The 144,179-nt window shown below is 38.1% G+C and overlaps 4 protein-coding genes, 1 non-coding gene and 2 pseudogenes across 5 annotated transcripts; all 7 read left to right on the top strand.

The window, feature by feature from the left end:
• The first annotated feature begins 7,461 nt into the window (after positions 1-7,461).
• LOC113079080 (semaphorin-3aa-like) lies at positions 7,462-25,500 on the top strand. The gene is made up of 16 exons (XM_026251274.1): positions 7,462-7,620; positions 8,712-8,774; positions 12,686-12,805; positions 13,436-13,529; positions 13,632-13,751; positions 15,275-15,417; positions 15,539-15,653; positions 15,965-16,034; positions 17,818-17,962; positions 18,270-18,489; positions 19,267-19,358; positions 19,559-19,600; positions 19,687-19,844; positions 21,415-21,482; positions 21,873-22,018; positions 23,050-25,500. Exons 1-16 carry the CDS (start codon positions 7,462-7,464, stop codon positions 23,779-23,781), a joined length of 2,487 nt encoding a protein of 828 aa, XP_026107059.1. The 3' UTR covers positions 23,782-25,500.
• A 13,377-nt stretch (positions 25,501-38,877) lies between these two features.
• LOC113079079 (protein piccolo-like) lies at positions 38,878-83,826 on the top strand. The gene is made up of 27 exons (XM_026251273.1): positions 38,878-39,264; positions 41,043-41,880; positions 42,714-43,787; positions 53,539-53,868; positions 56,258-60,488; positions 60,770-62,319; positions 63,348-65,403; positions 67,305-67,373; positions 68,360-68,445; positions 68,683-68,758; positions 70,395-70,520; positions 72,716-72,824; positions 73,304-73,365; positions 73,470-73,663; positions 73,767-73,817; positions 74,153-74,283; positions 75,531-75,557; positions 75,835-75,928; positions 77,084-77,155; positions 77,463-77,712; positions 78,218-78,406; positions 79,519-79,680; positions 81,725-81,866; positions 82,052-82,107; positions 82,976-83,110; positions 83,297-83,442; positions 83,525-83,826. The coding sequence occupies exons 1-27, from the start codon at positions 39,083-39,085 to the stop codon at positions 83,666-83,668; spliced, it is 12,582 nt and encodes a 4,193-aa protein (XP_026107058.1). The 5' UTR covers positions 38,878-39,082; the 3' UTR covers positions 83,669-83,826.
• A 3,253-nt stretch (positions 83,827-87,079) lies between these two features.
• LOC113079097 (ankyrin repeat domain-containing protein 16-like) lies at positions 87,080-89,198 on the top strand (annotated as a pseudogene).
• On the top strand, positions 87,179-87,266 carry trnay-gua (transfer RNA tyrosine (anticodon GUA)). The gene is given in 2 exon segments: positions 87,179-87,215; positions 87,231-87,266. It is a non-coding gene; the product is annotated as a tRNA-Tyr (tRNA).
• A 473-nt stretch (positions 89,199-89,671) lies between the features above and the next one.
• On the top strand, positions 89,672-98,767 carry LOC113079076 (rab GDP dissociation inhibitor beta-like). Its single transcript, XM_026251268.1, has 11 exons — positions 89,672-89,802; positions 95,083-95,190; positions 95,267-95,366; positions 95,585-95,719; positions 96,652-96,850; positions 96,960-97,091; positions 97,186-97,285; positions 97,371-97,542; positions 97,894-98,038; positions 98,141-98,195; positions 98,272-98,767. Exons 1-11 carry the CDS (start codon positions 89,758-89,760, stop codon positions 98,425-98,427), a joined length of 1,347 nt encoding a protein of 448 aa, XP_026107053.1. The 5' UTR covers positions 89,672-89,757; the 3' UTR covers positions 98,428-98,767.
• Positions 98,768-99,950: 1,183 nt separating this feature from the next.
• Positions 99,951-103,531, top strand: LOC113079090 (ankyrin repeat and SOCS box protein 13-like). Its single transcript, XM_026251289.1, has 6 exons — positions 99,951-100,054; positions 100,132-100,319; positions 102,685-102,841; positions 102,911-103,045; positions 103,133-103,324; positions 103,400-103,531. The coding sequence occupies exons 1-6, from the start codon at positions 100,012-100,014 to the stop codon at positions 103,528-103,530; spliced, it is 846 nt and encodes a 281-aa protein (XP_026107074.1). The 5' UTR covers positions 99,951-100,011; the 3' UTR covers position 103,531.
• Positions 103,532-104,056: 525 nt separating this feature from the next.
• On the top strand, positions 104,057-107,129 carry LOC113079096 (ankyrin repeat and SOCS box protein 13-like; annotated as a pseudogene).
• Positions 107,130-144,179: the final 37,050 nt, after the last annotated feature.

The raw sequence follows: 144,179 nt of genomic DNA, 5'->3' as shown, positions 1-144,179 counted from the left end.
ATTTATTTGTTTATTTTTAATGTAGTTAAATTAGTCACCACAATATAAGTATATTAAAACAAGGGAATTTATTAGTAGTCATGTGACCCAGGGTACAAATGCAGAAAAAAAAAGTATTTCTTAATTTTTTGCCACAATATTTTCTTATTCTTCTGCGTGTCATGAATAAACATAATAAACAGATGAATTTTACTTTTTATTATTTTGATAAATAGCGCTATAGAGTTTTTGTTGTCCACTGCTTCTTGGAAAAGTAACTTGTTACTAGCAAAGCTCCTGTGTTTATTTATGATTCTGTGTTTTTATTTTATATTTCCTGTCTCTCATTCACTCTCTCACTCTATTTAGCTCTTTTCTTCATTCTGGAGTGCTGTAAAGAACTTGAAGGTCACCTGTAGAATTTTTCAAATTTTTTTTTTTTTGTAGCATGAATTTTTTACTCTGTAGCCGTGGAAGTAGTTTGTCCTTAATGAACTTTTACGTATCACATCCTGTTGTGCCCAGTCTTATGTTGGCCCTGTTAGACGTTAGACTTCTTCAATGACCCTCAGAAACCACTTTGCTCAGGGATTTGCACATTTAGCTTCCTCTTCATAACACATAGGCCTAGTTATTAATAAGCAGAGTGTTCTGTTATTTAGATTTAGTGTGTGTTTACACCTGGGTGTCATGTGCTGTGCATTAGATTACTGGCTAGATACTGAGTGCAGTGTGTTGGGAAGTGGTGCACCTGTTATTAAATTTCAATGGTGTCCTTAGACAAGCATTTCCAGATGAGTCAGATTTCATTACTAGTTATGTATTAGTTTGCATGTGTGTGCTTGTTTGCTTGTCAGATCTCCAGGCAAAAAAATAAAATAAAAAAATGAGGTTGCCTTGTAAAATTAACTTATATATTTTTTTTAGTTGACAAATTTCAGAATCAATCAGTATTTACTTATAAGCTTTTAAAGAGATATTTCACCCAAAAATGAAATTTACCTTCTTTCAGACGACATTTTTAAATATTACTCCCATTCTATTTGTCTGAAATAAGAAAACCATATACACCAAAGATTGCTTAAGGGTGAGTAAATCATGGGGTAATTCTCATCTCTTTAACCTTAGCTTTTAGTGTAGTTTTTATTTTATTCGGGTTTATTTTATTTTATTATTATTACTTTAATTTAATTTGTGCAAGTTTGACGCTGTCAGATTCATTTGTGACACATTTTTTACATCACAGAAACATTTTCTGGTCCCTTGCGAATTGTACATTACCAAAAAATGACTTGCAGTTACGTAAAGGAGTCAGTATAACTCAGTAATGTCTCTGAACGATTGATTCACTGACCGAGAGTCTGATTGAAACAAACTGAAGTCCGAAGCTGTATTGTGAAACTTTAATAAAAAAAGTAATAATCTTGAGTTTCACCAATGGCAACTACATGGCAACTAAGTATTTTTTGTTGAATTTGGGACTATTTTATTTAGCCTGGAGCCAAGCTGAAGGCCATATTTCTGTCAGTTCGAGGAATAGAACTGAATTAAATTTCTGTACTAATGTATCTTTCAGCACTTTGTCTCTTGTAAACCTCCTCTCTTGGCTATTTGTTTTAATGTCACATTATCTCTGGCTGTCACTCTCCCTCTCTGTACATGTGCTGTGTTTTTTGTGTCATCTGGAGCTGTGGAGAGTGGACTGTGCTTTCTCTGCATGGTCTGTGGCTGGGAGCCAAATTTAAACAGACACTGCGGTTCACCCATCATGTCACGAGTAGATTCAGGGGTAATTAAACGGTTCCACATACTCTCCCCTCTCTCTGTGCATCAGGGCAACACAGGAATCTCATGCGGTCGGGCATAAATATTGTGTTGCATTCTGCAACAAAGGAGATCAGCGAGAACGCTGGTTTTTAGTGGCGTGCACAGACAGACTTTCAGACTTGAGTGCAACAGAAGAAAGTGTATAAATATAACACCACTGACAACATGACATTTGCATTTTTGACACAGATGCTTGTGTTTAATTGGAAAATGCATTCAGTTTAATTAGACCTTTTACTTTTGCAAGAGATTGTTTATGAATTAAAACTACAGTTAAAAAAATCTACAAAGGGATCATTTTAAAGGGATAGCTCACTGAAAAATGTCAATTCTGTCAAAAGCAGATATTTTGAATAGTTTAATGGTTACTTTTTTACATGCAATAAAAATGTATCTAAATTAAATCTTTTAAGCTAAACTTGGTTATAAAGTCATCCATGTGACATTTACACTTTATTCCAAGTCTATATGAGCTATATAAAGTCATGCAGTCAACTTTGTGACAAACAAACAAAATGTTATTCATCATTCATCACTGATAATCTTGTCCTCTAGTGAACTGTTAAATGCTGTGACTGAATCATTGAGTCAGTTAATGAATGATTCATTCAGATTATCTGTTTTTGTGAATCAGATAAATGAATCTTAAATGAGTGAACTGGAAAGAATTGGACTCGGAAGAAGAGTTAAACCACTACTTTCTCATGAACTTTCATGAACATGTCAATATTTATTTGTGAATAAAGACTTTTGGGCTGTGACTCATACAAAACCTTATTTTGTACTTATTCATGTACTTCTAAGATATTTTTATGGTGCTTTTTTGTCATTGTCGAGATTGACAGTCCCAGACTTCATTTACACAGAAAAGAGAAATTAAAAAAATGACATACAGGTTTGGAAGAACATGAGGTTGAGTAAAAATTGACACAATGTTCATTTTTGGTGAACTTTTCCTTTGAGCTAAACAAATTCATCTTCAGAACTGCCACATGCATCTTGCCAAAAAAAAAAAAAAAAACGTTCCTCACCGTTTGGCTTTGTGAATGGAAATTTGAGCCAGTTGGCCATGAAATAAATGAGTTCATACAAAGGCGTCTATTATTAAAACAATTGTGTATAAAGAGATTTGACACAGTGATTATGTTTCCTGTTGGTGTCAGTGGAATCAAATGTTGGCCCACAGGTCCGCTCTCAGCAGCCCTTCTCTAGCTGTCAATCCAACAGATTGAGCACTCGAAGACCAGGGAAACTTACTAAAACCTGCGGCCGGTTGCATGCGAGAGCAAGTTAAAATAAAGGGAAACTACAGGCTTATTCTTATCCCATAGCTTCAAGCACAATGCGAAACAGCATGTTAAGCAAATCTCTAAAATTTAGGATCTCTCAAGCACAAAACCGACAAGACTGAACCACACACTTAGCCCATTGAGAGAACATAGAGAAGAACTTTTGCCAAAACCGTGTCATGATCAACGACGTGTGTTTTGAAGCGCGTCATTGTTCTGGCTTAAATAAACAGGTAGCGCCCAAAACCATCTGCAGCACTTTTTCACTTTTTATTCCTTCTTTCATCACATCCCTTGCTCTCCCGGGGCGACTGGTAGCCCGAGGCAGAGCTAAAGCACAGTGGCAACAGCATGCACACACATTTTCCCTTCTCTCAAACACATACACAGATGCAGAGAGACATAACTGAAGTCCAAAACTGTTTTTGATCCTTAGACGTGCTGCATGATTCATTTTCTACTTCTTTTGACCTCATAAAACAGAACAGGTTGATTTTTCTTGTCATGTGGGTTATATTAGATATACTGCTATTTTACATTTTTGGCCTTTAAGTGGCTTTTATTGTTTTGATATGTCACCTAATTGGTCAACTATGACAAGCAGCATATGTACACACACACACACACTCACATATTCATGGTCATGCAAATAAAGGCATTAATATGTGCTTTATAAGTACTAATATACAGCCAATATTCTAGTTATATGCATGATAAATAGCAACTAGTTAATAGTGAAAAAAAAAGTTTTTTATTTATTTAAACTTGCATTGCAACTCGGCGTCTTTTCAGCAAGTTTTTCAATTTAGAATTTCAGTTTAGAGTTTTCAATTGTAAAATTTTAGGCTTGCTTTGTATTGTTATTTAGTTTTCATGTACCATCTTGAAATTATTGGAAACAAAGGTGTGTGAATGAAAGTGTTGCAGTGTATAAATCAAGTGTATGATGATGATATATGAAGAGTTGACAGCACACTTCTTAGTCTACGGGACAGAGAGAAACTGAGAAAGAGCAAGAGACATTTGTTAAGCTTCCTTTTTTAAATCTCACACTTCATTTACTCTAAGCTCCTATCGAGGTTGATATATCCCCCAGATAAAGTGTGTGCGTATGTGTGATCAAGGACCATATGACGGATACCTTTTGTGATGGTCTTGCCAAGGCACCATTTTAAAAAAAATAAAAAATGAAAAAAAAAAAGAGTTCAAGTACCAGTCATTCACTTTGAGCAGGGGAAAAGTGAAACTGCGAGACACGGCCGTCAGATCTTGAGCCAGAATGGCAGAAGAGTGAAGCTTTGGAGAAGTTCACATAACGGCAGTATTACAGACACTGACCGAGAAAAAGGAGGCTAAGAATGAGAGTATTAGGACATGGAGCGATGCAAAGACTACGAGTGAGGATTATGTGTCGGGGAATAGAAAAAAAAGGGAAAAAAAGAAAAATGAGATGAGATGAAGAGACTTTTCTAGGATGTCCTCTTATGTTCTCTCAGACCTCCCTTGGAGTCTGGCAAGAGGGAATCAGTGTGGCTTTCTTTTATTTCCTGAATATAAGCTACTTTTGACTATTAATATTTCTTATTAAAAGTGTTAGACACATAGCAGCATGGGGAAGAATTGCAAAATGAATTACTTATATTTTCAAACTACTTTTCTTTACATTTTTTAATGGTGGTTCTTCTTTTAAGGAACCATGATTACTTTATGGTTTCTTGAGTCGATTATATGGTTCTTCATGTTACATTATTAGTTCTTCCTATTAGTTGAATGGGTTCTGGGTTCTTTAAAAAAACAGTACATATGTAGGTAGGTTTCTGAATATGCTTTGTATCTTACAAAAGTTTGCTTGTCATTAATTAAACAGTTCTCTGGGATACTTGATTCTGATTTGTCAGTTGTGACATTCTGCTGTCAAATATAATGTTTAGCGAACTTTATTATAGACTGTTGACCCTGAGAATCATTTCTTAGTTCCATATCTCCCATGTCACTCTGCATCCTCTGTTTTCAACTATATTTGTTTATTTGTTTGCCAAGTATACTACTTTTCAGACGTTTGAATTTGGTAAAATATTAATTTTTTTTCAAAAGACGTGTCTGATGCTCTCCAAGACTGAATTGATTTGATCAAAATACTGTAAAAAGAGTAATATTGTGAAATATTCGTACAATTTAAAATAGCCTTTTTTTTCTATTTTAATACGTTTTAAAATTTTATTTATAACTTGTGATGGAAAAAGCTGAATGTTCTGAATATGCTGATTTTTTTGTTTTTAAAGTTTCTTTGAATAGAAATCGCCAAAGAAGAACAGTTAATAGACATTTTTTTGAAAATATGACAAGTCTTTACTGTCACTTTTAATCACTTTAAGTATTAATTTATATATATAAAAAAAAACAGCTTTCAAACAGTAGTGTAAGTTAACCAATATAATTTTTTGGACTGAGAACTGCTGATCCAGATCTTTTCCCCATGTGATATTGTTTAAATAAACCTATTCAGGGTGACAGAAGACCCCTCTGTACGTTTTCCCTTATATAAAAGAGAACTTACTCAATATTCTGACTCAGCCGGAGTCTGTCAGAAAGGCCTGGCATCCGTTTCTATATCTGAATATCGCATGTGATTGCTTAATGAAACTCTTGTGTTGGAAGCAAAGAGCGAAATCAGCAGGAATGGACAGACTTGAGTCGTGCCCGTTCTGCATTCGGTCCTGTGGGAATGCTGTTCTACATTTGATATGCAGCGTTATTGACACAGGCAAAGGAAGGATGGTCTGTTTCTCCTTAACGCTTTCCCTTGCTCGCTCTCTCCCTCTCCCAGCACCACACAGATGTCCAGAATCTTAGCGGGGCGAAACGCAGATGGCTACTATAGGAGCGGATTGATCTGGGCTCTGGAGAGGAGCTGCAGTCTTTGCGTGTCACTGTTGATTATGATTCGTGTGCGTGTTGCAGAAACGTTGCAGAGATGTTGACCTCACCCTCTCCCATGAGCAGATGTTCTGGCCGGTGGCTCCTGCGAGCTCTTTTCCAAAGTCGTTTCTCTCTCTCACTTCTTCCTTATCATTCTCACTTCATCTCCTCTTTACTTGTTGTATTTTTTCTTTCCCTTCAGCCTTCTCTTACTTTCATCCAACCTTGTTTCCTCGCTCACAGGGAGAGTGATGAATTTGGCAGGTTTTGTGTCTCAGGTCATTATATTTTCACAATGTCTGGTCTAGTGCTGTTGCGCAGATAGTTTCTTTGGCTGTGTCTGCCATAACAACAGCAGTTTTTACTTGATTAGTTATTCTTCTGACCTGAGTTACTAAAAAGATTCCAAATAAAGCGGTACTAATTTGCTTGTGCAATCTAACAAACTGCGTGTGGTCACTTCATAGGTGCACTGTGAATGATTTACTAAGAATATTTGTGAAAGTAAGATTGATGCACCCTAATTTAAAGGAGGCTTTAAGTGCTGGTGTTGAAAGATGTATTCAGCAAGCTACATTAGTAGATCAGATTCTTGTATGATGATGTTGCACCATTTTTATACACACAAATGCTAAATCTAAAGCTAAAATGAGATGTAGATGTAAGTGCCAGAGTGCTATAAGAACTTATTAAATAAGCTGTATATACCAACATGTTTAAGAGCTGTTCTGATACTACCTTAAACCCAGCGTGTGCGGGCACACAAATCATTTTGAGTATTAAGCTCATATAAATGATTACATGGATCAGCTGGTCATACACTTGATTTGGTCCTTGTGATTCAATCATGCAGTGTTGTCCTCAGCACTTTTCATGCTATGGTTGAAAAGATACAGTTGTGGTCCACTAACCTTCAAGGTGGTTTTAAAGAAATTGTAACTAAACACATGATTAGTGTTGTTTCTCAGAGATGCAGAAAGTGCCGCAAATGACTTCAAATAGCCTTAGGTGTCTGAAAATAAAAGATATAATAAAAGAAAGATATTTTTATATTTATTTGTATATATATATAAAATAAATATCTTTTATTAGTTAAACAATTAAAAAGTATTATAAATATTAGTACAAATTAAGTAGTTTTTTTTTTTAAATATAGAATTTTATAATAAAAAATAATCAGCAGTAGATAATGGGACCTTCTTGTTAAGCTTTCTGCTAACCTCAAACAAAAATATTTTTATTATTATTTCAACTGTTACTTAAGAATATCTAATTTAAATAAATAGATAATTTAAACATCTAATTTTAAATAAATAAATAACGTTATTTATTTAATATATAATGACAATATATTGTGGGACCTTCTTTTTAAACTTTGAATGGATGCAAATGGATTTCACATTCTAGACTTATGTTTGCCTTCTTTCTCTTGTTCTGTCTTTCAGAAATGCTGGAATCCAGTAATCTAGTGACTTTCACTGGATTGGCAAACAGTTCAGGTTACGACACGTTCCTGATGGATGAAGAGAGAGGGAGATTGCTGGTCGGTGCGGAGGATCACGTCTTCTCTTTTGACCTGGTCAACATCAACAGAGACGTCAAACAGGTGACACACCACACCAGCTTGCCTTAACATCACTATAAATGAATGTATATTCATGGTCTTATTGTGAGCCATTCATTGTTGCATGTTATTTGATTCAATTCTTCATATTCAAATGAATTAATCAAAATCTTCGAACAGCTATCTTTTACCGCTGATGACACTTAGGATGCAAAGGTTGTTCATCATGAGCTAAATTGGGACATTTTTTAAGCAAACTTGTTCTCAGCTTGATATGGTAACTCATGATCAAATCAAACTGCGTCTTACATTTTTCAAATTGAATATTCTGCTTAACTTGGAAATATGTCACATTTTAGCAGTAAAATATGTTGTGAATTGTAGTTCATGCTGTTTCTCTCTGTCTGCATTTAGCAAGAAAGATCGGTGAGGGATTTTATGAAGTGTGTCAGAGAAACCCAGCGTCATCAGAGACGTCCATCTCGCTCTTATTAGCTGCACAACCAGATCTGCGTCCACTTTCTCCTTCTTTCCATCTGCCCATTTGATCTCAGCCTGCCTCGCTCTGTTTTTCATTCCCTGATCATATCTGCAGTGTAATGCTTCTCTTTCTCTCTCTCTCAATCGCTCTTTCTTCCTCTCTCTGGATTCCATTACTTTGGTTTCCTCTTTCTTTCTCCTGCTTTTATGCTTTCTTTGTCCTGGAAGCTGCAGACCGTTCTCTTCATATTTGATCCTCGTAAGGGTTAATACTGGCTTTCATTGAAAACTCACACAAATATGCATACTTCAGCAATACCATTGTTTAAAGATAATTATCATCGCAACTAACCAAATTATTTTTGCAGACAGAATAACTTAAGAATAAGATCTTAAATGAAGATAACAGAATAAAAACAGTTCTGTAGGCCTACGTGTGTGTGATTGTTTCTCGTGCTCGTGGGATAAGACGAATGGTAGTTTTTATCCTCTGTCTTCATCGTCGTCACAGATGGAGGTGGCAGAAGGACGGCAGGCAGCACTCGTTGATTTTTTTACAGCCAGGTTTCATGCCGAGCGCAGTCAGTCATTTCCAGTTCATTGTGTTCGCTCTGCGCACATTCTCACACCTTCTCTCTTTCCGTGTTTTATAGATCGCCTGGCCCGCCACACCTTCCAAACGCGATGAATGCAAGTGGGCTGGAAAAGACCTTGGGGTAAGTGTGGGGCGACACGTAAACTTAAAAAAAAATCTATACTTCATCAAACTACAGTGATCTTTTGGGTATATTTAGGGTATGAGACTCACTTCAGAAATATTCAAATCTACACTGCCATTCAAAGGTTTGGGGTCTTTCTTTTGAAAGAAATTAATACTTTTATTCAGCAAGGACCAAGCAAGGATATTTTTGATCAGAAGTGACAGTAAAGACTTTCACTGTTTGAAAAAAAAAAAAGTCAATCTTCAATTCTAAATCTTCTATTTTAGCTTCTTTAGAACTTTCTGTTCAGAAAAGGATCTGGAAAATTATGGTTTCCACACAATTATTAACTAACACAACTGTTTTTAGCGTTGATGATATTAATAATAATAGTAATAAAAATGTATGAATGATACATATATGCATATTAGAATGATTTCTCTAGGTTCATGTGAAAATTTAGCTTTACCATGTCAGAAATAAATGACATTTTAAAAATGTATTAAAATAGAGAACAGTTTTATTTAATTGTGTTAATATTTTATAATGTTACTGGTTTTAATGTATTTTTATTGAATTATATGTAGCCTTGGTGAGAAACTTAAAAATATATATAAAAACTTGCTGACTACAAACAGTTGAATGATTTTGTATAAATAAATATACAAATCTGTAAATACGTATTCATTCATTTTTATTGATGGAAAAAAAGCATTCCCCTGAATTTACCAAAAGCAGCAGACAAAATGGCTCAAAAGTTTTCATAGGTCCACTGTAAAAAAATATTAAAATGTAAAAATTATTAAAGAATGTTTTCATACTATATTTTTTTACTTCAAAATGTCATGTTTAATTAAATTAGTTACTTACCATTTAACTAACTTTTTCTAAGTAAAAATGTTTCTACACTAGTTTTTTTTTTTCTAGAATCAATGAACTAATAATCTGAATAACTTCAATCAAGAATTTTTTTATTTCTAAAGCACCATCAACATGGTTCTTGATGGTTTTCTAAAGCAACATGAGCATGATAAATGATTCATGATAAGAAAAGTGTTGATTAAAGAACCTATAGTATATGTGTATGTATGACCTGCATTACTCAGGCTGGGTGTTGCATGTGCACTTTGGCTTGATTGCCGTTAGCGATGGAGTTTTGCTGGTGCACACGCTCTTCTGTTCCTCTCGAGAGTTTATATTCTGTGTTTAGATCGAGCAGCAACCCATGGCCCTTCTGTAAAACCGAAATGGTTTATTTATCAACCCGGCTCTTGCTCGCTCTGTACATGTGTGTGTGTGTGTGTGTGTGTGTGTGTGTGTGTGTTGTATCTGATGGTAATTTCACGGCTGGGTTCCCAGATGGGGGGCAGAAGGGGAGCAGGGTTATTAGAGATAACTCACCAGACCTACTTCTGAGACGTACACCCTTAAATAAAGTCACCTGATACTGCAATGAGGTTCTGGAATCACCACATGCATCCTGAAAGAACCGTAATTTTGGCGCTGGCTGTGAAGGGTTTATTTGGCGTTACATGCACACAAATTCACCAGTTCAGAATAATGGTGTTTGCGTGCCGTGAAAATGTTTGTTCAGTTGTTGAAAGCTGCTAGTGAGTGTGCTTGAATGTGTGATTAGGGTATTACCAGCGCATCTCCATAAATCTCTTCATTCTCACATTTGCCTTGGCCAGCCGAGACAGAAACAAGCCCAAAACGACAGCTGGTACAACTGCCTCGCTGTTCATTCGAAACTCTTGGTGATTCATGAGATGAGGGATATAAAATCTCAGCAGCACACTTCATGTCTGTGTTCATTCAAGTTCAAGTCTCAATACTGTATGCTTAAATACATAATTTACAAGGAATTATTGAGGATGTGTTGTTTGATGTGACCATCTACTTAATATATATATTTATATTATAGTCACTGAAGTGATCTTTTTTTTCATGCGACACATTTCAGCAAATGAAGATTAATTAAAAGGCAAAAAGGACCCAGTCAACGGGAACACGAATCACTATAACGAAGCTTTTTCTTCATCTAATAACACAAAACAGCATGGATCTTTTAAATAATCTGTTCTGTTGTAAAGAAAAGTAAAAAGCTTGCATTGATGTTACAATAAAGTTCTGAATATTTTCATCGAATTTATGTTTAGTAATCGTGTAAAGTCCTGGTAATATTTTAAAGTGGCAGATTGCAATTCCACAGTGGCTGCACTTTAAAAGAAACTGTGCATTAGTTTTGACATTGTCAAGCTCTATGCTGTTATTATCTTTTCATGACTTCACTCGTGTGTGAATGAAATTAGTCACTACTGTGTTGTTAGTATTGTACATAATTACAGATGTGTCTAAATCGTAATCCCCAACACTCTTTGCTTATCTTATCTGAAAGGGAATCATATATCTCTCACGCTTATGAAGGTGCACTCACTTTTCTGCTTCGCAGCTTTGGCCGCTTCTTTATGGACCTTGAAGATAAAACAGAAGGGTTATATGTGTCTAATTACACAGTAGTTACACTGTAATTACAGCACACCACCCAGTTATTACAACTTGAGGTTTGTATACATAGTAAACTCCAAAGAGTGCCAGTTCATCCACCTCTCTCTCACGTGAACCCCACATTGGAGCAGGCAAGGACCTTAAAAACAATAACGACCATGGGAAATTTAAAACATTTTTCCTGGTGCAGGAAGTGTTGAATTTATAGAGCACGTGGAATGATTATGCTAGGAATACACACATTTCCTTTACCTTGGAAAAGCCATTACATCGGCACACTAAAGTGCTTTTGTGTAGGTTGACCAAGATGGGTCACACATATGTGTGAGGAAGTGATCTGATTGGCTGTTGCAGGTGATTGAGGTCACTGGATTTATAAGAAAACCAAACATGTCGCCAGAAAATCTCAGCCCTATGCAAGCATTTATTATCTGCTTTGAATAGCTTGTACAAACTAAACTGAACTGGATGTAATCAAGGGAAACGGGCCTGCATTTATCTGTTCTTCTGTTTAGCTTTCTTCACATGTGTGTGCTGAATAAGAGTGTGTATGTGTCTTTTTTGTGGTGAAAACACACACGGAGATGGCAACACCCTTTCCTGTGCTCTTAACTGACAACTCTCATTCAGACGGCACACACCGCGCGCCAAGACCATCAGTGTTTAGACAGATGGACCTGCTTTATTTTCTGAATAGCTGTGGAAAGGTGTGTGCGTGCGCACGCATAGGTGTGTGTTTCTTCATGCAGTGTGTTTTTAATGTGTCGGTTTATTATTAGTGAACCCAGTCTGCGCATATTTTACAAAAGAAAGGGAGTTAAAGAGAATTCATTCACATGAAACAATTCACTCATCGGCTCTCACCAACTCATTCAGATGGCCTTAAGACATGTGCTGTACATTTACCTTTCATCAAAACCACACACACACACACACACACTTTCAGCACTAATGAGAGTTGGCTGACAGGATATTAAGATGGATAAAACAGCTGGGATCATCATCACTCAGCCGCCAGGCATTTTAATGATACTAAAAGCTTAAATATTTGGCTTACATAGAATTTAAATGTCTCATTTACTTATTTATTGCAGATCTTGTGTCAATTTAGATGGGTTTTCAAAATGTATGTGCAGCACAAGAGAGTCTAAAAGTGAGAAATTATGATAGTTACAAACTACATTTTTACAATAAAATTTGTGTGGTTCTTGCTTGTGCAAAAGTAGGTTGCTTAATGTTCGATATCCAAGTTCTGGTCACTAAATATAGTTTTTTTTTAAATGTTGTTATTATTATTAATTAATTTTATTATGAAAAAATAATCATATTTTTTTTCATTGATTTTTATATAATGTTGTATATTATACAGTATCTTTTTTGGTTAACAGATTTTTTTTTTGATGTTATGTCTTTTTCAGAAAGAATGCTCAAACTTTGTGCGTGTGCTGCAGCCGTATAACCAGACACATATTTACATATGTGGCACCGGAGCTTTCCATCCTATCTGTTCTTACCTGGAGATAGGCAAGCGAGCAGAGGTACACAACACACACACACACACACACACAGACACACACAATCTTGATACTGTATCAATAATTGATTCAATTAATTCTCTTAGTCCAGTTCTTTCCCATCTCAGGAGAGCAATGGCACTAAAACATACTCAGGCGCTCATGTGCATACATATCTTGAAGGCTCATTCACCAAAGCATTTAAAGGAATGAAAAGGAAATTAATGGTGGCTGTCTGCTGCTAACATCTACCCTTATAACAATTTCGGCCTAGTGAAGTAGAAAATGAGGGCATCACAAAGCAGCGAGTGTGTTATTTAGAAGTACCTCAACTGTGGGAAATGAGATGGCCTTTACATGGTAGAAAAATGTCAGTGAATTTCATGATTTGATCCGGGGAAATTAATCATGGCTTGAGCGCACTGAACATAATAGAAGATAACTTGAGTGCAGTTGTTTTGCTGTGAGTTTAGAGATCCAAATCTAAAGTAGTTTTTTATGAATGTTTTTCATTCTTTTTGGCTACTTGTTGAATATTTAGAGACTCTTGAACAAGATCCTAATGGCACTTTTTGACATTCACCTCTCCATTACCTCATCCGTTTACTATTCATGACTTGCTGTGGTTGGTTAATTCATTATCCCTTTCCTCAGGACAATATCTTCAGACTGGATGCCAGCTACTTTGAGAATGGACGTGGGAAAAGTCCCTATGATCCAAAGATGCAGTCCTCATCCCTCCTGATTGGTGAGTTAGTCAGAGATGGTGTTGTTTGGGTTTTAAAGATTTAGAATCAGTATTAACAGTGGTCTGATTGGAGATTTCATACTCTTTTTTTTTATTTCTCAGATGGAGAACTGTATTCTGGGACATCAGCAGACTTCATGGGACGAGACTTTGCCATTTTCCGAACACTCGGGTCACAACATCCAATCAGAACTGAGCAGCATGATTCTAGATGGCTGAATGGTAAAAATGCTGTATTCTGAATAACTAGGGGCTGGTTTTTGAATATGTAAACTATATTTTCTGTTATCCCACCATGATATGAATGTAGTGACTCTCTGAGTGAGTTACTGAATCATTCATTCACTTGATTTGCTCAGTGAGTGAGTCACTGAATCATTCATTTATCTAATTTTTTAAAAACTCTGATTTATTTAGGAACGAACCAAGTGACTCTCTTTGTGAGCAAGTGATTAAATCATTCAATCAAACGGATCAGTTCAGAAATTAATCAAGTGACGGTCTTTATGAGTCACTGAGTCATTTCTTCAACAAATTTGTTCAGAAACACTGATTTATTCAGGAACAAATTAAGTTTCTATCCTTAGCTGCCTGCTGAAATCATCACACAATATATGTGACTTTGCTAGGCATGTGTCTGCCAAGAGCAAATATGTGAAATACATGTAGATTTATGGGTCTTCTTTTGTGTACAGAACTTTACGTCCCTTTACGTGAGTGTGTACGTGCCCGTATCTGTGAGAGAAAGAAAGAGCCTCTTTGTGAATCTCTGCAGGAGAGATTAGCTTGGCCAGGGTGTTGAGTGTTTCCCCTAACATCCCGCCTGCATTTTTGCAGACTTATGGAACACAAAAGGTCAATATCAAGATAGGAGAATCGGTCAGTATTTTCCCATGAAGTTAATCCTGTCTCAACTGTCCCTGCGAGTGGCTCTCGTTTCAGTCCTCACACAGGGTCAGCGGCCACGCCATCAATACCCTCCTATATTCGCGAGGAAAGGTGCTTTTGAAAACGCTCATCTCACCTTAATCCTCGCTGTCTGTTACCACGGATACATCGGACGTTAGTTCCATTTCACCCTCTCTGAAAGCTGTCTCTCTCGCACAAAAGACCCAGTTTTGTTTGGAGGATTAGTCACATGGATATTCTATCAAACCTTATCAATAGAAACACAGGCCTCTCGCTATCATCAGACTGTTGATGGTTATTCTTCCTACACTTCAAAGAGGATCAGCCTTTATAGAGCAAACATTCGAAAGTTTGGGAGGCTGGAACAAATTTTATGTCATTGAGAAACAGTCAGTGTATTGAATGACAAGGGCGGCACTGTTTCATTGGCGTCTCTACGGCCACATACACACTCACAGTGCATGAACAGAGTTGGTCTTTGGTAAATGTTCGTTCCGCTATTTAAGCTTCACATCCTGTTGGGTCTGTTGCGCTGTAATGCAGCTCTGCATGTTGCTTTATGCGTGTGCCGCCCACGTGGGTGGGGGACATATTACATTTCATTTCTGAGAGAGAAAGAGAGAGAGCGGTCACGGCTGGGTAAGAGTGATCCCCCCGTAACTGGTGATATTGAGGCCGTGGCTCATTTTGGAATAGCTAAAAGGGATTCAATGAAGTGTGCAATCATTTCTGTGGGTTTGAACTTCCCAGAATGCTCTTTTAAACAACTCAGTTTCTTCTGTATCTTCTTACAGTCAAGGGAAAACTGAAGTTCTGATGCATTGTGTGTATTCCAGACCCCAGGTTTCTGGGAATACACCTGATCCCGGAGAGCGATAATCCTGAAGATGACAAGATATTCCTGTTTTTCAAAGAAAACGCCATGGATGGTGAACATACAGGCAAAGCTACCATCTCCAGGATAGGACAACTGTGTAAGGTATCATCACATACAGAAACAAAAGTCATGCACTTTGTGCATTTGGACACACATTATAAATCTGTATTTAGCTTTATGTGATTTTTAATGAACGTGGTCAATCTGTTTGATTTTTTTCCAGAATGACATGGGTGGACATAGGAGTCTCATAAACAAATGGACAACTTTCTTGAAAGCCAAGCTGACATGCTCAGTTCCGGGCCTCAGTGGCATAGACACACATTTTGATGAACTGCGTAAGTAATTTGTATGAACATTTAGTCTGAACATAATTATTTTTAATATAAAGTCAGAAATGCATACAAAGGAATCTGCATGAAAATGCATGAATTAGTTCAGTTGACAGCATCCATGGTATGCTGTCAGTCATCGCTGGAAATAATTTCTACTCATCGCTCAAGCTGTAAAAAACATGGAAATTTGTGGGGCACACTAGCAACAACTGGTCCATAAACTTCCATTGAAACATTCCAGATGCTGTCAATAGAGTTTAAGTTGTGTTTATCCACTTTTAATAACTCCAAATGTTTCTTTATTTAACTTCCAGAGGATGTGTTTCTGATGAGTGCTAAAGACCCAAAGAACCCAGTGATATACGCTGTGTTTACTACATCCAGGTAATGCACATATACTTAAAATACATACAATTAACCATATTAAATGTGTTATAATATGAGACAGCTGTGGCCTAATGGTTAGAGACTTGAACAAGTTACCCGAAGGTCGCTGGTTAGAATCTCAGTGCTGGCAGGAGTTGTAGGTGGGAGGGAGTGAATGAACAGCGCTCTCTTCCACCCTCAATACCCATGGCTGAAGTGCCCTTGAGCAAGGCACTGAACCCCCGGGCGCTGGATCTTTAGCTGCCCACTGCTCCGGGTGTGTTTTCACAGTGTGTGTGTTCCCTACTCATTGCTGTGTGTGTGCACTTGGATGGGTTAAATGCAGAGCACCAATTCGAGTATGGGTTACCATACAAATGTCATGACTTTCATAAGTTAGGACTTTTTTCCTTTCCTCGTTTTTTTCTACCTTTTCCCTTCCTTTCTTCCTTCTTTCTCTTCTCTTTTATGCAACGTCAGTGATTTTGTGATGTGTAATATGTTTGGCCCTTTAGAAGCTTTGCAGTGCATTAATCTGGTTAGACTCAGATGCTTCACATCGCTTTTCCTCCTTATTCTGGTCTATGTCCTCTCTCACCTGTTTCCCCGTTCAGCTTCAGCTCACCACAGCTCAGAGGAAATATGATTAAGGTGGTAACCTGAATCTCATTTCCCAGCCAGACACTCTCTTCTCTGGCCCTGCTTGCGAGAAGCAGAGGGTTGGGGAGGGGTGAAGGCAGTAACAAAAGCAGATAAACCATGTTCAAAAGAAGAAAAGACTTTTAAGATGATGGATGAGCACACTGTGTGCGTGTATGGAGGCGTGTGTGCATGTAAACATGAGATGAGGAAGAGGACAAACATATCACGATTAATCACTGTCAAAAAGCGAGAGAGGCCAAGGCGGTGGTCGTCCAAAGCGTGCAGATCCTGTTCATGTGTTCCCACCTCACTGATTACCTAATGTATGCAGAGAACACAACACTCGAAAATTCAATTACGGATTTTAAAGAATTAGACTGCTTTAATTGGTTTTCTAAGTGCTCTGTTTCTGAAATGAATAGAAGTGCATTCTAGGGACCTGCTTTTAATATTGCCACTCAATGAGGCCTGAAAACTGGGGTGATGGATCAGTATTTTATCTCTTGCTTTATCTATGTGTGTGTGTGTGTGTGTGTTAGAGTGTGCAAGCACATGTATGCGTGTGTGTGCATTTTTATGTGTGGGACCCTGACTGATTGATGGGGAATTAGTTTATTCATGTGCCCTGTGGTTAATTGATTTCCTCGCTAATTAACATTTTACAAATGCCTAGGGGTGTTCACCACAGTCGGTTTGGTCTCATGGCTGTTTAGGGGAATAAGTGCTTGTATACACACATGTACGCTGCAATACAAATGCTAATTTAATACATCATCTAACACAATAAAGTAAACAAATAATCAAAATGAACTTTCTTAACACACATTTCTGGTCTTATTGTGTGTGATACATTTGCGCATATTTAAAATGTGTCTTTATGATCTTTCATCAAAATGTAAAAACTCAGATGACGTTGCCAAGCCCTCTTGTTTTTCATTTCACTTCAAAACCGCTTGTCATATAAAGACTTTTCAATCCATTTTGTCAGCTCCTGGTCCAAAAAATCCTGTCCAGATTTTTTTTGTTATATTAAAATATTTTAAACCGCATTGAAATGGATAATTTTCTTCTGATATATACACTTCTGGAAATGTACACATAATGTATTTTGTGTTCTACCAGTGATCGTGTTCTCCATTCTCCCCTTTTCTTTCCTCAGTAATATTTTCCGCGGATCGGCTATATGCATCTACAGTATGGCAGACATCCGAAGGGTATTTCTAGGTCCATATGCCCACAGGGACGGGCCAAACTACCAGTGGGTTCCCTTCCAGGGCAGAGTGCCATACCCCCGTCCTGGCACAGTGAGTGCTGGCCAATATATTTGGCATTAACACAAAACTGAGAAACTACAGCTTCATATCTATGCATTTTTATTCAAATAAATCATTGCATTAATTGCCTTATTCTTCCAAAGAGTAATACACTGTTATTTATTGGCCTAACTGTTTGCCTTGACATTTAACAGAATTTGCAAAAATCCCATCCTTGCAAAAATACATTACTACAGTACTTTGAATGCATACTAAAATAACTAAAACCACACTATATTATTCAGAATGCAACACTGAAACTGTGCATCAATAATCTCCCCTCCTTTACCCACCTTAGTGTCCCAGCAAAACGTTCGGAGGCTTTGATTCCACCAAAGACCTTCCTGATGATGTAATCACATTTGCACGCCTGCACCCAGCCATGCATAACCCCGTGCAACCGATGGGTGGGAAGCCCATCATAGTGCGGACGAACGTGGAGTACCAGTTCAGTCAGCTGGTGGTGGATCGTGTGGAAGCTGAGGACGGCCAGTACGATGTCATGTTCATCGGCACAGGTTAGTAAAAGAAATATAACTGCTGTATAAACAAAACAAAGCCTTTCGCTAAGAAATCACTCCACTTTTATAGTTCTTAAAGCCACTGTCCACAGTCTTTTTGACATATCCTCTACAAAAATATTCAAAGGCCCTATGACTTTTCCAGTTGCTTGTGATTTACTGGATAATGATATGGATTTTTTTACTTGAGTTTTCCAGTTCTTTTAAAATGTCCAGGTTTTCCTAAGACTGTGGAAATTCTGGTTCTTTAATAAAAAAAAGAGTTGTTGGTGGGTCAATAAAATAAGGAGTATCTTGATTTTCTTTGATTATCTTGAATATCTTATTCAATGGTTGTTTTGTCTTATTTTAAGTCATCTTGAGGGCCCCTTGGAAGTTTCCCCACACTCTTTTTTTATTGTAATCTGTGGTTCCATGAAGAACCTTTACCATCCGTGTAATCTTTCCATTAAACATTGTTAAAAATTGTTCATTAAAATGTCCTTCACACAAAGAAAAAAAAAGAACTGTTCATAGAAAGATTATTTTGGGAAACCAACAGTGATTCAAAAACCTCATTTTAGGACTTTTATTTTGAAGAGTTTCACACAAAATATTTTTATTTAATTTTTTTATTCACTTTCATGTCATTTCAACTCATATGATATTTTATTTTTATTTTATTTATTTATTTTTGGATCACAAGAGAAAAAATTATTGTTCCTTTTAAAGTTACAATTAATAAGAAATAATGTACAAATAACGAATATTAAAAAAATTCTAATCCTAAATCAGATTTAGGAACTGTGCTGAAGGTGGTGACCATTCCCAGGGAAAGCTGGCATGATCTGGAGGAAGTGGTGCTGGAAGAGATGACTGTGTTCAGGGTATGAGCGCCAACTGTTCATTACCCAGAGAGCTGTGCGTTTCTGCTTGCTATTGGAATCGAAATCCTCCAACTATTATTTTCACCTTAGTACATTTAATTGCTCCCCCATAAATCTGTCTGCACAGCCACAGCATGTCATCAGAAAAAATATCCTCAGATCTTAAAATGAGATTAAACTTGTTCTGTTTTCCCTTCTAGGAGCCAACACCTATTACTGCCATGGAGCTCTCCACTAAACAAGTACGACTGCTTGATATTACGCTTCACCAGCCATTAGCAGAGAGCAAACCGTGTCCTAATAGACTTATATGTTCATCTGTCAACAGCAACAGCTGTATCTCGGGTCAGATTTAGGGATTTCCCAGATGCCCCTGCACCGCTGTGAGGTCTACGGGAAGGCCTGTGCCGAGTGCTGCCTGGCAAGGGATCCATATTGTGCCTGGGACGGGACAGAGTGCTCTCGATATTTTCCGACTGCTAAGAGGTAAGCACAATGAGGACATCTGTATTCTTCAACATTTTGGTTACATTTAAGTTCGGAATCTGGATTAAATTACATATTCTAAAATGGACAGTTCACCCAAAAAAAAAAAAAACATCCTGGCATTTTTCATTCACCTTCATGTTATTCCAAACCTGTAGGGTTTTCTTTTTTCTGTAGAACACAAAATAAAATATTTTGAATAATTGTTTGTCCGGTGGGGTTGTTTTGGACCCCATTGACTTTCATAGTGTGGACAAAAACACAGAGACTTGTCTCAAAATGTTTAGGTGAGTAAATTACAGTCAATGACATTTTAACACAAAATAATGGCACCATATTCACTGTTTAAGTGTTTAGTGCACGACAATTTCTGCATTTTAACGCACATGCATTGACAAGCACAAACACCTGGATCCAAGTATACAGGCTGCTTTTAAACACACTATTAACACATGCTCACAATAAGCCATGTACCCACTGTAAATATATTTAATATATATTTTTCTTGACACACCCTTATGGTCCACAGCACTAGGAGGGTCCACGCCACTCCAAATATTTTCAGTGTGCCTGAAATGCGAAACAGACGTCCTTACTGCACCTCCCGCACGTGCCAAGACAGCCAGAGTCAAGGAATGTGTGTGTGTGTGTGTGTGTGCACGCCTTAGCAAAACATGTTACAGAAATGAGAAGACACAGAGAGCCATGCACTGAAATACAAGAACAGAACAGGAAAATAAATGACAGATCTTTAAAAATGACAAGGAGGCTGTTTCAAACGCGAGAATCTGAGAAAGCTTTCAGATTTCACTTATCGTTCCCCAAGATATACTCCACACAACCATTCTTCACACCAGATCCTGAATGTTTTCAGTCAGGAACAGGAAATCTTCTCAGTCTTTCAATACAGTTGTGAATGGATAAGAGTGCTGGCTTTGGCTCAGTCCTTGGCCCATGTTAGCATTTAAGAGGTGAAGTTGTTCTCTTAAAGTGGCACAGAACTGTTGTAAACACTCTGATGAAGACTGAATGGCTCTCTTAGCTGAGAATGACATGCAGAGCTGTTTTAACAAATATGAAGGTTCTGAGCTTTGGAACTCAATAATGATAATCATGAAAGATCTCTCCATGAATAATTTTTCTGAATTATAACTGGGGCAACAACACATTAAACACATTCCTTCCTCCGTGCATCTAAAAGTGTGATGTACGGTTTAGCAGAACCACAAGAAATTGTTTCCCTTTCTGCCTTTATGGGGAAAAACAGATAGTGCCTCCCCACTGAATGAGTCAGTGTTGCTGTATTGGGCAATGTTTAAAGTACCACAGAGGCGCATTGTTTACCCAAATGGTTTAATTATTGTTTTATAGAGCTAAAGTATTTTACCATATAAATCTCACATCATCCTTAAGTCTGTATGACAATACGGTATTTGTTTGATTGAAACAACAGTGCCATCTAGTGGCCTGAGGATAGTAGTGTTGAGAATACTAAACTCGAGGATCAATTTCAGTGTTCAGAAGGCTACATCACATCACACTTCTAATCCAATCTTTTATCATTTAACAGGAGAACAAGACGTCAGGACATCAGAAATGGTGATCCTCTTTCTCAGTGCTCTGATCTGCAACACAATGGTAAGGATATTCACATACCTTGATTTCTGATTAGACATAATTAATTAGTTGCCTAAAACAATATGAGGATATGTACAATTGTACAGGTCAAATACATGAAAAATGGCCTAAAATCTTAGATCTTCTATAATACAGAAAATACCTTTATTACATGTCTTCTGTTCTATAATGTATTGAATGTTGTGCAGTTGTGTTCTACTAAAATTGCACCTCCTGTAACTAAATTACAATACATACAATCAGCAAAACCCTTAGAAGGAAATCAGCATGCCTGAACATTTGAGAAGGATTGAAGCATTATAATGTTTCATCTGTGTAGGCGCCACTGATACACGTTCTGTTTCAGTACGCTGGAAATGAGTGAACATTACCTCCTTGTGTGTGTGTTAGATGATCTGGAAGGATACGGCAGTGTGGAGGAAAGAAGTGTGTATGGTGTAGAGAACAGCAGCATGTTTCTGGAATGCAGCCCAAAGTCTCAGAGAGCGCTAATCTACTGGCAGCTCCAGAGACCCAATGATGAGCGTAAACATGAGGTACACACACAGCAAAACATGCCTTTAATGCCTTTATGATTATGGTGATCAAAATGCAATGCAAAGAATAGAAATGACTAAATATATTTGAACCGTTTTTCCCAGTTCTCTTACTGTGGTCAGTTTCCAGATTCTTCACGCATTAGATCAGTTGGCTGTCTTAACGGTTTTAACAGTCTAACACTGTGTTGAAATAATTTAAAGCTTACTGCTATTCTGTCTAATCTATCCAATGTAGCAGTTTTTTTTTCTGAATGCATAAAGAACATTGTTAATCTTAATTTTACAGATGTCATTTCTGTGTCAAAAGTTGGGGGGCAGTCCTTTTCTTCTTTTTTAAAGCAAAAAAAAACAACTTTTATTCAACAAGGATGCATTAAATTAATCAAAAGTTAAATATTTTTAAATTGAAAAAATCTTTTTCAAATAAATACTATCGGTAAAATCTTAAAGAAAATGTATCAAGGTTTATAAATTAAAATAAAATAAAAATTATGTATATACAGAAGGGATTTTCATATCATAAAAATGTTTTTATTTTTATAGATACCCTCAGATATTATAATGGTTACTGTTAAATAGTTATATATTTTAATAGTAATAAAAAAATAACAGACTGCATCATTATTGTATGTAAATCACACCCTGAGTAAAATGTTACTGTTTTACGAAGGAGAAAGTTATGTTATTATTACTAGTAAATTAAGGTATGTTATTGAACAGGATATGACATCATGACCCCCACACCAGCAACCATCACACATACACCAGCTGTGTTTTTTCTTTCAGATTTTATCAGGCAAAAAATAGTGCTAAAGTAACACCTCACCCCAGACGCTCATTTTGTAAATGTAATAATGATCAGATTTCAGCCTTCCTGCTGTGTAAGAAAATCCCCAACTGTGTTTTAGTTTTCTTCGCACCCCAGATGTAACCTCAGATTTTAAAGTTCTGGTCTGGGACCATTTTTGAGGTCAAAACCTATGAAAAAGTGTTAATAAACTCAATCTGTTTTTTTTTTCCGATGTCAGATTGTGATTGATGAAAGGCTGAGTCTAACTGGCCAGGGTTTGCTGATCAGAAGTCTTACCCAGGCCGATTCAGGAGTGTACCACTGCCATGCCGTCGAGCATGGCTTTATTCAACCACTGCGGCGTATTAATCTCCAGGTCATCCCAGCTCAGCGTGTGGGCGAGCTGCTTCTCCGGGCGAGCGCCAACGATAAGGATCCATCCCCCAAACACAAACTCTGGTATCGGGATTTCATGAGCCTGCTGGAGCACCCAGATCTCAACACCGTGGACGAGTTCTGCGAGCGTGTTTGGAAGCGCGAGAAGAAGCCTAAGGGAAAGAAAACCCCCAAAGTCAACCCTGTAGCTGGCGTAGGTACAAAAGCAGATAAGACCCCTCAAACGACGGCTCAGACTTTGCAGAACCCGACGCAAAGAGCGCAAAACACACCCAAAGTGCCGAACAGCCCAACTGTTCAGATTCTCCCGAAGTCCTCAGGTTTGCAGAGAAGTCAAATCCCGGGAAGTACCGTGAACACAGAGAGCCAAAGCATCAAACCGGACACTCAGAGCACGCAAAAGGTCCAAAGTGCTCCCGAGAGCCAAAGAGCACAGCCGAACCAGGGAAAAAGAGGCACCCAGACCCCACAAAGAGGACCTCCTAACACAGCCAAGTGGAAACAGCTTCAGGAGAACAAGAGGGGGCGCAACCGCAGGACCCACGAACAGCAGAGACCTCCACGCAGCGTGTGAGATATACTCACGAACACTCAATAGACACTTGTAAACATCTGCATCAGTCACTCATACAACAGACACACGTGCAGTGCGGCCATAATCAATAGCACAAAACTCAAAAACGGTGAACTCAGCTAGAAATCCTACTCGCGTTACTTGTTCACTAGGGAAAGCTCATTGACTTTGTTGTTGTGATGTGACAGCAAAGACCTTTTACACTACTAGTGTTGCAGATCCGACATCATACACGTGATGTTTTCATTAAAGGACGCAAAACAGTCGTTTGCCTAAAAAAACGTTGCAATACGATGGGATAGTGCCAATGGAAAAAGAAGATGATTTCAAAGGAAACTCTTTTGTCGATATGACAAAATATGAAAAAAGACATAATGGGGTGAAGTAGGCACCTGGAAAACTGGAAGCCAGTTGCTTAGATTTGTAAAGACTGTAATATATGAGCAAGCATTGTACTGTACATAGAACAACACTAAGTAATTACGGACACAATTGGTCAAAGGTGAAAATAAGGCATGCCAAGGTAACAGCTTGTCTAACCTCTGATCCTCCGAAGCGTTTGGATGTTTGTGTTAATTATGTTTCAGATAATCAAGTGGGCCTGACTGACTAAAAAATGTCAACAACTGTGGTGACCATTTCTGCCAAAATTTCGTTTTCAAGTACAACGTGCATGAGTTGAATGAACAAGCTCTTCCAAGCCAGTTGCATAGTCGAACTGTCTGCGGATTACAGCCGTCTAGATGATCGTTCTAAATGTCGGCTGCGTAAAATGAAAGAACATCTTTTGAAAGATGTTTATAGATGTTTCCATTATGTCTGTAGTGTATTTCTAAATTATTATTACTCATTCTTCATACGTTTTTGTCATTAATTTGCTAAATCAGTCTATGTTAGGCTGAAAGCTGAGTGACCCTAGTATATGTACATAATATATATATACAGCGGAACACCACTTAATTATTTATTGCTGGTTATTGTTCAAAGGGTTGCATTTATTTTTGATATTATTTTTTTTCTATTCACTTGTAAATGTGGACAATGGGCCACAGTTCACATATATGGACCAATTATTTGTTTCTAGGCCCAGATTCTTGTCGAGGGTTTGAAGATGAGGCTGTTTGCAGATCTGTATCATTTTATTTGAGTTTCACATGCTTTCTTAATTTTATTTGTTCTTTCTTTTTCAGTCTCTTAAGCTTATCTTCTTTTAGGTCTTGTTATAACTTCATTGTACAAAACTAACAAAAAATATTAAATCATCTCCAATGATTAGCTGTGAATGTCCCTAAAAAAGGAAAAAAAAGTGTGGGTTAGGTCAGATTAGATGCTGTGGGGAACACACTGCATGTGAAGTCTGCCTTTGCACATCTTTATTTTTTATTGTCAGTGTGTCATACGAAACGTCATTTCTGTGCCATGCAAGATGTATGAGATGTGAATATTTTTGCCATTTGCATCTAGACACACCCTGTCCCTTTTGTGTATTATAGGTCTATAGTCTTTTCACACATACAAGTGTCCCCCCACAAATGTCATTTCAATGCAATACAGAGGTATATCCACCAGTTAGCTCTCCAGTTCACTGCCTGTCCCAGATGGAGCTGATTTGGAGCTGGCTGGTGCTACAAAGCAGGAGAGGGGAGCTGTCAGTTATGTAAAATTGGTGTTTCTGGCATGCATTTGGTTGTCTAAATAAATATTTCGTCTAGAATTTCAGGGTGGTCGTGGGTGGATTATTTGTATATTTCTTTGATTTGTTTTTAGCAGCATTTGGAGGACACATGTAGTCTATCTGTGAATGTTGTGAATGACTCATTGTGTTCGCTGAAAGGTGAAAATATCACATCTTGTAGTTTTTCGGTCTCATTTATTAAATAATCGCAGTAATTATTCAAGTAGACAATTATGGGACATTGGCAAGTTCTCAAAAGGTACCTGAGCTTGAAAGCTTGCGTCTGGTGAACAAAATCTGATATTGTAGGAGCAATGATAAGTGCTTATAATTTCATCTACACATTTGTTAGTTATTTAGTCAGACTATCTGTTGCCTGATGGAAGTTTGATTAATCGAAGTTGGACTTCACCTTTGTGTAGTGTCTCAGATATGCCCATGGGAAAGTGATTGGAAATTCAATAAATATAACCAATGCATGCCAACATGACTGACTTATTTACTAAGTGAGTATCTATGTATTATCTCCATATCTCAAGAAATATCTAGGTAAAGGGTTTTATTTAATTATTTATTTATTTTTGTTGCTCTCAAGTCCAAGGATAGTTATTCTAAAAATCCGTTTTTATAAATCTTACATAAAAACTGAGCAATATTTTTATATTTTCCAAAAGTATTGTGTAGTGAAGTAGCATGGGTTTCGAGTCTCTTTAATTAACAATTTATGAAGAAACTGACTGAACTGATTAGAGGATTCAGAGAGCTTAATCATCCAAGTCGAACGTTTTGTGACCGAAATAAACTATGTTAAAATATGCTAGATTTTGTAGTAATGGCTTTTATTTGCATGCAATCGGAAGTTCAGCCTTCCCGATGCCACATTAGGAGAAGTAGGCGGAGCAGAAGAAACTGCACACAACTATTTTGTTACGCGCCAGTTTTAAATATTGGGTAGCTGGACGAATGAAGCCGATGTTTTCTGCGGCCTGTTCCTATCATAACACTATTATATTACTTTATAAGACTTTAAACACAGGGGACTACTTTTATGACCCTTTTGTGGAGCTTGACAACCTCGTTAACCAAGAAGAGCAGCCCAATTATTTAAAGCAGATAGTAATCAGCCGCAAAACGGTATTTTGTTGCATATGTGAATGTTTCATTACAAAATGTATCGTTTCTTATTATTATTTGACCTTTGTTCTCATCCGTATAATAAAACTATTTAAAGTTTCAGTGAGAGCTTATTACCACTAGATGGCGCGATAAAAACTCATTTTTCCACTGTCACTGCCAGCTGGATTTGATTAAAATGTGCATTGTATGATACAGTAACAAATAGCTCTATATTATCTTTACTATGTACATTAAAATCTATATGATGAAGAGAGAAGTATTTCTATAATGGTCCAAACTCAATCAAAACTCTAAGCACTGATCATTTATTCTGTGCCCAGGGTTTGACCTGAAATGAGTGTGTGGATGTTAGTGTTTGTGACTCACAGGAGAGCAACAGAAAGGAAGCTGCCCTCGACTCGAGACATCCGTCATCTCTCCCCCGCATCAAAAGTGTCCTCAGAAAGCAAGGGTGTCATTCTGTATCCTGGAGATCATTGTTTGTGTGTCATAACTAAGCACACATTATGGGGGAACAAAAGGCATGTGTGTGTAAGTACTTACTCCTGAATCAGAGGTCTCTTCACGTTGTCTTTTGGTCACACACATGCACACGGCCCTGAGGATTCTGGGTAGAAAGAGATTCAGGTCAAGACTCTTGCTTTCTGTAAATGGAATTACTATTGCACAGTTGTAATGGATTTATTGCTGGAAATGTAATTTTGATGATTAATGGAAATAAAATATAAATATCAGATGAAAAACTAATATGGAAATTAGAAATGTTGCCTTGGAAACTAAGTTTAAGTACAACATTTTTCTTTTTTAACTAAAACTGAAGTGAAAATAAATCAGTAACATGCTCCTTAAAGCCTTTATGTATAATGTATTATACTAAAATTATCCATTAATTTTACAGACATTTCTGTTAACCGTTAAACACGATGCAATGAAGTGCAAAATTCTACATGTAAAACACCTGTAAAAAAAGAAGAAGAAAAATTATATATATATACACACACACACACATTATGCATTTTGTATGATTTCATGAATAATTGTAACCACAGTTATACATTATAATATTTATCTATTCTTTATTACACCTTTAAAAAGTGTAAACGCAGCAACCAATTTCAGATGTAAAAAGGAATCTGCCAATAGTATAATGCATTTCAATTGCATTAAAATTACTGTTGGATTTATGCGTTTTGTTGTAATTGTTCATGAAAAGATATAATTCCTATAATTATGAATGCCTATGTAATGCATTATAATGCATGCAGTAAAGTATTACCAATAAATTAAAGCTAAATAAAAAAAGAAACATTCATAAAATATCAAAAGCACATAACAAAATTACTAAAACGTAAACTGAAGTTAAAATGAAAACTGAAACTATATAAACAATAATAGTATATAAAAAAAAAAAAAACAATGGTCAGAATTGCTCCTTGATTAGAATCCATCAGGTGAACAGGAGTGCAAGGTAACTATGGAAACAACGTACTCTAGTGGCCAAATAGTTGTCAGAATGACAGCCATAAAGAGTTTCTGATAAGATGGCAAAGACTCCCAGCTGCCTTGGTTCAAAACAGTGCGTTTATATTTAGCATCACGGCACAGGTGATGAAGTCAGCAGTCAGTCACCCGGCACAGCCCCCCTTAGCCCCTAATCTCAGGCTCTTTATGGAGTTAAAATGATCTCTGCCTTTGATGAAAATGGTACACTTCACCACACTTAATGAATTTCCCTTATTCCCTCCCCCTCCTTCCTTCCTTCACTCGCTCTTTCCATCCTTTACTTCTTCTTTAAATCCCTCTCTATCACTCTCGTTTAGAGTTTGAAGGCGTAACCCTCGGAGCATGATAGAGGCAATCTCACCTGCTATTTCCATTTATTAGAAAATGATGCCTTTCTACATTTTCTAAAATGCTTGAATGATTTTCACTACATAATATTCTTAATCGCATTTGTTACAATCCTTTGGTCACAGTCGGGTTTTCATTTTTTAGTAATCCAAGTCTTAAAGAAAACTAAGCTTCATTTAATCAGCCTCATGTTGGAGAACCTGTATTTCTTTCCTTATTCTGTGTTAATAAAAAATAAAAATTTTAAGAAATATTAATGCTGTTCCATTAAAAGAGAAAGCGACAGTGTGTCCTTCACAAACAATTGACTTTAACCGTAATCTGAATCTGGACTGAACAAAATGCCCACCACACCAGTGTCCATCCCCACTAACACACAAGAAGCAAAAGATGCTCTGAACCTTATTATATACTGGTTTGGCAAAGCTGTGTTGTTAAGCCTAGAGAGGTTAAACTGTCATTGATAATGTCTTGTACCAATGTCAGCTGAATGTTAAGTAACATATAAATAAATACAAAAAGTGACATTCTTGTAGACAGATGTTAAATACTATTGCATTTACAGGTCTTCAGATGTTTCTTTACAGCAAAACTACAGCGACTGTTGACTGTCTCTTTGTTGAAAGGTAAGAATTTAAAGTAATAGTCATTGTATAAATGATAGGTTGTGGAAATTGCAGTAATTTGCAAGAGACAACTTCACACTTTGAGCACACGAATGCGTGTCTCGTTTATTTCTCAGCAAAAACAGAATAAACAATCATGGCGCTGACCGGCGTGGTACGTCATCACGCATTCCGATCATTTAAAGGGACCACGATCCCTGAACAGATATGCAGAACACAGTGTACAGAACTACACTTAACAATGGTGAATTATGTCTGTAACATTCACTACACACGTCCCCCCAGAATTCACCATATCAGAAAAACCCAACTGTCAACGGGGGGGTGGGCGTATCAACCGGCCACAGCGACTGCGCTGTACCGGAGTTCGAGGAGACCCCACTGCAGCAGGTGTACCGTCATTACCCGGGAGAGGGGCATGTGGTGTGGGAGGTTTGGGTGAGGTGGGGGCTCTGGGTGGGTGCAGAGCAGGAGGCCGTCCGCGTCTTGGGGGCTGGGCCAGGTCAATGGGCCTGGCCACGTCCAAATGAGCCGGTTTAAGGCGGTCAATAGAGAGTCGCTCCGGTTTACCACCCCTGTCCACCACAAAGTGTTTGTCCCCTGTCTCCAGAACCCGGAACGGGCCCTCGTAGGGCGGGTGTAGCGGTCCTCTGTGGGCATCGTGGCGAATGAAAACATAGTCGGCTGTTTGAAGTCCAGCGGGGATGTGCGACTGAGGGAGGCCGTGACAGGAAGTAGGGACAGGTGCAAAAAACCTCGCATTATCCAGTAGAGTAGACCGCTGGAGAGTGGCAGACCAGGGAACCGTGGTGCTAGGGACAAAATCCCCTGGTACTCGCAGCGGCTGTCCGTAAACAAGCTCCGCGGATGAGGACTGAAGGTCCTCCTTTGGTGCAGTCCTGATACCCAGCATCACCCACGGGAGCTTGTCGACCCAGTTGCTGTCTTTGAGGCTGGCACGCAGGGCAGCCTTCATCGATCTATGAAACCGCTCACAGAGCCCGTTAGCCTGCGGGTGATATGCAGTCGTGCGGTGGAGTCTCACTCCGAGGCTCTGTGCGACAGCGTCCCAAAGCTCGGACGTGAACTGAGCACCTCGGTCAGAGGAAATGTCCGAAGGGGTGCCGAAACGGGCAATCCAGGTGCCAATAAACGCCCGTGTCATCTCGACAGATGCCCCCGATGTCAGTGGCACAGCCTCAGGCCAGCGGGTGGTCCTGTCAACCATGGTCAACAAATATGTGAAACCTTGAGAGGAGGGCAGAGGACCAACCAGGTCCACGTTTACATGGTCAAAACGCCTCTCAGGAACCGGGAATGTTTCTAACGGGGCTTTAGTGTGGCGGTGTACTTTGGCCCGTTGGCACTCAACACAGGTGTTAGCCCAGTCCCTAACGTCCTTCTTAAGGCCGTGCCACACAAACTTTGCTGAAACAAGCCTCTGTGAAGCTTTCGCACCTGGGTGGGAGAGACCATGGATGGAATCAAAAACTTGACGCCTCCACCCAGAGGGAACGATAGGCCGAGGACTGCCTGTGGAGATGTCACACAAGAGCGTTGTGCCGGCATTGCCAAAAACCACGTCCTTGATCTGCAGCCCTGTATTCGAGGTTTTCAGATGTTGCACGTCTGGGTCTGTGGTCTGAATCGCGGCCATGCGGTTGTAATCCAAACCAAGATGGACTGCCCCTGCCAGAGCCCGTGATAGGCAATCCGCCACGTGGTTGCTCTTACCGGCAATGTGCTGCAAGTCCGTGGTGAACTCTGAAATATAAGACAGATGCCGTTGCTGGCGGGCGGACCACGGCTCAGCCACCTTGGCCATGGCAAAAATCAGTGGCTTGTGGTCCACAAAAACAGTGAAATGTCGGCCTTCCAGCAGGGAACGAAAGTGTCTAATGGCGAGGTAGATACCCAGCAGCTCCCGATCGAAAGTGCTGTACTTCCGCTCACAAAGGCGCAGCTGACGGCTAAAGAAAGCCAGCGGCTGCCAGGCCTCACCCACCCACTGCTCGTAAACTGCACCGACAGCATAATCAGAGGCATCCGAGGTGATGGCAATGGGGGCTGTAGGAGAAGGATGCGCCAGCATGGTGGCGTTCGCTAATGCTGCTTTAGTGGCATCAAAAGCCTTGACTCTGCTCTCAGTCCAGTCCACAGCGTGTTTGGGTTTACCCCTTAAGGCCTCGTGCAAGGGCCCCATGAGCTGAGCGGCTCGAGGGATGAAGCGGTGATAAAAATTCACCATGCCGAGGAACTCCTGCAGGGATTTTACAGTGAGTGGGCGTGGGAACTGCATGACTGCCTCCACCTTTGATGGGAGAGGAACTGCCCCGTCCTTAGTGACTCTGTGTCCTAGGAAGTCGATGGTGGAGAGACCGAACTGGCACTTGGCAGGGTTGACAATTAGCCCGTGGTGGCTAAGCCGCTCAAAAAGGGTTCGGAGGTGTGCCAGGTGCTGAGACTTGGACGTGCTCGCCACCAGGATGTCATCCAAGTACACGAAAAGGAAAGGCAGGTCCCGCAAAACAGAGTCCATAAGGCGCTGGAAAGATTGGGCGGCGTTTTTAAGGCCGAAAGGCATGCGCAGGAACTCAAACAGACCAAACGGCGTGATCACTGCCGTTTTGGGAATGTCCAGTGGGTGTACCGGCACCTGATGGTATCCCCGGACGAGGTCCACCTTGGAAAAAACCACCTTGCCAGCCAGGTGTGCTGAAAAGTCCTGTATGTTCGGGACTGGGTATCGGTCAGGTGCCGTTGCCTCATTAAGCCGCCGGTAGTCGCCGCACGGGCGCCAGCCGCCGCCAGGTTTGGGGACGATGTGAAGGGGTGATGCCCACGGGCTGTCGGATCGGCGTACTATGCCCAGGCGTTCCATGTTTGCAAACTCAGCCTTTGCAATGGCAAGCTTGGTCGGGTCGAGGCGCCGAGCGCGGGCGTAGACGGGTGGACCAGTAGTGGCTAGATGGTGCTCCACACCGTGCTTCACAGCAGATGAAGAGAAAGTGGGCTGAGTGAGGGCTGGGAAACCGGCCAATAGACGTCGAAAATCATCGGAAGCTGAGAGCATGCTAGACAGTCGTATGGAGTCCGCTTGGCTGAGCGTGCATGTATAAGAACAAAACGTGACAGCGTCAATCAGACGGCGGTTCTTTACATCCACCAACAGTCCATGTGCACACAAAAAATCAGCGCCGAGGAGGGGAAAAGCAACCTTTGCAGTAACAAAATCCCAACCGAAACGCTGTCCTCCGAAACACAATTCGACACGCCTCGTTCCATATGTGCGGATGGGGCTACCGTTAGCAGCTTCCATAGGGGGGCCGTGGCTGTCGGTTACCATGTCCAAACGGGATGCAGGCAGGACGCTCCTTTGTGCTCCCGTGTCGCACAGAAAACGGCGTCCGGAGATGCTATCGCGGATGAAAAGCAGCCTGCCTACGCGGCCGACACTCATGGCTACTACTGAGCGCCGGCCCTGGCATTTCCCGAAACACTGAAACTGCACGGCGGACGGCATTTGTTAGCCTTGGTTCCAAACTTTGCATGGTAGAAACACAATCCTGAGGGCTGTTGGGTGCCAGACTGTTGCCGACGAGAAGTGGTCGCAGCAATGAGTGTGGCGTCGTCCCGCATCACTGAAGAGATGTGCGCGGGAAAAAGCGCGGCCGCAAAATGTCCCTGACTTGCCAGGAAAAATTTATCAGCCTCTTCAGCTAGTCTACGACAGTCAGTGATTGTGGTGTTGGCTAATGCAGCTCTCACTTGGGAAGGCAGCTGACGCAAGAAAAGCTGGATAAAAAGAAAATCAGGTCTGTGTTCGCCCAAAAGATCCAGCATACGGTCCATGAGCTCGGACGGTTTGCTGTCACCCAGTCCTTGAAGTGAGAAAAGCCTGCTGGCTCTCTCAGCGTCTGACAGTTCAAACGTTTTCAACAGGTGGGCTTTAAGTGCCGTATACTTTCCATTTTCGGGAGGATTTGTAAGAAGGCTCACCACTCTGGATGCTGTTGAATTTCCGAGAGCAGACACAACATAGTAATATTTTGTCGTATCCACGGTGATCTCACGCAATGCGAACTGCGCTTCAGTCTGGGCGAACCATGCCGATGCTGACGATTCCCAGAATTCGGGGAGTTTGAGGGTGACAGCGTTCGCGGTCATGATCGCGTCGTTTCTCTGGATACGTCCAGCAGACTAATGTCGGGGTCACCAGTGTGGAAATTGCAGTAATTTGCAAGAGACAACTTCACACTTTGAGCACACGAATGCGTGTCTCGTTTATTTCTCAGCAAAAACAGAATAAACAATCATGGCGCTGACCGGCGTGGTACGTCATCACGCATTCCGATCATTTAAAGGGACCACGATCCCTGAACAGATATGCAGAACACAGTGTACAGAACTACACTTAACAATGGTGAATTATGTCTGTAACATTCACTACAAGGTAAAAATTGATAGCCTGAATGCACTGTAAGTCGCTTTGGATAAAAGCGTCTGCTAAATGCATAAATTTGAATAAATAATAAGTTGAAGTTGGATAAATATCATTAAGTCAAAGTTACCCTGGAAATATACATATTTTACAATTTGCATAAATTGAAAGAAATTGATGAGTAATGAGGCGAATGTTAATGAGCTTGATGGCTCTACAATATGTCTAAGAAATTATGTGAAAAAAAAAATTCATACTGTATGTTTTAATATAAATGTAAAGTAATTACAAATGATATTATCATCATACCAACTTGAGTCTAATGTCATATTGTACATATATACAATACTTTGTATATATACACAATATATGTACAGTAAATATATTGCTGCATAACATTTTTTCTTAAGTCCTTTTATTTAACATTTCTTCACTCTAATAAACTTATTTTACATCTTTAAATTATATTTAGATTTTCAGTGTCTTTAGTACATACATGTGCTTGTAAGGGCATGTCTTATTCTGTGAGTGTGCCTTATCCCAGACCCTGTGATTGGCTGATGGTTCATAAGAAAGGTGATTAGAGGTGTGTGTGTGTGTGTGTATGTGTGTGAATTAAAGGGGGTGTGCTTTCTGCCAAGCAGATGCAGGGGCAGCCAGAGAGGTGAGAGACACCTTCCCTTTAAGAGTGTATTTTTAGCCATGCAGTTATTAGTGTTCATCGGAAGGGAAAATGGGGTTTTAAGGGAGAAATTGGGCACATGCATACTGTCTAAGAAGGATGAGGAGATCTGGATGACTAAAATACCACAAATGAAACATCGTCCCCAGGGAGCAAAGTGCAGAAGGAGCTGTCCACTCAGGAGTACTACAGCCAACAACAGACCGTCAGCTTCTAGTGCAGGTATGTGACCCTTTGCTATTTTCTGGATCCAATTTTGGATCCAATATCTTTGTCACTCTTTTCTCACATCCTCTTGCAACTCAGCAGCACTTATTATAACTCTTGCCACATGTGTGATAGTTGTTTTTGTTTGTGTTAGTTACTATATACCCTTGCACAGTCACTTCTGAAAGTGTCAGAGGTATATTGTCTGGACAGAAATTGCATTATGAAAATATTCTGTATCAAAACTACCAAACTGTCTTGTTTTGTAGACTTGTCATGGTTCATATGAAGCTCTGAACATGTGTGTAACTTTTTTTTTATATCCCTTACATTCTTCTGAAGGGTCATTCCAGCCATATTTTCTGTATTCAAGTCCATATTCAACTTTAATGAGCAACGCACTGTCTGTGTGATTAGGTTTCAGGCTTCAGTTACACTTCTCTGCTTCTCCATGCGCTGTAAGTCTCCCATACACACCGGCATACATACAATACATGTCTACAAGCAACACACACACTCACTTACTCGCTGACATATTGCATAGCATTATTAATGTCTACAATGTGTGTAAATGATTGTGTACTGTATGTGCATTCATTAGAGAGACAGGCTGCTACAGGAAGTCAGGTGAGCATATGTGGCTATAGAATACAGTATATCAGGATAAACATTACGCTCAAAAGTTTGGGACTTCTTTTAAGGAAATTAATATATTTATTCAGCAAGGAAGCATTATATTGATAAAAAGAGACAGTAAAGACATTTATAATGTTTCTCTGAACTTTATCTTTATTAAATAATCCTGGAAAACAATTCCACAAAAACAACAAATCAGTTTTCAACAATGATAATAATCAGAACTGTTTCTTGATTACCAAATAAGCATATACAGTAAGAATGGTTTATGAAGGATCATGTGGCACTGATGGTGAAATAACTGCTGAAAAATTAAGCTTTGCATCACAGGAATAAATTAAATTCTTATACAGTGTGTATACACACACACACACATATATATATATATATATTATATTATATTATATTATATTATATTATATTATATTATATTATATTATATTATATTTTTTCCCAATATATTATTTCCACAGTATAGTTTTTACTAAACATTTTGGTAAAATAAATAGTAGCATTGATAAGCATAAGAGACTTCAAAAAAATCTTAATGACCCCTAAACTTTTGAATCTCACTGTATTCAAACAGCTTGACCTGTTATACAGCTTAGCTATATTTATAGTGGTGCATGTGTGTGACATAGTATATGTGTGTGTACTTCTGCTTCAGAGCATTAAGGTCATTAGTGTTCGCTCCACTGGTCGGCCCTGTGTGGGAAAGGCTATCTGTTCTGGGCCGCAGTTCATCATTGCTGATGAGAGGGAGAGAAAAAGAGGGAATGAGGGCAGAACACCCACTAACAACAATAATAGTAGTCTTTGACTGTCCCGTCATTGTATTTATCCTGATTGTGGTGCCAACAGCAGATAGTCATGATAGAGAGCTTAACTGACTACCAATGCCCTTTGATCTTGTTAATTGATGTGTTGAGATTGTTAAAGTATCTGTGGATCTTGATAAGAGTCCATCTTCTCAATATAGCCCTGGGACAACAGCTGGTTGCACAGAGGATGAAATCCCCCAGGAGCTGTGGACTGGACTGAATAAGCCCCCATGTCCCATCACACAGCAGTCACTATGATGCTGAACAGGCTGGAGAGGATAATACGTATCAGTTAATAAAAAGCCGGAAACACCATTAGATGAATCTGATATTCATATAGGAATTAAATGCATGTAGTAGCGTGACTGGTCTCTGAGCATTAAATGAAAAGGCCAGATCTTCACTGAAAATTTTTTTTTATTTATCCAATTAAAAAAAAAAAATAGGGTAATGATTCACATCTATTTTTTTTTTTTTTACTTGAGTCAATGAAACATAAATAGTTTGTCCTAAGGGTGAAAAATAAATAGCTTGTCCTAAGTGTAAGTTATTTAATTTTCATTGGCTCAAGATAAAATAAAAAAAAAATAGATTTGAATCATTACCCTAATTTTTTTTTAATTGGATGAATGAAAAACTAAATTCAGTGTTTGAGTGTGTGCAAAATGGTTGCTCTATTAACATTATTAGTGATGGACTGTCAGTGTTGTTTTCGGTAACTAAACTAAACTCAAACAATTTTAATGAACTTTTTTCTTTTTTAATTAAACTGAAATACAGTAAAATATGTGTCATGGCAACTAATTAAGATGAATTACTAAAACTGAAATAAAAATAATGAAGAAACTAAATATAAAAAATGTAATAACTTGTCAAGCAGTGTTTTCCAAAGCAGCTCATGACATCACCTACACAGCCCATAGAAGGAAGATGGAGTGTGCATGGAGAACACAACGGATATCTGGATACAAAGAGGACAGATATTTGTTAAATCAAAATAATAATAAAACAAAAAAAGAGAAATGCACAACAAAATAGGCTGAAATACAAATTGATTAAGCAAGGTGCTTGGTGTAATCCTGTGAATGCACAAATTATAAATAAGATTTTTACAGTAAGTGCTTATTTCCTTTGCCTAATCGGTTTCTGGCATGGAGCTGTTGTATTGTTAAGACCATATAGCTGAAGATAAATCGGATGCTCAGTCGTGCTCCTGGAGATCTTCCTTTTTCCCATGTTTGGTCCATCCCTGCTGTTCCACACCTGTCTGTGATTTTCAAGTGATCCGGAAGACTTTAATTAGCTTGTTCAGGTTTTTTCCTGTGGTATTGTTTTTTTTTTTTTGCCATTTTTTAATGGTGAAACCCTCTAGAAAGCACTCAAAATGATTGGGAGAAGAGGGGGCAGCAGGATCAATTTGTCAGATGCATTTTGTCTTTACATAGTTTTTTTTTTTTTTTAATAATGCCCCTCTGGTTTTAGTTTTAGAATATATACAAGCATTATCACATCTTCATATTAGATTAAGCATTGAAAATGGATAGATAAGAATGACTCAGTAAAGGTGCTTCTGCATTTAATTTGGCAGCTGTGAGTTTAATTACAGTTTTTGATATCAACTGTTTAAGAACTTAAGGAAATGTATGCATCCCTAGATAAAACCCTAACATTTTATCATACGTTTTGGTCAGGGTTGGTTCAATGATGTGGTTTTCCGGTTAGTCTGGTGAGAGTGATCCTGCAGTCAGCTTCATCTCTGCAAAAATAGTGGGAATCAATAAAGGTTGCTAATGGAGACAGGATTTTCTTCCATCACTCCTCAAGGCTGCTCAGACATGGTTATATTAAGTTGCATGTCTGGGGCTTTCTTGGTTTCAATTCATAGAATATGCTATTGCAGGAGCAAAATGATAATCCTACAGTCTTCAGACCTACTGAATGCAATGCTGTTTCTCTGTGAAACCAACCGGTTTGTGTCCTCTGATGTTGGATTTTGAGGACAAATGGCTCTGTCAGGACATACAGCATTGTAAAGTAGGCAGTGTGTCCCTGCAAATTCTCCCTCTGACTCATTGAAGTCATTGATGACAAACTCCTTCAGTGGCTCCTTCTGTCTCCAGGCCCTTGGCATAGCTATATGAGCCTAGGACATATTGATGATTTATGGAAATATTGATGCAGTGGCTCATGATTCCCATTCAGCAGGATATCTGTGAGCAGGATGAATGCATGTGTTTGTGAATGTGTGATCTATGCATTGTGTGGTGACTACAGCTCACAGCAGGTAATTCACTCTTATGCAACAAAACAGAAGACTAATGGAAGGTACAGTACTGTTTCGGTTTTATTTTACAACTTCAACCATTATATCTTCCTCAAAGCAGCTTGAAAAAGCTGCAAATATCAACAGAGCAGAGAGCTAAGAATAAATTCAAGTACTAAGAGCCGAAAGGACCCATAATAATGCTACAAAACCAATTACAGTGCTGATAATGTGGAATTGAGTAGCCTAAAGTATGGACTAATCATTTTAGACCATAAAATGTTACCTCCTGGTGTTCTGATCTGATTGGTTACACTGTGTTCAGCTGCAAAGCCTGTAGATTTAATTTATTGTGTATATAGTATATATAGATTTAATTTATTGTATAGGTTTTATATTTCATTTCAAAACAACTCATGAAACTGCTTAAACATTTTAGTTTGGAGCCACTGTAAAAGAAAACAGCCTACATTAAAAAGAAAAAAAAGTGATCTGTCGACTACCCAATTAAATATATTTACAGGCTTATGTGTGACATGCTTTCTGTAATGCAAGGTGTTTCACGTCTTGATACATAAAACCAGCTGCTCTCCACCAAATCAGTTCGCTAATTCGAGAATTATTGGCTCGACTTGAAAGCAAAATTAACGGTAATTATGAGAAGATGTGTTAATTCTATGGAGCTTTGTTCCTTTAATTTCGTTTTTTCCTTGTGATCACCTGTGAGGGGCGGGACATGCGCGTTGGATGGCTGGAGGAGGGAGGCGCACAACTCCAGATCTACTCTGCTCTCGGGATGCGCGTTGTCGCCACAGAGACCCTCGAGTGAAATGTAGAAATAAAACGCCATGGATCCAAAACAACCGTGGATTCTAACGCTGTCGCCTTATTCCGGTCATTAAGAGCCGAATCGCTGCTTAATTAGCTGGAGGGAGGAGGATTACAAGCAAAGGGGGTCGATCATGGGGAACGAAGCGAGCCTGGAAGGCGGCGAAGGGGAGCTCGCTGGTTTACCAGCGGGACTCGCACCTGACGGGAAGGGTGGCTTCATCCAGATGCCCGCAGGGGTGGAGGCAGACCTCAGTAATCTGTCTGAGGAGGAAAGAAAGGAACTTGTGGCCACTATGGCCAAAGCGCAGTCCAGGCAAGTTCAAGTGTCTATAAATGTATGCCATGATGATGATGATGTCCATCCTTCCAGTGCAGGAGCGCTTATGTTGAACGCGTCTATGATATGCTTGTGTTTTGATTATCGGGGCACTGCAGGTTGGCAGATCACGACAGCAGCAACGATGCAAAACATGATCACACCCATTTACGCTCTTGCTGCATGTTTACGTCCGTTTTATAGCGTTATATTTAATCCAGACCAATTTTCAGCCATGCATGTGATTACAAATCAGAACCTCCTTAGTGCACTTTTGTTTTATAGCTATACATACAGGCAAAATTACAGCTGATTTGCACGAAACGTATTTAAATTAATTAGTGTCATGATCGTTAATATGGTGGGTCACTGTATGTGCACAGTTAATGTGCATAGCGTTCTAATGAATGTAGTTTTTCTTAAACGCCTTATTAAGTCCATGCAAAACACCGGGGTTGTAGATTGAATTAAAAAATAAGCATTTCCTTGAAAATATGAATCTATACTAACAAATAACAGTCCTCTGTGTATCCAGATATCCTCTTGGTATCCAGATATCCTTTGCGTTCTCCATGCACACTCCATCTTTCTTCTATGGGCTGTGTAGGTGATGTCATGAACTGCTTTGGAAAACACTGCCTGAAAATAACACAAGTCTATGAAAATTCGATCACTTGAAAGCACGCGATCGACATTCCATTTGACACGATCTCATTCGTAAGATATTTGGATTTTGTCTTTAAAGTTGCTTAAACGTAAATGTGTTATTTTTACCCAAACGTAAATGGGGGGAGGGGTATAAATATTAATATGACTAAATATAGCACCGCAAGCACAAATGCCATCATGTTCATTGATCGCTTTCATTATTTTTGGGAAGCGAGCGTGTAGTATTACACCTGAAAACAAGGACCATGCTACAGTTCAAGGATTATTTTATGTTGTTCGCTGTCCGTGGTGCTGAAACGCTCGCAGTGATGCCGAAGTGGAGAGCACCACTCGATCAGAAACAAAACGAATCTTGGACGTGGCGTGATGATCTTTTATGGGTGGCTGAATGACAGAACACTTAAATATATGTAAAATAACGCCCATGAAAACCACCAATAGTTTAGGATGCTGTTCTGAACAGCCATTGAGCTAACAGCAGTGATACACTGACATTAAATTATTGACAATAGGCCAAAGAAAAAATAAATAAATTGAGATGTGCTAATTAGCCTCATATCCAAAACACAGGAAACCCCTATATATTAAAGTACTTATATGTAAGGTAACCATTGGTGTATAATTTAAGATTTTGGCCTTTTTTGTGGCCTTTAATTCTGACACATCCTTAGTTAGCAGTTGTATTTCTTTTCTGTCACATTAAAAAAAAAAAAAACTTTGTTTTGGCTTATTCTGTGTGTTTTATTGCCTCTTAAAATGAATAAAATTAAATGTTATTTACTGACAACAGAAGTAAAATGCATATGTATTGTGGATATGTCCTATTCTTGTTAAGATAATGTTGTAACCAAGTCCATTTTAGATTTACATTTCTCTGCTACATGAATTTGGCTTTTGATTGATTGTTTGAATAATTTGTAATGCCCTTTGAATGTTTTTTTTTTGGGGGGGGGGGGGGGGGGGGGGGGTTCCAGAATAGCAATTAAGAAAATAAAGTACATATCAGTTAATCAGTTTTTTTTTTTTTAATTCAACAATTTTTCAAAATCTGTGGTCACATGAGGCTAATGAATGTGAAGTTCATCTTATGTCAATTTACTCCACAGGCCACCAGAGGCTCAAGTTGGTGGCACCAGAGTCCCAGCAGGTCTGAGTAAAAGTCGGACTGTAGATGCATTTGGAGAGGGACCACCTCCCAAGCCAAAACCTGGACGGAGCCCCTCCTCCCTCAGCCTTCTTGAGTCACGTTTCCGGCAGGAGCCCAAAGACCCAGAACAACCACGAGCCAGCATGTTCTCATCTGGCTTCTTGAGTGGGGCCAACCCCCTGAGTGCAGTCTCTTCTGCTGTCTCCTCTGCCAGCATCCCAAAGTTTAATTTGTTTGGTGATGATGAGGAAGAGGAGCCTGCAAAGCAAAAAGGAAAGCCTCCTGGTCCACAGAGTGCAGCAGGGAAGGGTCCTCCGCAGCAAGGGGGTAAGCAACCTCAACAAGGTCCACCTAAAGGACAGGGGCCTGAAGGTAAGCCTGGAGGTCCTGGTCCCCAACAACAGGGACCCAAACCTAGTGGACCAGGACCACAACAAGGACCCAAACCTGGGGGACAAGGAGCCCAACAGCAGGGACCTAAAGCTGGAGGACCGGGACCTAAACAGCAAGGACCCAAACCTGGAGGATCAGGTCCCCAGCAACAAGGACCTGGTAAACCTGGTCGAGGGGTTGCAGGAAAACCAAGTGGACCTCAACAGCAGGGTAAACCTGGGCCGGGGGCTCAGTTGGAAGGGCCTAGTAAAGCTGGGCCTGCTCAAAGAAAAGCATTGTGTCCTCTTTGTAATTCTACAGAGCTGAATATGCAGGCCAAAGACCAGCCACCTAACTACAACACCTGCACTCAGTGCAAACAGCAGGTGTGCAGCCTGTGCGGCTTCAGTCCACCAGACTCAGCGGTAAGAGACATATCTGTTACCTTCACTACATCAGTCATATAGATCTCGCACTGGTCTGACGTTTTATGTAGATGTTGATAAGACTGGCATATATTGTCGGTTTTTCATAGACAATTTACAAGGCTCTATTTTGAGTCTTTCTTTGAAGACATCAGAAAAAACAGTTCATATTTGGTAATTAAAGCTGTAAAGGGTTTTGTTTTAATAACCCTAATTTGGTTCTGCTTAAAATGCAGCTTGCACTAATTCCTCTTGTCCCTGAGTTGGGAGAACAATATTGACACATGATGGGAAGATTATCAAGGTCACTTACATCACCCAGACAGGAAGTGGAGGAAGTTGTTTTTCACTGTGTTTAGAAACTACATTCATGAGTTATATAGGCAGTGATTATACATACCGTTAGCATTATTCCTGGTCTTTGTTAGAGATAATAACAATATTACTTGCACAGTGATGATTGTACAGTGTTATTTTTTTAAAGGATTAAAATGTGCATTACAATAAATGACTCAACCAAACCAACAATAAAAGTTAATGAAATGTTTTTCATGTAATTAAATCATAAAGTCGTGGCTTTCAGAGCTTACTAATCAATCCAATAAGAATAATGGATTACATATAATAAAGGATAACAGCAAGTTCTCCACAAATTAAAAAAGTTGCATATGGGGTATTTCTGTTGAGTGGCTGGCTATAAATGAAAATATTATGATTGCTATTTTGTGTCTAATGAGCTTGAGATAATGCAAATGCTAATCAATATTCTTACAGAAATGTTTTTTGCTGCATTTGTGCTCATGTGCCGTGTCTTTCTCTCCATGTTTTTACAGGGTAAGGAATGGTTGTGTCTGAATTGTCAAATGCAGCGGGCAGTGGGGGGCATGGAGCCTACTGGACCTTCAATGATGAAACAGCCCTCCAAGCAGGGTTCTGCACCTCCCTCCCCACAAAGGAAAGAGCCACCGACTGGGTCTCCCTCTAAGGGTGAGACAGGGAAGAAGCCCCCAATGCTGACCAAACAACAGAGTATTGCTGATACGGGGAAAGGAAGTACACCTCCATCTACACCAAAATCTGGACCACAACAGGGACCTCAGCCTGCACAACTAGGGGCCAAGCGTGGGCAGCCGCCACCTCTTCAAAAACCTTCACAGAGCCCAAAAGGTAGTCCCCAGCCTTCTCCTGCAAAAACTACTCTGAAACAGGATGGAGGGGGCTTTTTGGGGGGATTTGGTCTGGGTGGATTGACAGAGGTGACAAAACCCTCTGCGGGTGCCCAGGCTACCGAGTCAGTCACAGGGAAACTCTTTAGTGGTTTTGGTGGGTCGTCCAAAGCTCAGGCCAGCTCTGCTGCTCAGACCAGTGAATCAGTCACAGGAAAACTCTTCAGTGGGTTCGGTGGGCTCACAGAGTCGGCTAAACCTATGGCAGCAAGTTCTCAGGCTGCCGAGAGTGTGTCTGGAAAGATGTTTGGATTTGGCTCTTCCATCCTGAGCTCTGCCACCAATCTCATTTCTGGGGAGGAATCAAAGTCTCCCCCAGAATCTCCTCCAGGATCACCCCCTGATTCCCCCGTTGGGTCTAAAGCAGACTCCCTTCCTGGATCCCTCCCTGACTCAGAGTCACCTCCCGATACACCACCTGTTTATTCCAAAGACACAGCATCTCCCAAACCTACAGCTGCTGAAGTAAAATCATTAGCGGACATTCCCCCTCCTAAATCGACAGAAATAGAGGGGCTTCCGACTCAAGTTTCAGGCTCTGAGGCCCAGTCCTGCTGTCCACTCTGTAAAGTGAAGCTGAACTTGGGTTCAGGAGAGTCACCCAACTATAGCGCCTGTACTGAGTGCCAGAAGACTGTGTGCAACCTGTGTGGATTCAACCCCACTCCACATCTTTCAGAGGTAAGAGTTTTGCTTCAGCTTCTTGTTAAAGGTTTTTTTTCTTTAGTTTATTGGTGTATTTCCTATTGAAACAGGAAATTGGGCTCCAAGCCCTCCAAGGGCTTGTTCTGTTTTTAGCTGCCTGTAGCTTTTAGTTTTTCATCATGGTCAGCAACACTAAAAGACTATTTATGCTACTTATGTTTGCTTGTCGTAGGCAGGTGGTATTTATAATTTAGGAGGATAGGCCATTCATATTCTAGAGGGCATTTTATTGGACAAGAATTTGTATATGCTTCTATGAACAAGATGAGTCATCTGTTTCTTTGTTTGTTTTTTTTGGTCCATTTTCAAGTAAGAGAAACTCTTTGTGTATATGTGCTGCTTTTTTGTCAACTTACAAGCAAACTAGAATATAGACCACATCAAAACTAACAGATAACCCATGGTTAGATAACCTCTGGTGATCATTTAAAATGGGTTTGGATGATCTACACTTCAAGCATTTCTCTGGAGAATGGCCTTTTGCTGTTGCTCTTTGAAGTTTTGATTGTTCTTTTGCATTATACATAAAACTCATCATTCCTGTCCCTGTTTACTTAAAAAGACTGACACTTCACTGTGTAATCCAATGCACTTTGAGCCTCTTCGAGAGAATGTGTGTGCACTAAAGACTGAGAGAGTCATAGTCTGATCCCATCTCAGATGACTCACCAACTCTCTTCCTGTTAGAAATTAGCCTTTGGTTTTTAGTGAACAAAGAAGGTAGGAAGGTATGTTTTAAGTTTTTTTGTTGTTGTTGTTATTTATTTATTTATTTTTTGTTATTTTATATAAGCAAAGGAATATTCAAAAGTATAGTTAATCTAAAAATGAAAATTATGTCATAATTTATTCACCCTCATGTTGAATGAATTTTAATTTTTAGGTGAACTGTCTATAATATGATAACTTTAATGTGTTTTAAATGGGTCATATGATGTGATTTCAAGTTTTCTTTTCTCTTTGGAGTGTTACAAGCTGTTCGTGAGTAGATAAGATACCTAAAGTTGAAAAGACTAAAGTCTCAAATTAAAAAAAATATTAGTTATAAAAAAAAGACTTGTTCACGCCCTCCAAAAGCCCTCGTTTAAACACGCCCCCAGAAGTCTGTCAAGATGTGGGAAGATTTGCATAACACCGGCCAAATGTTCACTCAAAAAAAGAAGGCGTAACTTTTATTCTTGCTGTAGTATTGTTGCTGCTGCCATGTTGTGAAGATGCTGTGTATTTCGTTGTGAAAGCTAAACTACTTTAGGCAATGCTTAAAAAGACGGTATAAGTCATAACCCATAATTATATCCCCACTTGTTGCAACAGATGCATAGTTTGTCATGGGTTTTATTGGTTTTGTCTCGCCATGCCGGGAGACGGCATCACAGTATGGCAAGGGGCGTAACATTTCCGTCACATGCTTGAGGCATTCAGCCAGTCACAACACACTGAATATTTGGCCAATCAGAGCTTTGTAAAAAAAACAATGCATTTCAGAAAGGCAAGGCATAGAGGAGAAACAATAATGAACAGTATGAAGAAAATGTTTTTTAAAAAACATCATATGACAGCAACATCTAATGAACCCTTTAATGTTATGCATAAGTTTTGCTGTCATTTTATGTTTCATATTAACATGAGTTGACTAAATGAAGGATCTAGACCTTGAGGACTTTTGTTGATTAATAGGTTCTATAATTAGTTACTATATTCTGTAATTACCTACTAAATTATTATATATAGTAGATAATTACAGTAGCTAATTACAGGGTTCAGTTAGTCATAGAATGCCTGGAAATATCAGGTTTTGAAAAGTTATTTTATAAAAAAAATTGGTAAAGTTACAAAAATGCTTTTTCTCTTTGTGATTTGGTTGTGTAGAGTTACACTTGCATGCAGACCGGTGTGTCAACATCAGTCTGTTCAGTGAGGGTAACTGCCTGTGTGACTCAGAGCAAATAACTGTCTCCGGTGGGACACCGTTGTCTTCCTGAAGCCATACAAAATCTCATAATGTGTGTTATTGTTTTGGATTTTGTCTATTGTATTGTACACCTACATTAACTTGACTATGATCATTTAAATGTCTTCATTTGTAGGGTATATTCAATGATTGTTCTCTGACATACAAACTAGCAATGATTTTCATATGGAAAAAGACACTTACTCTGGTAACCAAATTTGCTGTAAAATGAGGCTAATCAGGTATATTCTGGTGCATTTTGTGGTGGTGAGGGTTTTTTGTAATAATACCAGTTATTTTAAACTGACATGTTTTGACCTGCACACCATCGGCTTTCATGGCTCTCACGTTTAAATCACCCCGTGTTTGATGGTTGGTTTGTATACCTGGTTGCTCATTACCTATGTTATCCCATGAATCTATTTCAGGTTTTCCAAATAGATAAGCCTGAGCATGTGTGTCTGGTTTCACCTCAAATGGTACAGCCAGTGACTTCACTTATTATACTGTCAGGAGTACTCTACCAAGATGGCTGACAACACTGTTCCCCATTTCACTGAGACCAGAACCGAAAGCAGAGACAGTCCTGTCATTTTTAACTGTAGACAGGCCTTATTATAGTAGACGTTAATGCATGAGACTACATGTTTTTGCAGTGTGTTGTTTATTCCTCAGATTGTTCTGATCAAAATGGCTCAAGGCCGTACAAAATTGTGTTATCAGGATCAGTGCTGAAGTGCTTCCATTTGAAGAACATCCTCACTCGAGATTAGATTTAGTCTCTATCTCTCTCTCTCCCACTTCCTGTGAGATTTCAACACTACTTGTGCTGCTGTGACAGTGTGGGGTGAGTGTGCATGTGAGAGTTTGTGTAGCAATCTGTTTGAGCTAACAGGATTTTAAGTGCAACAGCCAAGTTTTTCTAAAGGCCACTTAAGGACCACATTTTTAAATCTCTCAACATGGACAAGGTTTTAATAAGACACTTTGGCTTTCAAAGATTATCTTCATTTCTCGTTATTATTTCTCTTCCTTGTCTCTCCATCATGTTTTTCATTTATGTAAGTGACTGGAATTCCTTGTGGCACTGATCCTGTGCCTCATTTCATCCTCCTCTGTGGATTTATATGACTTGAATTAGAATCTCTCTTATATTTTGTCTATATTCTGTCTCGCTGGTTGTTTTGATGATGGTTGGAAATGTTCCCTAGACATGAAAATCTACAGTATGTATAATATAAAACACAAGGCATTTAAGAATCTGCCCAGCATGCTTTATTTATTGAAACATGCTTGCTCTATTTCAGAGCCACTATCAAAATAATCTTGCTGCGGGCCAGATATTATTTCAGACGGGCCAATTTGCCGCCTGTTGGTGACCACTGCTCTAAATCCTAAACAAGAATCATTTATAGCTGAAATAATACACAATTTTACAGAAAATTTTATGAAACTACTTTTAGAAAATGTTTAATAATTCTTACATTTCTGCATTTAGCAGATGCTTCTATTCAAAGTGACTTACAGTGCATCCAGGCTATACATTTTATTTTTTTATTATTTACCAGTATGTGTGTTCCCTGGGAATTGAACCCACAACCTTTTGCCCTGCTAATGCAATGTTTTACCACTGAGCCAGTCTTCTTTTTTTACATTTTAAAATTCCCAGTTTACTTCCATTGTAAGTCAAAAAAATTTTTCCATGTTTTGAGGCATGTTTCAGAAAATGATTTTTTGTGAAAATCAACAGTATACCACAAATACATCTTTAACTTCACAGTATTTAACATTTCATTTAGGTGCATCTACAGGCTTTAGGTATTCAGATTCTTTAGTTTAAATATTAGAAATGTTCTTAGTGGCCCAAACTTGTAATTTGCAGTTTTGCACTTAGTTGCACATGTCCTGTTAGCTAACAACCAATATAACATTGTGCTTTTATGACTAATGAAAGGCAATATTAGGAAAATCAGGTGTAACACTTTTTCCATGTGCCACAGTGTTGACAGAGAACTGTACCAGAGATTAGATTTCACACTCTTGTTTTTTTTTTTTTTTTTTTTTTTTGGTTGGCCATCTGCCTTAGGCTTTGAGTCACTTGCCAGCCACCTTATGTGTCATCTCTCCCCACAGTGCGCCCCCACCTCAAAGATGACCCATTCATTCCATGCATAGTCACAGTCAGCCCAGTGTAACATGAAATCAAGTGCATATTGTTTGTCTTCTGCCATGTCTCAATTCTCTAAGGTTTTGCCCACACGTTCACACCCACTGTGACCCATCCACCTCCCACTCCACCAGCCTAATAGATTTAGCTGACTCCCCTTCCTCAGTATTTCCAGCCTGGGGTCAGATACACCACTGCATGGCCTCCCTCAGAGCAGAACAGTTTTACATAATCACCCACCTCCCTAAATCTGAGCATCTAGCAGAAAGAACTGCTTCATGGTATTCTGCTGTCTCTCTACAGCTGAAGAGCAGGTGTGATCGCATTCTGTCTTTGACCTGATTTGACTCAGGCTTGACAAAAGAGTACATTTTAACAGAGAATAATATTGTCAATATGCATTTATCCAGTTTACATATTCGTATAATTCTTAAAGTCAACATGAAATCATAACTTTCTAAATACATGTTCCTAGTCTCAATGTGCATGATTCATCGTTGCACATTATTCCAATGAAAAAATATTTATTTAATTCTCTTCATCAAAATGTGATAGCTTGTTCTGCCTCTAAAACATATTTAATTTTCCTAAAATTAAAGAAACGCCATGAACATTTCCACTACCCTGTCATTTTGACCACATTTCAAATTATGGATTGTGTTGAATAGCACTCTGTGGTTGAAAATACATTTTTTACATTTCTGAAATAAAATAGAATACCCCTCTGTCTTGCTAAGGCTAATCATAAAGCAATATTTTTATATAAATACAGTTGTTTAAACAGTATTTTAAAAAATATTTAATATTTTTATACTTTTTTTTTTACAGAATTGCTGGTCGTGGTGAAAATGGCACCAAAATGAGGAACAATGCTTTTGTAAAAAGATAGCTAAGATCGCCAAAATGGTTTGTTTTTTGACTCTTTGATTGTATTATGGTAGTTTTAAGAATGTAATCATATTTTAATATTTAGGACTGAAGGTCTAGAACAAGGGTAAAACAAATGAATCTAGATCTATCTTTATATCTACACAATTCAAAAGTTACAAAAAGATATTATGCAACATGTATTGACAGGATCAGCTGGATAAACAATTTCCTTGCAAATTTTGCAAGTCTGTTTACATTTCTGCCTACAAATGAGAAGTTAAACTCCGTCCTAATTCTTTCTATTACTTCAGCTTGAAGCAACTCAACCTTCCTGTCTGTTCGTGGTGTTCCCATAGCAACAAGTGCCGTCTCCCAATCTGTCTATTTGATCACTTTTTATAATGTGTACAGACGTGTGTGTCTGTGTGCCTTCCATCACCATGGAGATCTGTCCGCCTGTCTGTTTGATTATGATGTTTGCTTTGTTTATCTTTAGCAATCTTCCGATTTCTAGCATGCATTTCTGAAAAACACAGCTCGGTCTCTTAATCTACAAGACAATGTGTCCATGTGAATGTCCGAGCAATGGTCTGTCATGCTGAGGCACCAAATATTTATTCTATCTGGAGTTTCAAATATTCACTGTTTGTTCTTGGTTTAATCATACAGTGTGACTTAAATTTTATGCTTTCACTGTCCCATCTGTCTATATTTTATTCTACATGTCTGTCTGGCTCGCAGTCGAGGCCATGCCTCTGTACTCTCCAGTACATTGAGGCAAAAACAGCCAGAGTGGCAAAAGAGTGGTAGAAGCAGAGCCAAGAACTACTGCAGGACATTATGGGAGTGTTCCTCTTTGTGGTAGCAAGCTTTTATTGCTGTGTATGTGACTGTGTGCACTTTCCTTTGAGCTCTAAAGCCTCTCTTTTAGGCTAGACACATTCCTGCAGTGTCCACCACATGCCATCCTCTCCCTGATGTTTTGAAAGCAGTCATATTTTTAGATGTGAAGTTGTTTTGTGTGTGTATGACTGGGAGACAGCCACTACGCACTCTGTCCATTAAACCAAACTCTCGGTGTACAGAGACAGCAGTCACTGAGAAATACGTGTGTTATGCTGACTCAGAATTTGAATGTGTATAATATCTCTTTAAACTTAAGTTTACTTAAATACTAACAGATATAAAACTCACCTTGTAGACCACAGAGACATTGAGTTATCTGGAGGTTTTGTTTACCTCTATTTATTGTTTTTGTGTGTTTTTAGCATCAGACACTTATTGTAATGAAAACTGGCACATATTAACTGTGGTGTCAGCACCAGGAAATCGGTGAGGTGCCAACACAGTCTTACAGGAAGTATGAACCTCACACAGACGTATTTTAGCTAGCTAATATGGAGAGGAAGAGGGGTGGCGGATGTGAGAGGAGGAGAGACAGAAAGTGCATTGAGAGTGAGAGAGGAGGCGGTGAATTATATTAGAAATTGGAGGAGGAAGTGTGTGGAAAGATTGAGAAAATATGACTTCTTTGACTATTTGTTTTATTTTTTGTGTGTTTATGACAGAAGTAGGAAAACTATTTGACATGAATACTAAATGTGTCCAATTTGAATCTATAAATTAAATAAAAAGGCTTATTCTGTGTATCTAAGTCTAGATAATCTTACAGTATAACTGGAGTATCTATGTTTTGTGTGCTGATATTTAGCATTTTGCTACATTACTAGCATTTAAAATATTTACTTTTAAAACTTTTCACCAAAACGCAGTTATTGTGTCACTACAGTAAAACTGAGGTCAATTTGACATAAAAAAATTAAATGACAAAGATATGGAAAACATCTGTTAGAAGAATAATTTTTTTATTCTTTTACATTTGTAAAGAAATAACAGTAATTAATTTTGATGGAAACTTTAATTGATAGTGTAGGTTTTGTAAGCAAATGCATTTCATTGGCAAAGTAAGTCTGTCATAGTCTTTGGGCTTTTAGTAAATTCTCAGTTTCACACCTTTATTAACAGATTTTGCCCAGTCACATTTTGGCTTTGAGAGTAAGCACATTGGATAAGGTTTCTAATTAAAGCACAATTTTCCTGATTGACAGAGAATGAAACTTAAGGTCAGGTTTATTGTGCAATAGAAGGAAAAGCCTAAATGTGCGTTTGTAAGAAAAACTTTTCGTTACACCTCATGTAATCAAGCAGATAAAATCCCTCTTCAAATGGTAACACAATAAAAATGAGAGTTGGATTTCTCAGGAAGAACAGATGGGATGTTTTTCTTGCTGTGCTTTTTGGAGTTTTCATTTTCACAAATACTGTACAACTGTACTGTACACCCAACGTGGCAAGTTTCCCTATCAAATAAACTAATAAATCTCAGATAGAATTCCTTATTAGCAGCTTTAAACACTTTAAAGAAGTTTGCGCCTCAAAAAAAAAAAAAAAAAAAAACACTTAATGTTGTTCTGTCTGATAACCCTGTCTGCAAACTCAGCAAATATGAAAGGATGAGTGGTGAGAAGACAAGCAATGTTTTCAGCCCAAGCCACAAATAATACAGCTGCCTGGACTCTCGTTATATTGTATCATTTGCAGTCTCTTCACCTCTGAGGCTGCTGGAATTAGTGCCTAGTGCCTCTGTTTGTGAGGCTAGTAAATCTTGAAATACTTGAGTTTGCTAGCCAAATCATGTACATAATGTGTTGGATAAACGTGTTGTGTTGAATTAATATAGGCTGAATAATTAATGTGTTGAATAAAATGACTCAATTTATGCTTCTTTTTTTAAATAAGGTCTGTGACCTGTGAGTCAAATAAATTGGTTTCATCAAGTTCCAAGTCTACATTGCCTCTATCTGATCTGATCATTTGTAATCTGGCACATGCTTTGTTGCTGATGATTTACATGAAAAGTAGTAAAGCGCAACTTTCATTTTCAAGTCCATGATTCAAGCTGCATTAGAAGTGAGAGCAGACATCTGTTTTTGCTCATCATTGTAATGACTGGCAATAATGATTCAGCGAACATTACTTAGACCTGCCTGTTTGAAAGTCTTTACATTTTTAGACTTGTGATTGTTGTTCATTGCTTTCTTAGATGTGATCATATTTCCTTCTCTTCTGATGTACCTTTCAGCATGTTGAAATCAACGTACCTTTCATAAGGTTACAATCACATCACTCTTTCCTCTTATAGGGTTTCATTGTCCTTTTGAACTCCTTGGACACATACAGTATTGGGTCTTGCCATACAATTTGTGTGCGGTTTGAAATATCCATTTGTGTCTCTGTCCTCGCATGGCACAAGGATCCTAGACGTCTAGATTTAGGCTAATCCCTGCAGCCAAGCCATTGGAGAACCAAAATGTAGCAAAGCATGCCTCAGCACTGAAGCCTAACATAGATCGGTCAGATTTTGCATCAGCCAGTGGGACATGATTCCTCATGAGAGGACTGTGCTATCTACATCCCCCATTAACATGTAATATTAATCTCAGACATTACCATTTGTGGTGCATCCAGTGTCATGGAGTGCTCTGCTCGATGCCACAAGGTTCAGTACATTTCAGGTGTCGCTCTTTTTGTAGCTTTCAGCAGATCCCGTGTTTATCTTTAGAAAATACATCTTTGAAATATGTTTAAATAAATTCCAGTGGATTGGAATATCAGTGAAACATCCATTATTAGTTTTAATTGAGCAGTGTTAGTTTTAATTGAGCAGTGTTCAAATCTCAATCACAGCTTGGGGGGGGGGGGGGGGGGGGGGGGGTTCCTATGTGGTCTCTAAAGTAAATTGTGCTGAAAGGATGCTAATTTCTGTGAACAACTATAGACCACATTTCCATTATTGGATTTTCCAGTGTGTTTGCTAGCAGATTTAATTGGCTCTAAATAAATCATTTTGTGTAGCATACCTTTCTAAGTTTAAGGAATACCATATATCCATATTACGTCCTTCGGATGAGACGTTAAACCGAGGTCCTGACTCTCCGTGGTCATTAAAAATCCCAGGATGTCTTTTGAAAAAGAGTAGAGGTGTGACCTCGGCATCCTGGCTAAATTCACCCATTGGCCTCCGACCATCATGGCCTCCTAACAATCCCCATATCTACTTATTGGCTTCATCACTCTGTCTCCTCTCCATCAGTAAGCTGGTGTGTGGTGGGTGTTCTGGCGCACTATGGCTACCGTCACATCATCCAGGTGGATGCTACACACTGGTGGTGAATGAGGAGATACCCCCTGACTATGTAAACGCTTTGAGTGTCTAGAAAAGTGCTATATAAATGTAATGTCTTATTATTTATTATATCCACACAGCACTGCCTAAAACAGCTTAATCTTTTAGATTGTTTTACTTCACTGTTAGCCTAAAAATAAAGACCGATACACCCACCTCCACAGATGTATATGCTTTCACTCCATATATTAACTAGCATCTGTAAACTGTTGATGTTCAGTTTTTGCTAAACAGGTTTTTCTGATTTTGAAGAGATATATGTTCATCCATTTACTAATAATAATAAATGAACCATCTCTTTAGTTACATACAGTTTTACAATTAAAATCACTCCAGAAATAGAGTGAGTTATCCTTTGCTGTAGTATCAGAGGTTTATTAGTTAAATGGGTTGTGCAACATGGAAAAATCACTGTGTCAGAGGCTGAAATGTATTAGAGCTCCTCAGCTTTCAATACTTCCTCTCAAATCTGCTATTATTCATTTTTTTACAGAAAGAATGGCTCTGCCTAAACTGCCAGACCCAAAGGGCTCTGTCTGGGCAACTTGGGGATATGCCACCTCCACCTTCTCCATCCAAGTTACCAGCCAAACATGAACCCACCACTCTATCCTCCCCAGTCCATGCCGCATCCTCCACCCCTTCCTCTCCTGCACCTACTGCCACTGATACCCCTGCCAAAGGGCTAATACGGATGCCCAGCATAACTCAGGCCCCATCTGACAAGTCTGAGCCAGTCTCAGCCAAAGTTGATGCTAAAGATGTCAAAAATACAGATGCAGAACAAGGGGTTACAACAGAGCCAGTACCGAAGAATACACAGGTAGTACCAAAAGAGATCAAAGAACAAGCACCTGGCACCCTAAATGAAAACACAGAGGGTGAAAAAATTTCATCTGAGCAAATAGTTAAGGAAGATGCCCCTCCTTCACCTCATGTTTAGGAGAGATAGCGTATGTTAAATGGGGATATGCAGGACATGCTGAAACTGTCAAACAAACTGAAGACCCTACAGAGGTACAGAATGCAAAGAAAAGTGAGCCAGAACAGTGCCAGGTCCAAAAGTCAGAATATGATAATACTTACGAAATGGAGTGTGAAAGCAGCCAGGAAGTACTTGTAATTGATAATGTTATTCAGACCCTTCTCGTTAGTGACATGGAAACTATTTCAGAAGATGAAATAGAGCCACAATCTACTGAGACATCAGAGCTTGACAAGATCAAAATCACAGAGTCTTATGCAAGCTCTCCTATAAGCAAGGAACCACATAACCCAACCACAGAGAAAAAGTCTGAAGAGCTCGCACAACCCTCAAATGTAAAGTAGATAACATGCCTGTAAAGGAAAGCTCTATCGAGACAGCAACTACTGATCCTGACCAAAGTAGCACAGGCAATGTGCCAGAGAGGAAACCTGAAGCTTATGTGCAAACTGAGGCACCAAGAATTGAGTTTAGTGAGTCCAGTGATGATCGGCCATCCTACAATATAACTGATCAGGAAGAATCTGCAGAGCTAGAAAATAAAGTAGGTCAGTTTAAAAATGGGGGTCATAGTGGAGACCTTTTTAGATAATAAATTTAAAGAAGAGCAGGATACAGAAACAACACAGTTAACCCCCCAAAATAATTTAAATGTATGTGACAAAGAAGAGCTTATTGTACAAATGCCAGAGATGAAGGAACCATTTGAAAAGTCAGAAGTCACTAGCAAAAATTCTAGTCTTATGGCAAATGATATGTCTGTACATAATAATGATGAAAATTCAGAAAAAAGTCTAACAGAAGATAAGATGGAGGTAGAGGACACATCACAGACACAATTAGATGAGCCCTCACCATTTCCAGTTATTGAACTCAACTTCACAGAAACAATATTGGCAAATAGAACTGAAAATGTTAGAAAATATAATCCAAAGAAGCACTGCAATAAAGAACACTTTGTTGAAAAAGAGGATAAGCCACTGGAAAAGGAACAGATGAACACAGATAAAACAGAGCTGGAAAAATATATGCCGAATCAAGCAGGTGGAGATTTAGAAATCTTTGAGAACACAGAGCAGAAAGTCACTCCCAAGACTATGTCTGACAACATAAAATTTGAATTTAGTTCTGAAAGCACTTTCTTTGAACAAGAGATTAGTCCAGATAAAAACATAGAGGAGAAAAAGATGGGGGATACATACCCTCCAGCCCTTCAAGAAGCTGCTCCCAAATCATCTGTTAATAATCATAATGTTCCAGTGTTGGTATAAAAAGTATTTCCAAAATAAGAGGAAATTAGGCAAATTCCAGACACTGTGACAGAAGAAGCTCTAGAGTAGTCTGTCATGCCAAGTGGTTTTACTGACCAGAAAATAGGACTCACCTCATCCCCTGTGGTTAGTCAGAATAAAGACATAAGAACAATATATAAGATTAAGCCTGAAGAGATGCAGTCTACCCAACAAACCCAGACGCTGGGAAAGCGATGGTAGAAGAAAAATTGCCAGAACATACGGATGTTAGACAGATTCCAGACTCTGTGACAGGAAAAGATCTAAAGCAATCTGCCATGCAAAACAGTTATACTGACCAGGAAATATAAGTTCTGTCATCCCTGATGGTCAGTAAGAATGACCATCAGGGATGGTAAACCTGAAGATCTGCAGTCTACATAACAAGTCCAAACCCCTGCTGTAACATCTACTACATCTAGTGAGAAAGATAAATTAGCCAGTAAGGAGCTGATGGAAAAACCACTGGATGTAACTGACCTGGAATTCACCAAAAAAAAAAAACTTGAATCTACAGCAAAATGTGTGCCCCATAGCCTAGAACGTGATGTAGAGCTAGTTTCTTTCCAACAGGAAAGAAACAAATCAGAGGAGCGGAAATTGACCTCTGAACCACAAGAAAAATGGGACGATGTGTTACAACCATTGATAAAGCCTAGTAAAATTGATGAATCTGGAGAGGTAACTGTAGCTGTAGAGGTATAGATATCTTGTAGGTAAACTAGGTTAATTGTGTAGACACCTACAGTATCCAACATTTGATATTAGGTAGAGGTATAGATCAATTGTAGAAAATCTAGGTTAATTATCTAGACATCTACAGTATCCCAAAATGTATCTTATGTAGTTCTCATTTCTCTTTTTAAATATCATGCATGTTTTATTATGGTGGAAATCATAACATGACAAATTAAATATTTTTTTCTGTTTTGTAGAACAAAGATGGGGCTGCTGTCCCAGTGAAAGAGAGTGAGCTACTGAGGAAGCTTGATGAGAAAGATGAAAGCAGTCCCACGAGTCCTACAGACTTGGCCAAATTGGAAAGCACTGTCCTTCCAATACTAGAGGCTCAGACAACATCTAAAGAGGAATCACAAACTGAAACTCCAAAGTTTAAGCGTCGACTGGAGGTGTTGCCAATGTCTCCAGAACCCAGCTCAGAGGATGACCAATATGGAGAAATTCAAGAGCAAAAGATTGATGCACGAAAAAAAGAGCGGAAAAAACTTCTGGTTCCAAATGATATCGAAGGAGATTCTTTTGACAACATTAATGAGGAAGAACCTTCACCTAAACTGCAAAGGAAAAAGACTGTTGGAGATAAGGAAGTAGAAATGGAGAGTCCTATGGATGAGGAAGATTTAATCCGGAGACAGATCATCGAGATGAGTGCAGATGAGGATGCATCACAATCTGATGAAGAAAACCTTGCCAGACGGAAAATTAAAGATCAAGAGAAAACGCAAATGGAACAAAATGCAAAGAAAGACGAAAAGAACAAAAGTGAGTCATACAAGGGGAGACGTCTTCTCAAAAAGAGCAGTATCAGTCCAGAAGATGAGCCTGAACGGAAGAGTATTATCTCTGTAACTAAAATTGAAGAACTAGCTAAAGGAGAACAACCTTCAGTAGACAGTGGAGCTGGCATACGACATTTCAAAACAATTGAATTCAACAGTACAGCAAATGTACGTCAGACATCAGATGACGGTGAGCTAGAGAGTCTTACAGACTCTCCTGATGACAGGTCAAAAGGTGAAGGCTCTTCCAGTTTACATGCATCCAGTTTTACCCCAGGAACATCTCCAACATCTTTGTCTTCTCTTGATGAAGACAGTGACAGCAGCAGCCCAAGTAATGTTCAGTCAGGTGGTGAGGGCAAGCAGCAGAGGAAAGCAAAGCACCGGCAGCCAGGTCAGATGCTTCCTACTATTGAGGATTCATCAGAGGAAGATGAGCTGCGAGAAGAAGAGGAGCTTCTTAGAGAACAAGAGAAGCAGAAGGGCACAGGAAAAAAGTCAAAGAAGGACAAAGAAGAAATGCGTGCCCAGAAAAGGAGAGAAACTCCGCCAAGCAACCTCTCACCAATTGAGGATGCATCTCCCACAGAAGAGCTACGACAGGAAGCAGAGATGGAAGAATTTCGCAGGTCTTCCTGCTCAGACCTCTCCCCAAGCATGGAGTCAGACCCAGAGAGCTTTGAGATTCTTCCAGAGAAGATTTTTGCTGTCCAAAAAGTGTATCAGTTACCAACATCAGTCTCACTGTACTCTCCAACAGATGAGCAACACGTTAATAGTCAGTCCAAAGAAAAGAAAAAACAAGCATTAAGAAGTGCAGATGAGGCATATGAAGAGATTATGCTTAAGGTCAAATCTCCAACGAATGATGTAAAGGAACATCCACCTGATAAAGAATCACTTTATGGGGGCATGCTGATTGAAAAGTATGCATACAAGTCTCAGGATGATGTTGATGATGCATCCTATGAGCAGGAACCAGATAAACTTATTGTATCAGAGAAACCCCAAAAAGCCCTGAGAGCACCTGATGAGGTTTATGAGGACATAATTCAAAGAAAGAAGGAGATGATACTTAAGGAGGAGGAGATAACACACAGTAAGCCAGAAGAAGATGCTTCTAAAGCAGAAACTGTGTTGTCTGATACTGACTTAAGCAAAGAGCAAAGCATTATGTCATCAAGCATCACAGGTCAGTCCAGAAAGAATGGAAAACCATTATTAGATGCAGAAACAGCCTATGAAGAACTTATGAAGAAGCAAAGAGGAGTACTAACTCCAGGAACCAGTCCAACTCAAGCAGGCCCTGATCTAGGTGGCATGGCACAAGGGCCAACAATAGCCCAAGTCGAAAAAAACGAGCCAGATCCCATACGAAGAATAATGCCTATACCTGATCTGAGAGTGACACCGTGCTCATCGGGTGAAGAGGAATCCGGTGAAGAGAGCATTGCTGATCAACCACAAGACTCTGAGAAAACCACGGTTTCAGTTACAAATATTGAACCGGAACCACTTGTGAATGAGACTTTCCAGACAACATCAGTCTCTGAGCCAGTTGTAGGTGATTTGTCAGTGCAAAGAGAAGTAAGATTGCCTGCAACATTAAGTGATTCACAGGATGCCACAGAGAAAGATGTAGGAATTGAGCAGACAGGTGTTGTTGACTTGTCCAAGTCATTAGCCTCAAGTCAAATTGACTCTTTTACATCACCAGTTCCTAGTGTAATTTCAAGTCCATCGGCCCCAGTAGCTGTAAATGTATCAACTTTGCCCACAGTACCACAATATATAGTATCCACTATACCTAATGTTGTATCATCTGCTCCACCAGTCCCTCCCAAACCAGTAGCATTACACAGAGCTGCATCTCTGGAAAAAGCAGACATTCCAGTTCCTCCACCCTTACCCCCTCCAACACTACCCAAACCCTCTATGTATCCCAAAAAGACTCCACCACAGGTCCCCCCAAGAACTACTCCAGTTGGCATGTCAACCACAGGGGAGAGTGTACCAGTAAGACAGCCTTTCACTCCAGGCTATAAGCCTCATGTCCCTCCTCCTGTACCACCTAAGCCATCCTCTATCCCTGCAGGCCTAACATTTAGTCACAAACCTGGGGAGACTGTTAAACCACCCATTGCTCCCAAACCCATAGCTGGTGCTCAGCCACCCTTTTCTGCCCATACACCTGCAAGACCTTGTATACTGAGTACAAGCAGTGCAGATAGTGTCCTTAATCTAAGTCCTTCTGCTGAAAGTAAGACCCCATCTCCTCTCAAGTCCCCTACATCACCCAGGTTTGGCAAGGTTTTACGTGACACATATGTTGTTATTACTTTGCCATCTCAGCCTGGTTCACCTACAGAAGGTATAACAACCCAAGCCACAATAAATCCTAGCCAAGATTCACTTCAGAAACTGCCTCCTTCACCACCTCAACCACCTCCACATTCACAAACAACTAGAGTACCATTGGCATTTACGCAAATTACTGAATCTATTGAAAGTCAAGAAATATGTGGTCCAGAGAAGGTCGTTTCTAGCATGAGTCATGTCTATGAGGCTATTTCAGCCTCAACACAGCCTCAGTCAATTATTCCAAATGTTGGTGTTCAGTTAGTTGCCACTGAAGTCCAAAGAACCACAGTGTCTGTTTTGCATGATAGAACACCTCCTCCAAAACCCATTCCAAAAACCATTGCCATCTCTGTAGTTCAAGAAAACATAAAATGTGAACCAGTTCAAGTGCAGAATGGTCATGCCTACCATCCTGGTGAGGTGGTGGATCTCCGAACCCAAAAGATAGATGCAGAGACATATATGAAAGGTGTGGATCTGTCTTCCTCTGAGTCAAGACGACAGTCCCTTGCTTTTGATAGTGGTGGACATCAGCAAAGTGCTGTGCAGTCATCTGTAGTAAACCTAAACACTGATACTTCCTCAGTATCAGTTGTTACTGGGAACATCACCATCCTCACATGCACAGCCACTGTAGCTTATGGTAGTGATGCATCTCTGTCTACATCAGTGCCTCTCCAACTTACAACAGCTAAATCCTTTGAGCCTGTGTCTCAAATTATTTTCAGGCCTGTGGATTCTCAACCAGAGAAACCCATAAATCTTTCTACAACAATGGGTAAAGCTCTTCCTGTAACAATTGCTCCTACGATTGCAAGCAATGGTATTGCTGCAACTGTACCCCCTCATCTAGAAATGGGATTATCCGGTGCAGTTGACCTCACCACAGTAAAACCTGCACAGACTGTGGTTGCAATGAATGGGTCCACTGCAGAGGTGGTTACTGCTGTAATTACAGAGGATGATGGAAAACCAGTAGATCTTACTGCTGGAAGAAGAGCAGTCTGCTGTGATGTAGTCTACAAGCTTCCTTTTGCGAGCAGCTGTACAACTCAGCAGCCCTCAGCTCCATTACCAGAGGATCGTTTTGGCTACAGAGATGACCATTATCAATACGATCGTACTCCATATGGTATGAGAGGTCTTGGTGGCATTAAACCCTCGATGTCGGACACTAACTTGGCAGAGGCTGGTCTCTTTCTATATAAAAGTAAGCATAGTTATGATTACAAGGAGGCCACTGAAGGTGCTGTAGACCTGACATCCGGAAAAATCTCGCTGGCAGGTCAGTATGAGATTGAAGATCTTTCTTCTCAATATAATTTTGAGTTACCTCTACTTATTCCAGGCTGATTTTTTTATGATTGCCTGTATTCCTTTTTTGGGATGTAATTTTGCAGTTTTTATTTTATTATGATTTTTTTTTTTTTGCATGTTGCTGCGTGCTATTCAGTTTACTTTTTGCTGTTTTAATTTTCATCCTTTGCATGGTGCATGGTTATCTCAATACTGTTACCATTGCACTATTTGTATGTGCTGAACTCTAACAAAATGAACTTTTAACAGGTGAAGCTGTAGACTATTCAAACAAGTCTACCGTAGTGTGCACTGGAATGACAGTTCCACAGTACACTCAAGGCAGGATTACTTCAGCAGTTGGAACACACTATGGTGTTTCTAGTGTCCTAAGATCTTCCAATGGTATTGTTTATTCGTCTGTAGCAGCACCTGTTCCTTCTACATATGCCATAACCACCCAGCCTGGCTCTATCTTCAGCACATCCTACAACACTATATCAGGCATGCACACAAGTGATACTATGCCATCACTGTCAACTCTACAGAATCAACCTTTCACTAGATCACACAGCTTTCTTTCAGCAATTGCTGTAACCACTGCAGAAGAACAAAGTGACTTACCATTAAATCTGGAGACTGTTGTTTCAAAGACTGGCCTTTCCACAGCTCTCTCAGATGTAGTTGCTACAGTCACCACAGTGGCAGCAATGGATACCTACACAAATGCTTCACTTGAGGCAATTGCAGCCTCTTTAGAAGCTCTATCTTCACCTTTGGTTCCAGGAGATGGACAGTACCAGATGGAGCGTGAACTTCTTGAGCTAGAGATGATGAAGCAGCAACGCTTGGCTGAAGAACTTGAATGGGAGAGACAGGAGATACAGCGGTTCCGTGAACAAGAACAGCATTATGTGCAGAAGGAGCTGGAAGAACTTCAGGCTATCAAACAGCAAATACTATGCCAGCAAGAAGATGAGAGACAGGCCCACCTTTTGATCCAAAAGGAAACTTATGCTCAGCAACAGGAGCAGTTAGAGCAGATCCAGAGACTCCAAGAACAGCTCAGACAGCAGTTGGAGGAGCAGAAGTTCAGGCAGATGTATCCAGTGGAAGTACTGCCAGAGGCTCTTGTTGTGACAGGGGAACGAAAAATGGACAGTTGCTGCCAGACTGATGAGGAGGATAATACTGAAAAGGCCTACACTGTAGGAAGGAAAAAGAAAAGTACAAAGAAAATTGTTGATAGCTGTGTACAGACAGATGACGAAGACCAAGATGAATGGGAAGTTCCTGCTCGAGGCAGGCGCAGTAGACCACGTGGTGGCAAAAATGGCATGGGTGAAAGAGGAGCTGTTTCAGTTCAGCCCCTAACTGAAATCTCTGTACAAACAGACTCCTCAGGAACACTTAGGGGCCACTCTGTGCAGGTAGATACTAGAGTAGATTATGCTGATTCTGATAGAACCTCCTCTCCAAAGAGACGTCCCACTCCACTTGATATAGGTCAGTCTTCTCACCTCAAAGCAGATGCCTCTACACTTCAGGCTATCCCAGGTCCTCCCAAATCCCCTAAAGTACTGTACTCTCCAATTTCCCCTTGTGTATCCCCTAGCAAATCTCTTGAGTATTTGTCCTATGAAAAATCCCTTGGAGACTCCAGCCCACAGAGAATACACTCTGCCACAGATTTATCTAAAGGTCCACCAAGTCCTATGGTTCCCAAGGTCATACAAAGGTCAATGTCTGACCCCAAACCCATGAGCCCAACTGCAGAAGAAAGGGCTGCAGCAAATTTCCAGTATTCTGAGGGTTACTCTGTGAGTATACGTGATTTTTTTTTAAATAAGTGTTTAATTTTTCTAAGACTCCTCTCAGCTTGTAAAATTACTTGAGGCGGGATGGCGTTGAGAATGGCAGTGTCTAAGAGCACAGTGCTCACTTTCTCCCTCTTGTTTGCTGACGTCGTTTAACAGTTCTGTTTAATACGGATTGAAAACTGTCTAATAATCAGATAGAACTGTTAAACAAAGGAATTCAAATGTATACAAAAAGTATTACAATTCTTGCTTTTATATTATTAGTAATAGAAAGGCAAATATTATAATACTTTCTTATTTGCCGTTAGCATTCAGAAAAAATGCATTTATATATTTTAAACAAATTTTTCAATGACTAATAAACATTTAATTTCACAAACCTTGCAGACCTGTGAAGTGTGCATTTGTATCCTGCATGATGACACACACAACTTCCCAGAATAATGAGTGCCCTGTTGTTTACAGTGTTTTCTTCCTTTTTAATATTATTTTTATTAAATATTTATTTATTTGTGAAAAATAATTTGTCATCTTAAGTATATTTAACACATTTATTTATTTTTAATCCATTTTCAAATTTCTTCAATATTAATAAAAATAAAATTATTCTATTTAATGTAACTTAATTGGATTTGTTTGAAAGAAGAAAGTCAAATGGGCCTAGAAAGCTTTGAGGGTGAGTAAAACACAGGCTAATTTTCAATTTTGGGTAAACTAAGCATTTAATATTTTCAGTGCTTGCCCTTTTAAAGGCAATGCAGCAGCACAGCAGATATAGAGAATGTGTTTGTTTTCCCAGCTATGGCATGTCTGACATAAGTTAACAAAATCCTCTAGAGCTTTTTTATTTTACTATTCTCCTTTATTCTCAATCAAACTAGAAAACTTAAGTGTTGGTTACTAGTTTTTAAAGTTCTGTGAAACACTGTGCACTGTGGTTGTTCCTATGAATATTTAAGCTTAATATAAGTTTTTACTCATTGACACTCATTGACACTCATATTGCTCTTTTTATTTGTCATTGAAAGGGAAAGGGATCTCCAAGTGGAACTCCATCTGGCACCCACAAGAAGGTTAAGAGAACCCTTCCTAACCCACCTTCAGAGGAAGAAGCTGTTAATGCTGGTCAAACAGCCTACAGCACTGGCTCAGCTCGTCGCCGTCTCTGCAGGAGCACTAACATGGCACGGGCAAAAATCCTGCAGGACATTGACCGTGAACTAGACCTGGTTGAGAGGGAGTCCTCAAAACTGCGTAAAAAGCAAGCTGAACTGGATGAGGAAGAAAAGGAGATTGATGCCAAGCTGCGTTACCTGGAGATGGGCATTAACAGAAGAAAAGAGGCATTGCTCATTGAAAGGGAGAAGAGGGAAAGGGCCTATCTGCAGAGTGTTGCAGAGGACCGTGATTACATGTCTGACAGTGAGGTGAGTAACATTCGTGAAACAAGAATTGGAGAGGAAGTCAGTGGACATGGGCTTGAGAGACCACGTACTGCACCACAGTCAGAACTTGATGAATTTGTTCCTCCACAGACCAAGCATGACCAATATGGAAAATATTCCCATTCCCACTACCAATACCCACAATACCAGCAGTCCCTCTACCAGCCTCAATCACCATACCAATCCCAGTCTATCTACTCGTCTAATCCTTCTCTGACTGCCTCACAACAACAGAGCTACCACCAAATGCTCTTGCTTCAGCAGAAAGCCAGAGAACAAGCTGCTCTCCTCTCTGAATTAGATTCTACCAAAATTGCCACCGACTATGACACGTCATCTTTCTTGGGAGGAAAATATGGTAACCACCTTGACTTGAATAGCCTAGAAGAGCATGCTGGAAGCATGGCAGTCAGTCCTATGTCAAATGTATCTGCTGACTCCTTCTATTCGGACTTAGAGCAACATCAAACACCAAGGAGCTATATGATTTTAGAAGATGCAGCAGAACTGGCAAAAAGCACTGGTAGCCTTTCATCTGCCAGCTATGGCATTGCTGAAAGGGAGCTAGCCAAAGCAGAGCGTCTTCTGAGACACACTGCTGCAGATGTTGGTACAGACTACCTGGGCAGCTCCTCCAGACTTCACTCCTATGGTAAGGCTCAAGATGAAGAGGACCCAATGGAAGAGCCATTTGAACTAAAGCTTTTAAAACAACAACTGAAACAGGAGTTCCGGAGAAGCACAGGGGGCACTGAAAGCTTAGAGCAGCTTGCTGGACTCTCACATCACTATACCCTCAGCACTGGGGTATCTAGTGGAGGCTACAGGGCCTTCCCCAAAACTGATAAGTATAGCATCAGTAGACTGACCTTAGAGAAACAGGCTGCCAAGCAACTTCCAACATCTATGCTCTACCAGAAACACAAAAACACCAACATAGGCAAGTACTCCTCCATCCAGGATAGCAGGGCTCTGGAAACAGACTATAGTAGTTACTTGGGGTCCAGTAGTGCATCTCCCAGATCAAGCAGACTTCTGCAGGATGAAATCACCTTTGGGTTACGCAAGAACATTGTCGAACAGCAGAAATACCTGGGCTCCACTCTTGGGGCCAATCTGGCAGGTTCACTCAATCTGGGCCAAAGCTTAAATCTGAGCCCAGGCATGAGGACCTCTTTGGGAGAAGACTCTGCTTACCCTAGTGGAAGTAGGTCACGTCCTTCTTCTAGACCCTCCTCTGTGTATGGCCTTGACCTGTCCATTAAAATGGATACCTCAAGTTCATCTCTAAGGCTCAAATCAGAAGGTGACCCCTCCTTAGACACCTCAGCTTTCCAAGCTCCATCAGGCAGGTCAAAACCTACAAGCCTGCCCCTTGTACAAGGTGGGCGGGGACGTATTCCTATTGTGGCACAGAATTCAGAGGAAGAGAGCCCACTGAGTCCAGTGGGTCAGCCAATGGGTATGGCACGGGCATCGGCAGGTCCACTCCCACCCATATCTGCCGACTCCCGTGATCAGTTTGGGTCATGTCTGTCCCTCCAAGAACCTCAACAGCAACATCTCAGAGAAGATCCTTCAAGAGGGCGTGGCTATGTGCTAATGGATGATCTACAGGGCACCATGTCTGATAGTGAAGGTAATTTGTTTTTCCACAGACTGTCTTCTTGGAGTGACTCTTCATACACTTTTCCAGATTTGTATTTGTCTATATCTCATCTTGTAAGTGTTCATTCCTGTCTATATGAAGGCATCAGTTCTCTGCTTATAACTGATTTTCTGTCTTGTTTTAGCTTTCTTGTCCTATGCTTAAATAATGAAAGAATCACACTGTCCCAGTTGTCTTTCTATAGTAACATTTCTGTGGTATATTTACAGTTGGGCTTTAATATTTTTGTTGATTTCTTCATAGACTAACTTTTTGTTTCTGTGTGAACTCTTAGGAGCCGTTCACATATCGCATCCTTTGCGCACTCAAATTCGTTATTTCCAATGTAGGTGCACAATATCCGCACTCATAATGGAAGCGACACGGTCGTGACACGCACGCGGTGTGACGCGCACGTTTTTTCCAGGCGCGTCTGCACCGCATCGAGTTAAAAACTTTTCAACTTTTCAGAATGCCGCAAGCGCACCGCGGGTCATGTGACAAGAACTAACCAATCAGCTTCATTCTTTCCCGTAACAACGTTGAAAGCTCAGCTAAGATGAAGGAACAGCTGATCATAGTTGTATATGGATTGCCATTTTGAAATAAATTTAGTAGCAGAGCTACTGCAAGCGATTTTTAGAGCTCAAAATCCATTTATCCTTTGCTGAAATTTCTGCGTCTTCATGGAGAGAGCACTTCATGGTTGCTTAGCAAAGGCAGACGGCTCAGGGGCGTAACTGCCCGAGCGCTGTTGAAAGAAGGAGAAAACGGCGCGCCTAGCGTTTTCCACGCGTTTTTAGGCGCGATATGTGAACGACCCCTTATAGTGCATGCTTTCAGTCTTTGTATTTTTTTACTTTTTTTTATTTACTGTACTAATACTGTGCTGTACTGATAAAAACTTACACTAACAATGAAAGGACATATTATAAATCTCTACTGTAATTAACATAAGAATAGTCTTATAACCCATTTTTAGTTTTTAGTTAAGCTGCTTGTAAACAATAGAGCTGCACGTTATCTTTTAGTTATTTAGTTAACTATAAAGTGCCTTATAGCAAAAGAGTCATAGTATAATTACACAGATTATCTCTTAATTTAATTATTTTGTATTGCTTTATAAATATGTTGAATTATATGTAAAACCTATAACAACAAACTGTATTAATGAGATGTTTTTTATATATAAGGTTGGGTAGAAATGTTACAATTTTGTTAAAAGAAGTTTCAGTTTCCTTACATACAGAAAATGTTATAGCATACAGACTATATAAAAAATTTCATAGCCCATGCAAACTTCTTTCAGTGATAGATGATACTCTTCATGCATGTTGCTAGCATGTACCAGAGTAAATATTACCATGCCAGTCTGTGTTTGCATGTTTGATGTTCCTATAATAAATAGGACAAGTGATGTGCTTGTTTCTTCCTGTTTGGTGTTTAATAAACTCTTCACTTTCTTGCATGTTCAAGAAATCTTCTATCTTTTTCACTTGGGAACTAATAAATGCCTTCAAATAGAAAGGTCTATGCTTTTTCTCAGCTGTGTGTTTAATTAAACCATTTAAACTATAGTTTTAAGATTGATGAGATCAAAACAGTAGTTGATATGCATTGCATGCCTCTTCCATTTGCTATCTATGAAATGCATGAAATTACTTTAACTTCATTGTACAATATAAAAACATGAATATTGTAATTGTTACACCTTATAGAGCTAAAGAATCACAACCACAGAATGCCAAGCTCAAACCCCAAATACAAATTTTTACCAAAATATACTTTTTTTTTTCATTTATCTGAAAAGTAATTGACTCATACACTTAACAGCATATGATGTGTTCATCATATGTGCCCTCTGGAAGTAAATGCATTTGCCTTGGTTACAGCACTAAGTGAATCCCTGGTGGGTTTGAGCAGAGACGATCCAGGAAACTCACATGAGAATGTCACAAACGGTAGAGTATAACCACCTTAGACTCCTGCACATCTTCCATCTCCCCCACACCCCTTCTACCATGACCACCCACCTGACAGTCACCCAACCAAATCGACTGCAAATTAATCTCCATAACATGTTGCAGGAAGTATGATGAATTTGCATACTAATTTAATGCTGTGCTATTGCATCTGTAATTAAATTGGAATGTCACACTCCTTTCTCTCTAAAAATAACGTTCATTTTCTCAGTTTAAGCTACTGCAAATTTTACCAGTTTGGCTAACAAAAAACATTCATATAACACTAGTAATAGCTTTTCATATCAAAATCTATTTAAAGTAATGACTTCCTGATAAAAAATGGTAATGCTTATGAAGCTATACACAATAATAGTGCTCCATGTTAGTGAGTGTTTGAGCATGTAACAGGATCTACATCTATCATATCATTTTACATCTGAATGTCAACTCTGTAAACACTAAAATTGTCTTCTGTTTAATGTTATCCACTTGTCCATGACAAAATCTTGACATCTAAAATTGCCTTTGAATGTAAAACCCTATAACACGCTCCTTTTGCACATTGTAGCTGAAAGACCCATACCAACACCAATAGAAGATACTATGCCAAAATATTTCTTATATCTCTGTCTGTCAGTAACCCATGTTTTATGAAAACATCTGATACAGTAGCAAAAAGACTTGCCCCAAATATTTTAACAAATTCTTATGGAGAATTATATATAGAAAAAAGAAATACAATCTTACGACTTGTATCCTCAGGGTTTGTTTTAGTTTTAGGTTTGCATGCAAAAATAACTGCTCTACTTTATATAACCATTTCCTTTTCTGTCCCAGATGGCTCTATATTGTTTGAATTTGAGACTGCATATGTACCTTAGCTGTCTCTAGGACCTGATATTACCAAAGGATCTTTAGAGGTTTGTTTTAACAGACCGACAAGCAAGACTTTAATGTTTTAATTTCCATCTGTTTTTCTGAAGCGTACCACCTGCGACGGGAGGAAACTGACTGGTTTGATAAACCACGAGATGGACGCCCAGAGAACGGACAAGGGGATAGAAGACAGGTAACACAGATGGTTTTTGCATTAGCATTTCATCACGATTAGGGAGGAGCAGAGAATATTCACCGCAAGAAACCTAACAAATGAGACCTTTCTAGAAACCCGGTCATCAGAAAAAAACAACAACCGTATTTAGATTCACTGTAAAAATTAATATCACAGTTTTCCACATAACATATAATTGTGTGTAAAAGTGTTAAGAAAATGAAGTCTGATTCTGCTAATTCAATGTCCCTTTAGGGAAAGCCAGCACACTACCCGTTTCCTTATGCCAGATTAAAATTACAGAGGGATCCCAAAGATCGTAGTGTATCAGGTAAGTGCAACCTGTCTAATACTCAGTGCTGTGCTGCTTGGCTTCCTGACATGCTCCAACAATGTAGACAGATGTTTAAGATAGCTGCGCCTGATAAAAGAGGATCTGTTCGCTTACCAGACCATCATGGAGAGATGCCCGAGGCTTATGTCATGCAAACATTAGTTTCACCATGCTGAGATAGCATTGGCACAGTTTTATTTTATACCTACTACTAAACAACACATTAGCTCAACTCTAGTTTCCCTTTTAGCCTCCTCTTGTGGCACTCCGTTTTACCACATCATTGTACAAAAAATGTCAACAGACACAAAACCGCTGGGCCAAAGCACATCAGCAGTCTAGCCTCTTCTCATGCTTTGGTATGTCACGCACTGTAGGTGTGGTTGATTCCCCTCGATCCGCTGTATCAGTGTTCCTATAAGCATTATTACGGGGCAGACATTACTCAGAAATGTGGCAGGTTGGCATTTCTCCAGTTTACTCAGTCATCAAAGCTCAAAATGGTGTGTAATTCACAAATTGGATTATCCTTGTTTTTTGAAACTGATGAATAAACCAGTGCCTTAAATGAATAAGGCTATAGTGAATGCCCTGTGCTGTGACTGGTGGATTTGTTGCAATGTATTTAAGGTAAAGGAAGGGTCTGTGTGTACCATGATTCTGAATTACAGGATGTACTGTATGTCTTCGAACGGTCATAGTCACAAGGGAATCTAAAACGCCATTTAAATTTCTGTATTGATTATAGAGGCGCTATTTTTTTCACACATTTGCGCCAGTGAATATTCTCAGGGTAGTTTTATTTTATTTTTTTAAATCAGCCTAAAAAGCTTGAGCATTATATACAAAAATATACAGTTTGTTGAACACACTTATGCCCTGCTAATAAGCCTATTATAGATTTGTCAGCAAAATTTAAACCGTTAAACAAAAAAAACAAAAAAAAATGTGGGAGGTAGCATACAAAAATATCAAAAATATCCAAGGTCTGGCAACAGTCCAGTTAAAAAATCTAGCTTCATTTGATTCTTGTGTGGTTTTATTGACCTTTATTTTTACCCAATAGCTAAGTAAAATGTGATTGTATTGGCATTTTTGTTCAATTGGGTTCACACTCTTTAAAAAAAGTACTGTATTGGAATCAGTGGTTCGATGATCTTTCTTTAACATTCATTGCACAAAATGTGCTTTACAGTGGAAAAAGGTTCTTCATATATGTTCTTCACACTAAGACGTTTTCAAGAACATTAAGGTTCTTAGGGGATCCCAAAATGGTTCTTCTATGGCTTCTCTGAGGAAATACCATTTGAAATATTTTTTATAAGAGTGTAATATTAAATGGTTTTCAAAATATGGTGGGTACTTGAAAACAATATGCAGAAGTAATTGGATTTCTGACTTTAAAATCTTAGTTACTAGTCCTTGTGGCAAATAGCCCTGGTCTCTCTTACACATGTACACTAAAAAACAACTATTTTATTCAGTTAATTCCAAAGATTTCCACCTCAGAAATAAATGGAAATTCACTGATATAAAAAAAATAAAACAAAAAAACGAGACAGTCTTCTAGGTTTTTTACCATCTAGTGCGGTTTTGGACCACCTTATGTGTATGCAATACTCTTGTCTCACAGGAAATGGACTGGGCATTCGTGTGGTTGGAGGAAAAGAGGTCCCGGAGAGCAATGGGGACATTGGTGCCTATGTTGCCAAAGTATTGCCTGGAGGAGCTGCGGAACAGACAGGGAAGATTGTTGAAGGTAGGCACCTCAATGAAATATGGTTACACTTTTAAACCCGTCAGTGAGTTCTCTGTTTTGTTTAAGCTGAAGAGGGGTTTCGATGTTCACTGTCTCTTAGAGCGGGGAGAGAAGCACATCTGTTAACATTAAGGGGCACAAAGTGACATGATATTTCAGAGTAGGAGACAGGAAAAAGAAATGATGCTAATCTGCGTGATTCTTCACCTCCAGACTCATTCGTGACTCATTCTTGATAGAGAAGCAGAAAATGAAGTTTTCAGGTTGATGATTGTGTTTCCTCTGCGTTGTACATCGGCGGTGTAGGTGTTGGGCACATCAAATGAGAGTTGAGGGTTACATTTATATCAAAACTTTGACTGAAATGTGTCTGGTGAGTTCAGCTGAAAAGAGTTTGAGGTTTTACTGCTTTAACACTGTGTTGCAATGCCGTTATGTAAATGTGCGCTTTATAAAATCAACATTGACCTCATTGTGACAGATTCGTCCATCGATGGCTGACGGCTAGAGTTTTTTGTTGACTTGGAAGAATCTTAACAGACTTTTGGAATAAAACCCAGAGTGAGATCTAAATTTGATGACTGCTTTGGACTGTCTTGATGGACTATGAGCCATTATGATGGAGCTGAATTTTACAGGCTCTATTGAATCTAGTTGTGACAGAGACATTAACACTCTCTTTTTCAGCAGTGGTGAGAGTGAGCACAAAGTGTTGTATATTAGCTCTCCTTTGGCTCCCACTTTTGTGCTGTTTTCTCTCGGTCATAATTAACAAGGGTCGGCATAGACGGCGAGAGGAAAGTGAAGCTGGAGGGAGTGAAACTGTCTGTGCACCGGCTTATTTATGAGGCTATATACAACGGCTGGGCTTTGTGAGAGAACATTCTTGGCTTTGACTGGGACTGACGCTTCACATCCGTCTTCCTCCTCCTCCTCTCACACTCTCTATCAAATATCACTTTGTATTTAGACATCTGATTTCTTAGCTGCATACTCTTCTCTTCTCTTCTCTTCTTTTGTGTCATTCATCTCGTTTATCCTGTCTCACCTCATCTTGTCACTTACTGTGTGGTCTCTTCTATTCTCATCTTGTCTCATTTCATCTTACTGTATATAGTCTCATCTTTTCTCTTCACATCTTCTCATGTCTACTCTTTCAGCTGGGACTTCTCATCTAATCTTATTCTCACGTCTACTCTTCTTGTCAGTTTGTTTCTCATATTCCCATCTTTTCTCATCTTGTCTCGTCTCTTCTCGTCTTGTCTTTCTCATCTTCTCTTGACTCTTTTCTTCTGATCTTTTTCTTGTATCTACTTTCATTTAATCTTATCTGATCTCTTCTTTACCCTTTTCTTGACGTGTCTCTCAACCTTTCTCAGCATCTTTTCTCATCACATCTTGTTCCTTCTCTTCTATTTTGATCTTTTCTCATATCTACTTTTGTCTCATCTCATCTTGCTTTGTCTATTCTGGTATCAACATCTCTCATCTCAACTTGTCTCATCTTTTTCTATCTTGTCTCTTCTCTACTCTTTTCTCATCTCATCTCGTCTCTTCTCATCTCATCTCTTGCCCCCTCTCTTTTCTTTTGATCTGGTCTCATTTCATCTTTCCTACATATTGTCCCATCATCAGCTGAGGCTTCTCAAGGGTAAAATGTCAAATGTTTATACTTGCTATAAGTGTGATTATGCATGCAGTCTTCATGGTTACAACAGCTATGTGACTCGTGTATCTTTTTCACTTAGTAGAACAAGCTGGTGTTAAGCAGTGGAGTAATGTGAACGGCAGTTCAGTTTCTCACATTAAACTATATAATCTGTGAGTGTGTATATTTATAGTACATGACATGCGTACACATTCACCTCCAGGGACCCCAAGCATCCACCGTAATGTGGGAGCTTCGAAACGTCCAAAGCGGGCCTACCTGGCCTACCTGAAGACACGTTTTCATCTGTGAAGGTGCACCAACAAAATGGTTTCAGTTTGCTGTGACTTGGAGTGAACTCTGCTGCACGTGTTTCCCTCTACTTTCTCACAGGGATTCTACAGCATGCATCATTTAATTGAAAGACATCATGTTTGGTGCTGCAATGCTTTTCACAGCATGTTTGATCTTCCAGATTGTGAAGACTAAAATGTATCCAGTGGCTGATTTTATGTCTGTCTGTGTGTGTGTGTGTGTGTTTGCATAGGAATGCAAGTTCTGGAGTGGAACAGCATTTCCTTGACTAGTAAGACGTACGAGGAGGTGCAGGGTCTGGTTGGTCACCAGGTTGGAGAGGCGGAGATATGTGTCAGACTGTGAGTGCCAGATTTGCATAGCAGCTTACCATTTAAGTGTGTTTTAGGTTAATTTTTACTTTTACTTTCTATCTACTAAGAAAGTTGTACAGCTTGAGAAATGAGTAGTACTTGTTTGGAAAAATTAGTGCTTAGTTATTGTCTTAGAAGTAAAAATGAAACACAGTTCCTAACTTGTATTCTGCATTCTGATGTATTTCTTAATGAAACATGATATTTAATAAGAAGTAATGTTGGGCAGGAATAAATCATGAAAGATACATATTTTACATATTTTTTTATGAAAAAAGGGGTTAGAGGGAAAATGTAAAAAGGACTTGTGACTTCAATCAAAAAGTTAAGCCATTTGAGAGCGAAAAAAGTAATTTTGTTACAAAAAAGTACATTAAAACCAGGAGTGTACATTTAAGAGAGCAAACAGGATCCATTCACAGAACTTTTTGTCTTTTGACCATGATTTTTCTTTTTGTCATTTCCAGTGACATAAATATGCTGTCTGATTCTGAAAGCTCCCTCCTAGACCTTCAAGACCAGACCAAAGGTGAGAACCTCCAGTCAGTGGAGAAGACAATCAAATGATGATGTCCTAATTAACCTCAATGGGACTTTACCACTAACTTCTGACTTGCATCTATAAATATACAGGAGACAGACCTCCACGGTCACCAGGTGTTGACCCTAAGCAGCTGGCTGCCGAGCTGCAGAAAGTGTCCCAGCAGCAGGTGCCATCCTCCTCTGCATCAGCACTGGATAAAGCCTCAGCATCCACTGGCTCCAGTGCGGTTCCTAGCCCTGGCCAACCTGGATCACCCTCTGTCAGGAAGAAACGTCACAGCAAGGTATGCATATGCCATGCCCACGCTATTATTTGATGCCTTTTTGTATACAATGAGGTAAATGCATAACTGTGTCTTTTCTTACTGCTGATGTTTTGTTTCTTAGACCTCTGAGGCTGCAAAAACTCAGTCCCTCCCAGTGTCAGGGGAGATCCAGGTAGATTTTGGCTCTCATTAACGCAGCTATAAGAGTAGCTTATTCAGGCCGTGGAAAACCTGGAAATGTCAGGGAATTTTAAAAATGTGTTTTACAGACCTGCATATGTGGAAATTTCTATAGCTCATATAACTCTTCAAGTTATGCTCAGCTCTAAAATATTTCTTCAGCTAGAAATTGCTGATTATGAATGCATTCTCTATCATGTAAAGTGAATTAATTGGTCAGAACCCTGCTTATTAATCAACAGAATGTATTTATGCCATATTTATTTATCTTTTTAGTAGTGGAGAATAGAAAGAAACATTTCCTTCATTCTTTCTTTGATTTTGCAGCTTCAGATAAATTATGACAAACAGCTGGGAAATCTCATCGTCCATGTTCTTCAAGCACGAAATCTGGCACCCCGAGACAATAACGGCTACTCGGATCCATTCGTAAAAGTTTACTTGCTGCCGGGTAGAGGGTAAGTACAAGTAGTGAACCTACCCCTAAACCTAACCCTACCCAATGTAGTTACCTTGTATTACCAGAACTTTCTTAGATAAATACACTGTAAGTACACTATAAGTACATTTAAGTACACATACTGTAAAATAAAGTGCAACCGAATTGTGTCTCAAGGTTTCCACCTCACTGTGAACAACCAACTGTGGCTGGTCACTTTACATGTTCAGCCTCTTCCTTTTCAAGCTACCTAACAAAATAGCTCTGTGAGACTACAGAGAGTGTGAAAAATAAGATGCTAGTATAATTTAATATCTGGATTCTTGACTTTAACAAGATAAATCCAGCTGTTTCACCCTTGGCACTGGAAATTAAGACTCCCGGAGCTGTTATTCAGTCCCAGCTGCTACTTTCCCTGACTAAACGAAACAGAAAATCATTTATCCAGCTGTAATTAGCACCAGGTCTGTGGGAACGACCTGGAAAGGATTATGCATATTGTGTATGATTTTGTGTCAGTGTGTATGTGCTTCTCAATACATTTTGTGCATTAAGTGAGTCAGCAAAAGAGGAAAATCAATACCAGTTTAGATTGTGTTAAAAATTATGATATTTGAAGGTTGGTGTGTATGTTTGTGTATGTGTGCTTCAGATCATTTCTGGCTCTCATCTGATCATGCAGTACTTAGATTGAACCTACAGAAACAGGAGCTCTCCATTTCTCTACACCATATGTGACCCTGGACTACAAATGTTAAGATTTATACATCATCTGAAAGCTGTTTAAATAAGTGTCCCATTGATGTATGGTTTGTTAGTACAGGACAATATTTCGCTAAGATACAACTATTTGAAAATCCAGAATCTGGGGGTGAAAAACAAATCAGAACATTGAGACGCTGTCCAAATGAAGTTCATAGCTATGCATATTACTAATCAAAAATTGCGTTTTGATATATTTACAGTAGGAAATTTACAAAATATCTTCATGGAACATGATCTTTACTTAATGTTCTAATGATTTTGGCTTAAAAATAATATCAATAATTTTGACCGATACATTGTATTTTGGGCTGTTGCTACAAATATATACCAGCAACTTAAGACTGGTTTTGTGGTCAAGGGTCACATATGAGCATGAATGCATGGGCTACTGCAAACACACACACAAAGACACACACACACACACACACACACATACATCTTTTCCGTATCCCACTCATCACTGATTGTTGTCTGTTTTTGCTGCATGCTGGATCTTCACAGTCAGGTCATGGTTGTGCAGAATGCCAGGTATGTGATTCTTTCCTACGGTACCAGCACATTATACAAGACTTGGCCAAGCTTGGACATGAATGGCTTAATGATGTAGTGTTTTGCTCTTTATATCATCGTTACGCATTGATCATTTTCTCAAAGAAGTATATGGTTGCTGCAACAACACAAGTGGGCCTATACTAGACGTCCTCCATTGTTCAAACCATTTCCCACCACTGTGAGGTGTTTTATGGTTTAGTTCATGCCAAACTGATTTTCTGGTGACCTCTTGTAGTATGTTATCTAATTGCAGTGCTGAAAACAAAAGAAGGTCCAAACACGTTCAGAAGAGCCTGAACCCAGAGTGGAACCAATCTGTCATCTACAAAAATATCCACCTGGAACAGGTAAACTACAACCTCGCAATCATTTGCACATGTCTATGTTGCAGATATCTAGAAAACCAAAAGAAAAATCTGATTTCACTTTAATAGAATATGCTTTTTTTTAAGTTTGAACATTTCAGATCAGTTTTGAGATTTTAATTATCTGAAGGCTCTTCAGAGAGAATCTCAGGCTTTTTGTGCAAACAGGGAAAAGTCTGTTGTCTCCCAGAAGTGCTTTAGTCTAATTAAGACCAAAGAGCTTCCTAAGTCTGTGGTGCCCTCTGAAGCAGCTGCAGACAGATGTGATTGATATGTTTTTACTGGATTATTGAAGCGGGGCAAGTGGTTTGTAATTGAGAGAGAAAGACAGAATGCAGGTAGGTGAAGCTTGTATTGAAAACCATTTGGATGTAATGCTTAATGTTGCATATCGTGTTGGAGATGTTTGCTGGTTTAACAGAAAATAGATATTTTCTTAATCATTATTTTTGACTTGCTTTTCAGTGAAAGTATAACGTATAATGTATGAAAGTATAATGTTCTAATAACAAAATAATTTTACTTTAGAAGCAAAATTCAGAGATTCTGAATGTCTCAGAAAGTCTATTATATTCGCCATGGCTGTATTTATTTTATTACAAATGCAGTCAAAACAGTAATTTTGTGAAATATTATCACAATTTAAAATAATTTTTAAATGTAATGTATTCCTTTATTGCTAAGCAGAATTTTCAGCATTATCACTCTAGTCTTCAGTGTCACACAATCCTTCAGAAATAATTGTAAAATGCTGATTTGGTGCTCAAGAAAATATTTATTATTATTATTATCAAGGTTAACAATTGTGCTACTTAATTTTTGTGTAAACCATGAAAAATTACTTTGATCAATGTATAGAAATGTTAAAAGTACAGAATTTGAAATATAATTATTTTTAAGATTATACATTTTCTCTGTCCCTTTTGAATAAAAGTATTGTTTTATTTATTTATTTTTATTTTTTGAAGTTTCTTTAGAGGTTTTAAATGGTAGTGTATGTTTTGAAATACAGCTTCTCAAGGAATAGTTCAGTTGAAGTTACTTAGAATGACAATATTCAAATAATGTATGGTGATAGAGTCACAAATTCAATCATCTTGGCATTGAATACTCTGTGTTTGTGCGGTGTGTGTTTAGCTAAGAAAGAAGACACTGGAGGTCAGTGTGTGGGACTATGACAAGAGCTCTGCCAATGACTTCTTGGGAGAGGTGAGAAGCTAAAAGCTTTAAACACACTTTGAAAGAATAAACACCAGGTCCAATGTGTGCTAAACGATACAGAAGTGTGTGTGTGTGTGTGTGTGTGTGTGTGTGTGTGTGTGTGTGTGTGTGTGTGTGTGGGTATGTATATATGTTATACATTTTTATTTTATACCAAAAATCATTATGATATTAAGTAAAGATCATGTTGATTAGTAATATGCATTGTTAAGAATTAATTTGGACAAATTCAAAGGTGATTTTATCAGCATTTAGTTTTTTTATCAGTCAATAATAATATTCATGGGCTTTGTAGGTTCTAATTGACCTGTCTAACACGGCCCAACTGGATAACGTCCCACGCTGGCTGCCTCTGAAGGAGCAGAGTGAGGGCGAGCATCACCGGCGTTCTCACTCGGGACAGGGCCGCCAGCACTCGCCCAAACCCCATGGAGGACACGGGAGCCAGCATTCCCCAAAAACCTCTGGTCACAGCAAGGAGGACTCACCCAAATCCTCGGTCATCAAAAGCCGTAGTCACGGAATCTTCCCTGACCCTGCCAAGGGTAGGACCGCAAGTCGCATAGAACTTCAGCCACTTCTCCTTTCACATTTCCAGTCGTGACGTCCTCCTCTTTTCCATCCTTCTATTGCTGTTATTTCTATGCATTCTGTCCTCTCTTCCACTGTCTTTATTGTTCTTGCTTTCACTTGATATCTCCATCCTGTATTTCTCAAGCTTCCTAGCTTTGGCTTCGTGCTCTCCATATATGTGTGTTCAGTTCACAACAGCGCTGAGCTCACCAGCGCTTCACTCCAGCCACCTCACACAGGGTGTGACAGGGCCGCTCTGACAGGAAGCAGCCTTCTTAGATGCTAACTAGGGCACAATAGTTGGACCTTCAGTATCACATTAGTTGTGTCAGACTAAATGGAGACTCAATTTCAAATAACCTAACATAATAACTGTAGAATACAAATAAGTATGACTTTTTGAAGAATTAAAATTAATAAATAGGCAAAAGTAGGGAATGAAACACCCTTGTGGTAATCTGGTTCTGGTTGTTTTAGACACGCAGGTCCCTGCTATTGAAAAATCTCACAGTAGCCCTGGCACGTCGAAGCCGTCCCTCTCCGAGGGCCAAGCTCGCCCCCACGGAGGCCCCCGTGCTCATGGCAAAAGTGGTACGGCCCGGGCACACCTTGATGATGCCACGGCAACGGCGGAAGCTGCCGGCCAGCAGCCCCGTCTCCAACCAAGTAAACGACGCAAATAAAACCTCCACAGCATGGCTGCCTTCGCACTCATCTGTTCCTCCTTCTGTTCTTCTTCACTGCCCTCTTTTGTTTTTTTGCCCCGTTCCCTGTTGTTTTCTGGTTTCTCCCATTGTAATTCCTCTGGTCCCACTGTGAACACAGTCTGTCACTTCACTTCCACTTCGCCTGTGTGTTCTCACCGGTGTGTTGGGAACGCATCACGTTTGCAAAGATACAGGAACAGTATTATTCTTTTTCCAACAATTTTAATAATTATAAAGCTAAACTGGTTGATAAATTTAAAGTATATCATATTTTGAAGTAATGGGGCTATACAGTACTTTGAATTAATGAAATATACTTTCACTGCACCCTTAAATTGCATCTTTTTAAACTTCCTGTTCCTGTAACGCAGATAGCATGGCGTTAGCCAAGGTCATGTGTTTGATTCCCAGGGAACACACAATAAGCATATGCATAAAATAATGATTAAATATATTATGATGGTGAGTCTGAGTCCAACCCTAAAAAATCTTCACAAATAAATACAGTTTCTGACCTAGTCAGGCACCTAGTTGGCAGACTTGTGCTTTTACCCAACAGGGACATGTTGAAACCTTGCCACTAAGGCTATTTTAGAAATAACCTACTCAATTTATCATTTAATTAAAGATAGATAGCAAATGGCCATCCCTGATCAGCACACACATACATATCGACATGTTTTGTCCCCTTGAACCCTTCACCACAGCCCTGTCAACCTTTCTTCGAACTTCTCTTTTATTTGTCCCATTGAGTTGGTTACTGTCCCAGACGGCTGGCTTTTCAGCAGCTTCCCCACTCTACCGAGATGGCCGTGCATGTGGCCACCTGCTCCTTATAGCACCATCCCACCCTGCCTCCACTCTCTCTGCGGCTCTAGCTGGCCTACATTGCACCTCAGTCGACGCTGTAAGCGTACTGTGGCTGCATGTGACTATGACCTACAGTTAAAGCTGGTGGTGTCCATTTTGTGACAAGTTCATACTCTGAGTCTCCATCTCGCCTCCCTTCTTCCCTCTCCAAAACCTCCCCTCCTTCTCGCACCCCACCCCATGACTGATATATGGCCCCAGCCCAAAATGGCCGCCTCGACCCGAGGCACCACAGGCACAGCGTAGTTGGTGTGCTCACCATTCAGAAAGCCCCGTCCGAGTCGCCGGCCAATGAGATCCCTGACAGCCATCACCTGACCCTCAGGAAAGCCATGTCTGAAGAGACGCCACAGCCGGACGGAGGTGAGAGTTGATTGCATCTCGTATGATTGCCGATGACAGCAAGAGAGAGAGAGCGAGAGGATGTTGAGTTACTAACGCACATCTTAACTAGCGGAACTAGCTAAGGACACTCTGTTTGAACTGCAAACGGTGCTTTTGTGCCCACAAAGGGCACTGCGGGAAGGGGATGCTATCCGAAGGGTCCAAATGAAAGTGAGCAACTGGATCCTTTTACACAAAACTGTTACAGAAGATGATCAAGGAAGTAAATTTGAAGTTATGATAATGTGAACCTGGTTGCTGCATCATTACGATTTGTTTAGGAGGTGCCAAACATCCCAGGACTAAATATTTCTTTACATATTAACATAAATAGAAGTTTAACAACATGCAAGTTGAAATACATTTTAATTAAATACACAAAAAGGCAATGTCTGAGATTTTTTGCATTAGCATTCATTAGCATGAATTTTGCTATCAAGTAAAAGGCCTGTTCTCACTGAGATGAAGGTTTGGTGCAAAAATCGGGTGCAATTAATAATATTTTAATTTGAATGACTGACATCTAAAGCATGTTCAGATCAGAATAGACTTGCCATTAGTTTGACTGAATTTATTTTAATGGAGAGTTATTCTAATCATTTTTCCATCACACTAAGTAGAAAACTGGCCAACCAATAAGAGTTGAATTTTTTGGTCATGTGCTCAGAGGCACATGGTGCTATTGTTACATAAAACAAAAACTTGGTGGCACTCACAAAAACGCAGTTCTGTTAAGTGACAATGAATAGCAGATAAAGAATACAGACTCTTTCTCTGTACTATTGTAATTGCTATTGTTGATGAATGAATTTGTCAAAATAAAAATTAAAAATTAAAAAAAATCAGAACAGCTGTTTGAAAACATTTAAATGCTGATTACATTTTTTCTCCATGATAAGCGAGTGTCAGAAATGTACAGTTGTGCAGATTTTGTGTGTTTTTATTGCAACATTTTGAACAATGAACACATAAAGGCAATTATGACAAATATCAGCATTCTAATCAAATACTACAACAAACATTAGAATATTAATATAAAAGCTTTTCTGTAACCTACTGCTAGAGAGTGAAAATGCATTTTCATTCAGGCCATTTGCAGGTTGTTTTTTTTTTCAGGTTGGTCTGAACATTCAAATTGCATATAGGCTGATTTTTCATGTCAACAATCATGCTGGTATGAACAGGCCTGAAATTTGGAGAGTCACAATAGAGTAGCAGTGATGCTTCTCTTACAAATACGTGCAAATGCCATGCGACCTTCGAAGTCCTCAGTTTTTCAAATGATTGGGACCTAGTGATGCTCACTTTCGACTGGAATCTGCTTTCTGCCACTTTACAGGAAATTCATGCAGCGAGTCTCAGTCTGCTTCAACAGTCCAGCAACATGCTTCCTTAAAACCAGGGGACAAAACAGTAGCGCTAAACTATGACAAACGCTAGGAGGGAGCGTCAACCCATGACCATCCCAAGAGATTCTTATTAGCTGCCTATTTTTAGCATTACTGTTGCTGAATCTGTTTGAAATAAGACTATGTGCATGAATTAAATGCCAAAATCATGCATCCCACGTCACACCATCACCATAACTTTCAGTCAAACACTGCATCAACATAAAAAAGCTATTTAAAAATGATTAATCGTACTTAACCACAATTAAAATAAGCTTAGCATAATTCTAAAAGAATTAGCATAATGAAATTACTTATTGTACAAAACTCAAATACACAGTTTACTAATGAACAGTTTAATTTGTTGTGTCTGTGCTTTTGCTTCTGTCATCTGATGTCTGTTTAGCATATCTCTGTCTGCGGTATTTCCTTTCATTGATGAAGTGCTGCCATGCTTTCTTTAAATGTTGCCAACAGTATCTATCTCATCTGTGTATGTGTGTGTGTGTGTGTGTGTGTGTGTGTGTTGGGAGTGAATATGTGAATATATACCCCTATGATTGATATTTACCAGTTGCAAACTAGTAGTAGTGTATGTGACTCATGCAACTCACATAGTCCACTTCAAAAAACAGCGTCCCGCAGCCATAGATCTGGTGATGCTCCTGTTACTGCAGCCTCATTGGACAGCGGTCTGAGTGGCAGTGCCTTTAGCCTATTGGATGAAGAGGGCGGGACCAATGCAGTAGATAGTGCTATCTTCCAGGTCCCCAGACTGTGAGTGCTTTACCATATGACTCCCTTAATATTTACTAATCAGTCAAAGTTTGTTTGAAATATTCTACAATTTCATGGTTTTATTTGGTAGAATCTAGACTGCTTTTTTATTTTGTATTTATTCAAATCCCTCCATTTTCTTGGCACTCCATGGGTTCTCTGACCTGATGTTGTTTATTATTCAGAGGAAAGATTCCAAACGGCACTGAAGCTGTGACATCCGCTCATGGAGATACAGAGGGTAATGTTTGCATGGGATGTTGTGTGGTTTTGTGATTTAAAAAAAAAAAAAAAAATTGTGCATGCATGTGTCAATAGCAGGGTATTTGGGAGAACAATGTGGCAGCTAAGAAGTTGAATTTCTTTTCTATTATATATATATATATATATATATATATATATATATATATATATATGATAATAAAATGTATTATCATGAAAATTTCATTAGATCATACTTTTATCTATACGGTTCAAAAGTTTGTGGTTTGTAAAATGTCTTAATATTTTTCAGAGAAGCCTTTTATACTCTCCAAGGATGCATTTATTTGACCAAAATACAGTAAGAACAGAAATATTGTGAAATGTTATTTCAATTTTAAATAATTATTTTCTATTTTATATACTTTAAAATTTAATTTATTCCTGTGATGGCAAATACCATCATTTAGCATCATTACTCCAATCTGCAGTGTCACATAATCCTTCAGAAAACTTAATACTACTGTACTGCTTTGGTGCTCAAAATGTATTTCTGATTATCAATGTTGAAAACAGTTGTGCTGCTTAATATTAAGTCAAAACCATTATTTTTTTCTTCTTCCAGGATTCATTGATGAATAGAAATCAATTTAATGCATCCTTGCTTATTTAAACCATCCAAAAACAAAGTCTTAGTGGCCCCAAACTTTTGAACGATATAATAATCTATATCAATTTTTTATCTATGAAAACCAGTAGAATAATAGTTCCCTCTGGATTCATCTGTTTCCTCTACTATGTTATTTATTACTGACATGGTCAGAGATAAACAGAATGTGGGAGGAAGAGATACAGAGATAACGGATAGGAAGAAGAATTGCCATATCGATGTGTCTGTGCCTGTTTAGGTAAGACTCAGGTGATAGGGGAACTAAAGATCGCCTTGAAGAAAGAGATGAAGACAGAAGGAGAACACCTGGTGCTTGAGATCCTACAGTGCAGAAACATCACCTACAAATTCAAGTCTCCAGACCACCTCCCGGGTAACAAGACACACAACTGCAAACATGTTCACTCATTATACTATGCATCTATTTGATATATGGTTGATTTACACATTGTCTTATTGATATAAACTTCCCAAATGTTCTTACAGAAATGCTTAATTCCTGTTTAAACAGGACTTGAGATAGGAAAGCTTAATACTTACTGTTGGTGTTGTTTTACAGACCTGTATGTGAAGCTCTATGTGGTGAATGTGGCCACTCAGAAAAGAATCATCAAGAAGAAAACCAGAGTGTGTCGTCATGATCGTGAACCGTCTTTCAACGAAACTTTTCGCTTCTGCATGAACCCTGCAGGTCATTCCATTCAGGTACGTCAGAAATTGACGCACTAGGGTGCTAAAGTTTGACCCGACTTGAAGTAGTGATTCATATTTATTCCAACCCTTGCAGCTCTTTCTTGTTTCAAATGGAGGCAAGTTCGTAAAGAAGACCCTAATCGGCGAAGCCTACGTGTGGCTGGATAAGGTAGACCTACGGAAACGGGTGGTGAGCTGGCATAAGCTGCTTGCCAGCACAGCTCAGATCCACTCTTAAAGACGGCGGTCGGATGAGGCACAAGGACAGACCAGGCAGTGGAGTCGCACATCCCTGCCACACTCTTTGGGACTAAACCAAGCTGAATTTGGAGGTCGACACAGGGAGCTTCCCGACTGCACTGGCATGTGTAATCGTGTTAATCCAAGCCATTGAGAAACAGGTGTATAATGGTGTTTACAGAAAGGATCTGACACTTAGTGACACGATGCAGATCTTTAAGTTGGGAAAAGCTCAAAAAATTGAGCTGGACAGTCACACAATGTGTTCATATACCTATATGTGTACATGCACTTTCACAACAACTTACACTTATCTACACACATTTATACAGATGTATGTATAATAATGTGTGTACACTGGGCCACAACAGACAGTTAGATGATAGAGTGAAAGTATATTTATTTCAAAGTAATGTTTCCCGTTTGTGCATTATTCATATGAGAACTATTATTTACAGATAGAGATAAATATCATATACATTATTTTTGTATGATAGAGACAAATTCAGTTTGAGATATTTATCGTTATTTTACATTCCCTCTCAGATGTTATTATGTGTTGAAAGACCTGATATTTAAAGCATATTATCATTGGATTAGAAGAGTATTTTATGGTATATTATAGACAGATTTAAATGAATGAAATATGATTTATTGGGTGTTGTGATGACTCGTTGTGTTAGTATGGTTATTTACACTCACAGAATACTTTCATCTTTTGCTTTGTGATACTGAATTCATCAAAGCCAGAGATACAGGTTCAAAGTTCTAGGAATCAAGAAGCAGATAATTACAAAGAATTTAAACTTTTAAGATAACTGCCAGACTTATATGACTCACACAGAAATTAATGGGAAATTGAATAGAAAGTGTTCACTGATTGTTGTGATTCGCTGTCTCATTTGATGAATGTGACAGTTGAAATATCTCCAGTTTGCAGCAGCATCAGTTGAAAATGTCTAACCCAGCACTGTTATATAATTTGCACTTTTGTGTCAAGCATTTTGCAAATGTAGGTTGTAAGCTTTTTTCTGAGTTTTCCTCGAAACAGCAAACACATCCTGCCATTTAAAAGAGTCAAACACTGTCAATCCCCCACATACTCATACACATCTGTTTCTCTTAAATACTCAAGGAATAGAGTTTGAATGGGTCAGTGTAGTGTCTGTCCGCATCATATTGCTGATACAATGTTGATATTATTTTTTATTTAAAAAAATTGAAATAAATCCTAACACTCAGGTTTCGATGAAAAGGCCTTGCTTAAAAATTATTGGCTGATCTTTGATCTAAGCAGGTTCTGCTTAAAGGTGATAACAATGAGGATCAGGGTGATGACATCACAATGTGTTCATCTTTAATTTAACAGATCATTTTGGCAAACTTTAATTTTCTTCTTGGTTTACATGTCTTAAAGGACACGTTAGACGCTGAGTGCACAATCTCATACTTTCAGAAGAGTGTGGCCATTTCGCAATGCAGACATTTGCAAATGCCATTAGTATTATACGTACGTTGTTTCTTGTTGTTTTTTATGCCTTTAAACTTAGGATTTTTGGATACAAACTTTACATAAAATAACCTAGCCATTTTACAGCTCATGCACTTACTGGTGTTCACTCAAACACCCAGCGTTAAGGGTTGAGTCAACCTTTAACCTGTGCCAAACTACCAAAATCCACAGGTTCTGTGCATGTTATTCTATGCAACCGAAAAAGCATCTGGTGTAGGCCTACTTATTGTTAAGTGGTCAATAAGTACACCAGATGAAGACGAATGAGGACTTTTTTTTTCCTTGTATGTTTTTTATTTTTTTCACATGGTAAATAGGTTTGCTTTTATATTTGGTTGTCTTTTGCTTGATGCTTGTTTAATTAACTTTTTATTGCTATTTTGATGTCATATAACAATGAGTTTGCAAAAACGTAGGGTTGATTAACCTACTCAATTAAATAACTACTAGTTTTGAGAATTTAGATGTACATAAAATGTGTTTACAGGATCATAGCAGGTCATCTTATGTTCGTCATTCACAGTGTCTGGAAAGAAACACAACTATCTCACTGCACTCAGCTTTATATACAATGCGCAGCTTTCACTAGCCTATATATTCTGATGTCCCAGAATGTGTTATAATTTTTTATGTTTACAAATTAGATAACAATCATATAACCAATTGTCACGTGAATTCATCTTAACCAACGCAGCCTCCTTGAATTATTCGCGCATGCTCCACTTTCACTTCGCCACACTAACCTTCACCTCTGCAAAAAAGATTTAAAATAAAAAAATAAAAAAATTGTGTATATAAAAATTATAATTTTCTTTTTGTACAAATAAGATCTTGAATTAGTTTTCTGGTTCAGCGAAGAGCATGTGTGAGAGAAAGAAGCAGAGCATGTTGTACATGTACATGACTAAAAACTCTCCTCATGTTTGCCTCTGACGGAAAGGACTTGACCTGCACAACAGACACCGATTTAACCCTGTATATTAACGAACAGATTTGGACCTTACTGACTCCAAGTAGAACCAGGAAATTTATGGTGTTTACACTTTGGATGTTGCATGTTTTGTTGGTGGTTTGTTCATATTATTTTTGTGTCCAGATTCTATTTACAAAAAGAGAATAAGATTATGAAAAAAATATCAGATCTAAATATGTATGCTTACTGTACAAAGATATAATCCGTCTGGTTTTCCACTTAATGTAAACTGATGAAAAAAAAACTGTCATGGTTTTTGTGGTTGTACACAAACGGTATTGATAAATTATGCAAATTGTGCTGTAATAAAAGGCTAATGACCCAAGTCTAAATATTAAATGATATATGTAAAATTTTCCCTGATGTGAATTCATTTGTAAGCCACTTTTACACCCCCCCCCCCCCCCCCCCTCTCTCTCTCTCTGTCTATGTGTCATCTATCTGTCTGTATCTGTCTTTCTACATGTAGCTGTATCTATCTATCTGTTTGTTTTATATATATGTCTACCAGTTTGTGGGTAGGAAGAAACACGAAGACAGGTAATGCCATAATGCTTTGTCATTGTATTTTTTTCTTTCTTTCTTGTTTTATAGTTTTATGAGATTATTATATTTTACAAAGTAAAAAATGAATAAAAACATTAAGAAAAAACGAATAGCGTGACTTTTATTTTGAAGAAAACGGTGGGTGGTGGTGTTGTTGTTAAATGTTGAAGTTAAATGTAGGAACAAAACACATTAAAGCACATAATCAAATCAATTCAACATGGAGAGCTGTGCACAAACAGTCGTCCGAAGCAACTCAAAAAACATTCTGTCATCTAACTTACACTCATTTTGGGAAATCTGGAGACACTTTAAGGCTATATGCTGTCAGACATGGACACATTGATATTTTGCGTCATTTAGTAGAGCGGCTCAACATGGACATTGAAGTGTACAACGACTTCCTCGAGCACTGCACGAGGCTTCTGAAGGGAATTTATGAATTTTCATATAGTGAGTCATAAACTTCTTTAACGCCTTCGATAGCTCAGTTGGTAGAGCGGAGGACTGTAGAGGTTCAGCACTGATATCCTTAGGTCGCTGGTTCGAATCCGGCTCGAAGGAAGTATTTTTAGTCAATTGCAAAATACTGCTTGTTGCTGTTTATATACATTTGTACGTCATATAATATCCGTGTAGTTAATGTTAAGTAAAACCATAAAGGATTATCTTCGAAATAAAGCTGACATAAAATGAATATTATGAAAACTGAAATAAAATAAGCTAAAGCTGAAATACTAACATTACTAAAACTGAAGAAAAAGAAAAAACGAAATACTAACTAAACTAATAGAAATCATAAAATCACATTACAAAATTACTAATGTACTATACTAATATAGTATATATTTTACAGTTATAATGTGTGCAGTGTACATAATTCCACGCAGAACATGTTGTATTTTATTTATGGGCAATGAAGTACTGTATATTTTGTGAGTGATTTTTTCATATTTTTATTTTCATGTAGCTTTTTTTTTCACTTTTCATTTTCAGTTTTTTATTATTATTTCTTTTTAGCTTTAATTTAAATTTGTTTTGTTTTTTTTATAAGTTTTACTTCAAATTAAAATGTATTTAGTTGCCAAGCCAACATTTCGTATTTATTTATTTTAAGTTTAAGTTTTTTAAATCTAATATTTATATTTATTTTTCTATTTCAGCCTCATTTCGATTAAAGAACATAATTTTTAATAATTTTACTTATAGTTGATAATAACACTGCTTCGTTCTTCATTTTAACAAATCCAACTTCTAACCTGTTTGGGACCCCTCTTATGATGGCCTGTACCCGTTGAAACCTCAAGGTCATTTTAGAGCTGCTGAATCATGGTGGTAACCCAATGCTGTAGAACAAGGATGGATGGAACTCATTCCACATTGCATGCTGAGAAGGAGATCTAGCCATCATACACCACCTCCTACTGGCCAAACCCGAGGTGTGGAAGACAAAGAGCAAGACTGGCAGGACACCTCTCCACACTGCTGGTATACTATAGAAACACATGAATGAATGCTTTTCCAGATTTCACAGATTTGCCTTCATGTGTCTGCTTTTTTTTCTCCCCCATGCTATGCACGGCTGTGAGGATGCAGTGAAGATTATGCTTCAGAGGTAACATATTTTAAGTGTGTGTGTATAGCATAGTGCCTTCTTATTTTGCTCACATTGTTTGCGTGTTAATTCAGTTGTAGCTATGAGCCTGATGAGAAGGAAAGTTGTGGAGTCACACCATTTATGGATGCCATAAGAAATTAATTGCTCCTTGAGATTCACCAGGTAAGCACATATTATCAATATCACTCACTTTATTTTTCTTATATTAGATATAAGCATATACACATTTATCTGGTTTATCTCCTTCAGCGGTAGATATTATAGTTGCACAGACCCTACACCAGGCCTCTGTAACTGCTCAGGAAGAAGCACTTTATTTCCTCGTGCATAATCTTGGTATTGATATAAACTTAAGAGCCACAAAACTGGAGCTGACTGCACTGCACTACGCCGCTAAGGTTGTATCTATTGCATTAAACATGAAGCACAGTTAAGGTAAACACGCTGTCTCTTCTAATCTGGTTTTGATCTCAATGCTCATCTTTCAGGAAGGTCACACATGTTTCATAAAAACACTGCACGCCCTGGGCGCTGATCTACATACAAGAGACACAAAAGGAAGATCAGGTTACACTTTACAGTGTATTTCATTGCATGCCGCCTTAGTGAGATGCCATAATTGGAAACTTTTTATAACGTAAAGTGATTTTTTTTTTGTTATTTTTTTTTTTTTATGGTTTGCAGCTCTACATATGGCCTGCATTGGACAGAATGTGGATGCCTTTAGGATGCTGCTGCAATTGGAACTCAGATATACTGAAGACAATACAGGCAATACAGCAAAACAGTATGCCAAAAAACCTCAAGACATTAAGGAGATACGGACTATAAGTGTCATTTCTGTCATACAATTTAAATTGCTAAAAATGATCCAGTAAGATGTTATGTTTTAGAATAAATAGGCTATATCCAAAAATAATAAAATAAAATAATAAAAAATTACACATCCAAATATTTCCTTTAAATTATATCCTTCAAATATGTGACTAGCACAGAAGGAGTTTGCCTGCACACATCAATTTATCTGTGCAGCAGTAGTTGTACAGTATTGTCATATTGGACCTATTCAAAACGGCCGATGGACCGTTCATCCACCGAATAGGACAGAGTTTGCGTGCAGGTGCACAAATTTTCCCGATAAGTTTGTTTTTATAAATCCCGTCTATTGCGAAGGAATTGTCGTGCGCCTCTTTCATAGCATGTTTGTGCGTATAAGTGAGGCCCTTGGTTATCAGGAGGCGGAGCATTTGCCCACGATGATTGACAACACAATCCACCAGTCTCATCTGAGAACGTTCAATCTAGCACGCCCTGCCCACTTTAGCTGCACCCACTCGGGGGTGACGTGCCAGCGCACTTCTTTCATTTCCAGCTTTGCAAAGATCTCCATTTTCTTCGGGCAGACACGTAGGAAAAGAGGATTAAAGACGAAGAAAAATGAATGAAGAGTACGACGTTATCGTGTTGGGAACCGGGCTGACGGTAGCAGAATATTATTTTATTCAAATATAATCGCGTATATGTTGAAAAAATCATAAGAAAAACCACAGTCAGAGGCTGTTTCGATCTTGCTAGGCAGTGGTGTTACTGTTGCATTCACTTTGGGAGGCTAATTACTATCTTGCTGATTTAAGCATAATGCTCCTCAGCAGCCAGTCGAACTCTTATCATATATGCTAATTAGCAACAATGCTACCTTTAGCCTCAGGCTAATCAGCATTCATTCTAACTATACGTGATGTGCTAATCTGGCTGAATGCTAACTTTAGCATCAGTTATCTATTGGCGCTCAGCCGCGGCTAACGCTGCTTCACAGGCCTCGTTTACAAATTTGACGGCGTTTTGTAATTACGCAATATTATTTCATGTTATAAAATAGCTGGTTAATAACGCACTAAGAAACTTATTGTATTTTGTTATTTTAGTGTGACATTTTGGATCACATATCTCTCATGTAATGAGGCTTTCATATTGTGACAGTGCTAACTAATGTTACACATCGTGCGTTCTGTGTCTAGGTAATACATTGTCTTTTATTGTTTTTGATAACGGTTTTCATTTTTCCTAAAAAGCATATAAAAGTATGCATTTGTTCTGCTATTTGAAAGTAACGTTAGTATATAATGTTCCCAGTGGCTTCCTCAATTATCTCAATGTTATTTTTTACAAGAACTTGACTTAGTAGTTATTGTAAGGGTGGATGATCGTTTAATATATTTTTATTTAAAATGAAATCACACAATGAACCAATTTTTAGATGACATATTTCGTCAATATAGTTAAGTAAACAACCACACCCTCAAGTGAAACAGAAAACCTTCATTATATATTCTATTGCAATGCTTTATATGCCTGTTCATTCAGCCAGAAAGTTGGTATATATATATATATATATAGAGAGAGAGAGAGAGAGAGAGAGAGAGATAAAATGATACACAAATGTTGTTACCCAGATCAGCCAAGCTTTTCAAAATGACTCCATAGTATACATTATTGTGTGTCAGGAAAACCCCGTGATGAAAACTATTCCTGGCTGCTACTGTACTTTGCTTTTCGGTCAAACTCATTTGTTTGGTGTGACAGTCCCTGGAAACCTTTCTTCCTTGAGGTCCAAACAGGATCAAGTACACCGTTTTTGTTTGTTTCACTTCTTAAAGTAAGAAAACAAGCACCCACATCTCCACAAACATGCATTTGTAATCTCATAAAATTTTAAACTGTGATCCGTACTAATCCTAAAAGACTCAAGTATGCATTAAAACTGATGTTGCATTTTATTGAATGTGGATATTGATTATTAACATTTCATTGCTTTTACTCAAGGCCTGGGTTAGTGTAATGTGTCTAAAGAAGCCTATACAAAGTGGTTCCCCTAAAACAGGAAGTATGGGAAGTGAACATAGGACGTTTTTGTGCAGAGGTGAATTAGGCTATCAGTAGAGAACCAGAAAGGCGTTGGTCCTCTTTGTAGAGGAACCGAGACTGACGTCCTCCGTTTAGTTCTGCAAATCAGGCAAGAATGGTAAGCTGAGGGTGGCATGAGAGCGAAAAATGAGCAACAGTGCTCCCGTCTCGGCTGTTTTAGGAGGAATTCCACAGTTTCTGAGGCCACAGTTTCCTTGAGCGAAGTAGGAATCTGGTATTACATGGCTTATTGCGTAATCCCTTTAGCCTGAGCTGGAGACTGTAGTGGCTGGAAGTTAGGAGCATTGATGTTTGAACTTCTCTGAGTTCGAATAGAACAAATGTCAAGAGTCTTGCCTGTTTTAAAACACGCAATGATAGGAATTCTAATACTGGCTTGTTATTCTTTGTAAATTTTATAGTAAAAAGCTTGTTACTTTTTCACCTTCTTTGCATTTTCTTTTTTTTATTGGCCGCTATGCCGTCTCGTTTTGTGTAGACACCTCTTTCTCCACATAATGTGATGAATCATCTACAGTGGATTGAGGGGAAAAGGCAACAAACAAAAGAAACATGATCAAATACTGGATGATTGAGCTTTCTGTTTAGAAGAGTGGGACAAGTGTTTTACTGGAGTGTGATCGAGTCGCTGATAGTCATTTTGAAGCCAGAACGCTGGATCCCAGCAGGTGTTTAATGTCATGAAAGAGGAAGAGAAATGTCAGGAGCATGTCTTAGGGCCTTTCATGTGACTGTAGCCTGATTCTTTAGTACGGAGAAGCAGGTGGTGTTCAGCCGTTTGGATCTACTGTACACTTTACAGTGAATGTTAACATTTAACCCTTATTGCTACAAAAAAAAAGATCTTTGGATTTAGTACACAGTCATTTTATTTTTAGAATTTTTCCTTTTAGTTATAAATGAACTCATCCTTTGAGATGAGAGCAGTTGAGTCATGAACATTTGAGGCGAGGACATTATGTGGACATGAGAAATTGGTGCATAAAAATTTTAACTGCCACCATAAGGCATATTAAGTCGTTTCTATAGTCATGAGGGTTTCGTTCGGACATACTCTTTCCACAAAAGAGTTTCTGAATTAATAATTACACAAACATTTTACAGTGCCACATATACAGCAGCTATGATCAGATGAGAAATAGGTCTCATTGTTGGTATCCCAACCTGACCTGTTCTAGCTTAGCAGTGTGATGCAAAGAAGGCGTTGTCTTGTTTAGATATTTTCTTACATATTTGTAATGCTAAGGCTTTGGCTTATCTCCACTCAGATGGATTTTGTTACTCTCATACCTCAACTGATCATTTGCATCGAAATGATTTGTGAGCCGTAATGAAGAAAAGAATGTTGCTTGTTGGAAAATGAGTTACTGTTAATCGCTGTGAGAGTACATGTCATTGTGAATTGTGTCATTCAGTGGCTTCTGTTACGTGTAAAGTCCACTCCATCACATGATCTGTATGTTCGCTGTTTATAATCACTTATTATGGCCTGTGATAGGACAGTGTTTCAGTGTTTCTTTAAACGTCCATGCTTGTCTTTTATATAGCTTTTTTTTTTTTTTTTTTTTTTTTTTACAAAGCTGGCTGTCATAAGCACTGTAAACATTTTATGATAGTGTTAACTAAAACAATAAAAATTTTCTCGTTAATTAAAATAAAGCTGAAATAAAATGTAAAAATTACACAGAAAACTTAAATAAAAATAAAAAGTGTTGCCTTGGAAAAATAACTGAAATAGTTAATTTAATAAATACTGAAAATAGCTAAAACAGAAATAAAAATAAAGACACTAAATTAGTGCTCCAGACTAACTATTTTTACTAGGGGTGCTGTAGCCCCTGACTAAAAAATTTTTTGGAACACAAGCAGAAAATGTATGGCTATACCTTAAACTAGCCTGCAATGCAATCATTCACATTTTCCCCATTTTAACTGTATTACTGACAAATGCTTTGATAATAAATAGACTTGACTCAAGAGGAAATTACAATGTGCAGCATGCTTTTAATTTCGGAGGGATATGATATATACATGATAAATATAATTTTGCATTAATAAGTGCAGTTACTAAAAATATAACATGTTAATTTCTTGTTTATTTCATGTGTTATGCACATTTGACAGTAAAGCACAAGAGTTGGGAAGCTTACAAAATGTATTTTATTAACAACAGTATTGTACAAAATCAAAATTTTATGTAGAAAAGGTATATAATGTACTTTAAGTAAATGTACCATTTTTCTTCTATAGTTTTCATGGAAGTAACCAACAACTAGACTTGTGCCGGTATTCGGTTATGTGATATATCACGGTAATGAATATGCACAATATTGTTACTTCTAAATCGCGTGAATAATTCTATTACAAATTATGGAATTTGGAACGCATTTTAAGAATACTATTCCCATCAACTGGTCAAAATGCACAACACCGCTGTATGCTGCTTGAAAGACTCGTGCACTTTGATGTCAACAAGCACGTAAGAGAAGCACATGGAGGAACAAGTGAGGGACGAGCTGAATGAAAGCACATTCACTCTCTGACAGCAGATGGCGCTAAACTGCAGAAAATGTCCTTAACCTGGAAACCCCTTAAATAAACCAGCTGGACTACTTTCTGAAACCTATATAAGCCATTCAGATTTGTGTATTTGCTATGATGTTCATCACAGTGCCAAATTCTTAGGGTTAAGACTTAATAGGTTATTTTAATCTGGACTACAACGTGCCATAGATATAGTTTGAAAATGTTTTGATTTTCTATTGTTAATTCACACTTTACATAAGGACTTCATTTTTAACATTAGTTAATTCATTGGTTAACATAAACTGCCAATGACAAATTCTTCTGAACATTCATTAATCTTAGGTATTCCAATATTTAATAACATGTTGTTAAAATGTAAAGTTGCAAATGTATTATTGAATGAGCTAACATGAACTATGATTTGTATTTTTTTTTATTTTTATTTTTTTTTTACAAAGACTAATAACTTCTGTAGCAGATGTAGCTATTGTGAATGTTAATGGTTAACTAATGAGATTGTAAAGTGATACTTATGGGTCTTTATAGTTATTTTGCACTTTAATCTGTGCAAAACTTTATATGTTTCTTTATTGTTTTATTTTATTTAAATGTTCAGTTATTTTTGTTATTAGAAAAAGTTATTTAACCTAATATATTATACTATATTTTGAGCACTTTTTAAAATAAAATTTCAATACCGTGATAATACCGTTTACCGTGATAAAAGCATGAGCAATTAATCGTAACAGGAAAATTTTATACCGGTATATCCTTACCAACAACTTCAGTGATTATGAGCACTTTGCACATTTATGTGCACAAAGCAATTTGTAACTTCTCTTATTTCATACACAAAAAGTATTCTAATGTTGAATGAAATTAATGTAATAACATTCAACTATTTCTACCACAACATCCTGGTTCTAGTTAGCGTTAGATTATACAGATATCTGTGCAGAATTTGAATGCTTTTCATTAGATCTCGCATCAATCTTTATTCATTCTGCAGAGAAATCAAATGCTTCTTGCTGGATCTCACAGCGCTGTGTTGCAACAGTTAAGCAAACTCCACTTTTGCTCCCGAGTAAAGCTGCGCAATTTATTTTCACATTCATTTTATTTGCTGTTAGATGTTACTCATATGCAACAGAAATGGCAGTGTTTACGAGTTGAACAACTCACAAAAATGACTAAATAATTGGCATGCAGTATATTATACAAACCATGACTGCATTTTGAATGGCCTGGGGTCATCATGGTCACATGTCTAAGATATGTTATACTGAATCTGCATTCATGTGTTTCCTCTAGGAATGCATCCTGTCTGGGATCATGTCCGTGAAGGGGAAGAAGGTTCTGCACATGGACAGGAACTCGTACTATGGAGGGGAGAGTGCCTCCATCACCCCTTTGGAGGATGTAAGTCACTGTTTGAGACCACAGCTATTCTCTAAATCTCCACAGACACTAACATTGTCTTTTGGTTTGCTCACAGTTGTTCAAGCGTTTCAGCCTTCCTGGCAGTCCTCCTGAGTCCATGGGAAAGGGCCGCGACTGGAACGTGGACCTCATTCCCAAATTTCTAATGGCCAACGGTAGGAAGCAACAACACCAAACTTTACATTTACATTTCAGCCGTCACTTTTTGGAATCCGTTATCTCGGCCAAATACACAGTATGTTCTGGATCGCTCTGTGCCAGGCACTGCTGGATCCCTCAGTCACATGTATCCTGTTGCTTAGCAGTTTTCTTTCACTCTTGAAATGCTCAAGAATACAAAGGATTGATGATTGTGTCCTTTTTGTATTCATAGGTCAGCTAGTCCGTATGCTGCTGATCACACAGGTGACGCGTTACCTGGACTTCAAAGTGATTGAGGGCAGCTTCGTCTACAAAAAGGGCAGCATCTACAAAGTGCCCTCCACTGAGACTGAAGCTCTGGCATCCAGTAAGTGACCAGTTTATGATTCAGATTACCTTCTGTTTGTTGTTGTTTTTCCCCAGTTAAACTGGCAAATTCAGATTGAAACTGGTGAGTTGAAGCTAGCTCTTGTCAGTTTTGTATGCATTGTTCATCAGATGGTCATTAAACAGGCTGTGGGTGGCCCATGGTCCTGCCATCTAGAGCTTGAGTCTACAGCCAAGAAGGCTGGAGTGTTTTATTGTCTAAACCAGGGTTATTATTTTAAACTAAAACTATTGAAATAAAGCGGTCGTGAAATTAATTATAAACATTAGATTTAAATCTATGTTGTTTCACTATTTATACCTAGAAATAAAAATAAAAATTGAAATAAAAATAAATTAAAGCTAAATAGAAAATATAAAAGTATAACAGACAATAGGGGTGCAGAAATAATGTAATTTCTAATTGCGATTACAGTTACGGATGCCACAATTACGTAATCGTTCAAAGCTGCAATTAATCGTTCAAAGTCGACTTATGTTATTCTGCATGCTTAAGATATTTGGTATAAACATCATTCAATGAATATTGTGATAATCGTAATTAATTGCAATTACAATTTCAAGGGAATAATCGACAATTATGACTTTTGTCATTATCGTGCAGGCTTAACAGACAATTTAAAATATTAATAAAAACTCTATATGATATATCAATTAAATCACCCTGGTCCGTTATGAGTAGATGAGGAATTACAGTGAAGTGATGAGCTTGGACATCTCGCCTTACTTCCCTTTTAATTAATTTTGTAGCATAATGAAATTATTGTATGTAATACAGTTCTGCAGTTCTTCTTTTTTTGCAGACTAAGAGAGCGAGCATGTGTTTGGTTCCTAAATTACATCCTTTCAAACAAACTGCATGCTGTCATAGCTGATAGGATCATCTTTTAACATGTTTCAATCATCTTTCAGGCCTCATGGGACTTTTTGAGAAACGACGATTCAGGAAGTTTCTTGTGTTTGTTGCCAACTTTGATGAAAATGACCCAAAAACCTTGGAAGGAGTGGACCCAAAAAAGACCACCATGCGAGATGTGTACAAAAAGTTTGACCTCGGGCAAGATGTTGTTGACTTCACCGGCCATGCTCTTGCACTCTACCGCACAGATGAGTGAGTTGAAACCTCATCTACTTTTTGAAGAAAGTTCACCTAAAATTATGATATCAATGGCTTGTTTGTCCCATGAAGTTAAAGCTGTTTGTGTTGTCTATCTGTCCAGCTACCTGGATCAGCCCTGCATAGAGACGATAAACAGGATTAAATTGTACAGCGAGTCTTTGGCGAGGTATGGCAAGAGTCCATATCTGTACCCTCTCTATGGCCTGGGAGAGCTGCCCCAAGGCTTCGCTAGGTGAGTTTCCCCCAACTACTTCCTCTGCTACTAACGTTCACATCATTTTTAAACCTGTCTGTGTGTACTAGCAGTTTATTTGTGTCACTCACAGATTAAGTGCCATTTATGGAGGAACATACATGCTGAACAAGCCCATTGAGGATATAATTATAGAGAACGGCCAAGTGGTGGGCGTCAAATCTGAGGGCGAGGTAAGTTTCTGTTGCAAGCGGTGGGAAATCTAATTTATCCTTAAAATGTGCTTTGACTTAAATGTTGTTTATTCTTCACGGTCAGATCGCTCGCTGCAAGCAGCTGATTTGCGACCCTAGCTATGTCATGGACCGAGTCAACAAGGTTGGTCAGGTGATCCGGGTCATCTGCATAATGAGCCACCCCATTAAAAACACCAGCGATGCCAACTCCTGCCAGATCATCATCCCTCAGAACCAGGTCAACAGGAAGCATGGTTAGTCTTGACATGAAACCACAGCGCTTGCATGTTGATGACTCTTTTTTTTACTACATTTATTAAAGGCCTAATACACTTAACATAGATATTGACATGCATCAGTTATTTGCCACCTGCTTACATTTTATATAATTGACAAATTTAGCTTTGCCATCACAAGAATAAATTGCATTTTGAAAATGCATAAAAATAGAAATGCTATATTAAATTGTACTGTTTCACAATATTCCTGTTTTTACTGTGGTTTTGATTAAATAAATGCAGCATTAATAAAAGCATAAAAAAATTACCAACCCTAAACTTTGTAAAGGTGCAGTATTGTACATTAAAATCATCTCCTCCTTTTAGATATCTATGTGTGCATGATCTCTTACGCACACAACGTGGCAGCCCAGGGTAAATACGTAGCCATTGTCAGCACCACTGTGGAGACCAGTGACCCTGAGAAAGAGATCAAACCAGCCCTGGACCTTTTGGAACCGGTTGAGCAGAAGTACGTTTGCATGTCTGTTTGCACTTACTGATTACATGATGACTAGCTTACTTTGACATGCATGCAATCAGATAAATGAAACCATGTGTCATCTTTTTGCAGATTTGTGAGCATTAGTGACCTGTACGCTCCAAACGATTTGGGATCTGACAGCCAGGTAAGTGTTTACATAGTACTGTAATTACACTTTGTATATCAAGCGAGCACTAAGTTTTTTTTTTATCTGCACCCAGGTCTTTATCTCTCGCTCCTATGATGCTACAACTCACTTCGAGACAACCTGTGACGATATCAAAGACATCTACAAGCGAATGACGGGCACAGAGTTTGACTTTGCCGAAATGGAGCGCAAGAAAAATGACATCTTCGGAGACGGTGCTGACCAGTAAACTAGCTCCAGCTGCTCTTGAATATCAGATATTCAGGCGATCATAATCTTAAGGTTAAAAAAAAGAAAAAGAAAAGAAAAAAATTGCAACCAAACTGGGCGAGCTGGCTATCCAAGCATATGTTCTGCCCATAATGGAATTTCATTTAAACAGTTATACAAATTTAGCATTTTTGGGGGAGAAGGGGAGAAGGTTCTGCCAGTCTGCTTTTTATAATCAGGAAGCGAGATCCATTTTGCACTGATTGTTTATCAATGGCCTGTATTCAGTTTCCATCATGTGATCTTTATTTCAGCCTGCTTAGACATGGTATGTAAAAAGTCCAAAGATGCCAAAAAAAGATGTATTCAAGTTGATGTGAAGAAATGCATATTTTAAAAATGTATTGGTGTTGGCTGTAAAGAAAATAACCTTAAAGGGGAGGGGGATAGGGGTTTGCAAAACTGCAAAATGATCTGTTTTGAGTTTGGCCAGGTTTAACAGCACATGGTTTAATTTTTAAAGGAAACCATGTACTTCTAAGATAACTTCCAGGGATTATCCATTATTCTATTTTCCTAGAAATTACAACTGGTGCTTAAACTGGCATCCTGAATATTTCGTTTGCAATATTTCTCCAATTACCTAGGTTTACAGATCGAAGGGATGTATCAAGCACACACAGTGTAGATAATCTTTTATGTAATCCCTGTCCAACCACAGAATTTGTTTTGCTCAATATGCTCATGTGATTTAACATAACTGACCCCCCAATTAGCTGTAAATTGTGCTACTTGTCGGAAGGGCCGGGGTTTCTTTCAGCTTTGCCTTGCATCTCTTTTCTGATGGGTTGTGTGTGATTCAAAGGCTACTACATGGAGGTAATCACACGTCAGTGGAAAAAGCTGCTTAACTGTAAGTCTGGAATCTGCTTGTCTAGTGTGTATCAGGGAGCTCTCCTTCTCCCTCACCTCAGAGCAGAGAGAGGAGCAGGCAGTGTCTCTAAAACAGCTCTGACATGTTAGCAAGGACCAAAATGTCTATGGCAGTATTGATATGACCGGGGCCCTGTACAAAATGTCACCAATGTTTTAAAAAAGAAAAACAAATGCTGAAAGGATGGGGCTCAAATGATTTCTGTACTGCAAAGTAAAAATGTAAACTTGTGAAAAACTGACTTTGTGTTTATTTTACCCAATAGTTCATGCTAAAAAGAAAGTATCACTATTTTTTTTTTTGTACGATCCTTTAATAAAGTTAAATAAAAGTTAATAGTAAACCATAATTAAACATTTATTTATTATACAGCAGCTTAATCTAATTTTGGAAATGTTTAAATGTTCTGTTGCATACAAGTGTTTCGTTACTGTAAAGGTTGTTTTGCCGTTAAAAAATATTGATCGAGAGCTCATGAAATTTGTAAGGTAGTGAGCGCGAACTGGGGAACTATATCTCCCAGGATCCTTTGCGAATTTGCCGTATTCAATCCGTAGTGTCGCAAATCGTAACAAAACAGGCGGCTTCTCTAAATATAGAACTTATCAGCACGTTTTTCGCATGGTATATGAGTAATATTTGTTAAATGTCAGGTAGATTTATCAAACTATGGAACTCACCTCTGCCCGATCAACGTTTTATGGTGACATCGGTGAGTATTTGGGGGGGATTTAATGGTTGAACTAAAATCTATTAAAACCTGAAGGAAAATTAAGTATGCATTTGTAGGCCACTGGGCTGATCGCACGCCGGTACACGAGGCTGCGTCTCTAGGTCGAGCTCTGCAGTTAAAGCAACTGATAGAGGCAGGAGCATCAGTTAATATCGTGTCTGTGGATAACTTCACCCCACTGCATGATGCCTGCATCCAAGCCCATCCAAACTGTGTTCAAATACTGCTGGAGGCAGGAGCCCAGGTGGGTTACAGCACCAGGTATATTTTAACGAGTGATGTCCTGAATTTCGTTTAGCAGACGCTTTTATCCACAGTGACTTAAAGGCAGGGTAGGTAAGAAATTTATAAACAACTTTCTTCCAAATTTGTTTAAACTTTCTATTTATATCAATGCATAATTAAAATGTAAGTACTCTGATAAAAAGAGTATAAAAATCGAGTGACTCTAGACCGTTTAATCTGTATTAAACACAGCTCATTATTTCCTTTCGGCACGAAACATAGGATTGGCTTAGGCGACTGTCACTCTCTCGCAACCATGGCAACCACCCTTTTGCCACACATGACCTGCCCACTTGCGTACGCACGTTTGATTTGAGGAATTCAAGAGGCACGGATCCTAGGAATACCAAAACAATGGCAGAGAAACAGCAAGCAAAATTCACTGTACCGGCCTATGCAGTTAGTGAAGGCAAACCAGGCAAAAAAAGGAAGACAGTAACAGTACAAGAAAAGGCAATGAACAAAAAGTCTTTGGATAAACAAAGAAATAAAACGCGAGTTAATATCGGCGTGCACTTCGACCAGCCCGTCCTCGGCCTCTACTTCCTCGGACCCTAGTTGCACGGCCTCTTGCACGACCTCCTCTGCTTCGCCCTCGACCCCGGACCTGTCCTCGAGCTGACGATGCGGTACTTGTCTCTGGAGTGTAGTCCTCATCAGAGTCAACAATGCTTTCATCATAGAAACTCTTACATGCAGAACAACTTATATGTTATGAATCTTACACGAAATTCATCTTCATCACAGTGTAAATGATGGTAATGGAAAAACGTGTATCATGCAACCTGTTTTTAGCTTTGCCTTATAGATAACTAGCTCGTTAGCGAATCAAAAAATATATATTTTAAACTTTACCAATATCAATATGCTAGCTTGATAGTGAGTACTAAAATACATCTTGTTTGTTTATCTTCATAATTATAAAGTTATTTTTATTACATGTGATTCTGACATGATTTCACTACATGCACTGTGCTCCTTCCTCTCCGCTCGTCTCAGGTAAATAATAGAGTTGTGACGTTCGCGAACGAACCGATTCTTTTGAACGGCTCATAAACATGAACGATGGGAGCCGAGTCGCGCTGGAGGGGAGCCGTTCTTTCTGTCATTCATTTTCCCTATGCGTGTTTCACACAGATGCACTCAAATAAGCTCCTCCGCGAGACAGAACAGTTATAGGGGGAGGGGCGCACCCAGCGTGATGATATTAAATTTGCCCAAGGACAAAAAAAGAGAGGCAGAAAAAGCCATAAAGTAAGGAACTGCTATGTATTTATTTACATTGCATTTTGTGTTCATTTAAAACTTGTTCTTTTAAAAACATTAAAATGTTCTTTTGTGATACTGTTCTTGTATAGAAATGTTTCACTAAAAGCTGTTTTGCACAGACATTCATTGCAGCCCACTTATTGTTCATTGACTTGAAGGGGCTGATGTCCTATTTGCAAAGTTTACAGTAGTAATAGTATGTAGTATGTAGACATTTCCATTTTATTTATTCTAATTTTATCTACTTTAAATATTTTTTTGTTTTCTATCAAAATGTTCTTGTGTGATGTGATAACAATGTTCTTGTGTGGAAGTGTTTGTAGTAAAAGCTGTTTTGCACAGAAATTAATTGCAGCCAGCTTTGTTTTTGATGTTTATTTGTGAGTAGGTATTGTATGAATAACATAAGTATTGGTGTGTCATATCTGAGTTTTAATTATTTGACTACAAATCTCACCTCATCATTCCTCCCAGTGATTATTTCCAGGATAAACTGAGATGCCCCCAAGCTGGCTTCTTAAAACTGACTAAATATTTAAAAAGAGCCAAAAGAGCCGTTCTTTTGAACGGCTCTTTGAAAGGAACGGATCGTGAAGATCCGGATCCCCTCAAAGAGCCATAAATCCCATCACTAGTAAATAATGCGTCTTCCAGCTCAGTGGTCGGAGTCGCGCGTTCATGTGTTTTGGGGGCGTGGCTTTGGAAGGCGCCCAGAAGGGAGGGGGTGGTGTGAATGGAAATAATGAGCTGTCTTTAAAACAGTCGTGAGAGGTCTACAGACACTCGATTTTTATACTTTCTTTTTCAGAGTACTTACATTTTAATTATGTATTGATATATAAATAAAGTTTAAACACATTTGGAAAAAAAGTTTTTTATACATGTTTTACCTACCCTGCCTTTAACGTTACAATAGAGGAGCATGAGCAAAATCATAGAGCCAACAATAGAAGAGAAGATGGGAGGAATAACAATGCACTTATATTTGGAAAATTAAAAAAAAAAATTTAATTCTAAGGTATTAACTCATTTCTAAAAACTGCATGTGTGTACAGGTGGATGTACGCACCATCCATGGCAGTACTCCCCTCTGTCATGCCTGTGCTGCTGGAAACATAGAAAGTGTCAAGCTGCTGGTGGATCACGGAGCATCAGTCAACCCTTCCCTGACTGCCCTCACAGCATCCCCACTCCATGAGGCCTGCATACGAGGTGAGACGGCAAGGTGAGATGGATTGCTTTGTGTTAAGACTTGTGTGTGTTCTCATTATTTCTGTTCAGGTGACGTAGACTGTGTGAAGCTTATGATAGACAAGGGAGCGCTACTGGAGGCCTTTGACATTTACTTTGGGACGCCGTTACATGCTGCCTGTGCTAAAGCTCACTTCGACTGTGCCCTGCTGCTGCTCAATGCAGGTGAGGTACTTTATTTATAGGTGTACTTTATATATTTTATTTTGCACTATTATGCATTATTCTGCTTTATCATTCATACTTTCAAAGGTGCAAAGGTGAATGCCACCAAGTTCCATGAGACGGCACTGCATCATGCGGCGAGGGCCGAGAGAGTGGACCTGGTGGAGCTGCTGGTGGAGTTTGGTGGAGATGTCAACATAAGTGATAACTTGGGTCACAAACCTAGAGATTATACAAAACCAGAATCTCCTGCAAATCTCTGCCTGCGGCACTATGAGAGTGTGTTACAGTCTGCATAGGTGCTATACAGTATATGTCTCAGAGTATTTCATCTGCTGTTCTGTGTTTCTGCAGGTAATCCTCTGTCTCTACAGCAGCTGTGCCGTACCGTCCTGAGGACTGTGTTGGGCACCAGAGCTTTGGAACTGATCCCTAAACTGGACATTTCACAGCGCATCATTGAATATCTCATTTATAAATCATAATTTTATTTTATTTTTTTTAAGTTCCATAGAAACATATTTTATTTAGAAACCTATAATAGACTGCAGTTTGATAAGTCTTAACTTTAAGAGTGAATTAATTAAGTTATTTATAAATAACCCTATGGAAACTATGTTTACTTAAAAGAGGTCGTCGGATGCAAAATTCACTTTACAAGTTGTTTGAACATAAATTGAACCTAAATCCCTATTTAAAATCCCCTTCCTCAAATCAGGCTGTTCTGAGATTCCTATCAGAATGACGTAGTTCTCAACAGGCCCCTCCCACTGTAGTTGATTGACACTAGCATCTCACCTTAGACCCACCCTGAGTGAGCTGTCATCAGTCCGATATTGTGTCGACCCCGGTGCAGGGGAAGACAAGAAAGTCTCAGTTTAAGCGATTGAGGTGTTTTGTAGCTGGATGTAATAATGAATATAGCAGTCGTCATTTACACCCGACATCTGAGCCGCTGAAGGATTAATCTTACTTTAATTTTCAAGGGAATGAAAATCCTGATCTGCCTAAATGTGCGACTCATTTGTGATCCAACTTAATCAACAGAAGAAGTGAGTGTTAAGTTTTTTTTTATGAATCTTTGCAAATCCCCTTTCCTATCAATGAGCTAGTTAGCCAGTTGAATTTTACAGTCTGCTCATCACCCCCTGAAAAAAAGGGCGGGGTCAGGAGAGCTCATTAGCATTTTAAAGCAACATGGACTAGAACAGCGTGCTGAAAAGGGAGCTGATTTTGAGGGTAAAAAAAAAGTGTTTGTTTTTTTTACACTACCATTGTGAAATTTTAACTGAACTGTGACTTTCCATTAAGACCCTAAAGAATCATATCAACTTGTGGGAAATTTCCATCCGATGACCCCTTTAAGTGGGGTTGTGATGACTTGATTTCAATGAATGTGCTACATTGCCTTAAAAGATTTTGCAGTGTAAATGTACTAATAATGTTTATGTTACTGCTGCCCCTGTAAAACTCAATATCAATTTAACTTTTAAATCAGGCTTTTTATTTTTATTTTAACCAGCTGTGAACGTGTTAATGTTTCCGAATAAGTTTTATGAAAGGTATTGTTTTATTATTTTAACTTATCAAGTTTTCCTGCTTTATTTAAAATACTTTATAATAATAAATGCCAATGGTTTTGAACCAGGAGGTCCAGAAGGCACTTTAGGGGGTCTGTCTAGATATATTAAACATATAGAACTTAACTTTACATGATATGTTTACCTAATTAACTAACCTAAAATGGCTGTCTGTTAAGCATTATGTATTGTTCATGTTCTTAAATAAAGTTGTTGTCATGTCTTATCTGGTGCGCCATGTCCCTGGTTAAAAATGCACTCACATTTCTACATTTGTGTCCAAATGTATCCAATACTTATTATTATTATTATTATATTATTATTATTATTATTATTATTAAGTAAACTACAACTCCCAGAAGCACGTCATAACTAGGGCCAAAACAGAACAGACCACGTGATGTATATACCGCACTTCTAAACAAAGCAGAATTTCTGCTATAGTTACTTAGCTAGCGACAGTGTATTGTTTAAATTTAACTTTATACCACTTTACTAAAGCGGAGATGGAAGTAGAAACAGCACGACCTTATTTTTTCGTTGACCTCAGTACGTCCACGAGAAAAGTGTATTTGTATTTTATTGACTTTTTTCTCATTTCTGTAGTTTTCAGAATCTAAGATAATTTTACACATTCTAATTAATTATTTTATTAACTAAACGTTTTGAGTGAAATAGTTGCCTATCCATCGTATAATGTGAGAATAATCTGTGTAATGCATATTTTGTGAGGTTAGTGATTGCTAAATGAGCCAGTTTGGTTGCCTATGACCTGTACTTTGGTACTCCTCTACACGTGGCATGTGCCAGCCAGCACCTGGAGTGTGTTTAAGTACTACTGAATGCAGGTGAAACCAGATGCCGTGAGATTGTGAAGTACTCTGTCAGCCATGCAAACACTGAAGAATGTGCCTCTAAAGCAGGTAGTTTAGATCTGGAATCACCAAAGTGAAGCTGTAATCGTGGATCGTTGTGTGCAGGTGTGCAAGTAAACGCCACCAGGCTACACAAGATGCCCTTACATCATGCTGCAAAGTCCAACAATGTGATATGATTGAGCTTTGAGCTGTTGGTGGAGTTTGGGGCCAACATTTATGCCCGTGACAAATATGACAGGAAGCCAGTTGATTACACAAAGTCTGATACACCCTCAGCGCAGTCTTCAGCTTTATGAGAGTGAGTTCAAAACAAAACAGCCTTGTGAGGAAATTAAATTATACTAAATCCTTATTTGTATTTTGAAATGGTTTGCATTGGTAACAGGATATTTTGTATTGTTTACATTCACTACTTTATAGGATAGATAGTCTGAATATACAGGATTCAAAAAGTAAAAATGTATTTTAAATCTGGAAATACACTGAAAGTTTAAACACGTTCACAATTTCAGTTTTGGTGAAAAATGAAAATGAAATGTTTAGTATTCTTCAATATTTTGGAACCTAATAAAAAAATAAAGAGTTTTAAGTTATTTAAAATAAAAAGGCAAAACAGTTTTCTAATGAAAATAAATAAATAACAGGCAAAATAGAAAGTGTCCAGCAGATGGTGCTCATGGCTTAATTTAAAATCTTGTAGCAAACCTAAATGTGTTTATATGGTATATTGTTTTGCATGATGAAGAATATGTTCACAGTTCACAAGTTTATTATGTTCTCTGTGGTCTCACTGAGATTTAAAATGTTCTGAAAAATAAAATATATTATGTTAATGTTAGGTGTTCTGGCTGTAGTGATATGCTGCCGCTGTGTCTGCAGCAGTGATTCACAGCCAGGTCTGCTGCCTAGGTGCTGCTCAGGATGTTTTGGGTGTGATGTTGCAACAAATTAAATGAAGTTTATGATGATGAGATTAAAAGTTGGATTCTGTAGGTCTGGAATCCATCATTAGTCTCATTTCAAAGATACATCCACAACAAGTCAAAGCACAACACGCCAGTGCCCGGTTTCAGAATGTAAACCAGATTCATGAGAAACCGTGTCCTTGGAGCATATAAATATTTTCCTGGCAATAGCATTTAGAGACTAAAATAAATACAAGAATGCAAACATTCTGATTTAGTGTATTAAATGATATGACAGGAGGTCGTGATCTTGAAGTCTGAAATTTTAATTTTATCAAGCAAGAATGTTTAATCTCCTGGTAAGTTCACTCACAATGTGTTTTTTGTTTGGTTTCTATGGAAGGCAATGTAAGAGTGTATCAGAAATGTAGTGAAAGGTTGTCGATACAAAATTGTTGCCACAGTTGTCATCATTGACTCATTCTCATGTTCTTTCTTCTTCTGTAGCTAAATTAAATCTAAATGAATTTTGTTGCATTGAGATGTTATTGATTTAAATGTTTAATGCTGCATTCCATTTTGTGTTTTTGCAGGTAACCCTCTTTCCCTGCAGCAGGTGAGCCGTATCGCCCTGAGGACAATGTTGTGCACCAGAGCTGTGGACGTGGTGACCAACCTGGATATTCCTTACCATATTATCAGTTATCTCTTACACCAGTGAACTCTTTCCACAGGTCCACAGATAGTGTCTGAAACACCTGAAGCATTGAAATATCTCCAACAAATATCAGTTTTGTTGGCACTTAAGAGATTTATAGGTGCACTATTTATTTTTGTTTGTGTGTTAAAAATGTATCCAAATTATTTTTCTAGCAATTTTTAATAGGTACCTTTATTAACCACACTTTATATTTGAAAAGAATAGTGTGCTTGTAAATGACAATGTGTTCATTATCAACTCAGTTTCATGTCGTTCCAAACCTAAATTTTTTAAGATGTTTTTGTCTGTACAATGAATGTCAGTGGGGTCCAGAATAACCACTTTACGGACAAAAATTTTTACATTTTTAAAATATCTTCATAGGGAGTAAATGATAGAATTTTCATTTCTGGGGGACTGTCCTTTTACGTAACAGAAGCTATAAAATACGTTGTCTTAATGTGTCTGAGGTGAATTTAGGAGTGATGAAAACCATTATATGTTGCGAAATATTGCCAGAGAGAAAGAGTGGGGAGATAGAAACACAAAAAGAGGAAACTTAATCTGGCAGCTGTCTACATTCAGGAACTCCTCTGACCGCGTAATGAAGTCCAGGGATATGTCAGCACATTAGTAGCTCAGACGACAGACACTATATGCACAACACGCACTGCATTGCTGGATATGAGCATGTTAACATCCTGATGCTCTCATTAGAGATTCATTATAGGAGATCACAGCGCCTTGAACTAAGGGTTATTGCACAGGCCCAGGGGAAACACTGGCATTCATATTATGACATGAGCAGCTTGAGTTATACTACAGTTTGCCACATTCATTGTTTGTGACGCCATACACAGTGACAATGACAGAAACCAGTTTCCAGCAGTGTTTTGTTGTAGTAACATTGTATTAGTACACCGGTTGTAATATATCACTATTCAGCTTTTGTTTCCAATTCTCAACTGCTGTTCTTACATCTAAGAAGTGAAGAAAGTTATTTAAGATAACATGAAATAGCCTTTAGAAATTATTTAAATGATGTAATGTAACATTTGAGTTAATCAGAATATTCAGCAGGAAAATAAATCAGATGCGATTTGATACATTAGGATCTGATTGGATCGTGAAATGTTGCGCTTTTTCTCTCCTCAGTTTGGACTTTGCCAAAAAAAAATTAAGTATTTTCTGATGTAAACTAAAGTAATATTACCATGAAAGATAATGACAGCAGTCTTTTTACTTTTTAGTATATTTTCAAATAAATGCAGCATAGGAAACGTTTTCCAAAAATATTAAACATGTTACCAAACCCTAAACTTTTGAACAGTAGTGCATGTATATAAAGAAAAAGAAAAAAGAAAGGTTTTAACCCTTTATCTACAATTTATCATTAGAAAACAGTTTTATTTTAAGCCAGAGTTCAAATGATTTAAGTTATTTCTAAGATGCTCTTTCCACTGTTCCTTCCCTTAATTCATTTAAGTGGTGTCAGGATTAGTTTTGTGAGTTTGACCCACAGTTCTCCAAGTTCTCTTTATCCCATCTGATCCCTTCACATCCCATGCCTCCTCTTATAAAGTACAGAATGTTCTATAAATAGCAGCCAGACCAAAAATAGAAAGGAGTCCATGTGCTGTGTTCTCACTGAGCTGGATAAATGAGTTCCTCTTCCTGTGCATGTATCCCGAGCACATAAACGTGCTGGATCTGACCTGAAACTGAGCAGCAGGGAGGGCAGGAATGTTGTTTTTAGAGCGCAAACCCTCGTCTGATATTAAGCTTACACAGACACGACAGCAGCGATTGAAAGAATGCTGCTCTTTTTCTTCTTATCCGCCTCTCATCTTAAAACAGCCTTTAAAGGATTGTTTTTTTATGTTCACCAGTCTTATTGTTTAAAGCAGATTGTGGAATGCATGTTCTGTAGTTAGCCTAAAACATTTGGACATGCCAGTGTTAGCTGGATTTTAGTTGTTTTGTTTGGTTATTCCAAGGCATGAGTACTTTACACTCAAGCTTATAGTATTTGGTGCTATAAAGTTTACTGTTATACTGTTCACAAATACTTGATGCTCATTATGTTTGTTAAGGTAATTAAGTTATTGTAAAGTCAATATTTACAGCAAGATGCTGATTGTTTTATTCATCTGTTGTCCTTAAGCAGGATATCCCATAAGTCATAAAACAATTATCATTCTTCCTCATTGAGAAAACAACAGACCTGACAAGGATATTGTTTGAATCATATTTTAATATCATGGTGATTACAGTGTTCACCAATGATTCAACTTTCATAATGAACAATATTTCTTATTTTATTGATTTTATTTTAGATTAGTTTATCGGCAGTTGTGTGGTTGGTTTTATGGATTCCATACCAGTGATTCAGATTTTAACACAATATTTTGATTCCTAAAGGCACTAATCAATCTCCATTTATTTTATATTATTTTATTACACTACACTTACACAGCACAGGCCAATTCAGTGCCATTTCTGTTCATTGCCACAAGGGGGCTCCGCAGCTTTTATATTTGAACCATTAGTCTTTTCTTTGTTTTTAGACAGTCTAGCTGCTTTGTGATCAAAAGAAGGCCTCTTTGAGATTAAATTCACCTGATCACGTTCTGGTGATTGTCCCACTGACTTTTGATCCCTGAGCATTGCATAGTAGAAAGTGACACCTTAATTTTTAAAGATACTTGTAGTCAGAAACAGAAGACTTGCACCAGACAGCTCCGTCAGCTCCTCATATTCATTCTTTCTTTTGCTTGTTGCTGTTGTGCTGCTGCATGTTGACATTCAGCCTTGTCATGCAAGAAGAATAGCACACCTGATTACACAACCGAGCAGCTTTTGTGCTGGAACAAAGGTCTGCGGTCAGAGAGCAGCTTTAGAAGATGTGCTTGCAGAAAAAGATTGTGACCCATAGTAGGAGGAAAAGCAGCAGAAGCAGATTCTGAGATGGTCCGCTTCTTGTCTTTAGAGGCTCCCAGGCACAAACCAGCTCAGATCCACTCAGGAATTCTGCCTCAATGAGAAACAGATGTGTGTGTGCATGAAGCGCAGCCATGAAAGCTAAGCTCAGCTCCAAAACTGCACGCTCCACACACACACACTTGAGACTGTTTTCTAGTTGTGAAACACCGTATTGTACCCCAAAAAATGTTTACATGGTCTAGTTTTGTTACTTTATAATACTATCACTGTATTTTATTATGCAAAACCTTTTATAAAAGTAGTTCAAGAGATTCAAACTCTGTGCTTTGTTTTGGAGGTTACTGCATCTTTTGTACCAAAACTGGGAGTAAATTACATAGCAGGCTAATTTGTAGAATGACAAATGGCTACAGGACAGAAACGGTTTCCCAAATCTTTTCATCTTGGTTGCTTGTCATTTAGCAAAAAGTGACTTACAAGTCAGTAAATGCAGACACAGGCCCCTGAAGCAATGCTGGGTTAAGTCCTTCGTCCTGGAGTTTGTCTGGTCCCTATCTAAAATCAAACTTTAACCAGGCTATTCATCTGTTTTTATGTACTGTCTAATGGTCTAGAGCTGAGACAACAGACAAGACTCATTCAAAAAGTCTTAGTAGATGTCTAGTCAGAAAAATGTGTCTCTGTCCAGCTGAGAGCAGAAGCAGTGTAGGATAGACTACACACACATTCACATCATCTGTCTTTGTTTTCCCCTCTCCTCTAAATGATCATACCATCTGTGTGTGTGATTTTTCTTTTTTTTTTCTTTTTTCTTTCTTTTTTTTTTTTTTCTTTTCTTTTCTAAAGGGACTCCCTCTATTGGATATTCAAACAACACACCACATACTGACCTCAGCAACTTTCCATTTAAGCTCCTGGTAAAGGTAAAGGTTAATGGTAAAGTTATTTTTATTAATATTTTATTTTTATTTTTTATTTCATTGACATGGTTGGTGTCATGGATTGAATAACAGTGATTCCTCCAAAAATGAATAAGTTTTACTATGAACAATATATTGACTTCTAAAGCCACGAATTAATTTTATTTATTTATTACTTCTAAAGCCACTTTTTTATTATTATATTATATATTTGTTTATTTCCATTAATTTCAATGGCAGTTGCATGCTTGGTTTTAAGGATTATTTTAAAATAAATATATAGTATATTGACTAAATGCACTTATGTTGTGTTATGTTATGCTATGCTATGCTATGCTATGCTATGCTATGCTATGCTGTATTCAATTCATAAGCATTTTCATTCACTTCAGTTGTGGTTGTGTGGCTGGTTTTATTAATTCCCAGTGATTCGAATCATAAATTAACAATACATAAACTTTTAGACCCAAAAATGTATCTCCATATCATTACTTTTTTTTTTTTCTTTTTTTTTTTACAGATAAACAGCCTTATGTTTTACATATAAAAAAAGATTCTGTTATGGTGATGTTTTGGCCACACATATTGTTGGTTATGATGTATTTTGAAGAAAAACTCTGTGGCTCCAAAACATAAATCTGATTTAGTGTTTCCTCATGTCTTCATGGGTGTTAGCACATCACACTGAGAACAAAGGCCTCACATAGACACATTCACATGATTTCTCTTTTGATCCTTCGCTGAAAATGAATTACATTAGTTAAAATAATTTGAAGGCACCACTCACCTGACAGCACATTCTTATTTGACCTAAATTAAATTTACTAATGTATAATATTATTTGCCATGGTGTATTCATTCTTTGTGTGTCACACTCCAGTTATTTATGTCTCGATGCCTTTTGTCTGTGTTCTTGTTTACACTGTTGCCTAAATCCCAGTCTGTAATTTTTGGATCAACCCTCAATTACAAGATTGCTTTGGGGGATTTCTTTTCTTTTGGCATGAAAAGGCAGTCTAATGCATGTTTCATCACTTACATGTTTTACATTTTGTTCTCAATGCACGCAAGGTGAATTAGCACACATTAAAATGTAAACAAGGATTCAAGCTTTCTAACCATATGCAGTCATTTGAACTGCTGAAGTTTGGGTCCTTGAAGGTACATTTTTGTGTGATGGCTGAGGAATGATAGAGGACTCTATTAGCACTCTGGTGCCACTGAAGAGCAAAGCTATTTAGTTGTATAATCAGTTCTGAGGTCATTTTCACCACAGGCTCAGCTACTGTGAACATTTTGTTGTGAATCACATGCTGAAAAACAAAATAAGAACAGTATGTGCTCCAGGTAGCTTCTACTCACTCCTTCAAACCAACAATTAGCCGTTGATCCACGTCGGTAATGACAAGGTGTGTCAGCAGGTTGAGTAGTTTTTGAGGTTTTAGAATGCTTCTACCGCTCTCGCCCCAAGACATCTGTCCTCCAAATCTGGCTTTTCAAGTTCACCTCTGTCTCTTTTTGTCAATAAGATGAAGTGGAGCTATTTGGGAGGTCTGGGGAATTACAATGAGCCGAAGTGTTATACAACACTTGGTTAACTGTTGCAAAAGAGGTGACACAAATACTTTTATTGGTTTGTTTAACTTGCAGATGTTCCAGAGCGTGTGATCAGAATGTGATGTGTTGTAAATCTGCTTCTAACTGAAAGGTGACACTAGACAGTCACTTTTGGGAATCATAACAACATACTACAGTACTGTTTCTGCAGTAGTGTACTGTGAACACTATACATTAAATACACGTAAGATCTTGTACAATTCGCTTAAATATTCCGTATATATCAACATGTCACAATGGGTTGTGTCTCTACAATGCAATGCAAAACATGACCTTCCATTTGAGATGAGATGAATGAACAAATTATTTATGTATATATGCTGTTCTTTTTAAATTTCTGTACATCAAAAATCCTGAAATTAAGGTTTCATTTTAGACTGATTTCTGAAGGATCATGTGATACTAAAGACTGGAGTAATGATGCTGAAAAATCTAGCTTTACTGTCACTAAAATAAATTGCATTGTAAAATATATTTAAAAGAAAACAATTATTTTAAATTGTAATAATATTTCACAACATTACTGGTTTTGCTGTATTTTTGATCAAATAAATGCAGCATCTGGTAAATGCAAGAGATTTATTTCAAAAACTTTAAAAAATATCACTGACTCCAAACTTTTAAATGGTGCAAAATAATAAACTAACATGATGAGATTATGTGACAGTAATGAGGCATGTGGCTGTTTGGAATATTGCGTAATTTTACTATTTCTGCGATATGAGTGGTCGTCTATGCAAGTATGCTATTCAGAATTCAGTTTAACATGGCCTTTAGGCCTGCTGATTAGCAGAGTCATGCTAATTAGCATCAGTTGTTGATTTGTCTAATGGGAAATGATACTTTGTAGACTTGCTGCAAGCTGTTTGTTGCTCCTTCAGTGTGCTGCATCTGATGAAGTTTGGCATGGAAAAGATATCACTTCAGCTCAAGGTACTCCCAGACACCACCCAAGTAAGTTTTATGTTGTTATGGATATTTTTTGATGGATAGACCCTTTGGCATTCCCAAGAAACTGTTCTTGATTTAAAAACACTGACAGACTGGAAGACAGAGAGAGAGCTCTCTCACAATGTTTGTGTTATATTTGAACTGTATGCATGCCCGCCTAAAGCATGCACAACAACCTGTTGATTTAAGATACACAAAATCGACATGAATCAAAGTCGTGCCTTGTGTAAGGCACAGGGCTATTTAAAAGCTGGATTAGCACTGAGATGAGAGACTTCTATAAAATGCTGCTTGATGCCAAGCTGGCAAGAAATAAGTCCGCCTGAGAAAAGCCATGTCGCTCAGACTGGACCTCAGCAAGCTTTTTATATGAGCTAATAGGCCTGCATTATATTGTTGCAGAGTTTATCTGTGCATGTTTTTTAGTGGTTTGAGCATGAGCCACTTGATGTATTCAAAGATGGTAATTCCAGATTTCATTGCATGCATTCTTCTCCTCACAGCTCACCACCTTTCTGTGGCTCAGTTTATGGCAGTTAAATCTAAGCATTAACTAGTAGGGCGAATCATTGTGGTCAGGCAAATAAAGCATTTGTGTCCTTTGGTTGCTTTATGAGATGGTGTCGGTGCTGTCCAGGTTTGTTCGAGTCAGGAGGCACGTGTTTGCTCTGTGTGGTTTCATATTAAGTGCTGCATACACATTAATGGAATCATTTGTCTCTACTTCTGTTTGCATTTTGGGTCTTGACATGGCTTTTAGCGCAATATTCATTGCTACTTTAATGCTTTGTGAATCTGTTTTGTCTCAACTGACCCAGAACAGACACTACACCTCATACTTCCTCCATCCGTGTGAATTTCACAAATCCCATATCAGTTTGACTGAAATCCTGGCCTCCTGTCTGCACTTTTGTACCACTGAAAAATGATGTGTTATTGTTTGGATTTAAATCACTGATATGCATTGACAAATGCAGCTTATCAAGCAACCTTAAAAGAAGGGACGGTTGCTTGACACAGCTGCTGGGTCCATCACTAGCCATGCCGTCATGCTATAACACACCACCCCACATTCTTTTATATTCTGAAGTCACACAATGCCCCAGAGGTCACCCAGAACATACCATGGAGATGTGACCCTTGTAAACCTGCTTTCCCCATGTTTTAGCTCTTTAGCATTAATTCAAAACCTTCTCATAAAGGCGGACATATGGTACGATCAAAGTGTGTGTTTTTTTTCTCTCTCTCTCTCTCTTTGAACACATTTTCTTCTCTGGAATATAATCTTCAAAGAGTTAACGTTAAACAGTTGTAGTCTCTCCTTTCAAGATCCTTATAAAAACCATGCTGTTTATGATGGAGATTGTAAACTGAAGGATTAAGCACATCTTTTTTATTACCATTCAAGATTAAAGGTGCAAATCTGTAGGCAAGACTTTATTAAGGTTAAGGGGTTAAATAGCATTGACTCTTATGTCATTAGATGTAAATACTCTACTGAAGCAATGCTGGTCATTATCATTTAGCATGAGATGATAATGTGCTGGTTTTCTCTTTGGGTGGATTAACTGTCATAAAAGTGTGAGATAACCCACTAAATGAAACCATTATCACCAGAAAGACCATGCTGGTTGAGCTTAACTAACTGTTTTGGTGGTGAACTGCATGGCTATGCTAGTTAGCCAATTAGCCAGAGCAGTACTTTTGTAGCCTAAATGATAATTTTTAACAAATGTAGAACACAGTAGTCAGAAATCTGAAAGTTCCCTCACGCTTAATAAACTTTACCAAATTAATAGACTAAAAAGACATCACAGTGTAGCTCACTATCTCACTGAATATGTTTCAGACTAGCGGCCTGACATGTTGGCTGATTTACAACATGGCTCCTTTTGGTTTCAAGGCCCATACTTGCATAATGTCTGGGCTCTTGCGTTGTGGTTGAGAAGAAAATGTACATATGATGCCTCTGTGAAAATAAATGTCATATTAGTGAGAGGAATCATATTATCGGGATCCAAAGTGTGAAATTATGAAAGAGGATTCAAATTTTTCCATTGCCCTCTGTCTGCAATAACTGAGCATGTCAGTAAACCAGACAACTGTAAGTAGATATTCTTTTAAATGAGTGTGTCTGTGTGGACTTAAATATACAGATTTAAGATCAGCGTTTTGGCTTTATTAATTGTTAGCCTAAGGGTTCCCGGGTCTGTTTTAGGTGGGACACTTCAAGTGATTATTTTACAGAGGCTGTTAAAGTACTCCTGACAGATTGCTATTAAATGAGTGTGTCCATCTGAGCAGTCAGACAGTGTGTTTTTTCTGGTTTCACCTTAATTCTATACATGCTCACGCACACAATGATAATGATGACAGGGAAGGTTTGTGTGTGTGTGTGTTTTGTGAGCTCATGCGGGTGGGCGAATGGCCTTGAAATGGGGGCAGGTGTGACTCTTTATGCTTTCAGAAACAGTAAGCAGAGGTCAGAGGCTGAGCTGTGAATGAAGCGGTCAGGTGTACGGCCATTTCAGCAGCTGGTTTTAAGGCGCAAACATGACACTTTCTGCATTGACCACTCACCATTATGTCCAGATTATAGCTTAACCTGAAGACCAAAGATAAATGCTCTTTCCTCTTCATATTTGATCAGACAAGTTGTGACATTACTTTACTCTGGCATTAAATGGCTCACACACCCACATCCCTCAGATCCCAATATAAATTATATTACTATCATTAAAAATCTTATGAACTTATGTGAATTCTTTTGATAAAATACTTCATGAAATATAATCATAAATGGGTAACAGAGAAATTATAACTACAATTAGCTTCAAGCTATACATGACAATTAATATATACTTAAGTCACCATCAATCACCACTGAGTGTTTGTAATAACTTCTGGCTGCGATCCAATGTAGATTATGGTCAAATGATGAGGCAGACGTAGGTTGTTAGTAACAATTTAGAATAATTTTATGGGGAAGATATACAATTACAACTACTGTGGCATGAAGGAAAAGTAATGTAACTAGTAGTGTGACTAATTACTTTAGCCAGAATGTAAAAATATTACTCTTGAAAGGAGTAATTTGTAATGGGTAATAAATTAAATTTGTGGAGTAATGAGCCCAACGCTGATTAAATCTGACTGACTTCAAACTTTTGAAAAATATTTTACTTAAACATAAATCAAAATATATAACTTTCTGATGTTACATTGTGTAATTTAATCAGAGTTATAATATCTAACCCAAAACCCAAAAGTGATTTTGAGTGAATGTTGTTTGGGGTGACATTACATTTAGAAAATTAAAACTCTTTACAAATAAAGGTCTAGAATTTGTCTTAATTTAAAATGTAGTAAATATAAGAAGAGTTTAAATAAATATTTTGTGATTAGAAAGACCCAAAATATCACTAAGGGATTCAAATTCATCACTCATTCATATTTTTTGAGTTACTGTATTTTCCATTAAAACAGAACGCAGGAGTCTCAATGTGCTTTTGACAGTTAAACTTCTCTAAATGTGGGGTGACAAAGCTCATGCTGGGACACTCAAAAAACAGCGTCAGTCTAGACTAGACCTAATCTCCAGGAAACAATCTTTTAACATGGCTCCTAATGCTTCTACGGTCTGTTACCATCAGTGAAGTACTGCGTTATGAATGTAAGGCTTTATAAGAGAATGCCGTTTTTGACGCACTGATCTCAGATTTCACCGCTGATGATGAATGCCACATTGATTTTCCATTGACTTCATCTCTTCTGGTCTTATTATGTAACCCCCTGTTTCTAACTGCCTAATTCTCAGGTCAGACCTAGATAATGGCCCCTTAATCAAACAGATCTAAGTGTATAGCCAGGCTCTCGCAGTCTCTCTCTCTTTTTGTAATTAACATACTTGGTGTCAGTGGGTCTCAGATTTAGTGTAGTCTACTGTTGGAGGGATGTTTCACCTGATACTTTACATGAGCCTAGCAGATGTTGTTTGGGTTGAAACAATTTACAGTGAGTAATTAGATTGGTACAAATCATGCAGACTGTTGATCTCATACAAAGGGTCAACAAAAGGGCTTTTTCGAGTAATGGGTATTAAAACAGTTCTAGTAGGCTGTAATATGCCCTGAAATGTTGTCCGAGTCTGAACAAACAATTTGCATATTTCTGAGGGTACTACAAAGTGAATTTTTGTTCTTTTATCTCATTTCCCATCAGTGCCTTTTGATCCAGTGGTAGTCTGTTATCGGCCTGCATTTAATGACACTAGTTTTTCTGCAATACCAGAAGATCTGGATTTTGACTTTAAAGTCACTTGAGGAGGGAGTGGCCTAATCGTATGACTGACTGTTGAACTATTGATACACATTCAGTATAGCCAATAAAAAGGTAATGTGGCAATAAGCCACAGCCTGTTGTTCCAACCAAATCTAGACATGATCATACTAATTGTGATTTATTAATCTAATGCATTATAGTTCATGTTTCAGTGGCTGTTTATTTAATTGTATTATGTAACACTACTGGCGCAGAAACAATACTTATGTTCATAAGCTAGTTATAACTTGTAGATAATAACTTGTAGTTGTACATTTTATCCTTTCATTAAAGCATAAATGAGTTATGAGACCAATCAACAATCCCCCAAAAATTGCATTGCTTCTGGCATGGTGAATGAGGCAGAAGCCGGACGGCATACAAGTACACTCTAATTTCTTTGATTTATAGCCGGCCTGCCTTTGCTTTACTCCTGCCATCTGCTGTGGCTAGACATTAAATTTCAGCTGTTGCGTCACACACGCATGCTCTCAGACCAAACTCTGTGTCCGGGATCCTACGTCGGCAACTTTCAGACAAAGAAGCCTTTGACTGTGACATCAGTTTTCAATCTATGGTCCTATAAACAAAAATCAGCACAGACTACAGGCCTGCCATATAGTTTTCTCAGGGTCAGTCTGAGTTTATTCCTCAGCTCTTCTGTCTACGGCACATGTTTCACAAGTGACAATGACTTCAGGAAGGAAAACCAATACATTCTAATAAGTTTAGTGGTTAAACAGTATAATTCAGTCCTGTTTAAAAGGACAAAACAAGTGGGTTTAAGGTTATTGTTGTTCAGTTGACTTCTGTTTAATTTCGTTAGCCTAACACTGACCTGCAATCCATTTTACAATCAATTTTATTGCTATAGAGAGGTGTTTTTGTGTTACATCGATATGAAACAACCTTGATTGTGACACAAAACACATGCTGCTTTATGACATGGTAAGCTGAGCATTTGCATGAGCAAATAACATGAACATTTTAGAAATGTTAGAGCAATTAAGCACTTTTGCTAACTAGTCGAGCACAGAAAAGTGCACGTGAGGCCTTGAGGGTTTACATCCAAGCTGCTCAAAGGAAGAGGGACTTCAGTGCCAAGTGACTGGGGTTAACCGCTTCTCGGAAAAAAGTTAAGGCAAGGGAGCGTGATGGCTGCTGTTATAGGAGCAAGCCAGTCAGCGTGGTTGATGTGCCAGCGCACGGAGCCCCATTACACGTCTGTGCGTGTACCAAGCAGCGAGCCAACAGACGGAAAACCAAGCATTCCCTAAGAAAAAAAAGAAAAGAAGTTAATGTCTGCCCGTAAGCTCAAACCATCTGTGGCTGGCCTCACTGACAATTTAAATACGTCTGTTAGAAGCATTAAAGACTTCATCCAGATTCATCTAGTGCTGCCACCATCTCTTTCAATGTGTTCTTACACATTCAGCGTGCAGATATAAACCAATTTAGTCAGAATCAGAATTTAATTAGAATTAATTTAATATGCAAATTTTGGTTAAATGTTTTTTTTATTTTTTATTAATCAAATAAAATGTCTCTTTTCTGCATAAAAATTTGTAAATGCTTCCTTATATATTGGTACAGATAAAGCTTTTGTGTCGCCTTTGCAGTGTAAAAACAGAATAAAATCTGTGTGGTTATAAATGCTCTATGTATAATTACATTAATTTATGGGTTAAACCAATCTTGGGTCTAGATCTAGACCTCGGTTTGCTAATTACTGACCTCTGGTTTATGGTTTGGGTGCTGTTGTTATAACTTGTATAATTTATGAAGAAACCAAACCAACGGGAACCATATTTTTGGTCAAGAAACTTCTCTATCATAGATCAGGAAAATAAGTAGTTATGGACTGGCTTTGTCTTAAATGGTTCACAGAATTCCTCAGGAGAAATAAAGCCAGACTCGTTATTATATGAAATATAATAGATGTGAGGTCCTCACACGTGTGCAAGTTTCTGTGCATGTGCTCATAAATTGGCATAATCATCTGTTTTGTGGGGCAGCAGAGGAAATGAAGAGTAATTAAAGAGGGCCGTGTTGTTTGCACAGCGAGTGACACAGTGCTAAAGAAAACAAAGAGCGCTGGGAAAACTGCAGCCATCAGCAGCAAAAAGGGACCAGCGCTCAGGCAAACCGCAAATCCAACCTAGCAGCCCACAGAACTGAACTTAACATGCACTCTCACATGCACAACTTCATGCACACTTATGTTCATGATGATTTAAGACATTTTCAACACAAAATAATCTGCTCCTTTTTTTTTTTTTTTTTTTGTGCTTTCTGTAGAGGTGTTTGTCCAGCCCAAGTGCAATATAGCTTGAAGTGTGAATTCCACACTCATTGTCCATGTCAGCAGGAGGCCATTGGACCATTTTCCATTTAATTTCACCTCATATCTCTTGTTTCCTGCCTAGTAAACAGTAGTCAGCAGGGAGCGCGTCCAACAAACTGGGATTGATGGGCACCAGATATTGTTGTTTTAGATATTGAACGATTCAGTGTATCAGTGAGTTGTCTGAATGATCCTAAACAGTGAACTATTTTTTGACCAGTATTTGACTTATTCACTAAAAAGAACTGACTCAGTGATTCATCTGCTAATCCGGAATCATTAGTTCAGAAAAAACAGTAATTATACTTTAATTTCTCAGGGACAATGTAATATGGCAAGTGTCAAGCTACCTGGTTTACTTCTCTACCTTGCTACTTGAAAGTGTAGTTAAACTGATGGCTTTACTGATAGCTCTTCTCTCTGGCCAACAGTGACTTTTTGTCCCTAGGCACAACGTCTTGCTCATTAGTATGTCTGGTGCATGATTTGTACCTGATTGGAGACATGATTCAAATTGAACGCAGTCAAGTTTGACAACTAAATGATAATAAGCAAGAGATAAACTGTTTATGATGCAAGATCAGACTGTAATCTAATGCATATTGATCTGATAAGATCTCAAGCACTGCATGAGCACACACACACACACACATTCACACACACACAAACTTTTAAGCCACAAACCACAATTAATTGTGGTCCCAAAAAAAAAACCCACCTCAAGATGCATCATTTCAGCCTTTCCATCAAAAACTAGAGCAGTGTGTATTAGAGAGCGATTGAGTGAGACGGAGCAGAGTTTGGCATTTGATGACAGGTAATTATACTTAAGCCTAACGGAGTGGAGGGTGACTCCGTTCCAGTTTTACAGGTCTGGTAGGCCTTGCTATGCCAGATGAACCTTGTTCTTTTGTGTAATGTGATTGTGCCTTTTAACGCTCGTATTACTCTGAATGGTGTCAGGAGAATCACACATCATTGATAGACTTTACACAGAAGTTCATGACCTTGAACTCCATAAATGAAGTAATAGATGGAAGGTTGCAACCATGAATTTAACACATAAAAAGGCATTTATTTAATGTTTTTGAAAGTGAATTATGTTCACCAAGGCTGTATTTATTTGACAAAATAAAAACAGTAACGTTATCTTTTATATATTTAATGAATATTACCATTTAAACATTTTAGCAGCTGTTAATTACTCTTCAGTGCCACGTGATCCTTCAGAAATCATTTAATATACTGTTTAATATTGTGCTCAAAAAAAAAATCTTATTATCAGTGCTGCTTAATATTTTTGTAGAAACCATGATACTTTTTCAGGATTATTTGATGAATAGGAAGTTCAAAAGATCTGAATTTTATTTGAAAAAGTTTTTTTGTTGTTGTTGTCTTTTACATTATAAATGCCTTTACACTATTACTTCACTATTTTAATCAAATTAATGCATCCTTGCTGAATAAAAGTGCAAATTTCTCTAAAAAAAAAAAAAAAACATTTATTCCAAACTTTTGAATAGTAGTAGAATTGAATTGTGGAAAAATTAGTGAGAAAGGCATATTAGTGCTTCTCATATAGCGTTTTGAAAGAGACTGGTCTGGCCACTATTGGTGTTGTCTGGAACAGTGAAATCCAAGAACAGTCCTGGGCCTCATATAGTCTCATTAACTTGTGCCAGGAAAAAAAAAAACGGGGGGAAAACCCTCCTCGCCCCTCCTTTCCTGAGGAAACAGCTCAGTTGAGGGAAAAATTGAATGAGACAGTGAAAGAATGAGGGCAATAGGCAGAGATGAAGTGTTAATAGTGGCCATGACAGATGGGTTACAGAGAGACCAGGCTTTCCTCATGAATGCCCGTCAAAGACTTCTTCATCTTGAACCTTCAGCCTTTGACACAAATGAAGCTTGTTGTGAGCGATCACAGCCCACAGGTTACTCCCCAGCTATAACCGCTTCTACAAACCTATGAGGAGACTCCCTCTTACAGATAAAGGAGCGTGAGAAAACAGGATAGAGAAATAGTGCTGAGGTTGAGGTTTCCTTAAAATTGCTTTCAGCAAATTTATGATTTCATCTGGCAAAGGACTTTCTATGTCATCATTCTGCCTTCATGTCCTGACTTTTCTCTGGTCTTGAGGCAGGATCATGACAGATCCGTGTTTTGTGTACAAGCACATGGCCTTGTCTTTGGGCCATGTGCTTGTGTTGTCTCGTCCCCTTGCCTTGCCCCGCCCCCCTTGTTATCCTAGTCTTGTCGTGATTGCCGTATCTGTGCCACCTGTTGTGTCTTAATTAGTTCTCCTATTTAGATCCCCTAGTGTGCTCTGTCTTTTGTCGGTTCATTGTGATTGTTTACCATATCGTGAGTGTCTCTATATGTTTCTGTATCCTAGAAGAAGACGTTGTGAGTCCTGTGTTTGTGTATCTGAAGTTAGTGTTTTTGTGTTAAGAGTCTTTGTTTATCGTGTTGACCAAGTCTTGTTAAATTGTTTAGTCTCAGCCCTAGTCGTTGTTTTCCCCCTCGTGGGTTTTGTTTGCCCCTTTTGTATTTAATAAATCCTGTGTTTGGTACTACCTGTCTGCATCTGAATTCATCCCAACCCCTCCACATAACATTTCTATTTGACCCAGATATGTAAATGAATATGGTGCTGTGCTCTTCAATATTATAGAACAACCAAAAGTGTCCTAACAAGATGCAAGGTGTAAAATTTACAGCAATGTGACACAACCAAGTCAATCAGAACATATATAATATTTAATATGCATTTATGTGTGTCAGGGTTTGGGATCATTTAGGTTCTGTGACTGGAGTTGCAATGAGTGACTCCAAAGAAATAGAAAATGAAGTGGACCGTCCCACAGGGTCTGGAAATATACCTATGTTTTTATTTATAAATACAAATTTGTTCTATTTTGTAATTGTACAAGTTTTATTTGTTTGCCACTATTTTATGATTTTATTAGTTATTTTATGTACAAGTAACAATATAAATTATAAACTTGAAGTTATCATACAATTTAAGTAAATTTTAGTTAAATCAAACAAATATATAATATAATCTAAAAATATTTGATTAGTTTGCCACCATTTCATTTTATGGTTTTACTTACCATTTTGTGTAAGAATAAAAATCCATTTGCTTTTTTAAAATAAATGTATTATACATAGTGTATTATAACAATATTATACCAATTTTATTCATAAATCCAAATTGACTGATTATACAGTTTTATTTAATTTGTAAATACTAATTTGTTATCTTATTTTATTAAATATTATTTGTAAATACAAATTTATTCAATTTATATTTTAACATAAATGTATTGTAAGTCATTAATGTAATTTTCTTATCTAGAGATGTTTCACACTGCAACTGCAAATAATCTGCCAATATCTGCTAATGTAAAAATCATACTGAGGGGTGAATTGTCTGGTGCTTTTGAGACCATGCCGTGGAAAGAGAGAAACCCAACTCATGATATGGTCTGGCCTCTGTTTCTTGACCATGACAGGGTAAAAAATAAATAAAACTATTCTATTGGCCATGTTTAAAAGCACCATGAAAACAAACCATCAATTATGGCTGGCTTTGTGCTTGACGAGGGCCGCAAAAGCACACTGGCTGTGTTTAAAATCAGTCAGGACACCCGGTTAACTTCAGGCCGGTGGCTCACGTGTTTGGTTCTTATAGGGGAGCTTAGATTTCATGGGTTCAACATCAAAAATCTCCCTTCTGTCTCTCTCTCTCTCCACCTATATCATGCCTCTTTAAACTCCACACACTTGAGGTGGGGAAAGAGGTGTTCCTTTTGGGTTGACAGAGCCAGACATAACAATAAGAGAGCTTACTGATAGTGATGTTCAACCCTAAAAGGGCAAGTGACAGCAACACAATACCACTCTTAAATAAGCATGCTATCACATGCACAGTTCATGCATTTATCATGCATCTCTCATAATTCCTCGCAAGTGGCGATTCATTTGTACAGATGTCACCCATTTGTTCTTGTCGTCCTCTATTTGGCAAAGAGGGTTTTAGATTAGTGTGGTATTAAGTAACTATGTATTCGCACCCTCAAGCCAAACCACTCTCCTCTGAGATGCTGCAGGACGTGTCCATGTATAGCTAACAGCACAGCTCTGTTAGGCCGAAAACAAATAGTCTGCTGTCATGTGGCATTATCACTGCGGCTACTGCATTTATAGCTGCAAAGTCTCTCTGCACAGTGCTATTATTATCCCACATAACATATATATAAGCTATATTTCCATATTTATCTTTTTTAATCGCATGACAAAGGCTCATGCCGTAAATAAAGAGATCTCAATCAACACTTTGCAATGACTCTTTGTGGGTAAGCTGTGCTGGCTGGATTCATTCATTCATTTGTGCATTCTATTTTGGCATTAATTTAAGCATTTATTTGTGTATTTATCTATTTGTGCTTTTATTTTGCTTTTAATTTATGCATTTATAATGTATTTTATTTGTTTGTGCATCTATAATTCATTTATTTATAAGCTAATTTTCTGCAATTTAAAAAAAATCTGCAATCGCTTTTTATTAAATATAATATAAAATTAAATATAAAATACTTCCGCTTTTTTAAACTAACATAACTATAAAAATATTTTATTTGCAACTACTGTGACACTTGTAAAAAGTGCTTTTGACCCAGCGGTCATGATATGAGTATCAGTATGACATTTATGGTTTTAAGTTCCTCCATCTGCGTGGCTCAGGATCAGTAGATGTCTTATGGCTACCGTGGGCTTGGAGGTGTTAGCGTGTCAGCCTCTTTGAGTTAATGAACAGTCCGTAAGCAAACAAATATGATCTCGGTGTAAAATGCTGAAGATTGTTTTGGTACTACAAAGATAACATCTTGTCAGGAAAGAGTTTATGGCTATTCTGCTGTACCTTGACCCAACAAGGACAATTGACATCAGTTGTGACAGATCAAATAAAATGTGTTCCTTCCTGGCTACATTTACTGATATGCAGCTAATGACTTGTATATTAATTAACTAAATAATTTATAACTTGTAAAAATGCTAAAATGAACATTTTCATAGGTTTTGAAAACAGTCACCCTCATGTCGTCCCAAACCTGTTCGAGTTTCTTCTGTTAAACACAAAAGAAGATATTTTGAAGGACGTGGGTATCTATCCAGTTTTAAATGATTATGGAATATAATAAAATGACAATATAATAAGAGAAATATTGTAAACATAGGACACATAGTCATCATATGACTGTGAAATAAACTGATACCCCTTTAAAACACTGCTCTGCATTAAAGATAATTTAGTAAGCAGCATTTTATATGCTTTATTAACTCAAATAACTTATTTTTGGTACTGTTATTTTAAAATGAATCACTTGTGCCTTCCCCATCAAACTAAACAAATGTGAATTTACATTGAAAACGTTTTGTCATACATTTTGAATACTTTTGGTCAATGTAGGATATTTGAACAAAATAAAAATAAAATGAAATGTTACAATTATTTTTTGAATCAATGGAAGTGACGCCCAAGACCGCTTACAGGTTAAGTTAAATGAGAATGTAATGGAGCCTGGATAATGTCTTCTTCATTTACACACTTTGACACGCATACACAAATGCGCAGACATTCTCATACACTGACGCCACCTTTGTCTTGGTTTGCCGAAGCCACAACAATTCTGACATGACTTATTCCTTCTAGAGGCCTCACAAGGTGATGCAGAATCTCTCTCGGAGTAAAACCTCATGTACTCATCTGTTCACTAAAGTGTGAAACATTTTTAAATCAAATTTCTCTGCTCACGAGATCATAATTGAATCAAGCTCTAGTAAGTTTCATGAGTCAAGAGTCGTCTGGTGGGTCTTTGTCTTTCAGGGTTTGTGTACAGGGGTCCTGATGAATGTGCTTTGGCTGGCTGTTCTGCAGTGTTGGGTCTGTACTCATCTGAGGTGACTTTCAGAACTAAACACAACATGTAATGCATCAATGTTAACATAAATACAAGGGCACATTGAGTTTTTGTCCCTGTGCTGAGTACATTTTAACGCGTGTGTCACGGAGAACACCATAATAATTGTTTCTCTGTGTTATGGTGATAACATCAAACCATATTATATTGGCTGTTTATTGTGATTGTGGGTCAAAGGTCTCGCTCTGAGAAGTTGAGTTTGCAGGGCGGTATAGCCAACAAGGAAACAGCACTGAGAATAAAGTAGGTTTATATATAAAAAGACATCAATGGATGAATCTTAATTTATGCAATGATTTAATATGATTAATCATGATTCCAGAATGTAAATTCTGCAAGAAGGGATTTCCCTAATATTGAAGTATTGTCACAGTAATGTAATTTTCATACAGATGATCTTCATAGGGCCTTTTTAATTATATATTATTATTATTATTATTATTATTATTAACATGCTAAGTAACCATGAATATTACTACTACTACTACTAATTTATTATAATGTATATTTTTTAATTATTATTACTATTTATTACTTATTATTTATTATTATTATTAATTATAAAATTTATTTTATTATGTATCATTTAAATTTCTACTGTTATTAACACGCCAGTTGCTTTTTCATAATATTCATGTTAATAATGACTATTGTTGTTGTTGTTGTTGTAGTAGTAGTAGTAGTAGTAGTAGTAGTAGTAGTAGTATAAAAGAAAGCCACAGCATTACAGAAAAGGTAAGGTAGTACTTCACTGTTTAACTATACAAGTTACTCATTATGCAACCCTAAACTCAATTCTGTTTTGAAAACATCTTGTTTTAGGTCTGTTCTCACGTGAGCTGTGTTAGCGAATGTTTGCAGCAGCACAAAAGAGGCTTTGTTCCAGCAAACACACACACCACGCACGAATGACATCACACTTGTGTGTGTGACTGCAGCGAATCAGAATGAAACCCTTTTGGTGTGTGTGCATGAATGTGAGCTCGTGGTTTGAAGACATACCTCAGAGGGTTTTTGAGTTTTTTTTTCTCCTGATTTTGGTTCTACATACAGACACCCTAAAACAGTATGTGTAAAAAAATGTGTAATAACTGAAAGCGGGCAGATTTACAATTAAATATTGAAAGGATGCACAAAGTCAGATATGAAACAAAAACCTTTGTACACATACCAAAAGAATAAAATCCGTCAAACACACACACAAAAGATGAAAGGCAAACATTCAGAAGACTGGCATGTGTGTTTTCCATTTGTAGACCAGCAGAGGTATTGGGTTACTGATGATAGTGGTGACCGGGCCAAACATAAGCCTAGATCCATGTAACTGTAGTCTGTCTGAGCGTGTGACTAGTGTGACAGAAAGACACGTGTAATAGGAAATCCTGTCTCAATGCAAATACAATCGGTTTGCATGGGAGATTTCGATAAATGTAAATGATTGCTTTCTGTGTGTGTGTGAGCATGTGTGTTTTCCAAGACCTTTCCTAGGAACTGGAGGAGATTTAACGTGATTATGTGCCAGTGAAGTGTGTGTGTGTGTGCACAAAAAAGTAGACAAATGTAAGCATTAAGTCTGCATTTGCTGTAAACCACAGTTTAGCAGGGGATACTTCAGCTTGCCAAAGCCATATTTCAACTTGGAAAAACGAACACAATAGCAAACTACTTTGAAAAAAAGCAATACATTTTACTCACTATCACTGTTAGAATTTGCAACTTTTAAAAGAAAGTTATCATTCAAGTCATATTCCAGTAAGCAACATTATTCTTTCACAGATAAATGTGCACTAAATGCAATTGCAAAAGAAAAGAAAATGAACCCACCTACCACAAATTGTTTCTTTTTAAACTGTCTAGACCATCTGATTCATTAAAATTAATCTGTCTTTCTAATGAGTCGAAGAGATGATGTTGCAGCAGATGTTATTTATTAACTGGAAAAGCTACATGTTTTTGAAGACTTTTTATATACTGGCAAGCCATTGAAAATGTACAGTGGGTATAGAAAAGAATCAGCCCCTTTAAAATAATCCCCTTTTGTTGATTTACAACCTGAAATGAAGACAGACATGGTTTTACTTGTATCCAGCTGTATTTACTCCAAGTGAAAGATATAACACCAAATGTCAGAAAAAAATAAAAACAGAATCACTGAGTTAAAAAACAAAAAGCATCACCCCCTTGTGTCAGTATTTTGTTGAACCACCTTTTGGTTTAATTACAGCATTTAGTCTGTTGGGATTTGTCTCTACTAACTTTACTAACTACTAACATCTAGACTTCTTTGCAAAACTGCTGAGGTTCAGTTCAATTTGATTGTGACTGTTTGTGTTCTGCAGTCTCCATGTCTTTCCACAGATTTTCACTGGGGTTTAAGTCTGGGCTCTGACAGGGCCATGCAAGGACATTCACCTTTTTCTCCTTTAACCACTGTGTGCTCAGTTTTGCTGTGTGCTTTGGGTCATTGTCATGTTGGAAGGTGGACCTTCTTCCCATTGACAACTTTCTGGAAGAGGGCAGCAGATTTTCCTTAAGAATTTGTTGATATTTTACCCCATACAGTTTTCCTTCTTGACAAGTGTTCCAGTCCCTGCTGTAGAGAAACACCCCATAACAGGATATCATGCTAACCTTATCACTTCTGTTCTGTGGCAATGAACAGGATGTAATAAAAAGGCTGGGCTGCTCCGTTCCCTTCCTCTGTTCTTAATATCTAATCATCACTCAATAATCAAGTTGAACATAAAATGTGGAAGAAGAACACTTTGGCTTTGTCCTTTTCTATTTATCCACTTCCTTTCACCTGAGCTAACACAGAGCAATTAAATTGTCCTAAATTTCATGTTGAGGTCTGTCAAATGCTGTGTAAACAACGGCAATCCTCTTATGTGTATACCCTTTAGTGCAGCTGCATGCTGTACTGTTTTGTATAAAAACATTTCAGACAAAAAAAAAAAAAGCTGAAGTTTTGATTCGCCTTAGCTTTTTTTTATTTTATTTTTTTACACCGTTTGTTGCTTCATGCAGGCTGAATGTCATGAGCAGGTATTGGTAGAAAGTTGTTCTGTATAATTGTTAATCTTGCAGCTTTAGTTTAGATGAAGGTTCCTCAAAGGTGGGGTTGTAACATTAAGGTGATATACCAATAATATAATAACAGCAAAGAAGATAACTGGAGAATAGTTCAAAACAATCACGTTGCTGCTTTCAGGTTTCATTGCACTTTCAAACAAACCAGTGAGGCTAAAAGACACTAAAAATGTGTTCAGTTCTATTTAAACATATTAATATGAATCTGACCCTAAACCTAGTGTTAACTGAAGCAGTCATGTCATTTAAGCTTGCTTCTATAAGTCTTTGAGTTATTTTGTCGTGATTTATCACACCCGAGGGCTAATGCAATACTGTACCAGGTGAGCTATTGAGCAAGTTTACCACAATAGAAAAGGCATACATATGGAGCTGGTTATGTCAGAATGTATTAGTTTACAAATCGTGCACCATATTGTTTTTCGATAAATAAGTCCTCATTAACTGATAATCTGCCCCTGTATTAATTTTTAAGGAAAATTAATGGAAGTTTTACTGCCACTATAGTGTTAATTTCACTTGGAAACTTCAGTGAATAGCATGAAGGTGAAACAGAAAAAGCAAATGCAAACCACACACTTTGACTAATGCTAGCTGCTTCAGCCTTGTAAATCTGGTTCATATTCCAAACTGGAGAAACGGGTTGAAAAACAGTAAGCCTTTGTATATATAAGTGTCGTATCTGACCATCATGTTCAAAAGACAAATTCACTCCAAGCATTTTGTCTTTTAGATCAGAGTTGACACAAATTCAACTTTTTTTTTTTTTTCTAACTGGCCCTATTGTTTGTTGTATCTTTCTGAACATTCAACGATGAGGGCTAAACCTGGAACAAAGCACGTAACATGTCTTCTGGTCTTAATGGTATGTGGTAAAATGCAGACAAAAATGACTTGTTCGCCAGACAGCAGAAAGATTAAGTGATAGTAAATAGAGAGAGAGGCGTACAAAGTTGGAGGGAAAACCCATTGGCGCATCCTGTCGGGTGACCGGACCGGCTGAGAACAATGATGTCATGACAGCCAAACTGTCAAAACAGATAAAGCACACATCCCCCAGTTGCCCACGTGTTATGAAGAGAATCTAAATATAAAAGATAGATTTACCGGGTTTGTTTTTTTCTGGTAGACTCCCTGTTCAGATATACATGCCAAATGTGGTTCATGGGGAGTTGGGATTGGTTAGGGCCATACTATGGTGATATACTTAACTGAAACAGCTGTACCGGACGGCTAGAATTAGGCCTATGCCATTGCAACCTAGCGCAGATCCAGACATGATCACGTAATGCATGTTTAAATATACCAATGTGACCTCATATCCAATATGAGACCATTTCAATACATCAATAACTTTCTCTCTTTCTCTGCCACTGTGGTGTAATGATGGATGGTACACTGTGTTTTGTTCCTGCAAGGATGGATTTGTTATTTAACAGTGTTTGAGTCCTGGAAAGCACTGGTAAGTAATAACAAGCACTGACAGGACAGTCTGGTTTTTAAAAGACAAGGCATTCCCCCAAATAGCATAAACATGACCTAGTATTGTCAATACTGAGGCTTACAATGAATCAACTGCCTTTGTCCTTTACAGGGTTTTTGACGGTATGCTTAATCTAGGGTCTTTCAAAACGATCGTTTTTGAAAAGATGCTAGACAGCCAATCAGAAACTGCCTCTGTACTCACCTCATTAAACATTCATGAGATCGTTACGGTCACAGAAACTTCCTCATGCAACTTGGTTTCAGTGTCTGATACGGAAATGAAAACGTCCAATGTCAAACATGTTTGTTTTTGCACATTTCAGTACACTGAAAACAGTCAGAGCAAACTTTTAGTGCAGATATTTTTATACAGTTGTATATATTCTAGTCAATATTCCAATATATTCTAATCACCATTGTATATATCATCCAGTAAATAGCATAAACATGCAAATAAGAATATTAGCCCAGAGTTTACAGATGTACTTAGATCTTGACTACCCAGGGGAAAGTAAAACATTGAACATTTTTGGGCACTTAAAATTAATATTGTTTATCTTAGTCCAAGAAGTTGGATTAATTATGTCATTATCTTTAGGGTGGGATTGAGTGAGACACAGTGTTGTGAGACAGAGAAAGCAAAGGAGAGAGTGACAGGGAAGAGTCATTCAGTTGATCACACCGGCGATTCCTCTGTGTAAAAACGATGACACAAGTTTCCTGCCTGGCAGACATTATGATATAGATTTTGAGTCACTTTTGCTGTGCGAACATCTGTTGCCGATCTGACGGTGACTCAAAATGTAAAACAGACACAACTATAAAAGACTGAGACTGCCCAGATGTTTTGCTCCTTGTACAGTCAAGAAGAGAAAGAGGATGTTGGCCACAATTCAACGCCCCGAAACACCACATTATGATGTGAAATTTATATGGTTTCAGCCACCTTTTAAGTTCTGATTGTGAAATACAATTCGCTGTACTCTCACTTTTAAACTTGCAGCTCTTTACACAGACATTCAAAATGAATCTGTGATGTCAAGCACTCAGTTTGCACAAGGGTTTTATAGTTTAGAATTTTTTCAGTTTTGATAATATTTCTTAGATTTTTTTATATATATATAGTTTTAGTTTAAATTATAACTTAATACTGTAATTCATAGTATGATTTGAGGAACCTACAGAACATGGCCAGTGTTCACCTTGAAATCAAAAAAGAAACAAGGAAGCTGTGTCTGTGTTTAACAAAAATCATAAACAATATATTATCTTCTGGTAACACTTAATTATGATGCTCTTACATTAAACATTCTACAGACTATAAGTTTATAACTTTGCAAGTATGTAAACTTTATCTAACCTTAACCTCCCATAACTTAAAAGTCTACTAAAACTCTAATGAGAGTTAGTTGACGTAATTGCCAAGTTACTTATAGTTAGTACAGTGTCTAAAGTGGACTTTCTAAAATAAAGTGTAACCAGTCTTCTGCTTGTAGAAAAAAAGCACTCTGACTGTCATAAAGGAAAAGTTTAAACTGACTTGACTACTGAATTTTTATTCATGCATAACCAAAGCGGTGTCAAACTCAGACCCTTTAAACACACAAAAGCGGTTTCAGAAAATATAAATGGACTCTGTAAGCATGCACGCTCATAGTAATGTGATACCCACTGACAGTTTATATATCTCCATCTCTATTATCAGTATGAGTAAACATACTGCAATGACGCATCATAAAACCTATGAGACATGCTTTATGGCACGATTTATTCTGCCATGTTATGAGTGCATGTCTATGGAAATGTTATTTTATTTTCTTTACACAGTAATGTTCTCATTTTAACTCTGGTCTGTGAACTAAAATTAAAAACCTGATTTTTGAGTCCTTCAGGTCTCTTTTCTACTGTTCCCTGCCTCTTCCAGCCCTGCAGTATTTCTACATCATCGCAGAGCAGAACTGGTTTCATATTGCTCTAATAAACTACATAAAGTTAATCTGCCAATATCCTCCTTCACTGGAAGGAAAACGACACCACGAATGCCACAATGCTCCCTCATGCTCCAGGCATTGAGACTTTAATCAAGGGCTTCCTGTGCTCTTCACTCTGAGAGGCTTGTTGTGTCTGTGATGGCAGTAATGCACTCAGCAGCTGTTTCTGTAGCAGCTGGAACCAGACGTGTGTGACTGACTTGAGCTGTTAAAACTCCACAGTAAAGTAGAGTGCTCTCTATATCGCTTGGATCTTAAAAACTAGTTTACTCATCCCTCCATTGTGATAGTAATGATAGTGATCTGCACCTGACTGTCTGATTGTTGAGACTGATCTTTAACACTACATTTATTCCGCCTTCTGCTGTAGTAATAATGATAATTATCTGTGCCTGACTGCCTGATTGTTTGTGTTATTGAAGCCTTGTGGTATTGTTGGTTTTAGCTAAAGGAGGTTGTATTCTTGCGTGGATAGAAAGATGAAAAATGGTTTGTTTTTGTCAGTTTTGTCGTCTTCCACACCCAGGATGCTAGCAGAGAAACTGCTGTCTTGCTGAACCAGTTTTATGAAGTTAAACAGAGAGTGCCAGCCAGGTTTTCCTTTTACATATTTTGTCAGACTTGAATGTTAATGAATGAGATACTAATGCAGTTTAAATGGGTTCACTAAGTTAACATGGAAAAGGTATCTATTTAAATGACTATAATTACAATAAACATCCAGCTGGAATGAACTGGGGTAAAATGTGATGGTGTCAAGAAAAAGGGTGATGACTCTGCGGCTCTAACCAACAAACTTCTGGTTAGCCACTTAGCTTGAAGGTTTTCATATTATTTTCAAAATAACTTGAACCTCTTTTAAGCATTTTGAGTGTATTAATTAGCTCACTCTTTATAGACAGAATAAGAACCACATTTTAACATTTTAACTCGGAAGCACATTCATTTTTTTTAAACATGCATTAGTGTTTAGCTGATCTGCCTAGCATTGCATGTTAAAGTGAAGAAATTTTAATAGTTCTATAATATACTTCTGTATAATAATTCTAATCAGGGTTATTTTAGTATTATTTAAATCCTATTACTTGTTCATATTTTGAATGAGCTTTATTTTATTTTCAGTTGGTCGATCCAGCTTCTGTCTTTTTTTAGGGCTATTTTAGTATTGTTGTATTTAACTACTATTATATTTGTTAATATTTTGAATGAGCTTTATTTTATTAGGGTTTTATTTTCATTTTCCTACGTTTTTCATGTAGTATGTAATGTTTTTATTTTAATTCAGCTATCTAAATGAATGAAAACCTTATTTAATTTTACTTTATTTAATCGTTTTGGTAAACAATAACACTGATTCATATATTCGGATTAATACCAAGAAGGTGAAGTCAAGTCAAGTCACCTTTATTTATATAGCGCTTTAAACAAAATGCATTGCGTCAAAGCAACTGAACAACATTCATTAGGAAAACAGTGTGTCAATAAAGCAAAATGATAGTTAAAGGCAGTTCATCATTGAATTCAGTGATGTCATCTTTGTTCAGTTAAATAGTGTCATTCATTTGCAATCAAATCAACGATATCGCTGTAGATGAAGTGACCCCAACTAAGCAAGCCAGAGGCGACAACGGCAAGGAACCGAAACTCCATCGAAGAAGAAATATTATAAGTAATATTCAAGCTTGCCAGGATTAATCGAAAAAACACAATATGGAATATGGACTGACATCAAATTAAGACTAATGACAATGTGAATTAAAAAAGGCTAAATGCACTTTGGATCCATTTAAATCTGAGTTGTTGTTTTTTTAAGAGGACTCTAATAGTCAATGTGCAACAGAGAGTATAAAGTGGCTTTAAAGTTTTAAACTTCCTCAAAAGTAATTTCTTTCAACCTCAGCCGAATCTACTGCAATGAGAACATAATTCTGGTATCTGGGATGAGTCTTGACAATTTTTTTTTGCTGTTCATTTATCATCTTATCAGTACCTGCAGTGACGCCTTGCAATAAATTAGTAATGTAGGGACATTTAAAAAATTTGAATGACTCATGAAGTTTTGTTGTTTTCGTTTCCATGGCAACACTGTTATTGTTTTTATTCCACCAGTCCAGGGCAAAGCATTGCACCCATCAAGGACATTGGGAGGCTCAATGTTTGCGTTTCTGTTGAAGCTTGAGATACTGAAACTCTGATAAGTCAAGGACTGATGCATTGTTCCGTGTGTTTACTTCTGTCTGCAAGGAAAAGCAACCGCAAGAGAGAGAAAGAGTGTGTTATCTGAAGTAGGTCCAGTTGGTACAAGCACAAAATTGATCTTCCATGTTGTTTACAGCTAGTTCTCCAACTCAAAATGGGGTTAAGGGCCTTGTGCAAGGCTCCAGTTTGACCACACAGTTCTTGGGTCACCTACATTCATGCATTTAGCAGGCATGCTTATCTAAAACAACACAGAGTGCATTTAATAGTGATCCCTAGGAATCAATCCAATGACACAAAAATCCAGGATTGAAATTAAACATGCAACCTTTCACTTTATAGAGGCCCTTTTGGGGTCATTGCCCACCTTTACTGTTTAACTTCTTTTAATAGACTTTTAGTAGACTTTTAGTAGACTAACTGGTTTTCACAGATTACATTTTTCCCCCTGCATGCTTCCAGCCCTTTTTCTATTTTTGTCTTAATTTTGGAGAGTAAAATACAGAAGTTAATTTGGCTGCTGTCTAAACATCAATTTGGCCTTGCACAAGGAGAGTAAATCTGTTCAGATGTGATCAGTATACTAAAGGCACACATCTATTTTGGGTTTGTTACCACTATAAATGGAAAGTGTAATTTCGTAGGAACTTCCTTCGGTCGGTTATACATTATATTTGTTTTCATTCTCTTCCAAAGAGGAGATAATCTTTTTTGGGTTTTTTTTTTTAAAACAGTATAACTTTTGTAACTAGCTCACATTTCCCCTTACACTGTATATTTTGACTTCATGGTCTCATGTTATATTTCTCAGAAAATGTCTTTAACTTCAGATGCCAGCTTCTTTCATTTACATTTTTAGAGTGAAATTATCAGATCCCTACAAAGCTGTGTTGACAGAATAAGGTTGTTTACAAGGTGTTTGAGATCTTCCAGATGTTGCTTTGTGAAGACATCGAGGTCACTTTGGTGCACAAACAGACTTGAAGTTGAGCAATCACACTTGAAATTAAGAGCAGGGAAATCAGGTCACAGCATCACAGGTTTATTCTCTGCATTGAGGAGCAAAGCCCTCTTTGCACGCAGACCAAAAGTCCCTTTGGATGAAATTACACCTGGCTAACCTTACAGGTGGGAATATTTATTTTAGGGTACACTATTACAGCCACTGCTGTGTTGAGTTTACATGCAAGTTTTGTCCACAACTTAAACAAAAATTTGAAATGTTGCATTAAAAACGAACAACAAAAAAGCTGCAATAAAAAATAAAAAGCTATATAGGGATATAAAAAAATAATTATAATATGACAAAATTTGAATGTCACTAAATTTTAGTGTCAAAACCACTATGTAATGAGTTATTAAAGTTATTAAAATTTACATTTTGACTAATCAGTCAACTTTTGTAGACCTTTATATAGCATCTTGTTAGCAACTTGCATTTGATCAAAAACACAGCGGTTTGAAAATCTCTTTGAATAATTTTTACTGCAGACCTTTTTAACTCATAAATCCAAACCAATAAAAAAAAACTGGCAAATAAGCCTTGCAGGCCCATAAATGTAAGGGTTTTGAGACAACAGCTCCATCGACTGCTGCATATCTAGATATTTTACACATTGAACAATATCAATTTGTGTCTGGCATATGGTTATGAATCATAAAATGGATGGAAAACACCTCATTATACACTAGATGACTGTACTAGATACAGAAAAGCAGTTAACAGGCAGTAGCTTGTGTACTTCTAAAAGATGAAAACCGCTATAAATAAAAACACTATTAGAAAGACTGAAATATTTTCTTGAAAATTGGACTTTGAAATGTACTAATCTTTATTTAAAACTTAAAGTGCATTTTTAGATATGCATTTCACCTAAAAAAAAAATTAATAATAATAAATGTAAAAAAAAGTAAATGACTGAAGAGAGTGAGTGTTCAGAGTGACAAAACAGAGAGCACACAAATCCGGGTATAATCATTTTTGGGTGAACTTTCCCACTAAGAATTTTTTTTTAAAGAACATAAAATGTTTTTCAGGTGACATTTTAAAAGCCTGAAGCTTGTATGAAATGATATAGACATGCTAAAGATCTTCACAAACATGTTTTTCTCCAGAATGGCACAGATGGAAACTGTGGCCTTGCAGACATGTTTTGGCTGCTGTGTTTGGATCTGAAGGTTGTTGAGAAGGTCTCTGTCGTGTTATTGTAGAGCCAGAGAACCAGGAGGACATTGTTTTGTAGCTCTGAGGAGCGGTTAGATAACCGGCTCTTCTGCTGTAGCTTGCACTTCGCAGTGTGCTACTGTGCGGACAGATGTTGAAGTGTTTAGGCAAACTGTGTGTACAGCCGGGGCACGTGTGCAGAAAGGAGATCTGGTGAAGACGTTATGCAACCATGTTGAAGAGTTATGCTGCGATTTATTCAACTAACTATATCCAGATTTCTGTTCGCTCTATCTAGTCACTCTTTCTCTGAGCTCTCCCTCACTCTCTCTTTGTCTGTTTCTCTCTGTCTGTCTTTGTTGGTCTTTTGTCTGTTGGCAGTGTGAAGTGTAATGGGAGATTACGTGTGACAGGCTGACTCAACAGGTGAGTAAGGCAGAATTGTGCTCCAAGCAATGGCAGCGCTCCAGTGAGGGGAACCTTTCACACGCAAACCCTGTGTAGCAGCACTAGAGTGCAAAACCATGTCAAACAGGCCACACTCATTGATCAGACAGCTCACACTACTCATGTCTGACCATTAATTCAGTTATGGGAAATCAGCATCTTCATGCATATATGATTAAATGATTGTTCTTTTGATATTAAAGTCTCAAAAACATATTGAGGTCACATATCCCAAATAAATGTATGCATGTATTTATTCAAAATAAAATTGATTTTAAAAAGCTTTTCACCCCTCAAATTCTCATTACTATAATTGTCAGTTATTTTCATAACCATTTTTTGTTTTGTTTTCTATTGCCAACAGTACTTAAAGAAATATAACTTTAAAATTGGTCAAAGTAATTTTATGGATAATTTAGACAGAATTAATGGTTTGAGTTGGAATCAGTGATTTGTTGCTTAGCAGCTTGCAAACGAAGAAGGATAATTTTTATTTTATCCAACTGTATTCCAACACTGTACTCAGTGGAACTTCAAACAGACAAATGAAAGATGTGTAGATGTGTTCAATCCCGTGTAGCTAATCATTTTCTCAATGGCACACAAAGCATTTGATCAGCTGTGCACAGCATGAAAAGAGGAATATTTCAGTCCTTGGTAGTGCAAATGAAGCAAACAATCAACTATGGGGTGGCAAGGTACTGTCAAAAAATATCTGGGATAAAGTTGCGGACACGCACAAGCCAAGAGATGGATTTTTCCGTTTTGAAAAAAAGCTTTGCACACCTGCATTTTGGCGATTACTGCCATTATTTTCCTTACCTTTCAAGCTCTGTCAGCTTGAATGGGGGCTGGCAGACATTTTCAGGTTTCTACAGAATTGTTTTATTGGGTTCACTCTCAGGTTGTGGCCACTCGAGGACATTGACAGAGTTGTCTATAAGCCACTCATGCTGTGTTCTTGGGGTCTTTGTCCAGCTGGAAGGTAAACCTTCTGCCCAGTCTGAGGTTCTGAATGCTCTGGACTGGGTTTTCATTAAGGCTATTGCTATATTTTGCTGTGTTGAGCTTTCCTTCTCTGACGAGTCCCTCAGTCCCTGCCTCTGAAAAACAGGCCCTCAGCATGAGGCTGCCACTGCCACACTTTTCTTTTGGAATGCTACTGTGCACATGATAAGCAGTGCCTAGTTTCCTCCAAACATGATGCTTGGAATTGCAGTTCATCAAACCAAAGAATTTTGTTTCTCACACTCTGAGAGTTCTTTAAGTGCTTTGTTGCAAAAAAAAAGTGTGTTTTCATGTGTCTTAACTGAAGCGAGGATTGAATTTGGCCACACCAGCATAAAGACAAGATCAGTGGAGTGTTGCAGTGATGTTTGTCCTTCTGTGGGTTTCTCCTATCTCCACTAATGATCATGGAGCTCAACTAGAGTGATCATCAGCTTCTTGGTCACCGCTCAAACCAAAGCCCTTCTCCATCAGTTGCTCAGTCTCTCCAGGAAGAGTCCTAGTGTTTCCAAACTTCTTCCATTATTGAAAATAGAGGCTACATGCTTCTGTGGACCTTCACTGCAGCAGAATTTTTGCTGAACTCTTCCCCAGATGTGTGGCTTGATGCAGTTCTGTCTCCTGAGCTCTACCGGTAGTTCTTTTGACCTTAAGGCTTGGTTTTTGCTTTGATATGCATTTTCAATTGTTAGTCCTTTTATTGAGATGTGTGCCTTTCCAAATCATATCCATTCAAATGAATCTGCCATAGATTAAAGCCACTTGAAGAGTAGTCGATCTCCAAGCAATATGAAGGCTCCTGAGCAAAAACTGTCCCAGAAAAGGGTATGAATACTTTTGCAATGGAATCATTTCAGTTTTTATTTATATATATATATATATATATTGTGTGTGTGTGTAGAAATTAAAGCATTACAACAGAAACACTTGATGAAAAGGTATTTTAAATAATATTTTGCATTAATTGAGAAGGTACATTTTGCCAATTTATGTTTAATTGAATGAAACATGACCCAGGCTCGTTCTTGACAGGTTATGTGAGTTCATCAGTACATTTATTCTTTCAGTGACTGTTCAATTGACTGTGGATTGATTTGCCCTCTTCTAACCCCTCTCAGACCTCCACTGTCTGTCCTGGTTGATAACTCTTGTTCTGTCTCTGTTGGTTTTCTTTGACCGTCTCTGTGTTCTTTGACCAGTTTGCTCTGCTGTGGTCACTGATTCATGGACAGAAGAATTATGAATCTTATCTGCTTTCCCGGCAATTCATGGTGGGAGGTTTAGCTGAGAATCACCGCTGCATGGCTAAAGCATTTCAGAGCACAGAAGATGACTCTGCAGTTCCGCATAGATAAATGACTGACCCCAGCCTCAACAGACACAACACTCACCTTCACACAAACACAAGCAATAGTAGCAGATGAGTCCACACTGACAATTTAGTGTGACCTTTAATTATCTTGGAAGACAGTGAATTTGCAATATTCTGCCCAACACCTGTTAACATATCAAATGACATCATCTTATTACACACTAGACCCTTAGTTCTTGGAAGTAACATTACTCTCACTCTATAATCATATCAGTAGGCAAATTAGATGTGTGAATTCTAAATGCACTTTATAGGGAATAAGGAGTTATTTTAACACTGATCTTCAAATAATAAATTTCTGTTCTCAAGGAACACAATCTCAGGTATCATTAATCTGCTAAATGCAGAGCAGTATGCTAGGAATGAGGAAAATACAAGTTTGAAACTCTGAGGTCTGTTCATGCATGCATAACTATAAATGTGCCATTAACTAATGTTGACTAATATTGTGGTTGTAAAAACACTTACATTTATCATGACTGGTCAACTGACCCGGGATGGAAACACTACTTGGCCTCCAAGAGTTTGAAATCCTTGCTTTGTCACCTTCATATAAGAAATGGTTAAATGGCCAAATGACCAAACATCCTAGTTTTAAGTTTTAAGTCCTGAGTTTACATTTGAGTTTATGAGAAGGTTGTCATGGTGAAGGAAGTTCAGGTCAAAGTGTCGGTCCGGGATGCAAGCTTCTGGATTAATTCCAAACAAGAACAATTTATTTATTTATTTGCACTGATTTTAAGTTAATTTAAGTTGTTTATGCATTATTTAACTAATGGCAAAATGCTAATATAAAACTAATTCATTTTTTCACTAGATATTCAAAACTAAAATTACACCTAAAGAGATTTTCACTTAAAGTGAACATAAAACTAAGATAATTCCTGTACTGCTAGTATCATAAAAATGGAATACAGCAAAAGTAAATTATTTCAGTTGCGTTCTTCCATTGGTCAGACAAACAGATTGTTTAGTGCTGTTTAATGCTGCTATGTCAAGCTGGTTGGGAGTTTGATTAAAACTAAAATTATAACAATAGTTTCAATAGTAATTTTAGGGATTTGAAAGATGCTGGAAGATACTCTGAATGTATCATTTTTATTTTTTTAAAGAAAGGAAGGAAATGCAGATAATGCTAGACAAGAGCATATAAAAAGCCACTTTGGTAACCAGTTAGAGAGAAATGAGCACCTGATGGCATTTCTGAGATCTGTTCAGTCTTGTCTTTGTTCTGCACTCGTGTCAGGAACACATAATTTGAGCTTCAGGACTGATTCTTCTCTCTTTGATTTTTTCCATGAGACTGACTGAGAGTGCTGGCCTGGAAGAGGCTCTGGACTACTTGTGTAACACACCTTCATATCGTTGGAACCATTTCTAATAGAGAGAAAGGGAAAGATCCCTTTGAGGTTGCTATCTGACGTAGAAAAATTCCCTGATTGTGTAAAGCTGCAAGATTCTCTTCATTTTCCCGTATTTTGTAGGCCCTCTGGGCCCTCTGCACAGACAGATTGGAGTCGGTGGATGCTGAGGTCATAGGAGAACAATAGAGCAGGGTCTTCAACACTGTTTAAAGCTCTAAATCTGTTTCAACAGGAAGAGAGAATGATATTACAGGGAAAACAGACCCCCCAGTGCTGTGTGTGTGTTTGATTTGGGCCTGGTTCAATCAACAGATCTCGCTGTCCGACTCCACCCAGGGCCCTGTGTCACCGTCCTCTCCAAACAATTACAATCTCAACATCTCTGTTTTAAATTTGCCTCTTTATCTCAATCTGCTCAAGATCTTGCATAATTGATGACTATTTTATTTTTAGATTCTGTGAATTGAGAGAGACCCACTATGGATTTGCAATGGGTGGTCTGGCAATGATCATAGTTTCAGTCGAATCTTTTTGGTCTTTCTAAAAGCTTTTGTCTGTTTTATGGCCTTTTTTTGTGCCAGAAGTACATTTAAGAAGTGCTGAATGTCTGTAGTTTATGAGCTGATGCCACTGCATGTGCACTTACATAATCATAAAACTGACACAAACTGTTTACATCCAACTCTTTCTACAAAGAATACAAAGATATACATGTGAAAGGGTTTTCTGTTTTTCAGCTACCTTAATTTTCAAAATCTGAATGAACTTTGGGTGGAACATAATGGAGGAAAGTAATGATGAAAAAGATATTTCGTAATTTATTTCCTCAATAAATGAAGGGACCGTGAATAAGACGTACTGTACAATCTATTTGTGTAAAATGGAAAATGAAATGGACACTGTTAGCAGTGAAGATCAATATGAAATACAGCACAGATGTTGCCTCATTTAGTTTTTTTTCCAATGAGTGTGTTTATGTACCTCTTACCAAAAGATAAGGCTCTACACAAAGTCTTGCAAGTCTGTAGAATCGCTAGCAGATGTAGGCAAAATCTATGTAAGGCACATAAGGCAAAGGTCGAGGGCTACGTGCGCATTTTGTTATTCCAGATGGAACGATGAGTGTTTGTGTACAAACATAGACGGGTTATCCTCATTCATCCTCATGTTTTTAACTGATGGTGGATGAAAACACAACTTTAGGCCAAAGGGCAAGCCCAAACCAAAGCCACGTCTTTACAGTTTTCATAAAATCATAAAAATCATTCTCTCGTTGACCTGACTGTTTCTATGGTTCTCATTTGTAAGTCGCTTTGGATAAAAGCGTCTGGTAAAGGATTAAATGGAAATGGAAATGTAAAAATGGAAATCATGTAGTGCAGCATGAAAGACCAACAGAAGTGTATACTAAATGTATAAATGTAATTTTATACATAACTACACAATTCATACTGATGGAAATGTAGTATGTCGCAATCACCCGTGAAGAGAGAGAACTGAAATTGGTAGATCCCCTGGAACTGTGCCCGCCTCGCTGACAGAACTGACTCATAGTTTGGCTGTAACTCGTGTCAGGAATAGATCCTCTTGCATAAACTAAAAATTTTGCAAACTGTATGTATTTAAACAAATATCATAAATTATGCAATAAGTGATATTTGGGAATAATTCATTCAAATACCATTATCTGTCTTGGATAACGTTAGTTGATTGACAAGAATGGCTTATTTAGCAATTTTGGATTACAGAAGGGTGTGATTAAGTGAAGCCTTACTGACTCCAGTGATGTTAGAAATTCCCAATCACTTAATGGCCTGTAAGCCAAAGTACCCAGAGCTATGTTGTGTGTGTGTGTGTGTTCCTGATATTCCAACCTGATCTCACGGCAATTCGTACATTTTTCACAAGGTGGCTTATTCGTACGAATTCGTACGATTGTTGCCAAATCGTACGTATTTTACGAGTTGCACAATTCATATGAATTTGTACGAATGACCTACACCTAACCCCGCCCCTAAACCTCACCGTCACTGGGGTCGTATAAAATCGTACGAGTGAGGTTGTACAAATTCGTACAAATAAGCCACCTCGTAAAATACGTACGAATTGGTCGTGAGATAGCATTGGATATTCCCTATGTTATGTGGCCTGAATGTCACAACAAGGATATTAATATTTGTATATTGTGACTTTTTTTTTTTTTGGTCCCCATTAAGTTTTTTTTTTTTTTTATCTAAAAATGCTGAACATTTTGTGTGATAAGTAGGGTTAGAGTAAGAAGATAGAAAATAGTGTTTGTGCAGTATAAAAACAGGATTACCTGTGTGTATTTATTTATTTTTTTAACTTGCCATTTCATGCATACATGCATTCATTCATGTAGCTGCCTGTGCAATGATCCAAGATGTGACTTACTTGCCTTTTATAGGGACTTTGAAAAGACAGACGAAATTGATATCTAGCATGTGAACAATTTAATGTATAAGAAACAGGAAGGATGATTAAATAAGAAGTGTGATTCACAGCATTAATAGGTTGACATCAGTTGCCAGTTTAAGCTCAGAAGCTACGGTTTTGTGTATCAAGCTGTTTTTCTCTGTAGCAGCACCTGTGGGTGAATGAAGTCATGTTCTTTCAACCATTCAAGTGTGCCAGAGTGGGTATCTGAGTGCACGCAAGCTTACGTCAGTCAGTCTTTAACTCAAATTACCGATAAAAACAGTAATATATGAAATGTCACAATGTACTCTACAGATATGATACTAACTGTTAATTTAGATGTTCCTTGATGCCTTTCTGCATCTATACTATGTTTCAACTCCCTTTTTTCAGGTTTATGAAACAAACAAAAATTTTTTTCCAAACATT

This window comes from Carassius auratus, unplaced genomic scaffold (genome assembly GCF_003368295.1).
Source record: "Carassius auratus strain Wakin unplaced genomic scaffold, ASM336829v1 scaf_tig00027159, whole genome shotgun sequence".
NCBI classification, from domain to species: Eukaryota; Metazoa; Chordata; class Actinopteri; order Cypriniformes; family Cyprinidae; genus Carassius; species Carassius auratus.
Note: the sequence above shows the minus strand (reverse complement) of the source record. Positions and strands in the feature narration are given on the sequence as shown.

What these genes read in the sequence shown, in the direction of transcription:
- LOC113079080 (XM_026251274.1), top strand. Translation starts at nt 7,462, where the DNA reads ATGCTGGAATCCAGTAATCTAGTGACTTTCACTGGATTGGCAAACAGT. An exon ending in TATTTTCCGACTGCTAAGAG is followed by an intron (nt 19,845 to 21,414) that starts GTAAGCACAATG and finishes ATCATTTAACAG; the next exon opens with GAGAACAAGACGTCAGGACA. An exon ending in ATGATGAGCGTAAACATGAG is followed by an intron (nt 22,019 to 23,049) that starts GTACACACACAG and finishes TTCCGATGTCAG; the next exon opens with ATTGTGATTGATGAAAGGCT.
- LOC113079079 (XM_026251273.1), top strand. Translation starts at nt 39,083, where the DNA reads ATGGGGAACGAAGCGAGCCTGGAAGGCGGCGAAGGGGAGCTCGCTGGT. An exon ending in CCACTCCACATCTTTCAGAG is followed by an intron (nt 43,788 to 53,538) that starts GTAAGAGTTTTG and finishes ATTTTTTTACAG; the next exon opens with AAAGAATGGCTCTGCCTAAA. An exon ending in CAGTACCGAAGAATACACAG is followed by an intron (nt 53,869 to 56,257) that starts GTAGTACCAAAA and finishes TCTGTTTTGTAG; the next exon opens with AACAAAGATGGGGCTGCTGT.
- LOC113079076 (XM_026251268.1), top strand. Translation starts at nt 89,758, where the DNA reads ATGAATGAAGAGTACGACGTTATCGTGTTGGGAACCGGGCTGACG. An exon ending in GCGTCAAATCTGAGGGCGAG is followed by an intron (nt 97,286 to 97,370) that starts GTAAGTTTCTGT and finishes CTTCACGGTCAG; the next exon opens with ATCGCTCGCTGCAAGCAGCT. An exon ending in ATTTGGGATCTGACAGCCAG is followed by an intron (nt 98,196 to 98,271) that starts GTAAGTGTTTAC and finishes ATCTGCACCCAG; the next exon opens with GTCTTTATCTCTCGCTCCTA.
- LOC113079090 (XM_026251289.1), top strand. Translation starts at nt 100,012, where the DNA reads ATGGAACTCACCTCTGCCCGATCAACGTTTTATGGTGACATCG. An exon ending in AACGTTTTATGGTGACATCG is followed by an intron (nt 100,055 to 100,131) that starts GTGAGTATTTGG and finishes ATGCATTTGTAG; the next exon opens with GCCACTGGGCTGATCGCACG. An exon ending in TGCTGGAGGCAGGAGCCCAG is followed by an intron (nt 100,320 to 102,684) that starts GTGGGTTACAGC and finishes ATGTGTGTACAG; the next exon opens with GTGGATGTACGCACCATCCA.